At 38.5% G+C, this 144,179-nt stretch overlaps 2 protein-coding genes across 6 annotated transcripts; one reads left to right on the plus strand and one right to left on the minus strand.

The window, feature by feature from the left end:
- Nucleotides 1-6,073: 6,073 nt before the first annotated feature.
- Nucleotides 6,074-84,341, plus strand: TMEM200A (transmembrane protein 200A). Of its 5 annotated transcripts, none has more exons than XR_012095042.1 (3): nt 6,139-6,938; nt 12,425-12,571; nt 14,845-15,418. XR_012095042.1 is itself a non-coding variant. In XM_038000918.2 (3 exons), exon 3 carries the CDS (start codon nt 81,718-81,720, stop codon nt 83,191-83,193), a length of 1,476 nt encoding a protein of 491 aa, XP_037856846.2. In that variant the 5' UTR covers nt 6,139-6,938; nt 12,425-12,571; nt 81,702-81,717; the 3' UTR covers nt 83,194-84,341. The 5 variants fall into 5 exon arrangements, 4 of the variants coding, with proteins under 4 accessions (XP_072878569.1, XP_037856846.2, XP_008005264.3 ...); XM_038000918.2 differs by lacking the exon at nt 14,845-15,418 and adding an exon at nt 81,702-84,341; XM_008007073.3 differs by lacking the exons at nt 12,425-12,571; nt 14,845-15,418 and adding exons at nt 79,909-80,013; nt 81,702-84,341.
- LOC119625193 (large ribosomal subunit protein uL23) lies at nt 43,566-44,099 on the minus strand. The gene has a single exon (XM_038000920.2). The coding sequence runs from the start codon at nt 44,093-44,095 to the stop codon at nt 43,625-43,627; it is 471 nt and encodes a 156-aa protein (XP_037856848.1). The 5' UTR covers nt 44,096-44,099; the 3' UTR covers nt 43,566-43,624.
- Nucleotides 84,342-144,179: the final 59,838 nt, after the last annotated feature.

Consider the following 144,179-nt stretch of genomic DNA (forward strand, 5'->3'; position numbering starts at 1 on the left):
GCTGTGTCCACAGTTGATAGAAGAGGAAAAGGAAAAGGGCTTGATGGTTGTTGTTGTTGTTTTTTAAAACTGTTCATTATCAAAACAATACAATTTCACTAAGAAAACTTTGAAAGAACAAAATTGTCTAAAATGAAAATTAGAGTAATACCCTTACTCTTCAATTTCATTCCCCATTGGTAGCCTCTGTTAAAATTTTTTTGTATATCCCGCCATGTCTTACACACACACACAAACACATACATTTTAATAAAGATGAGATCATACTATACAAGATTCTACAAGTTATTTTCTCACTAACAGGGTCTCCTTGACACCTACCCATATCCCTAGATATAGATCTTTTCTGTCTAATGCTGCATGGTATTCCATTGTATAAACATGTTATAATTTAAGTAGTCTCCTCTTGATGGGCACAGAGGTGATTTCCAGTTTCACCGAGAGGTAGCTATCACAGTTGTTGAGAGCACAGCCCTTAGCATCAGACTGCATGGACTCATGAACCCAGTTCCTCCACTTACTTACTTGGCTAAACTACTTAATCTCCCTTACTCCAGTTATTTCAGCTGTAAAATGGAGAAAAAACTAGTGCTTACTCTAGAAGATTATTATGAAGAGTTAATAGTTATAAAATGCTTAGAATAGTGCTTATTTCATAGTGAGTACTGAATAATAATTTTATATGATATTTTAATCACTATATGCAATACTACAATCCACTGATTTTATATGTATCTAAATTTCAACTTTTGAGTAGGTCTGATTTGTTTGAGAACACAGAACAAAACCTTAATCTGGAATGCAAAGCCCTCTGTAAGCTGGCCTCTGCCTATTTCTCCTATGTCTTCCCACACTCCAGCCATAGTGATTCTGCCTACACTTCTCTAAGTGTACAATACTGTGTTCTTTTCTGGAAATTGCACACACATTTCCCTCTCTTTGAATTCTGTTACATCCTTGTCCACCTTTTGAAGTCTCTGCATCTTTCAGAGCCAAGATCTTGGATACCTATGTCTTTGAAATCTCCTTTGAACAAAGGATTTCTTATGATCCTTACTTTATATCACCATTTTGTACCTGTTAGGGCACTTTTCATACTGCAGCTATTTGCTTACAAAAGTGCCAAACACGACATACCACAATAAATATGCAGAAAAGGGCTCTCATTTGCTCATTTCTGTACAGCCCTAACTAAATATAATGCCCAATACATTATGCGAATGCTTTCTGAATTAATAAAAGAACAATCTAAAACTGAAGCTCTATTCATATTTTATCACAAGGCTGTTTCCTTAGGTGTGAAGGTGTGGTAAGGCTGGAAAATGTATAGCTTCCAGGGATATGCTAAGTCCTTCAATCACTTGGGACCCATAAAGCACTTTAACATGAGTCATGTTTTACGAGTGTTAAATAAGCACTGAACTAGGAATAGGAAGATCCAGGTTCCAGTCACGGCCCTATCATTCTGTGGTTATGTGATCTTGAGCTGGCCACTTGTGTTCATAAACTAAAAATTGAAGGACTGGCAAAGAATGGTATCTAATGGCAAAGAATAAATGTAATGTCTAGGAGAAGATCTAACATGCTCAAGTTCGTTACAGCTTATTTCCTTATATAAACAGGTGTTTCTAGATCAGCATTGACACAATGAGCAATAATCCCTAGTGCCAAAACTCATTAAATGACTATTGTAATAGAACAGATTATCAGGTTTGAAGTTTCTTTTGAAAAATGAATGTGCCAACATTTTCTCATGTTCCAAAAGAAATGTGGGAAAGGGTATTCCCCGAGCCCCTAAATAGCATGATTTAAACTGCATTCTATTTTACTAACATTGTGGCTTAATTCAGGTCTAAATGATCACTGTTTACAAACTCAGCTGTATATGTGTACAGATTTCTGTTGGTTGTAGGATTAAGAAATCTAGATATTTATAAACATTTTAGAATTCAAGATGCCAAGTAGTTTTGTTCTAATTTAATAAAAGCAGATCTAATGTAATTGTCAAGAAAAACTTTATTTTTCTTTACTCTAGATCATGGTTATGGATGGAGAAATCCCAAACAGAAAGATGATTTAGTGAATTTTAAATTTTTATTTTGTCAACTAATTTAATGCGATTGTACTGTTTTGATTGAGCAGAAATTGGAGAATTACATTATTTTACAGTAAATTTTCACCATGCCTGAGAATGTTATGCTGAGAGGCACCCTTTCTCGGGCTGAATCACTCACACGGTGCCTGAGACATTTTTTGAACATCTGCTACATGCCGAGATAAATGTTTTATAATTATAATTTTATAATCAGTGAACACTTAAATCAGTGTTATATGGACATATTAAAATTATTGGCACTTTGTGGATGAGGGCAATGAAACCCAGAATAATCAGTAAAAGTTAATATTTTAACCCAGCTGTTCGAGTCAAAGGCTATGCTCTCTGTGTAACACCATACCGCCATCACCAAATGAAATACAGCTAAAAAGGCAGCATTTGGGCTACACTTCTGGAAGGCAGTGAAGTGAAGGCTGATATAAGCAGAGCACCAGGGAAGTCAGAGGACATGTGAACTGTGCCCTTGTGCAGTGCTTTTCAAATATTAACATGCAGACGGATCACTTGAGTATGTTGTTGAGTTGCAGAGTATGATTTAAGAGGTTTGGGCAAGCGCCTGAGATCTTGCTATTCTAACAGTTTCCCCGTGATGCAAATATTGCTGAGTCTTGGGCTATGCTTTTGAGTAGTCAAGCACCAATGAAAGAATGACTGGTTCAGTACCATGGACAGTGGAACAGGTGGGCCACCACTACCATCTTCTCTCATTTCAGTCAAATCTCTATTATCTTCTGTGGGTAGACTCTTGCAACAAACACAGTCAAAATCTTTAAAAAGTGATTTTTGAATTTCTGTAAGCTACTTGGAGATTATTCCCTTCAATAGGCACAAATCTGTTCAGAGGAAAGAACTGGGCTTTGGACGGGAGAGAGTGTAGCTCATCTCACATTTCTAAATGGTACGCTGCCAGTGCCCCTCAGGCAAAAAGAATATAATCAGGTTTATTATCTAACAAGGAGGTATCTAATTATCTAATATAGATGATTCTGTGTCTAATACAGAATTTATAAATATTTAAGTAGTCGTACCAGCCTCAACATTATAAAACATCAATTTGAGAGGGGTTAGCACTGTTACTTGCACATTTAATGAACAGAAGAGAAATTAACAACATCTTTCTGCTGTGAAATACACTGAACTATTTGTCAATTGTACATAATGAGAAAGCAGAAATAAAAGTATGACAAAGTGCTATTCAAAATCACAGTGAAATAAAAATGACCTTAAAATTTTATTGTTAAATATATTTCCTCTATCTTTCTCTTTATCCTATATTCCTCCCCCTATTTCCTTATTTCAAGAATAAAGTCAGAAAGTTCATTTTCTTTATTGACTTTACCCTCTACTTTGAAAAAGCGACTATGGCTGCCAGCATAAATACTACAGGGGTTTTAAGACTATCAATCTATTTCACATCAAGAACAAAGCCATTCAGATAAAAATCTAGCAAGCAATTCTATTTTTTCCCATTGAAGACATTTTTATTTTCTGTTTAAGGACCCCTTCTCAGGTCTAAAAATGCTATAGGCTACATTTACGGCAAGAGAAAATGAGTATAATCCCACGCAAATTTTCTAATAGCCCTTCCCTTAGCCTTGCTATGTGACCTCTTAAGAATACTCATTCTTTTTCATTTCAATGTATGTTTCCAAAATTAATTCATTATATATTAATTGCCATCCATTAGACTTTCATAATAGTATACCAAGAGTGAAAATGTTGATCTTCATATTTTGACATTTTTTTCAAGTTAATTCTTGATTCCAGAGGAAGAGTCTTTTTTATGATGTTAATTGCATTAAAACAAGTTTGATGTGAGTGTATGTATGTTCAATTACATATGTACTGAGGATCTATGTGATGTGTAAGAAGAATATTATACACATAATTTCATTCAATTTTCACAACACTTTGAAATAGATACTTTGTTCCTACTAAAGGGATGGGAGAAATGAGGTTCAAAGTCCCTCTGTTAGTAGGTGATTGAGCTTGGATTACAGGACAGTTGGATTACTCTCTTTCTACTATGCACTCTTATAAGGTTGGCTTGTTCTAGTGGAAATTTACACATCTCATATAGACACAGCAAAAAATATTATGTGTGAAGTGCAGTGCTACTTGATGGCGAGAAGTAGAAAATAGTTGACTTCTATCCATTATTTCCAAAGCAGATGTGCAGCTAAATTAAAAATCCATTACCGGCATGGTATATTCACTTTCACATGGAAAGATATTGACCATTAGCAAAGATAAATAATTTACCTGAGATTCCCTTGAGCACTCAATGTCAGGAAAAATTTATAACTAATATGTTGAGAGTTGCTCGGGGTACTGAATTGCAAATAATCCTCTATTTACAGGCCATTTTACCTGTCTTTTGTGAGACTAACAGTAATTATTTTAAAAACAAATCTAAATAATTCCCTTTTGGTGATCTCACTTAGTCCATCTTTCTTCTTTTTTGGTAAATCATTAAAATCTGAGTTCATAGTTCTTAAATGAGGGAGCATCAATATCTGTGGTCCTAAGAATGTGCTTATTCCTTTTTTCATGGTTCTCATCAGTCTCTTTTTGAGGACGGCTCAGTCACTCAATGCTTAAAATGGCTAGGTGACCATTTTAAACGTTTCACCATGGGTCTTAGAGAGGATGTCATCTCAAATGATCTATGGGCTATGAGCCTATTCCTATTACTCACTCCTTAGCTAGTAAGGGGAACCAGGAGGGTGTTCCCTCTCGGGAGCTTTATAGACAATGTAGCTTCAGTATATTTCTTTGTAAAATGTAGAGGCAACTAGGAGGAAGGCCCAATGGAAGCACACTCCTTTGATATGGTGCTTGACAAACGCATTTAAGAAAACCTAAGCAAACTGAGCAAGTGGCTGTGGGCTAGAATACAAGATGCAGGTGGGGTAAAAATAAAACTACAGATGGTTTATAAAGGTGACTCATCCTTCCCCCACCCCAACTCCTTTAGTTTTCTTTTCTTTCTTTTTATAAAACATTTTGATTGTGACATTTCCACTAAAAGAGCCCTATCTCTAAATTCTTCTAGTCAAGGCAAGAAGGTAATGCCACGGGAAATCCATTTCTACAGTCTCTTCTCATTGCCATATCTGATTTTAAAGATATTTTTCTAACGTGGAAATATTTGCATGGATCTCCCCCACCCCCCAAACATACATTTTATACCCCCCAGAAGCAAACTTTTCCTGAAAATGAGATAAACAGATCACACGCTGAAATAAACAAATACACTGCACCAGAATATCATACTTGCCTTCTGTCACTTAAAACACATCCAGGGGACACAAGCAAAGCACATCCCCTGCGCATGCGGCTGGCCTTCTCTACACAGGCCTGGTGGGTGGTTGGAATATCCGGTAATTAGTTTTACATGAAACTTTACTTACGGAATTGGCCTGCATATATACAGTCAACACTGTCTCTGCCGAATTAGAGACGACACATTTCACTCTATGAACAGGACACAGTCTCCACTCACTGGATGTTTGGGGTCAGGGAGGAGTAACCTGAACCTCCTCTGGCTTTGATGTTTGGAGTTGAACATCTGCACTGCTCATCGAAGCCCTCTGTGCTTCAGTTTCCCCTGTGTTCCATTCCCCCCGCCCATGGTTCTCGCCCCCCAAGCGGTTCTCCGGAGTCCCTTTCTGGGCCGGCGGGACGCGTGGACTGAGCGGGCCTCGGCCGCGTCTGTTCCGGCCAGGTTTGACTTTGCTCGCGCAGCGCCCGCGCAGCCCGCCAGGGGGACCCCGGCCCGCCGGGCTGCATCTGAGCAGAAAGCGTTCGAGGGGCGTGGAGCCAGGGTCCTGCGGCGCCTGCTCCGGGAACACCCCGAGTCGGCTGGAGCTCTCCAGCCGCTCCGGAGAACTGGGGGACCCGGGTCCCTGGCTCTGGAACCCGTGGTCCAGTGGTAGCGAGAGGCGGGACCCGCGGGTGGGTGTGTCCGTTTCCGCACGCCGGCCTTACAGCCCGGGAAGAGCGCCTGGAAGCGGGTACTTTGTTCCCAAAGATGGGTTTTGTCTGCGGGTGATTCGGGCTCTCGAAGTGCAACTTTGTGGCCGGGGCGCGGATCGGGCGGCCTGGGCTCCTGCAGAGGGAGGAGTGGATCCTGTCTGCGTCCTCCAGGAGGGGGTGGCAGGACTGGGGTTTCCCACAGGTTTTGGGGCGGCGGCAAGATTGGCACCGTACGGGGTCGCAGGCGCACAGCGACGCCCCTGGAAGCCCGCCCCGGCCCCCGCCCCCAACCCGCCTCTTCGGGGCTTTGTGGTGTGAGGTTTGGGGCTGGGATCCATCTGGAGCCCAGCAGAAAACTTTTCCTTTCCCATCCCCGGTGCCTTTTGTCTTTCTTGGACAAGGTGGCGGCGCCGCCTGAGCGGCGACTCCCTCTCCCCTGCCCGGCTCGCTGCGCCTGGTGCCCTCCGAGGACAGGCGCGCCTGCACTCTGCGCCCGGATGGCGGAGGCCCTCTGTGAGCACCGGCAGCAGCGCGTCCCATGCCCGGAGGCCGCCGGTGCCCCCCCAGCACGGGCATAGGGGCGCCCCCACCCTCCGCCCGCTTGCACCCCTTGCCGCCCGCCCCCTCGCCTGACTCATCCGTCCGCGGTGGCCGCCCGAGCCCTGGGATGGGGAGGGAGACCGCGGCTGCCCACGGCGGCCGAGATTCCCGCTGACGCCCCCGACCCCGCCGCCTTCTTCGTCCGCCTCCAGAGGCGCCCGACGTCCCGACAGCTCCTGGAGTGAGACCAGGACTGCGAACCGGGAGAGGCGACCCGACCCCCAGGGCCCGGTGCTCAGGACAGGTGAGGGGAAGGAAAGGGTGCTGCCGCAAGTGGGGAGGTGGGTGGGCGGCCACCGCAGCCGAAACCGGGCACTTCTTCAGCCCCCTGCCCTCCTCTCCGCTGCAGCCTCCAGAGTTAGGTAAACGCTGTCTCTCCTAAAGTTTGGGAAACAAACCAAGTCCGCCACCGGGTCCGGACTCCCCAGTGCCCGGAGCGCGAGAGAAGCCGTGCGGGGCAGCCTCCAAGAACCCGGAGTACTGGAGCGCCTGGCTGGGTTTCTCCAAGCAACACCCTCCTTTGTCTCGGTTCCTGAGAGTCAGCATTCTCTGTAATGTCCACAGCGTTAATTTGTGATTGAGCAAAGTATGGTCAGGGTTTCCTAAAGCAGTATTTGGATGGGGCAGAATCTACACAGGCAAAATGGAGAGGCAAAGCAATTATTTGCAAAATTCAGCACTACTCTTCTCCCTGTAGTCTTGTCTGTAAGAGAAAGGACTGAAGGCTTCTAAGATTTGCTTCATTAACCATTCTTTTGCTATAAATTGTTCAAGCCAACGCTTCATGTTGTGTAGGCGCAAGCTCTCTGTATTTACTGCTGTTTGATTTAGAGAAATGTGTGCGTGTGTTTGTGTGTGTGTGTGTGTTTTTATGTAACAATTCATTGTTCAGTATCAGGCATTGGTAATATCAGAGAGAAAGGCAGCATATACATGTAATTGACTAATTGTAATCAGCCCCCGTCCACCTTAGTCTGGTGTATTTAAAAACTAAATATGTTGGACTAAAGTGTGTCTTGCTTTGTCTCTTCTGAATACCTTCAGAAGTAGTTATGGACAACTGCATAGAAAACATTTCAAGAATTGATAATTATTCTTGTTTGTGAGAAAGAATATTGAATTCTTGGCTTTGCAATCAAACCAAATTCAGAGGCACACTTTCTATAGGGCTGTATGCATAAATATTACCAGAGGTTGTGAAAGCTATTTACTTTGTCATTTCTTGAATCATGGAAACACTTACAAAAGGACCTTCAGTTTGTTATTTGGCTACTGATACTAGAAAACATTATCATTTTGTGAAAAGTAGACTTAATTTTGAAACTTTTAAAACTTTACTTTATTTTCCCACTGTTTACCTACACAGAAGCATGTGGTTATAGTTTCATTCTTTTTAAACACCTCAAGTGAAGAATAGAAGTCCTTCTAAACAGAAAATAATGCTTCCATTAACTGGAAACTGTAGTTAAATGCTTTGACAATTTAACATTATGATTTTTTAACTGTAAAACATACACACTGAGAATGATTTTTAATCAAGTCCTACTAGATAGCTCATAATTATGAGATAATTTAGCTATAATTTGTAACCCTGGTTATTATTAGCTTTGTATCTAGGCTGGGAAAGCCTTCAGTAGAGTTGTGTGGGAAGTCCCTGTATGTAATTTCCAGCCAGTTATCATAGAAAGGATTCACCTGTTGCCTTTGAGGCAGGTCTAGGTCAATGTGTATAGTGTCTAAAGACACGCATAATCAGAAGGGATTCTTCAGGAAAGATTATTGTAAAGAGGGATGGCTGTACTTGTTATTTTAACTTAGTGGAATTTTTTGTAAAGCTTTTGAATACTCCAAGAGTTAGATTGCTATATTTGGACTTGTGTAGCTTCAGAATTTTGACAATAGCTCATTGGACAGAAAAGGATAACTACTGACATATAGAGGGAGCAGATCTGAACTGATTGGTTAAATACTCTACTTCTCATGATGACTCTTAGCGTAAAGGAAAGAAATTCATGCTTAGCTTAGAAAGATAGATAAGAACAAAGATAAAAGCAAATGTCACCTTTTACATTTCTTAAGCAAAATTAGTAGAGGATAAAAAATAAGCCCTTGTAGTCATACACATTACTTATCAAATAGAGGGTAGCATTTAAAAGAGGAAAAATAACTTGTGTAGCGACAGAAAACTAAGCCTGCAATGAGATGGACCTCATTTTCTTAAGGAATGTATATCTGATTTACGGTTTTATCAAGCAGACCCACTTGTTCCTGGACTTACACTATGTTTTGTCTGCTGAGATCTGATATGTGCTCAAAACCTCAGAAAACATCAGTGAGTGCTTGTTGTGGTGTCATCCTAGCTACCCCTCCAGGCCTTTTCTATGGGCTTATAGGCTGATGGAGAGCGGACTGATAAATATACCACAGATCACTTGGCAGCTGAGGTGGTCTGAGAGCAGCAGGGGACCAGTGCAGACTGGGAAGCAGTATAGTGTGTTGCAAAGGGACCTGGATGGGGAATTGTCATCTTGACTGAATCACTGATTAGGTGGCTGTGGGTAAGTGGGTAAGTTCCTCTGCCTTTTTGGTTCTTGGTGCCCTTATCTGCAGAATGAGGGCTTTGGACTGGCGATCTTTATGTTCTCCTTAAAAATGCTGCAAGGCAAATTCTGGCAGAATTAAAGAGAGACAGAAATCAGTGTGTATGTGTAGGAGGGTGGTTTGTAGGGTTTTGGTCAAAGGAAGCCAGGCTGGAGGGTCTTGCTAGTTGTATTGAATGGGAAATGGCAAAGAGAAGTAAAAGATGTCTGATCTGGGACATCTGGCCTAACATTGATTATGTGAATTGAAAATACATAATAAAATAATAATAATACCAACTTTCAGTTAGTACTGGGTGGTTTTCCATGAATTTTCACAAATGATGGCGATTGATTTTCATGACAACCCTCAGAAGTAATTAGAGCAGAAAGGTGATGAAGCCGGGACTAATACTGCAAAGCACATCTGCACCAGGATGCGCCACTGCCTTTCTGCAGGATTTGTAGAGATAGGAGAAGCTAAAGCTCACTTTGGAAACCCTGAGTAAACAGGGGAGAGATGTAAGGTTAGGGTCAGATTTTAAGTGAAGTTGAATTTCTGAGTAAGAAGTTCGGTTACATTCTGGAACACAGAAGTCTCCAATTATGAGCTCAAGACTTCCTGAAATGCCTTGAATTCTGATTATTGATGTTTAATCTGACTGCTCTTGTTCTGTGCCCGCTCCTCCCCTAAGGTCCCCTCTTCCCCAGCAGGAATTCTGGGGGTTTGACTACCACAGAGTAATTGATAGGACTCTTCCAAGAGCTTTTAGTGATGCTGGAAAAAGGAAATCTATGTATTTCATATAAAGGCGAGGATTCTGGGGCCACTGTATCACTAACTGATCGGGTGCGTTCTGCAAGTTGTGCTTTGGAAACTTTGTCACCAGAGGTGAAATTACACAGAAGGCATAGAAATCTAGCAAGCTGTAAGATGAGCGTCTGTACATTCCTTCCTATAGATCCCTAATCACTCTGCCCTGAGCATGAAGTACACCAAGGGGGGACAAGTCCCCGCTTACCACCCCACTCTGTTCACTACCCCACTCTGTGTTCATGTAGAAGGGAGTTACTCAGGATTCATTTGCTTGCATGTGTGAATATTTAACTAGGTAAAGCAAGAAAGGACTTATTGGCTCATGTGACCAGAAAGTCCTTGCTTCAGTCATGGCTGGAACTCAGAGACTTACACAACCCCGTTTCTTGGCCCCACTTCTCTCTGGGTCAGCTATATTCTGAGGCACTCTTTTTCTGAGTATGGAGAAAGATGACTGTGGGTAGTTCTAAACCCACATTCCTGCGCTTTTCATCTATGAGAAAAAGAGGTCCTTTCTCTTCCAGGTCCCATTTTTATAAATCTCCTTGAAGGGCTCTGATTGGCCCTGATCAGTGGTAATTGATCAGTGGTCTCTGTGTCTAGCAGAGAGTGCTACTCTGATTGTATTGGACTAAATCGTGTGCCCAACCCTGTGTATATGTGGTTCTGGTGCTGGGATGAGGAGGAGAAGGCTGGTTGGGCACTATGATAGGCAGTTCTGTCAAGATTACATAGAGGTATGGTTCTTCCCAAAAAATAATGCTGCCAATCAAAAGCAATGTGTCTATTATTGGGAATAATTCCTTCGTTTTTTGGGACAGCCCTCTGCACAATGATCTGGAGTTTGCACATGGAAGCATCGCAGATGCCAAGACTATGCATATCCCAAAAGTGGGACCTTTCTCCCAAGCAAGGTATAGCCCAGTTATGAAAAAATGCCCTCATATTTAACTTTATTAAAAGGAGAATTATTTCCAGAATACTATTGAATGGGAAGCCACCATTTATTCATATCTATGTACTTCTAGCAAATATCCCTGTGTCTTATTTCCAGCCCAGAGATTTTGTTTCCAAAAGCTCTGCCCATCTAGTGATGATGAGATTGGAGACCCCCTACTTTGGCCATTGTAGAGCCAGTGAAAATTTGAACAGGGAGCTGAAGTGATTAACACAGGACTATTGTTTATGCAAATTCATTGGGTTGTTGGAAATGGGCAGAGGGGAGTGGCAGGCACAGATTAGGATTATCATTTAGGAGGCATAAGATGATAGGTTTCCAATTAGAGTATTGGCAGCAAGAATTTGTGAGCAATATTATGAAGTTCTTGTGAGGTTATATCTCAGGGTGAAGGAGAATCTGTGTTGACAGAAGCATTTGTGCAATGAAATAGACCAGGAGGATGTAGACTAGGAAGTCAGCCTGGGCCAGTAGGTGAAATGGCTGTGCATGGTAGATAGGTTAATAGCAAATGGATTGTGTAGACAGGAGGTCTGTAGTCACCATGAGTGCTAGGGGCATGCATAGAACTGACATTTACCAAGGATTTACTTAGTATGGTAGCTTCACGTTACATACTTTAATGTTATTATATTAATGTTATATAAATCTCACAATAGCCCTCCAATGAGAGAAAACTCAAAGTCAGGGAGGTAAATAACTTACTGAAGGTTATGAGGCCATTAGACAGTACAGCTGGAAATCAAATCCTGGCAGTCAGACATCAAAGGCTTGCTTTAACCACTATGCAAAACTACCTCTCAACCTCAAGGTCAAATTCACTGTATCAGGCCACACTGAAGGACCAGCTAAAGGTTGGCCCTTCTGATAGGAAATGAGAGTACCAGAATTCCAGGTCAAATAGAAGGCACAGAACAGAAGTTATTAGGGTGAAAGCACATGGCATTCATGTTCAGAGTCTACCTGGACAAGAATGTCAAGGTAAGAAATTCTTGGAAAGGAAAGAATATCACATGCATCGATTCTGGGTTTAGGGTTTGGGGTATAGCAAGGAAAGGGAATGGGAGAATTATCAGGAAGTCGAACAGATGGGCAGATCAATAGAACAACTGGGGTTTGATTGTTGACCTGAGAACAGGAACTCTACCATCTGCCATGGCTTTAAATATCCTTCCTGGTGTAAGTCGATAAGAATATGGAATGGGCAGCTCCTCAGAGGGAGACAGGATTTTATTAGTTGTCAGGCACTGTCAGGGAAAGGAGCTAACATTTGTAAGGCCATGTGCCTTAGATACGTAATCTCACTAAATCTTCATTATAAGTTCCAGAAGGGTAAATATTATGCCTCCCCTCCACCACCACTTTTCTTGAGCCAGGAAATGGAGACTCAGAAGGTTAAGTGACTGGCCTAGGCTCCTGGAGCCAGACTGGAAAGTGAAAGAGCTGGCATGGAACCCAGACCTGTTGGAATCCAGACCTCTTCCTGGATCTTCAGGGAGTCATCCTGGTGCTAGCAGGACAAGGTCAGTATCAAGTCTGAGAGATGGAAATGGGAAAATCAGCAGGGGCATATAGTTGTGAAGGAAGACAGTAAGCTAACTTTTAGACATCTGTGAGATAAGAGCAGACTGTCTGAAGAGAATTGTCCAGCAGGATTATATCCAGCTTTGGCAGAAAACTTAATAATCTAGTAGGTTTTTTCCCCTCAGTACAGGATCTCTATCATTATGCAGGGTAGATACGTCAGCGAGTCAGATGTTTGGAAGGCTTAATTTAAGTCACTGATTTCAGTTCAAGAGAAGGGACCTCTGCCAGCTGCCATGGCCTGAATTTACCTTTATACATACAGATACTCTGCCCTGAAACATGAAAAATTAAGAAGTAGATACATATAGAGAGGGAGAGAGGACACTCGCTAGCACATGCTGAATGTAGTAGGTTCATGAAACACACTCTAGTTATAAAGGTGTGTACTTGAGGATGCTCTAAATAAAATGAATTACTAGTAGAATGTGAGTGACATCATATCGTTCCCCAACAAATACAAGGTCAAATTTGTATCTGCTTAGGTGTGTGACTGGATGTGTGTGCAATCAACTGTGTATATATGTACGAAAAGAGGAAGGGGAATGAGAAAGTGTATAAAAATAGAAGTATTTATGAGAACCTTGTAGCCTATTCGGAGAGGTAAAACAACTATGTATATAACTCTTAGAACAACTCAATAGAATAATATGTAAACAAATGATTATGATGCTTTGAAATAAAGCTGGTAGAGATATGGAAAGAATATTAGAGGCTCATGACATGAAAGCAATGCTGAATAAGAGTAGGCTCTTTCTTGTAAATAGTGAGCTAATCACAGAGGTGCTGATAGATTAGCAACTGCTGGGGAGAAAAAAAAATATTTTCCTTTTGAGAGTCAACATCTTTGGGCTTAAATACAAGATGAATCCAAAGAATCTCAGTACTGTCTCTAAGCTGAGGTTGGCATAGGAGAGACACAAATTTTGTTTCCCTTGGCAAAGTCAGTCAGATCGGCTTAGTGGACATACATGTGCAAGTATTTGTCATAAAATGGAGTTAGCATTTCTGAAGAGATGTTATATTTTCTAATCATGAAGGCGATACACACTCCCAATAAAAACCTTGGGAAATACATTAAGTATAAAAAGTCAGGGAGAAAATTTGCCTGTAATCCTGTGACCCAAAGGCACTCGTCACATTCTGGCATTTTCTTTCTCCTTATTTTTAATGACTTTTTTTCATATTGCTTAATAGCGTATTACAACCTACTCTGTTTGCTTAATCTTATGTCTTAAATATTTTCCAACTTCTAGGCAAGCTTTATTAATGTCAGTATAGTATTGGATTATGTGGACATATCATAATTTATTAACTAGTCCCTTAAAATTGGACTTTTAGGCCATTTCCAAATATTTGGTATTATAAATGGCACTTTGATTAATCTTTCTTCAAATTTCAGATTCTCTTTTTAGTGCATAAGGGTTATAAATGCATTTATATTCCATTTTATATATGTTTATTAGATTACTTCTTTAAAAAAGATTCGTGGAACGATAATTTCTGGGTCAAAGGGTATGAAAATTTCAGGCTCTTGATACTTAATGCCAAACTGATTAGCAAATAACTGAAGTTATGACTGACAGTGCATGGAACTACCCTCCACATGCTCTCACTAGGTGGTTGTTTTTATTTTTAAATTTTGAAAAGCTACCATTTTGAAAAAAGGAATAGTTTATGCTAACTGCTGATTTTGTTCCTTTGTTACCCAAATCTCCCTTCTAGAATGTAGACTGTGTGAGATATTGTGATTCATTTCACTGTTTAAAATTTACTTATAAGTGTTTCTGAACATGCAGATAGGGGCCCATGACAGAAAAAAGTAGCTTGTGAATGATTTTTTGAAAGCCAGTGTTATACACATCCTGTTTGGGGACTCTTCAGACTCTACTGTGGGGCAGCCCATGAGAGAAGTTGATTGATGTAGGTTGAGAGCCCCTTTTTGCAGAGCTAAACCCCTGACAGCCCCACCTCTGTAGCCTTGGATATTAGGTCCTAGTAGTCATGGAGTGTTCTAACTGCGCTTTTCACTGGGGCTGTAACCCAAGTGAAAGTAGGCCTGTATCTGTTTTGTCCATGGCTATATCCTCAGCAGGTGACCTTAGACCAAGTTTTGCTGGGAGGTGGGATCTGAAATGCCTGAGTTTGTTTATTTTATTTTATTTATTTATTTATTTATTTATTTATTTATTTATTTATTTATTTTTTTCAGACGGAGTGTCGCTCTGTCACCAGTCAGGCTGGAGTGCAGTGGCATGATCTCAGCATACTGCAATCTCCACCTCCCAGGTTCAAGCGATTTTCCTCCCTCAGCCTCCCGAGTAGCTGGGATTACAGGGGTACACCACCACGCCAGGCTAATTTTGTTGTTGTTGTTGTTGTTATTTTTAGTAGAGATGGAGTTTCACCATGTTGGCCAGGCTCATCTCGAACTCCTGACCTCAGGTAATCCACCAGCCTCAACCTCCCAAAGTGCTGGGATTATAGGCATGAGCCACCTCACCCAGCCATGAAAATGCTTGAGATTCTTCCCCTAGAAAACTTCTATAATGTTAGTCACTGATTGCCCAGAAACAAAGTTCCTGAATTTTGAAACTTCTGGTTTTACTCTCCTTTCCAAACAAAATTCAACCACATCACAGTACCTAGTTTTATGGCAATGAACTTTGACTTATTCCAGAAGAGGAATTTGGATCTTACACATACCTCTGTGGGTATTTTATTGTCTAAAAACACTTATTGAGAGTAAAGAGAACTATTAAACTTACTGTAGCAGTCGACTTGAGGTGGTTTTTGAGTGCCAGTTTCAGTTTTTCCACAACTACTATATTCCTACAAAAATAATTTACAACTAAAATAAAAAAATGTTTTGGTTTTCTTCTAAAAGTTGAAGGATATTATTATATTGTAATAACTCTATTCTCCTTTATGGATCTCAGTCAATAATTTTGAACAAAATTATTTTTGTTCATTTGTTCAACAAATGATTATTTAGGGAGATTCATTCAGTAGGTGCTGTTAAATTATATTTATGACTCATTTTGTCAAATGTGAGACAGAGCTTCTTACACAACAATAACGCAGAACACTGTGTTTCATGCCTTATACATTTATTTACTTATAAGACACATAAAAGCTCTTATGACATGCATTAAAAAGTAAACTTGACTCAGGAGAAAGTTTATTAATTAATAAAGGATTCATTAAATATTTGTGCTGCCAGCTGGGGATCCAGTAATGACGAAAACAAAAAGTTATAGAGGAGCTTACGTTGTAAATGGAGGAGACAAAAGGAAACATGTAAATGAGGAAGGCAATTTCTGGCAGTCAAAAGTGCTGTAAGGAAAGTAAAGAATCTGATGTCATAGAGAGTGCATGGGCTCATTTAGATCAGATGGTCAAGGAAGACCTCCCTGCATTTGAGGCATTTGAACTAGAACCTGCGAGAGAATAAGGAGCCAGCCTCACATATTTGGGGAGGGGGCATTGGACTAGGTTTTATACTCAGTGCACTGGAAAGCCATTAGAAGGTTGCTCTTTTGGAGCATGATGTTTGAGGTGAGTGTTGAGATGAAGAATGCAAAGTATTACTTCACTGTAATGATGATATTGGTATTGGGAGCAAAAACAATGCTCATATTACAGACTATATGTAGTTATGGTCAAGATATATCATGTATCGCTATATGGTTAAAGACATTTCATATACAGTATATCTACCTACAAAGGGGTTTTAATATAAATATAACATGTAAATAGATTTAATAAATATATAAATGTAACTAAATATAAATAGCAATTTCAAAAGAATATATAGAGCTTAGTAAGTCCACCATAGAGTTTTTGTTATTTGAAACTTGTGTTCTTTAACTGAGCCTAGCATATTGACTTGCACATTATATGCATTTGACAAATGTTACTGAATTAACCATATGGAATATTTTACTTGTAAGAAAAAAATTAACCTAGGATATAAAAATCACGTTAATTAATTAAATTATTTTCACATTTAATTATTATCACATTAAATAATTATCGCATTCAATTAATTAATTAATTATTTTTTGAGACAGGGTCTCACTCTGTCACCCAGGCTGGAGTGCAGTGATGTGATTTTGGCTCACTGCAACCTCTACCTCCTGGGTTCAAGTGATTCTTGTGCTGGGACTCCACAAGTAGCCTCCCAAGTAGCTGGAACTACAGGCACACATCACCATGCCTGGCTAATTTTTGTATTTTTAGTAAAGATGAGGTTTCACCATGTTGGCCAGGCTCGTCTTGACCTCCTGACCTCAAGCAATCCACCTGTCCTTGGCCTCACAAAGTGCTGGGATTACAGGTGTGAGCCACTGCACTCAGGAAAATCACACAAAACAGTATTTTTATGAAAATACTAAGCCTTTTCTTTGAAAAAAAAGATAATATGGATAATAGGTTCTTTATACTCTAAATATTAACGATAATTTTAAATTGTATTCAAAATGCTAAAATTGAAATATTGAAAAATAAAAAATACACAAGTATAATCATCTTCCTCACATACTTTTTTTTTCTTCCTGGTTAAGTAGAAATCTCTGGAAAGTCCACATTTTATATAAAGATTTTATTAATATCACTTGGTCTTATCATACTTTACTTGACTTGTGGAAATTCCTTATTTATTTTGTGAGTCTCCCAATTCTCGAACTAACCTCCATTCAGAACTTTTCATGCATAATTGAATATAAGACAATAATAACATATAACTAATGATGCTTGTTAATGAATATTTAGCTCAGTGTCTTCTGGGAGATGTATCCAAATATACTTATTAAGTCATCTGACATTTATTGTGCGCATAGTAAGTGCTGGCCATTGTGTTCTATGCTAAGAGCATAACAAGCTTTTCTCAAGAAACTCACAGGCTAGAGAGCCATTGGGTAATACTCTAAGTACTTAACACAAGGGAAAGAGTTTTGCAGTAAGATGCTCTATGGTACTCCCTGAGTCTACATTGGGGTGGCAGTAATGAGGAGTGAGATTGTGAATTAATTCAGGAATTCCTTTAGTCTGGTATTTGGTTAAGTGATTTGAAAAGAGAGATTACAAAAAAGAAGTCACAGATAAAAAGGCAGTACATGCCATCCATCTCCAACTAACAAGGCCACCTGCACCGCAATTCTCGTTTCTAGAGATATCACCCTAGGGACTCCCTGTTCTCCTGCCCCAACTGCCACCATCTCATCTGTTTATTTGGCAGGAGACCTATCTGGCTGCAGGCCTCTGGGACTTATTCCTACCTAGAGCCCCATGAACCCAGCCCTCCCTTCTTTATCCTCCTGCATGTGGGGCTACATATTGACCCTTTGGTTTCAGAGTACAGTGACCTAAGCTGTTCCTCCAAGTCCTCCTGTAGTTTTGGATTGGAAGAGGCCTCAATCCTGCGGCTTTCATTTCCAGTAGAGCCTCACTCATTTATTCTTTTATTTATTCATTCAATAAATACTTTCTGAGTACTTACGATGTACTATTTTAGGCACTGGAAATGTAATCGGAAACAAAACAGAGTTCCTGTCTTTATGAGCCTTATATTCCAGCTGGGGAAGACAGACAGTACATGTATAATTTGTTGTGACAAATAGTAAGAAGAAAAATAAAGCAGAGCCCAGGGACTAAAAACCATTAGGATGGGGTTAGAGTAGCATGGCCAAGGAAGGCATCTCTGATAAGGTCTGACATTTAAGCAGAGACCTGAATGATGTGAGGGAAGAGATCGTTAGAATATCTGGTGAAGGAGTGCGCTGCGGGAGGAATAGAAAGTGCAAAGGCCATGAGGAGTCAGTGTGGAGGGTGGGAGTTGGCTTGGACTGTGTGAGTAGCATTAGCATAGATTAGAACAAAGCAGGGGCTCACAGAGGCTGTTGGGGTCACAAGGAAACTTTGGACTTTACTCTGAGTTGTATGGGAAGTATCTGCTAGGAAGCTAACCTTTATCAATATCACTTTCATGTGACCACATGATTTCTAAGAATATTTAATTAGAGTTCAGGCCCATCAGTGGGGGTTTTGTTGGGCCTAACCCTCACTTTTATTACTAGTCTCAGAAGAAATATTCAGTGAGTAAAATCCCAGGTATCTGTGTCAGTTATAGGCCTGCCTGATGGGGCCTGAACTCAAATTCAATGTTCTTAGAAATCATGTGGTCATGTGAAAGTGATATTAATAAAGATCTTGGTCAGGCACGGTGACTCACGCCTGTAATCCCAGCACTTTGGGAGGCCGAGGCGGGCGGATCACGAGGTCAGGAGATCGAGACCGTCCTGGCTAACATGGTGAAACCCCATCTGTGCTAAAAATATAAGAAATTAGCCGGGCATGGTGGATCATGCCTGTAATCCCAGCTACTCAGGAGGCTGAGGCAGAGAATCACTTGAACCTGGGAGGCGGATGTTGCAGTGAGCCAAGATTGCGCCACTGTACTCCAGCCTGGATGAGAGAGTGAGGCTCTGTCTCAAAAAAAAAAAAAAAAAAAAAAAAAAAAAAAGGTCTTGAGTAAGAATAGCCCAGAGAATTCCCAAGCCTAGGGAGAGATATTTTACTTTGGATGGCATCTTAGTTTATTTCATGCTTCTGTAACATGAATATCACAGACAGGGTAATTCAAAAAGAAAAGAAAAGAAATGTATTTTTCAAGTTCTGAAGGCTGGGTTAGTAGAGTGCTCGCAATATCAGTGTGCCGGCAACTGGTGAAGGCCTTCTTGCTGCGTTATCTCATGGCAGAAGGACAAGAGCATATGGGGGTTCAACTCATTCTTTTTATGAAGAAACCATTCCTATAATAACTAAACCGCTCCTTCCATAATGGCATCAATCCATCTATGAGGGCAGAAGACTCGTGGCCTAATCACTTCTCAGAGGTTCCACCTCCAACACTTTTGAATTGTAGATTAAGTTTTTAACACATGAAATTTGGGGGACACATTTAAACTACAGGAGGTGTGAACAAAATTTTGTTGTTGACTGAGAGCTGTGTGGAGAATTTTTCAGACAACACTGTGTTAAATTGGAAAAAATTACAATTTAGAAAAGGGGGAGACTTTCTTTCTCATAAAGGGTTACAGCCTGTGGGGTGGCCATTCTGACAGGCTGGGAAGCGTAGCTTCTAGCTAGAAGCCAGAAACAGATACTTAGAGGGAGGAACAAAGGGAACAGGAATTTATGCTGAATGTGGTGGCCAAATGAGCATATTCAATAAGCCATAGGAGAGTCATAAGTATTAACGAAGGGAGAAATGTGTGCATGCGCAATTGAGCTTCATGCCTCTCCATGGGTCCCACCTACAAAAAATGGTGGGGTTAACACGATCTGTGGGTGGATGGACTTTTCCACCCTCCAATGTCAAATGGTGAAGCAGAGGATACAAAAAGCCTTACTGCGCATTCTGCGTAGACTGGCCAGAACCAGTCGGTGTGACTAGTTAGGACATGAGTTCAGTATGGGGAACATTAAATTTGAGATGCCTGTGAGACATCTTAGGGGAAAGAGCACAGATGGGACAGATGGGGCCGGAGCTCAGACAGACAGATGGGGCTGGTGCTCAGATGAGAAATATGGAATGGAGACTTAAATTTAAGGATCGTTCGTATGTAGTTGATAAATAAAGCTATAGAGAGAATAGAGATTGAGAAAAGGAGGAGGCTTAGGAACAAGCTTTGGGAATTGCTACATTTCAGGGTGGATAGCGAGCATACCGAGAAGTAGCAGCCTTAGTAGTAGGAGAAAAGCTGGGGTATGCTACTGCTGATGAAAGCTACATGATATTCGCAATAAAGCTTTGTTTGCACATGGTCCTTACTGAAGCCTTTTTTGAATATTTGGGTTCAGTTTCTTCAGTTTAATCTACAAGTGCAACTCCGATGTAGTATAACCTTCAAATTTTTGAGTGAAATGGGATTACAAGTTACTGAAAATCTTTTTTTTTTTTTTGAATTTCATGTCATAGTTGTTGATACTGTTAGAACAGGATAGACATAGTCACACCTTCACAATAAAATAATGCTAGAATAGTGCGTCTGAAGGTCAATTTCATGATCATGCTGATGACTAATATATTCTTACTGTCAACTCCATTGCTGCCTTCCAGTTTAGTAGGCCGTTATACTTTTTTAAAGCATCTGCAGGCTTACTATTAGGTGATATATTATTTTTGTTATAGATGTTTTTAAAGCCACAAATAGAAGTTTAAGCTATTTGCCAGGACACTATAAGGAAAGTAAAAAATTTAGAAAAGAAGTGATTGAATAGCTATCAGAAGACTCTGAGGGCTACCCTGGCTTTTATTATGAATGAATTTTAGCTCATTAAAATTGACGAGAAAAGACAACTTTTATTGGAGGTTTCATTTAGCCTTCCCGTTTGGGAACTTATCTTGGCCCATTCTGTATGTGATGGTGGACCCTAAGGGAACATCACATCCTTGTTCTTATTTCCCTACAGTGAAATACGTAGTAGAGGGTCACTGGTAGTACATGAAATGAATATGAAAAAATTCAAAATCAGCCTTGTGTGAGCATTGTCCTAAGGTGATTAACTACATTTATTTTATGTTTCTCTAATCTACCAACAGTCTTTTCATTTTTTACAATTTTTACACTATTCAAAAATTAAGGCTGGGTATGATGGCTCATGCCTGTAATCCCAGCACTTTGGGAGGCCGGGGCAGGAGGAATGTTTGAGCCCAGGAATTCGAGGCTGCGGAAAGCTGTGGTCATGCCATTGCACTCCAGCCAGGGAAACAGAGCGAGGCCCTGTCTCTAAAAAAATAAAAATTAAGTTTCAGAAGTAATTTTTAAAATGAAGTTATCAAAGCACCTAACAATGCTTAATATACCCATAGTGCTCTCTTAAGTTATGACTTAGAAGTATAAGGTGAAAACTCTCCTAGACTTTGAGTCATCTGGGAGTTAGTGCAGTGCCATTCAGGGTCTCCTGTTTAATAAGAAGCCTCTAATCAATCCTTTAGCGCCTTTCTCTTCTTATTTGAATGCTTAGAAGGGGAACTTATCAGTGGTCCTATCTGTCCTGGCATAAGCGTCTGTCAGTTATGGATGACCTTTATCAGCAATGTGTCATCAGAAGCAGTGCTAGATATTGCTGACTGTATTTGATGATCCATCCTCTTGCCTGCCCCTAACCAAAAAAATATAGTTTTGTTTTTTTCAAATCTGTGCCTTTTGGTGAACCATCTCTAAAGATGGCCCGTGAGGGAAGTGGCGCTGTTTTCCTGATGAGAGAGGATGTTTATATTTGTGGAAGTTGACTTCCCCTTGGACACATATATCAGTTGAGAAGCTGCAGAAGAACAAGTATCAGGCTCGGATTACAGTGCCGGAGACTCTAATAATTTTCCTCCCAGTTCAGCGATCAGAGAATGTCCACCATGTTTCTGTGACAACCGCAGAACATTGAGGGTGGTCTCAAAGCTGCCTTCTGCTATGCTGTACAGACAGGATGATATTCTACCTGGACAATGGGAGGCTACCTTTTCGTTGTTGTTGAGATGTGCAAATTAAAAGTTTATGGAAAGACAATGTCATTTTAAAATTCAAGTCTAGGAACCAGAAAGGTTTATTTGGTTTTTACCCTTTAGGTCCATAGTTTATCTAGTAGAATTTGAGAAATTGCTGACTGAAGGTTAACATTTGAAAGTCTGGTTAGCCGACATGTCTGCAGCTTCTCTGATCTGTGGCTTCCTCTTCCGTTCACTCCAGAACACACTGCCATCTGGCTGCTTTCCTGAAGTGGCTCTCCTTCAAAGATAGTTTTAAAGATATATATAGTGAACCTTTTATGATCTGGGCTACTTATGATTCACTTGAGACTTTGTTTGGAAGAAAGAATCCCATTGCCAAGGATAATTTGACAATCACAGGAGGATTAGAGCACTACTACCTAAGAGCTATGAAACCTTGGGCAAATTACTTCACCTTGCATATCCCCAGTTTAGTGTAGGGCAGCATGACCATCTTAGGAGGTTGGTAGGGGGGCAGTATGAAAGGTCATGTAAGTGAAGATCTGGCACAGTATGTGGCACAAAGTGGACACTGCCCAGTGTTGTTCCCTTCCCTTTTGGCTCGCACTCGCCCCTCTCCATTCCCTCTCACCTGGATGCACTTGCCTTGCATGCATGCATGCTCTACATGAAACAGCTGTTAGCTCTGCCTGGATGGGAAGTCCTTGCTGGGGAGGCATTTTTCATTCTTCTAGACCCACCTTGAATTAGTGCATCTCTTTCATGGAGTCTTCTCCGGCCTGTCTCAGGAGAGTTGGTTGCACCTTCCAGCACTTTCAGGGTGCTTTGCTCATGCCATTAGATGAGCTTGTATGAAATGATAGTGACTGGTCTATCTTCTCTCTCTATCCTAAACCCAGGGCTGTAAGTGGTATAAGTGGACCTAATGTCTTCAGGATAACAAAAAGAGTTGAGTGGAGTGTGGAACATGAATGATTTTTTTTTTCCCATGATTTTACCACTGGCAATGTTACCAAAAATTAGAACCCACTTCAGCTCAGTTGATGGAGAATCGAGTGCTTGATTTTTGGGGACTAGTGTATGGATTCAGGGTAATGACTGCAGCCCCACTAAAAGTATCCCCCTTCCTCTGGCCTTCAAGAACTTATCCTTCCATCTTCTTGGGGAAGGGGCAAGGTAGTGGCACAAAGCAGGAACATTTGTGTTACGTGTGAAGTCATTTGTCTGTGACCAGGTTCCTCGAGGCACCTGCTTGGGCTTTCCTAGTGACTCTAGATCAGAAAGCAAACCATCTCACCCAAGGAACCATGTGAGTTCCTTGAGGCCAGGCATGAAGTTACACTGTGTTTTTGACTCCTCCTTATGGCCCGTATCTATTTGCTCAGACATTATTAAATTTGTCACATTCTATTGAATTAAGACGGCAGCTCCATGGGATTCATTAGTTGTCTGTGGCATTGGGCAAGACAGTGACACTCAACTGAGGAACACGTCATATCAAACTAAGGGCAATAACTAGCTCAGAAAAAGAGCCACCCTAGGCTTGGAATTTTTCTCTTCCCGATTGCTGGGAAGTCAGCAATGCCATCCTGAAGAGAATGAGACACTGTGAGGTGAGCAGCAAGTTCCAGCATGCCGGCATTCCACAGCAGCCACATGGGGAGTATTCATGACAGGGGATAGTCCGCTCCCATTCTTGGCCTTATTCGCTTTGATGTTTTGAAACATTCATGATGCCGTCTTAATAAAATTGAAGTTTGGACACTTGAATGCCTGGAGATGGCAAATAATCTGGTTCCCATAGCCATCTTCACTCAGCTGTGTATCCAGACATAGCTTTCTGGGACTCTGAAAATACTGATCAATAAATTATGAGCTGTTATGATTTAAAAAGCTAGTAAGTATTTTTAGTTTCCTTTTAATTTTTAGTGTTTTAACAAATCACAGGTGGTTGGCATCGAGGTAAAAATGAATATCAAGACATGGTGAATACTGTCTTCATTATGAGTACAAAAGATTATTTTTTCCCTTTTAAAATTTTTTGAATAATTCTGACAAGTATTAAAACTTTGGAGGCCATGGGACCCAAAGAACTTTGTGGGAATAATTTATTCAAATTATATGAGAAAAGAAGAGGCTGAGAGTGGTGGCTCACACCTGTAATCCCAGCACTTTGGGAGGCCGAGACGGGGGGATCCCTTGAGGTCAGAAGTTTGAGACCAGCCTGGCCAACATGGTGAAACCCCATCTTTACTAAAAATACAAAAAAATTAGCCAGGTGTGGTGACGCACACCTGTGGTCCCAGCTACTTGGGTGGCTAAGGCATGAGAATTCGCCTGAACCCAGGAAATGGAAGTTGTAGTAAGCTGAGATGCCACCATTGCACTCCAGCCTGGGTGACAAAGTGAGACTCTGTCTCAAAGAAAAAAAAGAAGAAAATAAAAAGAGAAAAGAAGAAATCACTTGTTAAGTACTTTCTCAACATTGTAAGTTGTTTTAGTCTTTTATAAGAAATAAGCTTACCGTTTGTGAATGCTTTTTGGTAGTTTATTATAAGCATTTATCATGTAACTGAAATTTTTGTAAACATGCCTTTCTAAAGGCTGTATAATGTCCTGTTACCTGTATTTTTATTTTTGTTTTATTTATTTATTTAAAGGTTTTTACTCTGTCACCCAGGCCAGAAAGTAGTGGCATGATCATAGCTCACTGTACCCTCAGACACCTGTGCTCAAGTAATCCTCCTGTCTCAGCCTCCTGAGTAACTGAGACTACAGGTGTATGCCATCACACCCGGTGAATTTTTTAATGTTTTGTAGAGATGGGGTCTTGCTGTGTTGCCAAGGCTGGTCCTGAACTCCTGACCGCAAGTGATCCTCCTACCTTGGCCTCCCAAAGTTGTGGAATTATAGGCATGATCCATCTTGCCTGGCCAGAAAATTATTGTTTTTAATTAATAAAAAAAAGAAATGTTAATTCTTGTGACACTTCAAACTTTCCTTTGAAGTTTCCTTGATTCAGAAAGGCATAGCATGTCTCCGATATGTGTCATTAGATATTTTGTATTTTCTATCAAGCTTAACCTTTGAAGTGATGGTCAAATCACATTACAGTGAACTGGTCAATGGGTAGATAATGCTCCTATAAAATTTCCTGAAATATATATATTTTTTTCATTTTCTTCAGAAGTTTGAGGATGTTAGACAGTTTGGGATTGTTTTTGCTTTTCTTCTAATATACAAAAATTTACATTTGGAGTACATTTATTTATTATCTTTTTGCAAATGGATTTATCTCTATCATAGCATCTCATCCGGTGGCAGAAAGAAATACATGACCCTTCAGTCATTTCTAATATATTTTTTTGGATATAAATGTGGAAGAAAGTAGTCAGACAGAAAAAAGTAGAAAGAGGATTTGGCTTGTTGACATTATGCTTCATGCATTTAAATTTGCGACATTGTCAGTTATGGAGCTCACACAATAAAAATTCTTAACTTCTTAGCACACAGAACCACTGAAAAGGACTGAAGAGAGCCAGGGTTTCCTGGGACACCTGGCTCTGGAGGTGAGCGACAGCAGGGAATGACGTCAGGGAGCTGGGAGACTGATCACCTGGATGGTGACTTTTTATGATGATTTTTGTAATGGGTTTATTCTTCCAGTGAGCTAACAAAGTTTATTTGTGGGACTTTGTCAGGCAATTCTTTCTTTAGCTTGGTTAAATAAACCAGATGTCTTATTTGGACATTTCAAAGTTCCTTGCAATAAGCACTTTTAAATTGAGATAGAGATAGGTCTCTGCTCTGGTGAAACACTCACTGTAAAAATAATTGTATAGGTCATTTTATAGAGTAGGCTGTTGTTATCAAGACTGCTCCTCATTCCTCTCATTGTTTTCTCTCCACACAAATCCCTAAGAGAAAAGGCCCTTAATTAGAAGCTCATTGTCTACAGAAAAAAATAATTTTCTTTGCTCTTCTGTAATTTCAAAATTATATTTGTTCTGCTTGGAATAAAAGGAGGTTTATAACCTTGTAACCTGTAATCTTTCATGCTGTTTTTCTTTTTGAAAACCTTCTCTAGGAGTCTGAGCATTAACCATTTCATGATGCTATGTAATCTCATATTATTTTACATAAACTACAGAAATAATTTGCAGATGAATTTTTAGGGATCACCTTTTGCCCTTTGGCAAAAGGTGCCTTGAAATGCAAAATGAACAGTTGAGAAAATTATCCTTCAGTTGAAGAAGAAAATCCCATGTTTCTGAAATAATGTTGATATCCTGAAGAAAATTGTTTTGTGTGTTTGTAAGGGGACTCTTAAACTTGAATTATCTAGGATTTTTCTCTATTCTTTATTTTACTGTGTGTATGTGTCTAGGTGTGTAACTTGGTTTATAAAACAACTAACATTCAGTTTTGGGAGAAAATAATCTATTGTATTGAGAGAGCTTTTTGGTTTTCATTCCCTGAGTAATCCCAGCCCCATACCTCTAAGATAAATGATCTCCAATACAGTAAATCCAGTAGCTTGAACAGGGACCAATCTCATTCACTGATGCTCAGAGGAAGGGTCGGGATATGTAGGAGTATTTTCTGTGTGCAGCACTTGAGTGTTTCAAAGTCTTCTTTGCTAAAAGGGGTAGCCACTGAGTTTGCTTAGAACAGGGCTGAAAACTGCTATGGACCAAAATTCTGCTTGTCAGAGCAAACTGTGATTGCTCTAAAGATGCACCTTTTATAAGCTACTCTTAGAGTCACTAAAGGAAAGTATGTTATTGTCAGCCAAAGACTGGCATGTGGGAATTGAAATTGATGATCTTTTTAGACCACTAGAGAGAATCTAGGGAAGAGATTAGGAAAGCTCTACCCTCTTCATCTTAGATGTCTGGTTTTTCCTTCCACATGGATGCAAAATTGTTCCAATCTTTACCCCTTTCAAACATCAACTTCAGTGCAGAAAGGAAACCATGGATGTTTAAAAGATACTCTGGGTGATTAGCATTGAGAGTCTGTTTTCACCAAAAAATTCCAGCAAACAAACCAAAAAACCCCCAAGAAATAGTAAGAATGTCTTCTCAACAGATAGGAACTTGGGACATTTTCAAATAAAACAAATTTGCCTTGCATTAACATACTGTTACTTTAAAACTGTGCTCAAAGGTGTATTCCTTTTTCTTCGCCAGCATCATTTAGAAGCCAGATCTTTTTATAAGGCACTCCTGCAGTACTCCCAGGCACTGTTTCATGGAGAACCTATTTCTAAACCTGAAACCTTCCAGTTGTGGTGGAGGCAGTCACACAGTTCATTCATCAATAATCCTTTAATGCTATTGAAGTGAGTGGGCAGAAGAGGGTCTTTAATTATCAATGCTAAGAGGACTTGACCTTTAAGATTCTTTCTAATTCTATCATTTGGTGGCAATATGTGTTTCTTATATGAAGGTGGTAGTGCAAGACACTGAGACGCCCAAATGGAAAGAATGTTTTTTACCTGTGTTTATAGTAAAAATAATATAACAGCATTAAAGGCTACTGCAAAATCTCCCATAATTCTTTTGTAGCAGAATGGATATTTTTATTTGGATAGAGTTGCTTTCGGTTTTTTTTGTTGTTGTTGTTTTGTTTGTTTGTTTTCGTTTTTTTAGGCAGACTTTCACTCTGTCATCCAGGCTGGAGTGCAATGGCACGATCTCAGCTCACTGCAACCTCTGCCTCTTAGGTTCAAGTGATTCTCCCACCTCAGCCTCCCGAGTAGCTGGGATTACAGGCACCCTTCATCATGCCTGGCTAATTTTTGTATTTTTAGTTGAGATGGAGTTTCACCATGTTGGCCAGGCTGGTCTCGAACTCCTGACCTCAGGTGATCCACCTACCTCGGCCCCCTAAAGTACTGGGATTACAGGCATGAGTCACCACGCCCAGCCTGGATAGAGTTCTTAAAAGGGTAAACAACCCTTTTCTTTTCTGTTTGAATGCCATCATGTGGACTTGGCCACACGGCTTCTTAAGTCTTGTTTGCATTTGCTTAAACCAACAGAACTCAAATATGTTAAGGGAATTCTAGATTGAAATTGTAACTTAGTTTCCATACTCTTAATTATGTTTCCCCAAAACAGTTATGCATGAGGCTCTTTGGCAAATAGACTTGAGAATATTTAGGTTTAAAATTTCTTACTAGAGTGGTTTAGAGCCCTATCCAATTTCTGGTGTCTTTTCTCTTAAAAAGCTTTTAAAATCCTGTTTGCCTTTTTGAAGGTAGGAAAGAATATAGAAGTGTAAGGGTAGGTATTCCTAAGTCTTAGAGAATTGATTTATGGTTAGTCTCTGATTCTCAAAATAATTTTCCTTTCCCAGGTGGAAGTTTTCATGATGAATTGTATAGGAGTCAAAGGTAGCATGGCAAATGCCTCTTAGGAAAGGGGAGAATAACAGTTTAAAGCTTAGTAAGTTTATTATACTCTGCACTAGTGGAGATCCCTTGGAGATTCCTGTGTCGGTTTTAGTAGTTAACCAAAAAGAAGGAAGTGAAGGAGTTGAAGTTCTAGGCAAGCAATAAGGCTTGATTAAGAAGTTGGAAAATGTGAAAGGAACTAGGATTATTCTGGAGAAGAGAAGGCTTATAACAGTGGCTTTCAGATGCTGTAGGACTCAGATATCTACCAGTGAATAACCAGTTAAAAAGGAAATAAACTACAACATTAGGATATTAGCTATGTGGATGTTTCCCAACTTGATAACCCCCTGGAATGAATTATCAAGAGAGGTGTTATATCTGTCCTCAATAAGGAACATGAGGCATAACCTCAGGGTGTGACAATTCATTGCTTAGGCAAGTTCTGTTTGTGTAGATGTTAAATGTGGATTCTTGCTTGTACATGTTTTCATTCATGCACACTACTTCATAATCTAAATTTATATATCCTTTTTTTCTATTTCTAATAAGATGATTGGTTCTTTTGCTGAGTGGCATAAGTAGATAATCATATTTCTCAATCTTGTTATCAGAAATGATGGCTATTCATTTTTATATTTGTAAATATATAGATTATTTTTACAGCAAGTCTAGTGCATTACTCAAATGTAAATACTAAACTTGACAAGAATGAAAAAATAAAACATTAGAATATCCTTATAGAAAGTATCATTCCCCCAGTTTGTGGGAATTGCATCAACCACTGCAGATAAGTGCGTTTATAAAATCACCTAACTCATGACATTTGGAACATCAGCAAGTGGCAGTAATTTTAACATCAATTAGTACATTTAAGAGAAATTATTTACAAAACCTAAATCATGTTTTGAACAATGATTTCTTGAATAAGTATAAGATAAAATGAATTTTATAGAAAATATAAAATAAATATAATATGAAAGTAGCACTACGGTCTAGCTCCATTATCTTTAGATAAGTCAAAGACATTGTCTTTGACTCTCAACAAAGTAGAACTGTAAAATACAGTTTTAGATTCAAACTATAGATTGTTAAATTTGGATAGATTAGAAGATCTTATAATATAGTCCCCTGATTTTACAGATGAGCAAATGAAGATTTAGTATTGATAAAAATACTAAATGTTTTTGGTGAAATGACACAGCTTTTACCCAGTCACACAACAAGATATGAGTAGAAGCAGAAGCAGTTATGGGCTCTCTTGATTTCCAGCCCTGGGCACTCTCTCCTGTAGTGCACTGACCAGAAGGTCCAGTATAGATTTTGAAATGGGCAGTCTGTTTTGATACTGTGTCGCTTCTTCCCTCAACTCACAACTCTATATCCTATGTAAGGAACAATTTGAGAGAAAAAAGAGGTTATGAGCTTGAAAGTGATACAGTTAATATGTATCCTAGGACCCTCTACCAAAATATTTTGAATAGAATGAAGCAATAATATAGTTTGTTAGAATTTTGAGATATCATTAATTTTAGATACATAATATCACAGGCCAGATTTTAACAGCATCTGTGGGTTCAGAGAGATCCACAGAACTTCAGATTTTCTCAGAAATTTCAAAAGTATTCAGTAAAACTTCCAGGCCAGTTGTGCTAATTCAGGGACTCAGTTCGAGATTCCCTGGGTTCATTTTATTACATGGGCTTCCATTGTTAAAGTTCTAGGATCCCCATCCAGTTCTTTGTTAATGTGTTTTACTTTGTGAGAGTAAATAGCCATGTAAAAATTGGGCACGTTGATACCTAAGAGTTACTAATAAAAGTTATTTTGCTTACAAGTTCTTGTCAAGAATGGCCAGAAATGTGTTTTGGTTTCTGAGATGTTCTGTTTAACCATGAATTTCTGTAAATGCTTATCAATTTTCAAAAAAAAATGTATAAAAAATGAAATGCACAACAACCCCCAAATTATTTTTGAATATAATTTAACTGTTTTTTCATTTGCTGAATCTCAGGATCTGATAAATATGATTATAAGTCATACAGTTTTGTTTAATTAATCTCAGTGGTTTGAATGTTGGAGAAATAAGATCTCATTATACCTCTGTGCCATCTATTATAGTTTTAACCAAGAAGCATTCTGAAGTTGTGTAACCGTAGCTGTAGAGCAAATTCAAATGTGTTGTGTTTTGGTGAAATGACCACGGCTTTTTACCATATCATCTGAATGTAGCAGCCCTATGTGGGCTACAGTATGTCATTTAATCTCAGTGAGCTCTTTCTGACTTTACAGAGTGAAACTAGTACTGCCTACTTGATAGGACTGCTGAGGATTAAATGATAAAGTATGTTAAAAAGCTTGACAAACCTGAGTATTCTTTATACCCTTAAAGCTACAAATCCTGTCTTTTTCATGAATATTTCTCCTCCATAGCATGGAGGGGAATGTGTTGCATATAATGGTATTTCTTACTTGATACTGTTATGGAGTGAGACTATGAAAAGCAAATACTGCAAAGCAAGGAGGAGATATCTGCTAGAATCAGGTATTGAAATATTAGCTTGGGAAATTGCTCCTTCTAAAGTCAGCTTCCATGTTGGTGAGGCTGCTTTGAATCTCCCAGGCACCTTTGGGTTTTTGTTCACTGCTCTGCTCTCTGTCAGCTCACCTTTATCACAATAGGGTTTCTCAGCCTCTACACTATTGATAATTTGGACTGAATAACTTTTATGCATTGTAGGGTGTTTAGCTCCATCTGTAACCTCTACCTACTATGTGCTAGTAGTGCTCTACCCCAACTTGAAGCAAAAAAATGTTTCCAGACATTGCCTAGTGTCCTCTGGGGGACAAAAATGCCTCAGAATGAGAACCACTACATACATACAGCAGTCACTGCTTTGTGATGTAAATGTCAGTTTACCTGCGCCCCTTCTCACCAGACTGCCAGCCCCTAGAGGGTAGTGTGATGTCTTTCTCTGGCGCCACAGCTTGGACACCCATAGAAGTGCGATAAATGTGGAAAGAAAAACGCTTAAGAAATACTTAGTTATCAGTTATAATACCTATGTTGGTTCATTATATGCAGTGGATTTTTATTTTCTTCTGGACCAAAAGGGCAAGGACTCACCATAACCTCAGATTTCTTTCCGGAAACCATTAATGCCACCACTGTCTCAGATATTTCCCTTGCCCATGCCCCATCATTGATATAATTAGACAATGTGTTCACTCAAAGAAAAGGGTAATCTGGGATTGGATACCTGAGATGTTAGGCTTTAAGGACCAGGCAGAAATTAAAGGCATCTTTCTCTCTCTCTCTCTCCCTCTCTCTTAAACTCTGTAGCAATTCCCATACCCAGGCTCCAACAAATAACCTGAAGATCCCCAAATATATTATCTCTAGCTTAGAACCTACCTGTTAGCTCATAGTATTACTAGAAGTCTCCTCTTGTATATTTCACAAGCTCCGGAAACAGAAACCCAGTATGCATAAAACTAAACTCACCATCTTATTTAACTTCTTTTAAACTTCCTTCAAGATTCTTTATCCCAGGGAATGGTGTAGGGGTTCTGGAGCGAGAATCTTGCTTTGCTATTTAATAACCCAGTGACCTTGTACAGATTACCTACCCTCCATCTCATTTTCCTTATCTGTCAAATTGATACTGATCTTCCAGTGTTATTGTGACTATCAAATTAGGTGATGCATGTAAATTACTTAATGAGACAATGCGTATAAATCACCTAGAAAACAATGCATAGCCTGTTTAATAAAAGTAGATGTTATTATCTCAAAACAAGCTTTAACCAAATACTTGAGAGCCATTTCTTACTTTTGCCCTCACTATTTCCCTGTTCCCACCCAACAAGTTTCTACATTTTCTTTATCCTGCCTCCCATTTCAGTGCAGTATGCACAGTTCATTCTTACCCATTTCATTTCCACTGCAATGGCTTCAGTGCAGGCCTTGAACCTTTCTTGCCCAAATCATTATAGCAGTAGCCTCTTAACAAGCCTTTCCACCTCCAGTTTCACTGTCAGCCTATCTGTCCATTTTCTTGATGCCTGGACAGAAATACATTTTTTAGTGTCTCCCATCGCCTAGTAAATCGAATCCCAACGTGATTCTATGCCTTTGTGTTAGCTGTTCCCTCCTGTTTTTCTTCTCTTTGTTGAGCTAACATGTACTCATTTTTAAGATACAGCTCAAGCATTTCTTCATCTTAGAAGCATCACCTAACCACCCTTCCCTGAGATCTTACCACAATAACACAATAACACTCTGTGCACCTGTACTTTCTAGCACTTACCATGCATAACTTGTGTTTCTTGATTTATTTCCTTCACTAAATTGTGAGTTTTTGACATCTCATTCATTTTGGTACCTCATTTATTTTGGTTTTTACAGTGAGTAGTACATTTCTTGACATGTAGTAGGTGTTTAATAACTATTTGTAGTTGAATATAGCTAGGATTCCATAAGATTGAATCAGACAGTATAGACTTACAAAATCATAGAAGCAAAATTGTTTAAGAGTTCATTGATGGAATTAACCAGCCAAATTATGAATGAAGAAACCATGCAGGCATCTCTGTTGGATAGAACAGAGAGATCAGTAGATACCCAAAGAGAAGCTAAAAGCTGGGATCTTGTCCGAGGTCTTAGCTGAGTAAGTCAATCGGAAATAGGTAGTAGAGAGAGGAAGACCAAGGGATCTGGGTATTAAGTCATGCTGTCTTCTTTAATTGTCCCTAATATTAAGGAATTTGATCTTGTAAGGTAGAAATACCAGAAGATAAAAAAAATTAATTCTAACAATAGAGTGCTATTTAAAAATATATACCTAGTGTTATGGCAATAGAAATGAAGTAATTTTTCAACAAATATTGTCACATCATTGATTATGGGCCAGAAATGACCAGTTAAAATATCAGAGGTGGGTGTGCAATGGGCAGATGTGTTACATCAGTCTTAAGTACTCCAGTGTCAACATGGCTTCACATGTGAGCCTGAGCAAAGATCATGTTCAAGGGGTCTGAATGGGTTGGGATCACGTTGCTTCAGCCATCCATGGTGATAGTGTTTTGTCATTTTCTATGTAAGCATAATTTGTAGATTAGTTTGCTGCAAAAAACAATAATCTCAAGAGTTCTTTTTTCAAGATTGTTTTCCAGGTCCATCATGTAAAAAAAAATGGTGTACAGTTTTCTCAGCACTGTAGAGATGACCAAAACACCATTTAGTAACATCACTAACCATTTTATGCCATGATTTCTTCAAAGCAACCATGTTATTCTCTTTGGTCCAGAAAACAGTTGCTACATTTTCCAAATCATCTTTAAAATTGCATTTGAAACATCTTTAACCATGGTTTATTTATTGAAATCTCATCCCACCCTTTGAGTAAGGAGTTTTCTTCCTGTCTTGATCCTACAGATTGAATATCACATATGCCTCTTTGATTGGAATAATGAATGAGTTTCTGTTCCCATTATTTTACACTGCTTTGCTGTTGAGGTGAAATAGCAATGAATCACATCCCTGGTTGTATTTAGTGATTCAATAAACTGTACTTAGGATTTCATTGTTAGGGTTTGAAGTCAGTATTTGTCCATTTCTCAAAACCTTATACCAACATCAGAAGATTTGGATCTTGATTGTTCTGTTTTGAGGGAGTCAACATCCTTCTCTTGAACCCAGCCTAGAGTCTGTAAGTCTGAGACTGCTTAAAGAGAAATGCTGAACTGCTATGCAAAAAAGAACCTTTATCAAGGCTTGATGTGATTTTTGCTGTTTCACAACCGTCATATTGAAATTCCTTCCGCACCCACAGAAGGGAATACTTACCTCTGCCAGCAGGTTTCTGTTGGAAGCTGGAATGTATCCCCGTAAATACTCAGAGTGGCAGGGGTGGCAGAGCTTTCTTCTGTCCCCACGCTGCTTCTGCTTTTGGCAGAGGCTCGAATATTGGCAGGGGCGCCCGCCTCTGCACAGTCTGCTCTGGGGAGGTGGGGGATTCCTCTTACTTCCAATTACCAGTTTCTGTGTATGTGGGAGGACATTTTTTGGCAAAGATTATCCTCTTCTCTTCATGTCTGGCTGACAAAACCCTTGCTAATTTATTTTTTGGCATCCCTCATGCATTTGTTAAGATGTCAAAAGGTACATACAAAGCACTGAATTGAAGACTACGTTTACATTCTGGAGCTTCCAGTAGGCATGCATGAGATGTTAGAAGCTATCTCTCTGGAATAGAAGGTATGGTACAGGGTAAACAGAGGATAGTGGGCATGGTTTACTTGCCTTCTTGCAAAAGTCTTAAGGCCCTTTAGTGAACAGTGAATCACAGAATCTGAAACTTGTATGAAGGTAAGGATATGAAAGTTCGTGTGGTCTATTGCCTATTTCTCTGGAAATTGAGGCCAGGAACAATTAGATGGCTTGCTCAAGTCCACCCAGCTAACCATTCAGGAGCCTCCTGATAGAGCCTCCATCAGTATCCTAGTCTTCTTTCTTTGTCCTGTGTTATTTTCACTGCATTGCAATGTCTTGAAAGTAGTAGACACTCAGGAAATATGTATTAGGTCTACTCAATACCTATCTTCATAGCTCCTTCCTGCATATAGGATGGGAAAAATTCCACTCCCCCTTTCCCTTAGAAACACGCACACAAAAGATTCTGACAAGCTATCCAGCCGTACTGGTTGGATTGCTTATAAATCCTCTAGCTAGACTGAGTTGCCTAGAAAAGAGGTCATTTCAGTAGTTTTTCCCTTTCCCAAGTGGGATGGAACCCTTAGTTGAAGAGTCCGTGTCAAAATCAATCTGTAATTTTGGAGGTTGTGGAAAAGCAGCTCCAATAGCCTGCCCTGGACAGTCTGTTCTATTAAACTTTCTGAAACATTAATAGCAGATTTGTGAAGGCATACTAAGAAAGAACAGATCTCAAAAATGGTCTCTTCAGAGACCATCTAAACAACTAATTTGAGGTAAAGTAGCCCTGAAAATGTTTCAAGTATGGTTGAGAATCTTAAGTAGTCAGTTAAGTAATTTTTTTTAAAAAAGCTTTCATTAAAGCTGATATTAGGAAGTGATTAAAAAAATAAATTGTTAAAGAACGAAATTTCTGTTCATAAGAATTGCTTTTAGATCACTGGTCAGATGGAGAAGGTTTTGTTTGTTAACGATGACAGAACAGGCTCATCCCACACACTTTCTTGATGGGATTGCATTACGTATCCAAGAAGGTAATTCAAGGTGGATCAAAGTCGTTGAATTGAAAGCAAGTGTTACACTTAACGGCAGTTTAATACTGAGGTAATAATGCTGTGGTCATTTAAGACAATCATTTTGTGATGGCAGTTCTAAAGAGGGCTTGGCTATCCAGTTTGTCATAGTGCCTTTCGTGGCTAAAACTTAACATTTAAGCAGCTCCATCTTTCTCTCTGGAGTAAATATGAAAATAGTGAAAAGGGATACTTGATGTTGGAATCATTTTCAAAGAACATTCTTAGACATGCTTTAGTTATAAACTGTATGCAAAGCCAATATGGTTTATTTTTCTTTTTGCCTAAAAATATCAGCTAAAACTTTCACAAATTTCTCTACTCTCAGACTTTTTATCTATTATGTCAGTATTTCTAATGCTTATGAACATGGGGCCAGCAGTTGCTTGCATGTAATGGGTGCTCTGAAAATGCTAGTGATGATAGAGATTTTTAAAAACTGAAGAAAAACCATTTGCACTAGTTTTTTATTTATGTATTTTTGTTTGCTTATATTTTTATTGGAGTTTCAAAAAATGACTCAGAACTTATTTTGGATTCTGACCAGTCTGTTTTTTTTTTTTTTTTAAACTAAGAATATTTTCAGTTGGTGAGATAAAGGTTGTAAAGAATAAAATATCTCAGGAGGAAAGGAGGGGATTTGTTCTGCTTGTTGTTACCTTGGTTTTAAGAGGATAATATTTTTCTTTTTTAAAAAATCAGATAATTAGGAAAAAATATAAAGAAGTAAATAAAAATTGGCAGTAATCTATCCGTATTTTGAGCATAGCCTTTAAAAATATCAAAACCATATACATTATATATACACACATATTGTATATATATGCACACACATTTATACTTAGTGTATTTTTAAAAAGTGAAATCACCCATACTTTTTAATATGGTAAGGTTTTATATTTAATAGTGAAATATTTCAGGTATACAAAAATATACAGAGGATAGAAGGCACCTATGTGCCCATCATCCAGGTGAAATTTAACATTTTGTCATTAAAAAATACTGTAAAAATACCTTTTAAGAAATAAAATGAGGATACAGAAGCTACTATAGGAGGCTTCTTCCCCCTGCATTGCGTGTTTCACCCTCTTCAGAATCAGTAGGACCTTGTGCAGCCTTCACCTCTGCTTCATACTTTTACTTCCTATGTTTGTACTTATAATTATTTATAGTATTGTCTTATGTATTTTTTAGTTTACATAAATGATTTCCCAGTTCACATGCTCTTTGCACATTTTGTCATTAAATATATTTTTGAATTTAATCAGATTAATACTTGTAGCTCTAACTGATTATTTAAACTACTGTGTAGATTACATGATTGTATCATCCATCCCTTATTGATGGCAACTATTAATAATTTGTTTTTAGTTTTTCCTTATTACAAACAATATTGCAGAGGAATCATGTCTCCTTACTCATGTAAGTTTTCCTAGGATTTATAGTTTCAAGTAGAATCATAGATTAAGGGCAGCTTTAAACTTAAATAATTATTGCAAATATGGAATTTAAAGTGATTGTACCAATTTGTATCCCCATTAACAAGGATTAGTTTTTTTTTTGTAACTCAGTCCATTTTTGCTTTCTATATTTTAAACTCATGTTGTTGGATAAATATAGATTTAAGATTATCATATTTTACTGGCAAATTGTTCCTTTTGCCATGATGTAAAAATCCTTTTCATCCTTAATAATGTTTTTCCCCCCTCTTTGGAGTCTATTTTGTATGTTAATATTGCTATACAAGCTTTCTTTTGGCTAGTATTTATCTTTTTCCATTCTTTTACTTTGTGCCATTTATGTTTTAAATTTGTGGGGTTTTTTTTGAAATCCAATCTGAAAATTTCTGGCTTTTATCTGTGAAATTTAGTATGTGTGGTTTTAGTATGATTACTGAGGCATTTGGATTTATTTCCACCATCCTGTTTTGTTCGTCTTTTCACCAGGCTTTTTATATGTTTATTTATTGCTTTGATTACCTTTTCATAGGTTTTCATTTTTTTCCTTCTGTTGCTTTGGAAGGTATACATTTTTATAATAATCATATCTTTTGAAATAATAATTATTATTTAATAATTATTATATAAAATATTGTAATATTTTTATTTTAGTGGATATCCCTAGATTTTTACATGAGTTATTTTTCTTTATAAATATTTCTTTTTTCTCTCTCAACTTTCATTTTAGGTTCATTTGTAGGTTTGTAACATGGGTAAATTCCGTGTTGCTAAGGTTTGGTGTACAAATGATCTTATCACCCAGGTAGTGACATAGTACGTGATAGATAGTTTTCTAACCCATGTTTCCCTCCCACCCTTCTCCCTCAAGTAGTCCCCAGTGCCTGTTGTTCCCATATTTGTGCCCATGTGTATTCAGTGTTTAGCTCCTGTTTAGAAGTGAGAACATGTGGTTGGTTTTTGATTCCTGCATAGTTCTCTCAGGATAATGACCTCCAGCTATATCCATGTTATTGCAAAGGACATTATTTAATTTTTGTATGGCTGTGTAGTATTCCATGGTGTATATGTACCACATTTTCTTTATCCAGTCTACCACTGATGGGCATCTAGGTTGATTCCATGTCTTTGCTATTCTGAAGAGTACTGTAATGAAGATGCCAGTGAATGTGTTCTTTTTTTTTGATACAATGATTTCTTTTCTTTTGGGTATATACTCAGTAGTGGGATTGCTGGATTGAATGGCAGTTCTGTTTTAAGTTCTTTGAGAAATCTCCACACTGCTTTCCACAGTGGCTGAACTAATTCACATTACCACCAGGAGTGTATAAGTGTTCCCTTTTATCCACAACCTCACCAACATCTGTTGTTTTATGACTTTTTTAGTAATGGCCATTCTGACTGGTGTGAGATGGTATCTCATTGTGGTTTTGATTTGCATTTCTCTGATGATTAGTGATGATGAGCATTTTTTCATGTATGTATTTGTTGACTTCACGTATGTCTTCTTTTGAGAGCTGTCACCATCTAATGATATTATAATATTTTCATAGTAAATTCTTATTGCTATTTAGTGGTTACCATTGTCTTAGTTCCCAATTGCCTCTCATATCTCATTTTTTTTTGTGGTTCAATTTCCTTCTACTAAAGTATATCCGTTAGTAGTTATTTCATAGTAGTTATTTCATTGAAGATCAGGAGTGTAAACACAATTTTAGTTTGTCTGAAAATATGTTTTTTTTTTCTCTAACTTCAGTGATAGTTTAGCTGGTTGTGCAGGTATTGTTAATGGTTCCTTTTCTTCAACGCCTTGAAGTTCCCACTCCCTTTAACTTCTGACTCTACAATTTCTTATAGAAAGTCTAAACTCACTCACATTATGTTCCTTTGTGTTTAACCTTTTTTTGGTTGTTTTCAAGATTTTCTCTTTTTCTTGTGTAATGTTTTACTTCATTGTAAGTATGCATTTAAAAAAGTTCTTCAGAACTTAGTATATTTCTTCAACCTGCTAATTCATGTTTTCCATCAGCTGTGGAAGTTTTCAACCTCCATGTCTTTGAATTGCCTCTTTCCCATCCTTTCTATTCTTTCCTGTAGAAACTCTTAATAGACCAATTTGAACCTTTTGATATTAGCTACTATGTTTTCTAATTCTTTATTCATGGCATGTTCCTCAGAAGCATCTTTGTACACCACTTTTATCCCTAGCAGTGATTAATCTGTAGCTTAATCCAGCCATTGAGCTTTTAATTATTATTATATTTTTCATTTGACAAATTCTGTTTAAAAACACCATTTCTTTTTTCATAGTATACTATTTTCTACTTATGTTTTCTAGTTTTTATTTTTTATTTTATTTTTTCCCTATTTATATTCTAATTTATTATTTTTTATTTCTCCTTAAGTTATTGGGGTACAGGTGATATTGGTTGCATAAGTTCTTTAGTAGTGATTTGTGAGATTTTGGTGCACCCACCCCCCCCAAGCAATATACACTGCACCATATTTGTAGTCTTTTATCCCTTGCCCCCCTCTCACTCTTCCCCCTAAGTCCTCAAAGTCGATTGTATCATTCTTATGCCTTTGCGTCTTCATAGCTTAGCTCCCACATATCAGTGAGAACATACAATGTTTGGTTTTCTATTCCTGAGTTACATCACTTAGAATAATAGTTTCCAGTCTCATCCAGGTCATTGCAAATGCTGTTAATGCATTCGTTTTTATGACTGCGTAGTATTCCATCATATATGTATACATATACACACACATATATATGTATACACATATACATACACACGCACGTGCGCGCGCGCACACACACACATATATATATCACAGTTTCTTTATCCACTCATTGATTGATGGGCATTTGGGTTGGCTCCACAGTTTTGCAATTGTGAGTTGTGCTGCTATAAACATGCATGTGCAAGTATCTTTTTCAAATGATGACTTCTTTTCCCCTGGGTAGATACCCAGTAGTGGGATTGCTGGATCAAATGGTAGTCCTACTTTTAGTTCTTGAAGGAATCTCCACACTGCTTTCCATGGTGGCTGTATTAGTTTACATTCCCACCAGCAGTGTAGAAGTGTTCCCTGTTCACCACATCCACAGCTCTCTTTTAGTCACTTTCCTATTTTTTAAAATTATCTCCAGTTCTTGGGGTTGTGAGTCCTACTGTTTGGGGAATCTCCTGACTCTGTCATAGTAACAGTTTAGCTCCTATGATTTTTTTTTTTTTTTTTTTTAAATTATGAGCTTATCTTTAACTGGAACTATTTTCATATGTAAGCCCTGAATTATGGTTGTTTCAATAGACACGTTTATTTCTGCTGGGTTTTAAGGGATTTCATTAGTCCAAGATTAGTTTTCTTCCCTATAATTTTGTGACATAAGATTTTCGTACTTCATGGAGAGTTTAACTTGGGTTCTGCCTAGCCACACACTTGGAGCTTCAGGCAAAGATAAGCTTCCTCGTCGTTTCACTGAGCCATTGACTGAAGTTTTCCTGCCTCTTTTTTGGCATAATTGACTGTCTGGGGCACAGACTCTATTCTAGGGTTCCAAGTGCAACCCCCTGCCTTGTGTGGCCTTCTCATCACACCACCTGACCCCACACAGTTGTTACAGAAGCAGACAAACAAATAAATAAACAAAATTTAGTCATTAAGTGATGGACCTTACATCTAGGTCTGAAATTTCCCTGAGATGCCTTGACATCAGCTGAAATTTTTCATTCTGACTTTGGGTACCTCTTCATTTCTGGAAATAAATGGGGAGTGGGGATGTCTCTGTTCATCATCAGAGCTTAGCTATGCATTAACCTTTTTTGTTTTTATAGTTTATTTAGCAATTCTGTGTATTTCTAGCAAGGAGGTCCATCTTACCCCAGAGTGCCACCTCACTGTATTCAGCTGTCATGCTGTTTAATATCTTGCCTTTTCACTTCCTATGTGGAAGGCATCTTTTCACAGCGGTAAATTATTATTTTTATTAGCCTCATAGTATTCCATTGTTCAGCTGAACCATAAATTATTAGACTAATCCCTATTACAGATCCTTTAGATCCCTTCCTTTCTTTCTTCCTCCCTCCCTTCCTCCCTCTCTCCTCTCTTTCTTTCTTCTTTCTTTCTCTTTCTTTTTCTTTCTACTTTCTTTTTCTTGCTTTCTTTTTCTCTCTCTTCCTTTCTGTCTTTCTTTTTTCTTTAATTTTTTGTCTTTTCTTTTTTCTTTTTCACTGTATTAAACAGTGCTGCAACCAGGTGTCCTTGTACATATATTTTTGTGTACCTGTCAAATAATTTTGTATATTTAATACCTTCATTGGGTCTATGGTTATATGCATTTTTAAGAATTACGTATTGCAAGGTTGTTTTCCTGAAAGTTTGTACCCATTGTACTTCCACTTCACACTTTTTCCATACTTGGCTATCAATAAGTCTTTTCAGTTGTTCTAAATGTGTAAATTTGATAGGTAAAAACAATGATATCTCACTTATTTACTTAGTATTTCTTTTTTAATGTTTGTGTGTGTGTGTGTTTATTAGCTTTTTTCAGGTTTTCTCTTTTGTAAATTGCCTGTTTATGTCCTATTTTTCCGTTTTTCTTAAACCATTGATTTCTAAGAAGTCTTTATATGGTAGGGGCAGTGTACCTTTGCCTGTCATGCAGTTTCTTTCTGTTTGCTGTTTGTGCTCTAAATTTGACTATGGTAGCTTTGCCTTATAGGAGTTTAAAATTGTATATCTTCATAGCTGCCTGTCTTAAAAAAAAAAACCTTAAGGCTTTTGATTTTATTACTATGACTACAAAACTCAAAAGAATGAATTTATGACTTGCTTTTATGGGAAAAATATCACAGTTTGCCTTAAGAATAGTTCATATAATAAACAAATAGAGTATTACACAAAAAAGACATAAAAATGATGAAATGATGAAAACTTTAAAGTGAAACACAACAAGCAATTTCCAAGAAATAAAAATTGAAACACTGTGTCCTCAGGAGAGACTACAACACTCTTCATGGAAAATGGGAATCAGTTGAGCAAAAAATAAAAAAAGGTTGACACTCAGTAGATCTAAATAAAAAAACACAATCATTTTATCTATTATTATGTTATTAGGGATTTATTACCAACTGGATAAGACCCACAAAGGAACTTTTTATTGTACTTATGAGAATTACTTGGGGTCTCTATCTCAAGATTCTATATTTACCTTCTCTTCCAGAACTTGACTCTATCGATTATTCCTGTCTTTCTCTACCTTTGATATTTCCCTTTCCTTTTGGCTTCTATCCTTCAACATATGTCATAGCCAAGACTTTTCTTTCTTGCTATCTACCTGTGGAATATACTGCAGACACAAAAGAGGAATATAACATGTGCAGTTTAAACAACTCATAACAAACTCAAGGAATTTCTATAAATCCTCGGTTTTCAACTTATCTAATTTTATAGAAAGTTGATATACAAAGTTTATTTAAAGTATGTATGTTAGATGAAGTGAAATATCCCTAATCTCTATTCGAAATTTTATTTGTAAATATCCCTATCCTCTATTAGAAATTATATCATAAATAACTTCTTGTTATTGTAAAAATGTAGCCTCTTTATGTTATCTACATGTATGCAAGAGGCCATCTCCATCTCTTTTCTTTATGACTCCATATCACTTTTAACTGCAATTTTTGCATCTTGCTTCCAGTTACCACTCTCCATTCTCCAAATCTTCAGTGGCATAATTTCATACTGTTTCCATCCCTGGCAGTCCTGCTTCTTTCTTTATATCTCTAAGTGCAGCAACACCAGGTAAAGCCACTTGTTTTAACAGGGAAAAGCATTTGGATAGAAGATGGTCCCCTCCATTCTGAGGGACACCTGTCATTTGACTACATTAATAATCACTAATTACTAAATTGAACTCTTTTGACAAATGTAGCAAGATATTCATAAGAAGCCATTTTATAATTAATTTTGATGACAGTAGATCACAGATTTTCTTTTCAGGGTTCAGACAGAATGTATGACCATAGAAGATAGCACTTTCATACCAAGTAAATTTTAGATACTGTAATAATGAATTATTCTTAATTATTGTTATTATTTTGATAAATGGTATCCAGAATTAGTTTTTTTTAACTTTGAGGTATTTTTAACCTGCTGATTCACATTGGTGATTATTTATATAATCAGAACATTACTAGAAGAGGCAAATTATATGCTCAAAATTATAGAATTTTGAATGAAAAATTTCTAATATTTGATAACATGGATTTTTTTTTTTATGTTGAAAAGATATATATATATATATATTTAGAATTAGGCAGCTGGACTTAGTTTAGATGATTCCAATTTTGTTGGCAACATCCAAAGCGTCGTAATCAGGAGCCAGTCGAACATACGCCTTTTTCTCTCCATCAGGCCGAATCAGGGTGTTGACCTTGGCCACATCAATGTCATAGAGCTTCTTCACAGCCTGTTTAATCTGGTGCTTGTTGGCTTTAACATCCACAATGAACACAAGTGTGTTGTTGTCTTCTATCTTCTTCATGGCAGACTCAGTGGTCAGCGGAAACTTGATGATAGCATAGTGGTCAAGCTTGTTTCTCCTGGGGGCGCTCTTCCGAGGATATTTGGGCTGCCTCCGGAGTCGCAGTGTCTTGGGCCGCCGGAAGGTGGGTGACGTGCGGATCTTCTTTTTTTTGTGGCTGTGGACACCTTTCAACACTGCCTTCTTGGCCTTTAAAGCCTTCGCTTTGGCTTCGGCTTTAGGAGGGGCAGGAGCTTCCTTCTTCGCTTTCGGCGCCATCTTGTCGATAACATGGATTTTTACAGTGAAAAAGCTTGGGATCATCTATAGTTTTTGAGTAAATCCTTCTTATTTCAGGAACCATTTTTAATTTTGCTATTTTTTTTTTCAACATGACTTACAGCGTTTTAAAAACTTTTATTTTAAGTTCAGGGGTACAAGTGCAGGCTTATTACGTAGATAAACTTGTGTCATGAGGGTTTGTTATACAGATTATTTCATCACCTAGGTATTAAGTCTAGTACCCATTAGTCATTTTTCCTGAATCTGTCCCTCCTCCCACCCTTCAACCTCAAGTAGGCCCCAGTGTGCGTTGTTCCTCTCTATGTGTCCATGTGTTCTCATCATTTAGCTCTTACTTATAAGTGAGAACATGCAGTATCTGGTTTTATGCTCCTGTGTTAGTTTGCTGAGAATAATGGCCTCCAGCTCCACCCATTTCCCTGCAAAGGATGTGATCTTATTCTTTCTTATGACTGCATAGTATTCCATGGTGTAAATATACCACATTTTCTTTATTCAGTCTGTCATTGATAGGCATTTAGGTTGATTCCATGTCTCTGCTATTGTGAATACTGCTGCAATGAACATAATACATGTGCATGTGTCTTTATAATAGAATGATTTATATTCCTTTGTGTATCTAACTAGTAATGGGATTGCTGGGGCTAATGGTATTTCTATCTTTATGTCTCTGAAGAATCGCCACACTATCTTCCACAGAGAACCTCTCCAGCATCTGTTATGTTTTGACTTTTTAATAATAGCCATTCTGACTAGTGTGAGATGATATCTCACTGTTGCTCTGATTTGCATTTCTCTAATGATCAGTGGTGATGATCATATGCTTGTGGGCTGCATGTATTTCTTATTTTGAAAAATAATGTATTTGAAAAATAGTGTCTTATTTTGAAAAATAATGTCCTGTTTATGTCCTCTGCACACTTTTTAATGGGGCTGTTTTTCTCTTGTAAATTTATTTAAGTTCCTTATATTTGCTCGATATAAGACCTTTGTCAGATGCATAGTTTGCAAAAATTGTCTTCCATTCTGTAGGTTGCCTGTTCACTCTTACGATAGTTTCTTTTTTGCTGTGCAGAAGCTCTTTAGTTAAATTAAATACCATTTGTCAATTTTTACTTTTGTTACAATTGCTTTTGGCATCTTCATCGTGGAATCTTTGCCCATACCTATGTCCTGAATTGTATTGCCTAGGTTGTCTTCCAGGGTTTTTATAGTTTTGAGTTTTATGTTTAAGTCTTTAATCCATCTTGAGCTAATTTTTGTATATGGTGTAAGGAAGGGGTCCATTTTCAATCTTCTGCATGTGACTAGCCAGTTACCCCAGCACCATTTATTGAATAGGGAATCCTTTCCCCATTGTTTTTGTCAGGTTTGTCAAATATTTGATAGTTATAGTTGTGTGGTTATTTCTGGGATTTCTATTCTGTTCCATTGGTCTACGTGTCTGTTTTGGTACCAGTACCATGCTGTTTTAGTTACTATAGCCCTATAGTATAGTTTGAAGTCAGGTAGGGTAATATGATGCCTCCAGCTTTGTTCTTTTTGCTTAGGATTGCCTTGGATGTTGGAGTTCTTTCTGGTTCCATATGAATTTAAAAATGTTTTTCTAGTTCTGTGAGGAATCTCAATGGTAGTTTAATAGGAATACCATTGAATCTGTAAATTGCTTTGGGCAGTGTGGCCATTTTAATGATATTGATTCTTTCTATTCATGAGCGTGGAATGTTTTTCATTTGTTTGTGTCATCTCTCATTTCTTTGAGCAGTGGTTTGTAGTTCTCCTTGTAGAGATCTTTTACCTCCCTATTTAGCTGTATTCCTAGGTATTTTATTCTTTTTGTTGCAATTATGAATGGAAATTCATTTTCAGAAACTTTTAAGAATTGCTCTTATCACTTAAATTCGACTACTACAGCAGTTATGTTTTGGTCTCTTCTTATAGTTCACTTTCCGTTCGTTGACTTTGCATCATGGTAGGAGAATCATTCTAACTGAGAATGAGGAATCATGTGTTTTCATATTCCTGGGAACACTGACTTTCCTCTGGGAACTGGGTTGCTCAGTGCTCCTGGAGAAAATCGTGCAATTTAGTGGGCTATTGCCATTATGCAGTCATGGTTTCCAGATCCTATGTGCTTTCAGCAATGCTCAGCAGCCCTCTTGTGCACACCTGGAGTGTCCTCTCCCTATGCTGGCTCTTGTCGCCTTCCCCAGGCTTCCTGACCCACTGCTAGCTTGCGGTAGATGGGCTGCTTCCTAATCCAGATGACAGACACTGCACATGCTTAACACCTCACTGGCAGGTTGCTTCTTCATGTCTTGAGTGGACACATATGACCCTGCCCATGTTTGACTAGGTTTTGACTTGAAAACCAGCAATTTTATCTACTTCAGACTAATACAAGCTTATTTTCACCCTCTGTCATTCCTTGGCTTCTGGGAATAGATGACCCTCTTCTCCAAAGTTAATGCATTCCTCAGGAAGGAGCTCATACATCATTTCTCCTCCAGGATTTGTCTCCATCAGATCCTTGTCTTTTCATATCTTCAATATCTAACTTTTCCTCTTGGCTCCTTTCCATTTACATATCATACAGCCAAGTTTTTTTCTGTCTTATTTATATTTGATTTTTAAAAATATATAGAATATACCACATGCATAAAGGAGAAATATAAAATATATGTGCAGCTTAAAGAATAATACTTAGAAAAACACTATCCAGCTTAAGACTAGACCCTTTTAAATATATCTGTAGCCCTTGTGTGCTACACAAGGCTCCTCCTCCCTCCTCACACATTCCCCTAAACAATATCTTGAATTTTACATTGATTCCCCCTTGCATTTCTTTATAGTTTAGTCACGTGTATGCATCCCTTAAAAACCTTGTTTAGTCTCACATATTTTTAAATATAAATGGAATCTAAATATATATAGTCCTCTGAAAGCAGCTCTTCCACTCTCCATTGTGTTTGTGAGACAAATCTATGTTACGTTAATACGCGTGACAGTAGTTTTCTCCTGTCCAGTTCCCATTTTCCAGGTGCATTGCTGTAGACTCTATACCTGATACATAATGTCCCGAATTCCAAATGAAAGAACTTTACTTCTCAGTCTTACACCCTGGAAATAGTTTGGTTTGACTTTGTCAGCCTTGTCAGAAGCAGTTCTTCTGTCTTAAACAGAAGCCCAATCCTCTCTCCTTGATTGTGTACCCATCTCTAGCTAATGCTCTTTCTCTTTTCCTTTAAGACTGAAATCTTAGTGGGAGTAGTTGATACTCTCTGTCTTTACATCTTAGCCTCCCATCTGGGCCTTGTTTGATCTCTTGGTGGCTGATCTCTCCATGTTTTTTAAACTTTCTCCTTTAGTTTCCTGAACAAAGCTCATGGCTATTTTTTCCTCTCTGCTAAGTGTTAAACGTAAACCTTAAAGAGTTTATAATCTAGTTTTCTTGGTTTTGAGCGCATTGTACCTGATTTTAGTGTAGTTTTCCTTTTATTTTTATATGGGGAGAGTGAAACTTCCATCACATAATGTGAAAGGCCCCTGGAATCATAATTGCATTCTGGAAGTCTTGTGGTGCTATATTAAGCCTATGTGGGTGAGGGGGTGAGGGGAGGCAGAGAAGCTTGACCCTGCATCTGAAAATGCTTAAATGTATTTTAAGTACCATCTGAAATACAGTGACAGAAGCAAAATTAATTGGAAGAAATCTGACCTAATGTTTTCTTTTATATAGAGATTTGGTTCATTTTGGAATGTGGTTTGGGCATCAAGATTGTGAAATATCACACTTGCATGACAACAGAATTAGTAGTTTCTTCTCATTTGCACAAGGAGCTTGCTATAGTAGGATTGTTAATGGTCAGGAGGTATATTTTGTCTGCATTTACAGACTTCAGCAAGGAGATGATTTAAATAACCATCTAGATAATTCAAAATCAAAACCTTTGTTGCCTCAGTTAGCACTCTTTGGAGGAATTATCTCAATAATCATTTACTCATGTCCGTTTACACACATGTGTCCATGGTGGTACTTGATTTGGTCAATATCATAAATGCCTACTATGTTTAAAATACTGATAGGTGCCGCAAGACACACAGAGATGAGCAAGAGCCAATAATCTCCAAGTTGCCTCTAATGTAGAGGGGAAAAAACTAAGCAGACAAATAATTTATATTGCAAATCAGACTACAAATAACATTTTAGAAACAGAATATATAAAGGGTCATAGGAAGGGAGTCTGACTCTCACAAACTTTGAAATTTATTCTCCTTAGAAACAGATTTAAGAGACTGCATCTCAGACCTGATCTCTGAATTTTATGTCTGCTATCCTTTTTATTTTTATGTAACAAGTATATTGATGTATTATTTACATATCATCTCTATGGTTATATTTGTAGTAAATGCCATTCATTCATCAAACCTATTTTGAGCACTTACTATGCTCCACCTGCAAAATGTGGGGCATGCAAAGGTTGGTAAAGCATGGTCAAGGAGTTTGGAGCAGTCTGGAGGCAGATATGCAAACAGTATTCCCAGAACAGTACTAAAAGTGCCCCATAGTGCATAATACCATAATGGCCCAAAGGAAGGAGTTATGAACCCTGATGGATAGGGCAGAGCAGACTGTAGAGGCTTCAGAACCCAATGAGGGTCTCAAAGGATGGATAGGAATTTACCAGAGGGATCAGGAGGGGAGCATTCTGGGTTTTCTGCCCAGGTAGGCACTTTCCCGGATATTTCCTCCAACTACACTTGAGGCCAGAGAAAGTCTATGATAAACCTCTTCCCAGATCCTCTGAGTATTTGAGACACTGCTTTTGTTTCTAGCCTCCATCCTCTGACCCTGACCTGTTCCTTATCTACTTTCCATAATCTCTGGATGACCCCAGAAGCCTGAATGGATTTGGCAGGTGTTGCATCTTAGACAGGGTTGGGGAATCAGATACAGATAAACAAAGAAAGGAGCATTTGAAAAGTCAAGGGAGCAAAAAGGACATGAGACATGTGGGGTGGGCATGAGGAAATACATGTGGCTTGAGTGTGGGTAGTAGGGTGCTTATGGAGAAGAGGTAGGAAATGGAGTTGACCAGAAAAGCTGGGTCCAGATTCTGAAAGACCATGTGCTGTGTGGAGGGGTTTGGGTATTATGATGTGGGTAACAGAGAAGTTTAACAGGCTTTCAAGTAGTAGAATGATATGAAAAGACCTGTGTAGTATATGCATACAGTTTTTCTAGTTTGGTTGTTTCTGCATTGACACCACTGAGGAGGGTGCCACTTAGATCTCCCTTTAGGGGAGAACTACCATAGGAGTAATTGGCCAACAGCCTGCAGCTGCCACATCTGATCCATCACGGCATTCACACAGGACCACCACCCCCTCCCCGACCCTGGGATGTTCCCAGACAGTGACTGAGCATGGTGGGATATGAGTGCCAGGCCAGCTCTGTCTCACATGCCACTCCTCTAATGGGCAGTCCTTGCTTGATACTTTCTCAGAGCCACATGCATCTGAGTCTCCTCCTACTCATTCCTGCTTTCTTTCCTTCCTTTCGTGGCTTCCAAGGCTTCATGGTAGTCTAAGGTTTTCTCTACCTTTTCCTGCACCCTCTTTTCTTTATCTATCACAGGTGTTTTCCCCAATAATCTTTTCTAATTCTCTCTTGACACCTGCTTACCATTGGACATGAACTGACGCATGATACCTCAAAGTCTATTTTTAAATTGTATTATTTATCTTTAAGTGGTTATTTATGTTTTACCCTTTGAATGAGCATGCCTTCCTTTATATGAAATACACTTTTATAAATGAAGTCAGAAATAATCTTAAATACATAATCTCAGGACAGATTGGACCTCTGGGCCATGCCAGGCTCCTCTGCACAAGTTTGTCTCTGCAGCTACCTGGGATCTGACAGGCTTCTAGGGACCAGTGAGGAGGTGCCAGCCTTTGCCTAATTCTACTTAGTGACCTATTTCCCACATTCTGTCTGTGACAGAATTGGCTCCAATTCAAAGATTTGATGGACAGGTAATTCTTCAGATAGATAGGATTTATTTTTCCTGTCTGTCATTCTTATAATACAAAGTATTTTGATATCTCATGACTAGAAGGTGGTTAGATTAAAGAAGAGGATAATTCGGTGTCTTAAAAGCCAGTGACCTAGGATTTGGGAGGCCAGGATTAATTATAGTGAATCTCGATATGATTTTTGAGGCAGTTATTTTCTATGGAATAATATAGCCTTATGTATGAAAGGTACTTCCTTTCTGTTTCTCAGTTTTTTTTTTTTAATGAAAAATCACTATTTAAGTAAAAACAATGAATCATGTTCTTGAAGTATGTTGCAATCTTTAAATATAAGAAAAGTGCCCAGGCTCGGTGGCTCACGCCTGTAATCCCAGCACTTTGGGAGGCTGAGGCAGGCAGATCATGAAGTCAGGAGATCGAGACCATCCTGGCTAACATGGTGAAACCTCGTCTCTACTAAAAATACAAAAAAATTAGCTGGGTGTGGTGGTGGGCGCCTGTAGTCCCAGCTACTCCGGAGGCTGAAGCAGGAGAATGGCATGAACCCGGGAGGCGGAGCTTGCAGTGAGCCGAGATCGCGCCACTGCACTCCAGCCTGGGCGACAGAGCGAGACTCAATCTTAATAATAATAGTAATAATAATAATAAATAATAATAATAAATCAGAAAAGTTTGAGAAGTTAGTTTTTAGAAGATCTATGGTATTTATTACAGTTTATATGACTCTAACAGCAAAATTGCACACTATGTTTCTTTACAATAAAATGCTAGATTGCATATCATATATTTTGAAACTAAAGTGAATGTGTTTGAGTTAACTTATGGAATTGAGCCTTAACTTATCTCCTGGGTAGGCTTTTGGGTGTTCCTGTGATCAGAGTTTCTTTGTGAGTTCTCCGTGAGTGGGAATTCCCTGTGTGGTCTGGCTGATTTAGGAAGGAACTGAAGACCAACCTCATCACTTTGGCTTTGCTCTCATCTTACACATTAGAAACTCTTCAGTAAGAAACAACAAAAGGGCTGACGAAATTCAAATGAACCCAAAGTCTATGGAGTGATATAAGAGCCTTTAACATTAACTTTTTCATTTTTAAATGAAATGTCTAAATCCAGATGATCTCATGGTAATTGTGGGCATTTTCTAGACTGTTTTTATTTAAAGGGAATATATAGCAGTTGCTTAAATGGAAAAAGAACCATGTAAAGAAAAACCTCATATTTCTCTGAAATTGTCTAGTAGTGTTAGAAGTCTTTTGGGCGAAAAGATTTCAATGGTATAATTTTGTAGTATTTAGAACGCATGTACAAAAATGAGTCATTGCTCCTGTTGAGTGTGGCAGATCCCTTGTTTCAACAAAGGTAAGTGATATTCAGAAAACATGACAAGAATTACCACTTCAAAAGCCCAAGTGAAATGTTAATGAACTTATTTCTTAATTCTGATAAGACTGGATTTAGGGGCATGATGTTCTCGTTTAATTAAGAATAAGTTGTCAGTGTTATTGTAGCTCTAGGAAAGCCACAGTGGACTCTAGACTTGCCTATCATAGGGAGACTGCATCCCTTTAGTGGAAGTTTTGGAAAATCAGTCCAGGTGCAGTGGCTCACGCCTATAATCCCAGCGCTTTGGGATGCTGAGGCAGGTGGATCACCTGAGGTTAGGAGTTTGAGACCAGCCTGGTCAACATGGTGAAACCCCATCTCTACTAAAAATACAAAAATTAACCAGGCATGGTGGCGCATGGCTGTAATCCCAGCTACTCAGGAGGCTGAGGCAGGGAAATCGCTTGAACCCAGGAGGCAGAGGTTGCAGTGAGCCGAGATTGTGCCATTGCACTCCAGCCTGGGTGAGGAGTGAAACTCTGTCTCAGAAAAAAAAAAAAAAAAAAAAAAAAGACACTTGAGATTAGTTTTAAACCAGTAGTTGACTATGTTGGGGTAAGTGTCTTAGCTTATTGGGTGCTAAGACAAATAAATGCAATTTTTAAAAGAGTTTTTAAAAAATGTTATGCTTACAGAAATTTTGCAAGTATAGTAACTGCTTTCCTAAAAAACTGTTTTCCTAAAAAACTGTTTTCCTAAAAAACTGTTTTCCTAAAACACTTCAGAGTAACTTGTTCTCACCTCCAGGCACCTTAGTGTGCATTTCTTACAAAGACATTCTTTTTTTTTTTTTTTTTTTTTTTTTTTTTTTTTTTTTTTTTTTTTTTTAAGACGGAGTCTCGCTCTGTCGCCCAGGTTGGAGTGCAGTGGCGCAATCTCGGCTCACTGCAAGCTCCGCCTCCCGGGTTCACGCCATTCTCCTGCCTCAGCCTCCCGAGGAGCTGGGACTACAGGCGCCCGCCACTGCGCCCGGCTAATTTTTTCTATTTTTAGTAGAGACGGGGTTTCACCATGGTCTCGATCTCCTGACCTTGTGATCCGCCCGCCTCGGCCTCCCAAAGTGCTGGGATTACAGGCGTGAGCCACCGCGCCCGGCCACAAAGACATTCTTAACTACAACATAAACATCAAATTCAAAGCACTAACACGGGTATATTACTACCATAGAATTCTCAGATCCCACTTCAGTTTTGCCAGTTTCCCAATAATGCCTTTTATAGCAGAAGGATCCAATCCAAAATCTTGTGTTGAATTTAGTGGTCGTTTCTCTTTACTCTGCTTCAATCTGGAATGTTTCTTTGGTATTTGCTTGACTTTCATAAACTGGAAAGGCCAGTTATTTCTTAGAATGTCTCGTAAGGTGGGTTTGTTTGGTGCTTGCTTGCTATTAGAGTCAGGTTTGGCAGGATTATCACAGAAGTCGTGCTGTCTTCTCATTGTGTTGGTTACTGCATTTCAGTTTGTCCCATGATAATGATGTTCAGTTTGGTCACTCGATTAGGCATGTCTGCCACTGTAAAATTGCATATTATTTTCCATTTTTAATTACTATTTTTTATATTATTTACATACATCAAATGTATGTAAATATCTTTTTCCTTATTAAACTATCAATGTATATATTTATTTCTATTATGGACTCATGGTTTAGTAGGTTAAAATCTGATACTATCATTATTTATTTTGATGCTCAGTTATCCCATATTTGACCAGTGGAAGCTCATTCAAGCCTTTTGACCTACCCCATCATTCTTTGAATATTTCCTTGCCTTTCTTTCTTTTTTTTTTAGCACTAATCATTGTGAGCTCATCTTGTCCTTTTCCTGCTCTAGCTCTGAAATTAGCTACTTCTCCCAGAAGCCTGATTTTTTTTTTTTTTTAAAGTGGAAAATGTGTTTAGAAACCAAGGTCTGAAATGATGGGTGTGCTTGTTGCTATCCGGGTATTGCCACCACTCATAGGCCCTCTCTGTGTAAACAGTCTCTCATCCCTGCAGCCCTTGCCTCATTCTGCCCCACAGGGACTCCTGCCTCTCACTGTCGGTGCTGATTCTCTGCATGGCTGTGCTCTGCATTGCCACTCCTCATCCACCTTTCCCCTCCCACAGGGAGTCCCAGCTCAGTTCTCTCAGATTCTAACACCTTGTGCTGGCCCACAGCCCCATATGAAGTGCTCCTCTCTAGGCTTGGGCTCTGAAACTCTGTGCCTAGACACCACCACTCCCCTTCCTGTGGAGATACCTGTCTTTACCCAGCTCAGACTTGAATAGTCCACTGGGGCTACCACCCCTTTGAGTGACTGTCCTCCTCATGCTAGCCAAGCCCTGGCACCCCACTTTTAGTCTCCAGGAATTCTCTGCTCTGCTGTGGATTCCTGCTGTGCTCACCCCCTTCGAATGCTTTAGGGGTGAACTGTTCATGAAGGAGCATGGGGCTCAATGCTAGTTTGGAAGGTTGACTTAGAAGTTACCTAATGGTTTGCCAAACACAAAATATCTGTGGTCATATTCTGAAACCAAGATTCTGGAACACATAATTGAAGAGAAATTATTTCTTAAATGTCCTCATATCAATTTATTTTTTAATGTGAAGATACATATTTTAATAAGGCAAAACTTTGATGCCTGATTAATTCTGCATTCAGTGAGAAATGAACATATATTTATAACATATATTCTGTAAAATATGTATGCACAATAAATTACTTAGGAGTAAGTTGTCTTCAGAGGATTTTGTATCCAAAGTAATTCATGATGGAAACTTCAGAATCAAGTACCAGCAGTTTCTCATTTACCTTGCATCTTATCTGTGGTCTTTTTAAACAGAACAAAAGTGTAAGGTTGCTCTCATTCTACACATGGAATCTATACTGATAATCCCGAGTATGTATTCTAGCCCAGATCTTACTCCTGGAACTGCCTGTGAAGCCCTCTACTTTGGAATGCTCTTTTGTCTCAATTGTGTTGTGTTAAAACGTTGTCATTGAGATGCCTGTGAGATGTCAAAACAGATGTCAAGTAGGCATCCCCAGGTTTCATGCACCTGTAGCCAGTGTCTATGTGACATCTGCATTTTGATGTCTCACAGGCATTTCAAACTTGCATGCCCACTCCTGAACTCATGATTCCCAATACTGACTGCTCTCCTCAGGCCGAATCTTCTTCCTACTCTCAGTCTTCTCTATGTCAATAAACAGCACAGCCATACCCCCAGCCAGAGATCTGGAAATTCCCTTGATTCTTGTCCTTCACCTGCTATGTGGTGCATCCTGTCTTCTGTCCCTTTCAGCACCTCCTATCACAACCCCAGTCCAAGCTACCAGCATCCCTCACCCGGTCTACTTCTTGCTTCGATTCTTGCCACTTTGGGATTAATTATCCTCACAGCTGTCAAAGTGATATCTGCATATCAGATTGTGTCACAAACCAGCTTAAACACACTTAACAAATCACACACTTTTTATCTAGGCTGCATGACCAGCACCTTGTCCATCTCTGCCTCAGCCACTTTGGCCCTCTTTGTGTTCCCAGAACATATCAAACTTTTTACTGCTTTAGAGCTTTTGAACATTATGTGCTTAGAATATCATTATCTTCCTTCTTCCAAATAGGAGTTTTAACTCCTTACACTAGAATTAAAAACTAACTGATGTATATGATTTGGGGACTAATTTCTGTTCTCTTAGAGTATTATTTATTTTTTACTTGAAGGAGAACTCTTTGGCAATTAATATGGAATAATTGTTAAACTTAATTTACTATTAAGAAAACAACAAAACCTGCTTCTCACTGTTCTCAAAATAAAAGTCTTAATAAAAATGAATGAATTATGACATTGAAAATATAAAAAGAGGCCAGCCACAGTGGCTCACACCTGTAATCCCAGCACTTTGGGAGGCTGAGGTGGGTGGATCACTTGAGGTCAGAAGTTTGAGACCAGCCTGGCCAACATGGTGAAACCCCATTTCTACTAAAAATACAAAAATCAGCTGGGTATGGTGTCGGGCGCCTGTAATCCCAGCTACTGGGGAGGCTGAGGCAGGAGAATCGCTTGAACCCAGGAGGCAGAGGTTGCAGTAAGCTGAGATCACGCTGCTGCACTTCAACCTGGGTGACAGAGCGAGACTCCGTCTCAAAAATATATATATATGTGGAAAAAAACTGCAATATCTAGAAAATATTAAGTACATGAAACACTTTGAAACCCTGGAAGAAGAGGGAACCTAAAGTGTTGTTACCAAATTATTACTAGTTTAATTTTCAAATGACTCATTCTAGTAAAGATGAATTTTCATTAAGAGTGCTTGTAAATACTGTAATAATTTGTCACATGTCTATAATTCAGTACAAGAATGTATGCATGGTCACTCTTGAAATTCACAGCCTCATGAGCACAGAATAGTTCAATGACGCCTGTAACATCATTTGGCCAAGTCCAGTTCTCTGGATTCCACCTTCATTTAATAAATGTCATTTGAAGCATACTATGTGTCAGGCACTATGCTAGGAACTTGTGAACAAAAATGTTCCCTGTATAATCTAGTGGAGGAGACACATCATAAACAAGTAAACCAGCAAATATATATGTATGGTTTGAGGACTGTTTTTCTTTGCTCTGCACAGACTGTTTTTATGGGGCCAGCACCATACTGAACTTCCAAACCCACCTTTGGATATGAAATATAAAGGAAAGGAAGAGTCAGAGGTTCCTTAGCATATTCATTCATAGGAAGTCAAGTATTTGGTTCAGCATGAAATATTTTATTGTTTTGTAGATAATCTACCCCTCGGGACTGAAAGCTCATCCCTACCACCCTACGTGGAATGCAATTCAATGGAATGGAAGGACTTGCGGAATTATCCTCAAGGGAAGCAGAAGGAAAGGGGTTACTCTGAGGAAGAGAGGTCAACCAGGGAGTTAGGGACCATTAGGGCCTGGAAAGAAGAAAGGTTTGACCTCAGAGAGAGGGTTTTTCTTTTCCTACTGAGGACATAATAAGGTACTAGGACTGGAGGATTTGGGAGAATGAACAGAAGGTCCCTGTGTACCCTGTGAGACTAAAAGATAAAATTCAAACCTGGAGGGATGCATCCTTTAATATGTTCTCCTCACTTTCGTGTGCTTGACTTGCCAATAACAAGTTTCATTATTAATGAATTGCACCATTCCTTGGTGAAGAAATCAGCTCTATATAATGAAAACAAAACTATTTACCAGTACATAGAAAAAGAGCTGAAGTCTCCATAACATGGCAGATCCTTACATTTTGAAAGGATGTAGGGGTCTCTTTGAGCCCTACTTTAATTGTTTACTAAATTACGAGAAATCTGTCCACCCCTCACATGCTCACGAGATATCCTTTCCTCTACCCACGTGTCATGAAGCCCTCCTTTTCCTGCTGCCACTAAGCAGTTATTGAAGGGTGTCTGAGGTTGCACCCAAACCTAAAAGAAAAATCTGTGATATGATGTGCAGCTGAATTATTATGCTATGTGGATGTAAGGAAGTGCCACGGTATGCAAGCATCATTAGTGAAAATTCATTATCTGTTGAAACAAGTCATTCAAAAATCAAACTGGTAATAATTTGGTAACAATGATACTTTGAATTCTGTCTTCTTTCAGGGTTTCGAAGTGTTTTATATACCAAATATTTTCTAAATATTGTGGCTTTTTTTTTCTTTTTATCATTTTAATGTCATAATGACATTGATTTTTATTAAGATTTTTAATTTGGAAGCAGTTGGAGGCAGGCTTTTTCTTGTTGTTTTCTTCATAGTATATTGAGTTTAACAATTACTTTATACTAAATGCTACCACAGTTCTCCTTCGTTATCAAATAAATGATGCTGTAAGAGAACAGAAATTAGTCCCAAATTATACTCATCAGCCAGCATTTGATTCTAGTGTGAAGATTCAGAGATTGTATTTCACTAAGAAAAACAACATTATTATGATTCATAGTCACTAAGCCTCATGCTTATTAGTGGATTAAATTTTTAGTTTTGATTATAGGATTGCTTTCTCTCTCTCTCTCTGTCTCTGTGTGTGTGTGTGTGTGCGCGCGTGCATGCGTGTGTGTGTGTGTATCTATACATATAGTCAATTAACAGCAAGTCTCTAGGAATGTAAGAACCAATAACATGTTCAAAACTAAACTCTCTCCTCAAACAGCTTCTTTTCATTTGTTCTTATTTCAGTAAAAGGTGCCATCCTGCATCCAATTGCTCAAGCCAGCAACTGGGCATCATCTTGATAGCTGCTTATCTTTACTGCCCACACCTGGTGTCAAGGTCTTTGTATTCTATCTTCTAAATAGCTGTCTGTTCTGTCTACTCTGTTCACCCTAGTGACTGCCACCCTGGTTCAAGCTGCTGTCATCTCTTTCCTGGGTTACTGTAGGGGCTTCTTAAATGGTCTTCCTACATCTGTTGTTTGCCCCTTTCCATACAGCAGCATGAACATTATAGAAATGCAAATATGATCCTCTTCTATCTCTGCTAGAAGAGATCATCATGGTGTCTCCTAAGATAGAGTTCAGACTCCTTAATATGATCTATGAAATCTCAGGTGATCTTGCTCTGCTATCTTTTCACTCACCTCTCTGCCCAAGCCGCATTGTTTTTTCATTCATTTCTTTGAAACCGGGTACTTCAGTATTTGAGACTTGGCACATGCTAGTCTTCCCTCCCTTCCCTGCACTATCTCGGTTTCAAGTCACTTCCTCAAACTGCCTTCTAAAACCTTCCAGACTAAGATTGCCCACCTTGATATTCACTTCCATACCATACTACATTTTCTCTTTTTAATACATATCATATATATAATTGTTTGTTTAATTTCTGTCTTTCCACTCAAGATTTAGATCTAAGAAGGTGAGGATCAAGTCTGAGTTGTGCATCATTTTATCCCTGGGTCCCTGGCAGAGTGATTGACACATAGTAGATGCTAATTAAATATTTGTTAGATGAATGAAAATAAATGCAACAAGTGAGTGAGTGAATGAAAGACTGATTTGAATGTCACTCAAACACTTACTTTTGGTGTTGAATTATTCTGACAATCTGAGTCTGAAAAAAATAAAATTATGAAAATTTGAGCACAAATGGGTAGTGCTTTTTAAAAGTTAGTTTGAAAATATCAACAGCTTTATCTACCCGGGTTGAAGCTGATTTAGCAACATATAAGTGTGTATAGAAAGAATCTTTAGGTGGAGAAATTTAAATACACTGGCAAGGCCTGAACAAGTGGAAAGGATTTTTTTATAAATTCTTTGTATTATATGGAATGCAAAATCTAGAACAGATTTTTCCTCTACTCAAAGGCTACAACATATCTAACAACTGTTTAACCATTTAAAGGCTATTCAGTATCATAACTTTACACTCTATGGACCTTTGCTTATTAAGGATGAAACAAAACCAGGAAGTAGACATACACACACAAAATTTTAAAAACTCCAAAGCCATTTCTCATTCTTGATCATATGTAGATAAGCTTCTTAAGGAAAGACCTTGATTTTCGTTGTCCGGATATTGCACAAAACCATATCCAGGTTGATATTCATAATCAAACAAGTCAAATAGTTGTCGTAAACTCCAATGCATATGTATACTCAAAGTCTTCGCTCCAACTTTGCTTGCTCTTAATTTGCACACATCCATAAGCCTGTTTACTTTGTTATCTCATTTCCAGGGCCACAGCAAATTAAAACCCTCACTCATGATTTGTACAGAAGACAATTGCAGTAGCCCACCAGTATCAGTGGTGGTATTGACCTAGTGGCCATCTCTTCCTCCTCCAGACTCCTGCAGACCTTCACTAGTGTGAGCACACTAACCACATTGGCCTCTTGGCATGATTATGCTTTTAAAAAGTCATTTTTCATTCTTGATCATATGTAGATGAGCTTCTTAAGGAAAGACTTTGGCTTTTCACACAGCTGTCAGAGGACTTCACAAAACCATGTCCTGGTTGATACTCATAATCAAAACATACCAAAACAACTCTAAGTCATCAAAAGAAAATAAAATTATGTTTAACATTGTTTGAGGAGCCTAGAATGAAGTATTATTTTTTCCATCACGAATAATTAAAGTAAAAAGCTTTTCTTCTAAAGAGATGAATATGAAATTATTTTTTTCTAGAGCCACTCATGAACCAGAGACTGTCCCAGAGCTGAAATTCTATGATTGACTACTTCTAATTCTTTGATGTATGATTTACAAACCTTTAAAACTCAGTCTAGCTCATAGCAACCTGTGAGGAAGGGAGGGTAAATATTCCCACTTTACAAATAAAAACCTGAAGCCATTGCTTAAATTATTACCTCAAGGTTATTACTATTAAGGGTGGAGTTGAGACGAGAACTTTTACTTGGTTTAGAGTACATTTAGCCGTGACAGCAATGAAGCATTGTGATAAAATCACAGGCTTTAGAGTCAGAAAGATCTGAGTTTGGGTCCTTACTTTGGTCACACACTGAGTCACAGTGGGCAATAAGCTTAACCTGTTCAGATGAGGGCACTTTCTTTTTATAAAATTAATATAGAATATTTTACATATTTCTGGGGTACATGTGATATTTTGTTATGCATAGAATGTGTAACGATCAACTCAGAGTATTTAGGGTATCCATCACCTCAAGTTTTTCTCATTTGTATGTATTGGGAACATATCAAGTCCTGCCTTCTAGCTATTTTGAAATGTACAATACATTGTTGTTAACTATAGCTGCCCTACTCTGCTATTGAACATGAGAACTTATTTCTTCTCTCTAACTGTGTGTTTATACCCATTAACCAACACCTCTACATACCACTACTCCCCCGCAGTCTCTTCCTAGCCTCTGGAATCCACCATCCTCATCTCTACCTCCAAGAGATCCACTCTTTTAGCTCTCACATATGAGTGATAGCATGCAATATTTGTCTTTCCATGCCAGACTTATTTCACTTAACATAATGACCTCCCATCCCATTCATGTTGCCGCAGATGACATGGTTTTACTACTTTTTGTGGCCAAATAGTATTCCATTGTGTGAATATACCATGTTTTCTTTATCCATTCATCTGTTGATGGTCACTTAGGTTGATTCCATATCTTTGTTATTGTGAATGGTGATGCAATAAACATGGGGGTACAGGCATCTTTTTGATATACTAATTTCTTTTCCTTTGGATCAATAACCAGTACTGGGATTGCTGGATCATATGGTATTTCTATTTTTGTTTTTTTGAGAAATGTCCATACTGTTTCCCATAGTGGATGTACTAATTTACATTCTTACTGACAGTGTATAGGACTTCCCTTTTCACTGCATCCTCTCCAGCATTCATTATTTTTTGTCTAGATGCGGGCAATTTCTGAGCAATTATTAGTCATGTGATATAAACAAATATCAATGTGGCAAAGTATGAACTAGATCTACAAGAGGGAATCTTTGTGGAATCAAGTAATTGAATTTCCTTTGGCTCCTGATGCCAGAGCATCAGGAATTAAACCAAAAACATTTACTCAGTGACACCACTTGTCTTAGTCTGTTCTTACTCCTATAACAAAATACCACAGATTGAGTAATTTATGAACAACAGAAATTTATTTTTCCTAGCTTTAGAGGCTGGGAGACTCCAAGATCAAGGCCAACAGGTTCAGTGTCTGGTGAAAGCTGCTCTCTGCTTCCAAGATGGTGCCACACATGGTGAAAGGTGGTGCCACACATGGTGGAAAGTAGAAAGGCAAAAGGGATGAAGGCTGCATGAAACTTCTTTTATAAGTGCATTAATCCTCTCTGTGAAAGTGGAGCCCTTACGATCTAATCACCTCCTAGAGGCCTCACTTCTTAGCATTGTCACATTGGTCATTAACTTTCAACATATGAATTGGAATTTTGGTGGAGGGGACACATTCAGACTACAGCACCACCTCTCTGTATTTTAGTAAGTTGTTTTAATCTCTCTTTTATTTCTTTATATGTAACATTGGAATAATACTAATACTTACTTGTATCAGTCAGAATAGGTTATGTGCAGTAACAAACAACCCCTAAATATCAGTATTTAAAACAACAAAGATGAACTTCTCACTTACTCATGTCCATTGTGATTTGACCCGTCCCTCTTCCACATCATCCTTACATGAGAACTTGAGTTGACTGCCCCATTGCTATCTGGAAGGTTGTTGGTCACCATGGCAAGGGGAAGGGATCATGTCATGTCACACACTAGCTCTTAAAGTTTTTCACCATGAAGAGATGAGCATCTCCCCACTCACATTTTTCTGACCAACGTAAGTGACCTCTCTATGCCTAACTTCATGGAGTTGGGAAATTGCAGTTAAACAATGTACCTCTGGGAATATGTGACTGCAGCTGGCACTTTCATCTTAAATGTATTATTCTGGCCTGTGAGCTCCTTGGGAGTAGATTGTGACATTCTTTAGCCGGGGGTCCTTAGTTCTCAGCAATGTCTTCAAGTAACAGTGAATGAAGAACGGACTGAGTGAACAACAAACAACGTTGTCCTGTTTAAAGGAATTCTAGGCATAGGGAGAGCACAAGGGGACATTTTCTCAGTGCAGGGCCCCCTGAAATCCTATGCTTATTGTCTTTCCCTTCCTACTCATTTCTTCTTCCATCCTTCATGGCCAAGCTGTGACCACTGGGCAAGCACCAAGGAGTCTCCCTGATCCTCCAGGACCTGCTGGAGACTGCTGCCTCAAGTCATGTTTCTCTAGTAACGGCATTCCTTTCCCCACCTCCTTCCACCCTCCAAAAAGAATCTTGTTTTAGAAAGTCGCCTCCCTTCTGTTTCATCTGAGTAGAGGCTGCATCTGTGCCAGAAACTCTTCCAGCTCAGTGGCTCTCAAACTTCAGCAGGCATCAGAATCACCTGGAGGGCTTATGAAACCAGTTTGCTGGGCCCACTTGGTCCAGCACTTCTGATTCAGTGGCGAGAAGTGGAACCATGAATTTGCATTCCCGACAAGCTCACAGGTTATACCAATGTTGCTGGCCCGAGGATCGTGTTTTGGGCAGCATTACTCCATCTGAACTCTTCTTGTTCTCTTACATCCTTACGTCCCAAGACTCACGGATGTTAGTTTATTCTCAGGTACTGGTTTTACTTAGTTTTTTTGTTTGTTTTTTAAATTGAAATCGTATGTATTTAAGGTGCATAGCATGATGTTTTGAGATATATATATATATATATATATATATATATATATATACACACACACACACACAGTAAACTGATTACTATAGTCAAGCTAATTAACACATCCATTCCTTCACAGTTACCTTTGTGTGTGTGTGTGTGCGCGCATGTGTGCATGTTAAGAACACTTAAGATCTACTCTTAGCAAATTTTAAATATATAACACAGTATTTTTAACTGTATATAGTCCCTTGGTGTACATTACATATCTAGAACATACTCATCTTAACATAACTAAGAATTTCTACCCTTTGTACATCTCCCATTCCTCCCTTCACCCCTGGTCACCACCATTCTACTCTCTGCTTCTATGAACTTGACGTTTTTAGATTCCATATAAGTGAGATCATACGGTATTTTTCTTTGTGTCTGGCTTATTTCACTTAACATAGTGTCTTTCAGATTGACTCATGTTGTCACAAATGGGAGGCTTTCTTTCTTTTTAAAAGCTGAGTAGTATTTTATTTTGTGGGTGTGTGTATATATGTATATATACACATGTTTATCACATTTTCTTTATTCATGTGTCACTGGACATTTGGGTTGATTCTATTTATCTTGGCTATTGTGAATAATGCAGCAATGAAAATGGGACTGCAGATATCTCTTCAACATACTGATTTTATTTCTTTGGATAAATACGCAGAAGAGAGATTGCTGGATCATATGGTAGTCCTATTTTTGATTGTTTGAGGAACCTTCATGCTTTTTCAATAATGGCTGTACTAATGTACATCCCTACCAACAGTGTACAAGGGTTCCCTTTTCTCCATATCCTTGCCAGCACTTGGTATCTTTTGTCTTTTTGGTGATAACCTTCCTGAAAGGTGTGAGGAGGTATCTCATTATAGTTTTTTATTTTATTTTATTTTATTTTGAGATGGAGTGTGGCTCTGTCACCCAAGCTGCAGTGTAGTGGTGTGATATCGGCTCACTGCAACCTCCACCTCCCAGGTTCAAGTGATTCTCCTGCATCAGCCTCCCAAGCAGCTGGGACTACAAATGCACGCCACCACACCCAGCTAATTTTTGTATTTTTAGTAGAGAGGGGTTTCGCCATGTTGGCCAGGCTGGTCTTGAACTCCTTACCTCAAGTGATCTGCCTGCCTTGGCCTCCCAAAGTGCTAGGATTACAGGCGTGAGCCACCACACACAGCCTCATTGTAGTTTTTAATGTTGCTTTTGAACTGTTGAAATGATCCTAATTATTTCTCCTTGGCATATCATAATACTCGTGTCTTTTATGTGTCTTCCTGAATGTTGTTTTGATTGTTATGGACTGCAAATTCCAAAACATGGGAACTGTTTTGAACCAGAAGGCCTTAGAGAGGGGTTCCCACTCAGCATTTAATGCAAGTTGCATATGGTCAGAATAGTGAAGGCATTTGGACCCCTTCAACCAACTATTTAGAAAACTTATATGAGTGTTCTTATTATATTTCTGGTGTCTTGCCAATTAGCCAGTTGTCCTTTTTGAAATCATTAAAAAGAAGTATTCATGGAAGCCACGATTAATGTATCTATAATTTTGACATGGAATTTTATCATTTAGTTGACTAAGCTAGAAATTCATAGTTGTAGCTCTCAAATTGAACTTGGCATAACAACAAAGTAATTTGACTTTTTAGAATAAAGATATACATGACTTTGAAGAAATGAAAGGCTGTATTTTAAGTGGCCTTCTATTTGGGGTAATACTTAATAGATGAGGAGAATTAAAATTATATTTAGTTAGACCATAGAGTGAACTCTTTTTCAAATGGCTTATCTGGGTATTTTCTCTATGTATATCTGTTCTCCATGTGCCTCTTGTTACTACAGGGACATTTGTGTTGCTGAATCAGCAGCTGAATATAGACAGCTGTGTATATTTTGGTGTCTATTATTCCAGCCATGTGTACATGTGAAAAAGTCTCAAGTAAATGAGATCACTTATCACATTGTCTTTATATTCATTTAACACATTTACTGAACATTTCTTCCTATCAACTGATTTCTTACATTTTAAATGATTACATAGAATTCTTTTATTTGAATACACCCTAATTAGTTGGAAAATCATTGCTTTAAAATAATTGAAAGAAAAAAAGTATATGTTGCCAAATTACCCCCCAAGAAAGGGAGACAAATATATATACAAATGTTGCTAACAAAAAACCTTTTGTTAATATTTCCATGTGATACTTTAGGAAGAAAATGAAATTTTAAACCTGATTAGGTTTAAAAACATCAGTCAGTTTGGGGTGATAGGGGTCATTTTTTAGTATTCTCTTAGCCTTGGAGACAGATGGTCCAATCTAGAGCAATAAAGAGAAAAAACACCAGAAATTATGCCTCCAAATAATAAGATACATAAGAAACTAAACAGATTAAATGTTGCCACCATTACATGCTATTTGGAATGTTTGAGCTTGATTTACGCATTGTGTGGTATGTGTTTGTTTTTGCTTCTGTTTTGAAGTATTTGATTACTTCTCACATACAGTTTTGATAATTTTTATGGAAGTGAGTTCCTATAAAGGTTAGAAGTTGAACTCATTTGGTCCTCACCAACAGTTGCAAGTTATCAAGGGCAGGACACTGTGCTGTGCAATTCAGAGACACATTTGATTCCTTTAAATAACATATTTTTAAAATTTTTTCTTTAGCATATTTTTTTCTAACTGCATTCTAAATTCATAAAGTCTTCTTTCTTTCTCATCTGTTTTCTCCAAAAATTTTCAATTATGCTTCCTTCTCCTCATCCTTTTTCTGTTAATGTGTGGTATGATGAAGGAGAAATTGTGTGTTCTTTAAGCTGAACGGATCTGAATTTGAAAACTTTCTTTTCTGCTTCCTAGCTGTGTGACATTGAACAAATTACAGACCTTTTCTGAGCCTCAATGAAATGGAGCAATTTTTCCTCCTGCATTTTTCTGAAACTAAATACAATAATATATATTAAGTTGCTAAAAACAAAAATCAGGGCTCAATAAATGCTAGTTCTCTTCTCATTTCTAATTTTCACTCTTTCTTCTCATTTTTCATACTTTCCCCCAAAGTGTCCAGATGATTAATTTAAAACTTCTTGGCAGTTCTTTTGGGAAAGATTTAGGATAAAAGATTTTTTCTTTTTTTCTGGAGTTAATCATTATTAAAAAGTCACCATTTAACTAATATTTACTTTGATCTAAGTAAGGCTATAGACCTTAGTTTAGTTAACATTATTTAATTCCAATTTGAATGAGTCCTGAGATCACCTTTTAAGCAGTAGATAGTCCTCAAATTATGGGAAGAAATTATTATCCCAGGGTCACCAGGGATGAGTGGGGGAGCTCTGACGGTGACTGGTGTCTTCATCAAGTAAAACCTAGAGGTATTACCAATGCATTCTGTCTTCTGCTTGGGAATTGCTGATAGAAGGTTGTGCTTCTTAAGTCTAAACCCCAACGAGTCTGAATGCATGCAAATCAATTCATGCTATGCTAGTAGCTGCCTTCCCTTGATTTTCCCGGCTGGGAATTCCTCTCTGCCTCTCTGCTTTTCCTCCTCCTTTCTTCGAAAACAGCTTGAGGGTCACCTTCTTTGTGAAACATCTCCTGCTGTCTCCCTCCCTCTTACTCCATCCCCAGAGTTCTTTTTCCGGCCTGTCTCTGTGCCCCATGAACACCCCCATCCTTGTGCCTAGTAATACTCGCTCGTCTCCCTGCTTCTAGACCCTCAGCCCAGTAAGAGCACAGAGGATGTTTGATTCAGTGACAGACTCTGGTCACGACTCATGGCAGTGCTCAGCAAGTATGTATTGAATATTTCTGCAGAAATCAATGTTAAACATCACAAGAGTTTAAGATAAAAGTCATGGTTCCCTTAGATAAAGGAGCATAGAAGTTTGAAGTTATAATTGGTGGTCTGGATTGAAAACAACATAAGCAGAGCTAAATAAAGATGAGTTGGAGTCTGCTTTCTAATTATACTGAACTAGAAATTTGAACCAATTATCAACATTGTTCTGGAAGAATTAAGAATGCTATTTGATTTACCTAATTACTTGATTTCATTATCTTATTCAGATTTAGGAAGAAAGAAGAGTCCTCCTCATCACTCAAAAAGCAATACAAAAATAATCCAGACACCCCGTAAATATATTAAAGCAAAGGATATTGAAGCCTGAGAAAGCTGAGCAATTACTTCAGTTCTCTACAGCATTGTCATTTTGAAGACACAGCCAGTTCAGAAGTACTATAGTGGCTGCAAAAATTGTATAGTCAGAACTTGAGTTGGAAGAGCTGCTAAAATAGCCACTTACATACCAATTACATATCCTCTTGGACCTTAGCTCATCTGTTAAGGGAATATTGATAACTACTTCTCAGGGTTGTTATGAGAATTAAGTGAGCCAGTATGTGAGTAAGCCAACAAACTTTCCATTAATCTCCAAAAGACTGCAAATAAATCTATGGTTTTGCATGAAACCACAGCAAAGCAAAAAATAGTGTGTTACAGTAAGTTATGTTTGTCTATGGATCTGATACCATTGAGGATCAAGAAATATAAACAAATGCTGATTATTTGTTTAGAAAGCATACATGTATCAAAAACTCATAACACTGTTAGTATTTGATTTTGATGAAAAAAAATCAAGAAAACTGCGGTTGAAGGAACTTGAATGTAGGGGACTGCTCTCCCTTGTCATAAACTCATTTTAAATAAGCCCCAGGGATTGTAATGCTTTGAATAAAAGTCAAATGTAAACATTCCTTCTGTAGGTTGACGGTAGACAGGGAAAAGCCTCCAGTGGGGTAACCCTTGAGTGCAAGGGACAGTGGCCTCTCACTACCTCGCCCAGCTCCAGCCCTAAGGCCTTGAGGAAACAGACGCTCACCCACTGGGATGACTCATGGTCTCTGTAGATACAGGGCTGTGCAGCACACAAAAGATGAAATAGGATAAACGGAGGGAGTGGAATGGAGATTTAATTTCAAGGCATGAAAATTAAATAAAATTCAGTCTTGCTTCATCATCTTTATGAGGAGATGAATGTAAATTAGGTTAAGGGGGAAGAATCCTTTCTGGAACCCCAGCTCAGTTTCCGTCTCATCACAAGGCTGAAGGTCTCAGTCCAGCCTCTGTGGCTGCATGCCTTATGAGAGTAATCATTCTGAAGTCACAGGATATTCTCAGAAAGAACCCATTTCCATCTGTGAATCGAAGTTGTAAGGTTAGAGCAACCAAAGATCACTGATGAGTTGGCATGAAGGTAGGTAGACATAATCACAGTGGGGACTGAGCTTTGGGGAAGGAAAGAAAGAAAGCCACGTCCCTTTGGGAGCCCAGGAGGAAGCTGTCAAGAAATCGGGGTGACCCAGGTGCAGAGAAAGTTCATCAGTGCTGATTAAGGCTTACTTCTCATTTGCTTTACAATGCACAGCATTAGCCTTAAACAGATTCTTGAGTACAAACTTCATAAAGGCAGATACCAATTCTAGATTCATTCTCTGTGCTACTTTACACCCAATAGATTCAGGTGTTGTCCGAGTGGGTGGAATTGTTTTCAGTGTTTCAAGATTATAATGTGTCATAAATAAGTCTTTCTTTGCTGAACTTCTCATTTAGTCTGGTTTGTGTGTTAAGGTATTTTCTTGTTGCTCCAGTCCTGAATTTTTGCCTCAAAGGCTACACTCCACCTGTTTTAAATTAGCAAGCGCACCTAATTACCCTAATATGTACCAGATTGGTTTGCCTTTTACTCTTATGTTCCAGGCTTCAACATCCTTTGTCGCTCTGTACTTAGAGTTCCAAATTGGAAACGAGATAAAAGCAGTGCATGTTCCTTGCATCGGTCAATAATACAGTTACATATAAGTGAGCATTCTGTTACATATCACCAACAAATTTCTGTATATTTGCCATAAACAGGATCTAACTCTTTATTTCTGTTCTAAACTCTCAGAAATATCATGTGAACATTTTTCATTATTAGTGTATATTAATCCTTTAAAATATCTGTATAATATTCCATTATATGGAGTTGGCATGATTGATTTAACCAATTTTCTGTTGCTGAGCATTTCAGTTGATTCCAAGTTGTTGCCATTGCTATCATGCTGCAGTGAATATCCTTATACATAGTTTTCATGTATTCTCAGGCACATCTTTTGAAAGGAGAATTCATAGAAGGGAAATTGGCAGTCAGCAGGCAGGGGGTGGCAAAGGGAATGGACATTTCAATTTTTGAAAGTCTTTCTCATGTTACCCTCAAGAAAAGTACCACTTTGTCCTCTCATTGACAGCTTATTAGAGCTTCTTCCCTTATACCTCACTGGTAATGGTCATAATCAATCTTTTTGTCTTTTATTTTTTCATTTTTGCCAATTAGTAAGTGAAGTTAATATTTTTACGTTGGGAATTACCTTAGTTTGCATTTCTTTGCTCATTCTTCTTTTCATTTGTTAACAAAACATTTATGTTTTTTCTTCTGTGAATCAACTATCAAAGTTTTTTACCCACTTTTCTCTTGACTGGCTATCTCTAACAGGACATTGTAGAGGAAACAAACCATTATTAAGTGTAGGAGATACTTGAAACTAAAAATATCTGAGGCATGATTCCAAATTACACTATCCTTGTAGAAAGTGGTAGTATGTATGTATGGTGTTTTTACAAACATGGTTTTATCTTGTTATTGTTATCTTAGGCTTCCCTTGAACTCATTTTTACTGCTAAGCATTCTTTCTGATTTTTATTATATTCCTGACATCTTAGGCAATTTATCATTCTTCTCAATTTTTCCCTTTCAGCTCATATATTTGGTAGATAATTCAGCAATCTCAGAAATCCCAGGCAGAAAATTCCTGTCCTTAGATACATGTGGTTTTTCAAAGAAGAGATTGTTTTTTAGAAGTAAGCACATTTAAGAAGGTATATAGGAATTCTTATCCATGCTTTCCAATACTTAATGTTGTCATTAATCCATAATTTTCTCTCCCAATATAACTTTCTCCTTCTCTTCCTATACTTTATCCTCCACCTTTTCCTTTTTTCTTCTCTTTGCCCTTTCTCTGCTCCTTTGTTTCACTTTCTCTGTTTTCCTCTCTAGGTCGAGAGCTTTCTCTCTGACAGCAACTCTGAACCAATTAATTTTCTCTCCTGGAATTCTAGGTGAAAACTCTTAATAAAGCAGGCACTGATTGATACTTCAGTGGTGAAACAATAGTTGTACCCATTAAATTCAGGAGTGAGGCCAGGATGTACACCTTCATCCCAGTTGTGTTTACCTTTGCTCTGGAGGCACTAAGTGACACAGTTAGAAGATAGCAATTGTAGGTTTTAAAATTAGGAAAAGGGAGGAAAACAATACTATATCAAAATGATATAATTGTATTTCTAGAACACCTGAGAGAATGAACTGGAAACTGTTTTTCTTAAACAGCTAGCAAGTTTAGTAATGTAGTTTAGTACAAAATCAATGCACAAAAATCAGTAGCCTTTCTACATTCAAACAACTACTTGAAGATAGAAATGGGAGTAAAAGAAATATGCAATACCAATTGTATTGTTTACCAATATACAATAGAAACCCAATGACAAAATACCCAGGAAATAAAAAGTAATAAGAAATGAGAAAGGTCTATGTTAAAAAAAAAAAAAAAAAACTATGGTATATAATTTATTTTTAGATAAAATGCTAAAGCAGTGTAAAAACACCAGTTTTCCATGTATTTATGTATAGATTTAGCATGATTCGATAAAAATTACTAACTGGATTTTAAAAAATCAAATTCTAAAGTTCATGTGCAACATAAAATGTGTAAGAACAGACTAGAAACTTTTGACAAAGACAAATAATGAGGCCAGGTGGGCCGATCTGCCGAGGTGGGCAAATCACCTGAAGTCAGGAGTTTGAAATCAGCCTGGCCAACATGGTGAAACCCCATTTCTACTAAAAATACAAAAATTAGCCAGGCGTGCTGGCATGCGCCTGTAATCCCAGCTACTCAGGAGACTGAGGCAGGAGAATCACAGAATGGCAACTCTTAATATTGACCCAAATACATACTGAATTTAGTATATAGTACAAATATATGAAATTGATATGTAATGTAGGTAGTATTTCAAACCAAGGGAAGAGAGATTATTTACATGTAAACAATAGTTAGATTCCTGCCTGATTGTTACGCAAAAAGAAATCCCAGATGCATCAAAAAATTTAAATGCAAGGAATTAAACCATAAAATTACAGAAAGAAACATGGGAGAATGTTTTAAATATAATCTTAGATTGCAGAAGGTCTTTCCAATGATGACATGAAACCATTCGTGAACACACTGATAGGATTAACCATATACAATTGAAATTTTCTGTATGATAAAAGATACAATCAAATAAAGTAAAAATATAAATTAAACATGCTTGCCACGCATATTACATCCAGAAACCTGATTTCCTCAATACGTAAAAAAATTTGTATAAATCAGTTCTAGAAAACCAAATGAGAAAACATTCTTCTCTGGATATAGCTATAAGAAATCCAACACCATGCTTACACTGGGGAAGGAGAACCAGAGGCTAAAGTGACTCCCTCTTCATTTTATACTGCTGGGTTTTTAGCATGAGTATGTGGAGTGTCCTACTTTGTTCTGGCTGCTGTAACAAAAATACCATAGACTGGATGGCTTATAAACAACAGAAACCTATTTATCACAGTTCTGAAAGCTGGGAAGTCCAAGATACCAGCAGATTCAGTATCTAGTGTGGACCCACTATCTGGTTTTTAGATGCTATCTTCTTACTGTGTCCTCACATGGTAGAAGGGGGAAGTGAGCTCTCTGGGATTCCACTTATAAGGACACCAATCCCATTCATGGACTCTGTCCTCAGAATCTAATCACCTCCCAAAGGCTCCGTCTCTTAATACCACCTTGGGGGCTAGGATTTCAACATAGGAATTTGGGGGAGACATATTCAGCCTATAGCAAGTAATTTCCAAAGAGAAATAAATGAGAGAAAAACAGACTGAGAAATACATTTTAAAAATTGAAAATCTATGTTTTCTTCAATTCATCTTGCTGCCAATAACCTGCACAAGTAGGAGAAGAGAGGGAAAAAGATGAAAACAGAAATAGTCCAGAAATAGTTGCAGGCATCTCCACCACCTTCTTTTTTTTTTTTTTTTTTTTTTCTAATACATTTGCCATTAAGGTTTCAACCATGGGGTTTCTCTGAAAAATGCCTGTATGTCTCTTAAATGCTAAAAGAATTTTGCATTTGCAAGTGGAATAGATCATTCTTTTTGTGAGTGGTGGGACGTTTGGTCTTGCCATCCCCCAGGAAGTCTCCCTTCACACCTCTTTCTACCTTGCTTTAAGTATGATGCAACTTAGATTTTACTTAAGGAAAAAAAAAAAAAGTAAAATTTTCCAGCAGAATGATGTAATTTGAACAATTTTCTAATGTTTGTATAGAGTTTTGAGAATGCTTTACTATTAATTGAGCTACTATCAATTGGAAAACTTCTTAATACATTTAATGTACAGTATATTAGTCTGTGGTTTAAAAGATGGCATACCTCATTTTTCGTTTAGATGGTGATTTTATCTTGGTGAGCGATGGCTCCTTATTTAGAGCAGTTAAGAATGTAAGACTTTTAGTAGCCTTAACAGCATGGACATGGCTGTGTTATTTGCCAAAGTGTAGGCTTATTTATACAAGATATTTAATAGTATGTTGGGCAGCTAGAATCGAAATTGCTATTGTTCTTCAGCTTTCCCCCTTGTCCTGTAGGAAAGCCAACAGTGTGTGGGATTTTACAGGTATTTAAAATCACTGGAAGGAATATTAATACTTATTAGAGACTCACTATTCAATGGTGTCTCGAAAAACACAGCCACTATCCTGTAAGTGAAGTTACTATATATTTTCCTGAAGTGTAGGGGTCTCTATAAAAAGTCCAATTTGTGATTTTGAATGCTTCAGTTCATCCAGGCATGTCTCGGCAATTTCCTGCATCTTAGTAAATTGATGACATTTTTAGTGATAGTTTCTTTACACCAGTTTCAAGTCACCTTCCTGTCAGGAAATGCAGAGAATGGGGAGTGTGACGGCGATTGTGTAAGAGCTTGTCCAGATTTGAGGAGATGGGATGCGGGGCGCAAAGCATATTTCTACTTTGAGGGAAATGGCCTTCTAATTTCTTCTTTCCCTGCAGAAAACATCTCCCACAGGGTCTCAGCAGGGTATTTTCTGAGCTCATTATGGATCTGTTACTTGGCCTCCTGGAGACTTCTGTATTCTACGGGCTTCTGGCTTTTAGTCTTTGGAGATCAGTTGTTCTATGTCATTGTTACACAGCTCATAATTGGTGTGGGCACATATTTTACAGTTTATCAGGCTGGCAGGTTTTGAAGGCATTACTAACAGAACAAGTATAGATTTCCAAGGGCAGTCTCGTCTCTATTCCTAGCGTTTTCTGCAGGCTCAAGATGTACTTGACCATAAAATAATATTTTACATTTAATGACTTGACTATCATTTTGCAAATTTTCTAAACATTTTGTATTTCCTTTTAGTTCCAGCATTGATGCAAATGTAGAACTATACTGAATATTGAGAAACAATTCTCCCCAAGGTAGACCAGCAAAGATCTTCAGAATATGTCCATAAAAATCATAGCTTGAACTTGCCACATAATTTACATTTTGCAGATTTTCACATTATATCACCCTTATGGCATATTCTCTACTCCCCATATGCCCAGGCCCCATATTCCTCTTCATTTTTCAGTTAGTTTTATGCTTGGGTGTCCCAATGGAAACAGAATAGTGCTTGCAGAATTGATCAGATTACTCATGCATTTGATCCAATTGCATCATGAAGATAACTAAAAACATCAGATGAACGGGTTTAGGTTTTCCTACCTTGTTTTTCTTATTGATTTTATGTTTGTCACAAGACAAGTCTCCAAATCTGAAGAAATAGAATGAATTTAAAAGAAAGGCATGCTTTATTCTTTCTATATCTCCCAACTGTCTCTCTTACATAAATTCAACTGTTCTTTTTAACTACCAAATTGTTAATGCTTTTGCCACTAAAATATAGAGATTCCATTCAGATAGTGTTTGACTCTTAAGTCGCAGAACAAACTTGCAGTCATAACTACCTCTCCATGGACAGCAAGCCATCATTAATTACTTAACTTAGTATATTTTTAATTTGCCTAGCAGAGCAGTAAAAGAATAATGTGAGCTATGAAGAGTTAGTAATAGCTATTGTTTGAGAACTTCTTATAATCAACACAAAAGTAAGCATTATATACATAATTTATCTTTTAAAATTCCTCGTAGTCAGACCCAGCTGATATCACTAATATCATTCACTTAGACCTTAATTGCCAGACACTGAGCTGTGCTTTGCATTTATTATCTCCTCTGCTTCACAACAATCCTACAGGTACTGTTACTATACCCATTTTACAAATGAAGGAACTGAGGCTCCAAGAGGTTGATTCATTGTTCAAGTGTGGTTATTAAGTATTAATAACTGCTGTGTAGGGATTCAAGCCTCCTAGGTCTTCTGCCTCAAGTACACCATATACTTTGTATCAAAGAAGGCTTTGCCATTTTATTGATGGAGGAACTGAGATAAGAAAAGCCACTTGCATGGCCACCAAATGAGGAAGCAAAGACATGGGCCCCTGTTTCTCTGATTCCAGTGTCCATGTGAAAAACTATTATGCTACACACTAAAATATGATTTTTTTTTTTTGAGATGGAGTTTCGCTCTTGTTGCCCAGGCTGGAGTGCAGTGGCACAATCTCAGCTCACTGCAACCTCCACCTCTTAGGCTCAAGCGATTCTCCTGCCTCAGCCTCCCAAGTAGCTGGGCTTACAAGTGCCTGCCACCATGCCCAACTAATTTTTTGTATTTTTAGTAGAGACGGTTTCACCATGTTGGCCAGGCTGGTCCTGAACTCCTGACCTCAGGTGATCCACCTGCCTTGGCCTCCCAAAGTGTTGTGATTACAGGCGTGAGCCACTGCGCTCAGCCAAAAGTGATTTGTGTTCTATTTTTATTTTTTAAACTTTATATGATTGAACCCATAGTCACCCATATGAATTCTCTTTTTTCAATTCTGGTAAAGATATAGATTAAAAATCCTATTCTAAAAGTTTGAAATGTCTCAACTGGGAAGAAAGTCCTAAAACTGTTCTAGCTTGAACAGAAAATATTTCCATCTGTCACATTTGTGGATACCACATGGGGTTTTTATATAATGTTTTTGTTTGGTACTCGAGGCATAGATTAATTTTTACTTCCTTTGTGCAGACAGCTTCACATTCTGTTGAATTTTTAAACCTCCAGATAAAGATAAAAATTCAAACATATAAATAAGATGGTATCAAATATATTTAAAATAATAGTCACACTTCAACTGGGAAGATGATGAAAAATTGGAGGGCAGGGACCCTTATGAAACAGGAACAAGGATGAATTAGAATCTATCTGCATGGCATACCCTCATTGATGTGCCAAGCTTTCATTAACTGCCACCACTTCTTGGAAGCCTCTTCCGACTCCTTCAGATGGTATGGAAAAGCATTCTCCAATGCTCCTGTAGCTCCATCATAGCAATTATTTTATTTTAAATGTTTATTTCTACTGTTTTCCTACTGGACTCCATACTCCTTGAAATCAGGAATGAGATTTTATTAACTTTGTGTCCCCAGTGCCTGGAACATTTCAACCGGACTCAAGCCTTCATCAACTCAGTTCACAGTCTACATATACTTACTGAGCATTTAGTATATGCCAGGCACTCTGTCAAGGCACTGGGACAGCATGAAAAAACAATAGAAAAGAGAATATATAAACAAGAATGAACATTGGACTGGGAGTCTGAAAACTTGTATTCCATTTCTATTCTGTCTGCTAATTTGGTGTTTGATCTTCAGTAACATTCCTGGCCTTTAGTCGGCTAAAAGGAATGTCTGGATTGAAAGATATCTAAAGTCTCTCAGCTCTGTAAGTCTATGTAATTATCATTATCTCAAATATAACTGAACCAGGTCTAATGTGTTACAGGCTCACAGTGTGGTCAGAATAGTGTGCCAGTGTGGTTAGAAGACCTAAATATATAGGAATAAACTTCTGTGAGTGTGAGAATACTAAAAACTGGTATGGCTTAGTGCCATAAAAAGCAAATACCAGAATGTGCTTAAGCTGGTAAAAAAGGGTAAAGAACAGCACTAAGGCTTTTAAGATTAGTATGAGAACAAAAATAGGAGAGGTAAGCCTGAAGATTAGAACGGACGGTATGTGGTGTAGTGTTACACATGACACACAAAGCAGAAATCTTCTCATCAAGAAGAGCTTTTGTCTGCAAAGGCAAATGGTTCAAAGGGAAGTGAACCGAAGAGAGGCAAAGCAGACAGTAGGCTTGAGTGTGGGCAAGAGTACATCTCTCTGTAGTGAGAAAGGTGGAAAATAAGATTTCCTACAGATGATTTCCAAGACCCACAATGAATCTCAGATTTATGTAAGATGCCAAAGGCCTGGAGATAGCCCAACAGTATCCTGGTTGGCAAAGTAAAGAAGGTGTGTTTTGTGAATTTCAAGCTGGTAATCTTGATGTCTATTGCTTAGCAAAATTGTGGCTGGTTTATGAGCACTGGGAATGGAAAAAAAGATCAATATGTAGCCAAAGGTTAGCCCAAACTAATTTTGTATTTTTGGTTGTCTGCAGAGTATATACATATTTGTCTTTTTTTTTTTTTTTAATTAAGAGAGGAGGTCTTGCTGTGTTGCCCAGGGTGTTCTCAAATTCCTGGGCTTAAGCAGTTCACCCGCCTCAGCCTTCCAAAGTTGCTAGGATTACAGATGTGAGCCATCACTCCCAGCCTATATTTGTCTTTTAACTTGGGCTTTGACAAAATCATGATCTCTTTTTGAAGAACATGGAAACATTCAATGTGGCTGGTGTTCTAGTTAGATTTATTTATAACCAGTTAAATGACGTCATCAAAATGACGGTTGCTGATCAATATAGTCTCAGGCCAGGAAACATATTTTGAGCCCAGTGTCTACTTCAATGCCAGGTGTCCATTTTTATTGGAATTACATGAATATCTACACAAATTAATAATGTCTACCTAGAAAGAGGTCTCTAGTGGAATAGCATAGAGCTTTCTTTGCTCTATGCTTTCTTCAATTTCCAAACACTTGGGTGAAGCTTTGGAAGTCAGATTTATAATATTTGCAGATGAACACAAACTGAGAGGGACAACATGATTTTGGAAGCCAGGATTAGGATCCAAAGAGACTGATAAGCAGAAATTCTGTTCCCAAGTTAACAAAATGAAATTCAGTGTAGTAAAATCCTTCACTTGAATCTTTGAGGGAATAAGTCCCAGCCCTGCCCAGTCAGGCATGGTGGAGAGCAAAGAGGAGGATGTGGAGGTAGAGAGTGGTCTCCTTTGAGTCTGCATCTTCATACACTGAAGGGGATCTGGTCAGGTGCAAGAGACCAGATACTCATCCAAGGTGAGGCCTTCAAACTTATATACTCCCCATGACTTTTCGCAGGCAATCACTGAGATTTGTAAAATGGGAGTTGGTTGGTCCACAGGCCTAGTTATAAAGGCAGAGCAGCATTCTTTAGCATTTTGTGTTATTATAGAAACAAGAATCAGGATAAGAAAAAAGAAAACCTCAAATGAAAGCAAACCTGGAGGCCCCTCCCCATCTCAAATGGGAGGCTCTGGGGTCACTCCTAGCTGTGTGACTCTAGGCAAGTTATCTGAGCTCTCTTAGCCTCAGTAATCTGAAAAATAGATATTAGAATTATTTCACCTCCAGAATTATTGTGAGAACAAATGTTTTTGTACTAAAGCACTTAGAATAGTGCCTGACCACAAGCAGTATGGGCTGTTATTACTATTATTATTAAAACTTAGAAAAGTATGGCTTGTTACAATGAGGAGACTAGTTAACAGGATTCTTACACTTCCCATGCCTTAGAAAAACATACAAAACAAAAAAACAGTCATAAAAGTGTAGGATGGAGGGCATATAGCTTTGCAGCATTGACCAAAAAAAAAAAAAAAAAAAAAAAAAAGGTAGATTTGGGCTGTTTTTGCATATACTGACCACTTTGTACCAACTGGCATTACAGTTTGAAGATGCAGAGCCTGTAGATTCACTCACTCTAGATTTTAGTTTCACTAGGCTTCATTTTTCTTTATCTTTTTTTTTTTTTTTTTTTTTTTTTTTTCCCAGAGAGACAGGCTCTTGCTCTATCACCCAGGCTGAAGTGCAGTGGTATGATCATAACTCACTGCAGCCTCCAGCTCCTGGGCTCAATTAATCCTCCTGCCTCAACCTCCTGAGTAGCTGAGACTATAGCCATCTGCCACCATGCCTGGCTAACTTGCTAAAAAAATGTTTTGTAGAGATGGAGTCTTGCTGTGTTGCCAGTGCTGGCCTTGGACTGCAGGCCACAAGTGATGCTAAAGCCTTAGCCTCCCAAAGCGCTGGAGTTGCAGGTGTGAGCCCTGCACCCAGGCTTCACTAGGTTACTTATTGTGAAACTGCTTTTAGCATCCCCATGTCATTTCCCGGTGTTGGTCCCTCATTCCTGCTTTCATCTCCTAGTTCAGATTAATTTTTCTAAAATAACAACAGCAGTATTTGTGTCTTACTCCAACTCCATGGCAGATGTGTGTAAATTGCAAGCATTTAGGAATAGCATTTGCCACCTCCCAAGACTTGGCTCTCCCTCTCGTTCTGGCCTCACTTACCTAGCTGACCTCCTGTAGTACTGAGTTGTGTGCTGGCCAAGTTCCTATTCCCTGGCCTGCTTTCCTTGCTTTGACCTTCCTTGAAATGCTGCTAACCTGACTTTTGACTGTGATCTATGTGCTGTCTCGTGTGTGAAGCCTAAAGAAAGGTCCTTCTCTAATGGAAACTTTCATTCTAGGAGTTACCTCATTCTGTTTTATGTGGATATGTTAGCTCCTTCATTAGGTTTCAAGCTCTTTGAAACAGTGAATTTGCTCACCTTTGCTTTCCTCTTGGGGTCTACATTGGGTCCCCAAGTGATAATAGAGCCTTCTGTAGTACTGAATTGCTTTGAGCAGAATTAAAGGACATTGGCACCAAATGTGATTTTGCTAATCCTTGGTAGATTTGGTGCCTCTGTCTGGGCCTGACGAGGGTAGAATGGCTGAAGAAAATGTGATCCCCCACCCATTATATTCTTTATTTCTGAACTACTCTAGAAGTTTTTGCCTCTTTTTGTTTCTATACATTTTCATACTTTTAAGCTACCCTTGCTTTTTCTTCCTGTCTAACCTTTCTTCACATGCTCACATGCAAGCCCAGTCATCCATCTCTCTTTTTCACCTTTCTGCCCTCAGATATTTTTCTTAAAATATCTTTTCTCATCTTACCTCCTTTCCTCTATCAGCCTCCTGAGCAGAAAATGGTAGTGCTAATGTTTTAAAAAGTCAGGGAGGACTAGAAATCTGTATGGAATGTAATTCACTTTTATTGCTTTTAAATTAAATGAAAGACTTTGCCCGTGTTTCCATTATACTCAGAAGGATTTCAGACTAAATCCTTAAGCCTGCCATATGGAAATAACTGGGCTAGATGGCTGCTATCTAATCTGAGCATTTAATTCAAACATTTGAAATGGTTTTTGCTTCAAGAAAACATAGGTTGACACTAAGCTTTATTTTAGCAAAGGTTTGGGAACTAATCTGTAGTATGTACACTTTAATAAATTTCATAGACTAGAGCAACAGATTATAATTTAGTTTGTTCTTCCAACATAAAACTATTCTAATCCTAGTTATAATTTCACTGAAGGCTGGATTTACTCACTGACTTGTTAAAACTGTAGATATCAACCACAACCCTGTTATTTAAACACAATTCAGAAATCATAAATAGAAATTCAAAAGGAGAGCTCAATGCTGCAAGATGAGATTTGATGCCCCGAAGAGACTCTGAAATTTGCCAAAGACCTTGTGGGACTTAAAATAACTTTTTGTTTCCTACCAGCTAGATATGGCAGCTTGAGAACTATTTATTATAAATCAAAATAGATATTTTACCAACTCAGAAAATGTTGCTTTTTGTTTGGCTATTAATCTTGTTTGTTCATATTTTTAACTAGGAAAGTTACAACGTAATATGGTCATCCAACAGACCACAAGAAGAGAATTTATCTCTCATTTTCAACATTTCAGCAAATATTTCTTGAACACTAACTGTGTGCAAGGTACTACAGTGAATGTTTCTGCTAATGAAAATATGAATTAAATTTGATGCTTGATCATAAGTAGAACTGTGATATTATAATATTATAAATGCCATAGAAAACTTGCTATTATAAAAAGCTCTGAGGAGTTAATGCTTGCATAGGGTACAGTGGGTCAGCTAGAGAAGGCTTTATAAAGAAAGTGGAATATGAGCTTTGATGCCTAGCCAGATGTGGGTGTGTGAAGAACAGGGCAGGGCAGTGGGGAGTGGGTGGATTCTGGACGGCTGAAACATTGTTAACAAAATCTCAGAAATGGTACAAAATGGAATATGAATGAGAAAAACAGAACATTGGTTAGGTCTTATTTTTATGCAAATTAAAGAGAAGAGTTAGAGACAAAGTTAAAGTCAATGGGTCTAGAATTTCAGCTTAAACTTTGGTAGTTGGTAGAGAATATTTTATCATTATTCTGCTCTTTAAACAACTTCAGAGATGATTGATCTGCACTAATCTGGATTGTAAAGGAAGAGAAATTGTTTGGAAGACCAGTTAGGGCATTATTATATGGTCTAGTAAAAGTTAATAAGATCTGCACAAGGCTGGGAAGAGTAGGATTAGAACAGGGGTGGAATTAAAGGACATCATGTAGTGGAAATTTCTAGGATTTGGAACTTGATTGGAGAGGAAGAAGAAAGGGAGGAGTTAAAAATAACTGTAATGAGCCAAATCTGAGAACTGACCCTGCTAAAAAAGTCAGACAAGTCAAGTGGTGCAGCTGGTGTGTGCTAGAAAGTAAGTTCAGCTTTACTAGCAGTACATGAATGTGTGCATGTTCCCTAATGGGCAGTGGAAAGTATGAAACTGAAACTCAGGCTATGACCTGGAATATAGACTTGGGACTCATTAGCATCAAGGAAATAGTGAAGATGTAGGAACAGATATGAATGCCAAGGGAGAATATGGAAGAGAAGATGGCCAAGGACAAGAGTCTAGGGAGAAGTTCTACTTTTAGGTGAGTCTGTTGAAATAGTGAGGTCAGAGTAGAAGTAAGAGAACTTAACATCATAAAAGACTGGGGAAGACAGAGTGTGGAGAAAGGAGGAGCAATAATATCCATGGAAGCAGAGAGGTAAGGAAGATGAAAACTGAGGGGGAAATCACATGTGGCAGCTAAGAATTCATTGATGACTTTCACAAGAGAGGTCTTAGAACTGTGACTTGCTGGAATGTATCCTCTCTGTCAGTCTGGAGTGTTTGTTTTTGACTTATTAAGTATGCTAGATTTGTCCAATGATTTAAAGTAGCACAGATAACTCTCTCTCTCTCTCTCTCTGTGTGTGTCTGTCTGTGAGAGAGAGAGAGAGAGACAGAGAGAGAAGGAGAGAGAAAGAGTAAGCACCAGTCTTGTGGCCAGGGGACTATTTTATATTAATAAGTGATAAAATTATTTAAATATTCCTTGAGCTCACATTTCATCAATAATAGAAATGTTTACTTGGCCAAAAAGGAGATCTCTGGAAATTGACATTAGTCAATAAATAAAATTTGCACCCAAACTATGTTAATTAAAAAGACATTCTGCCCCATTTAATCACATGAAACAGCAACAGCAACGAAAATTCTATCTAAACAGCTGTTTAATTGAATTGATGCTCATATCCCAGGAACATATTTAGATCATCTTTTTCCTTTTTTTTTTTCTTCAGAATAAAAGGCCAAGCTATGATAGCAACTGGTGGAGTGATAACTGGCCTGGCCGCCTTGAAAAGGCAAGACTCTGCCAGATCACAGCAGCATGTCAACCTCAGCCCGTCTCCTGCTACCCAAGAGAAGAAACCCATCAGGCGCCGGCCCCGGGCAGATGTTGTGGTTGTTCGTGGCAAAATCCGGCTTTATTCCCCATCTGGCTTTTTTCTTATTTTAGGAGTTCTCATCTCCATTATAGGAATTGCCATGGCCGTTCTTGGATATTGGCCCCAAAAAGAACATTTTATTGATGCTGAAACAACACTATCAACAAATGAAACTCAGGTCATTCGGAATGAGGGCGGTGTGGTGGTTCGCTTCTTTGAGCAGCATTTGCATTCTGATAAGATGAAAATGCTTGGCCCGTTCACCATGGGGATTGGCATTTTCATTTTCATTTGTGCTAATGCCATTCTTCATGAAAACCGTGACAAAGAGACCAAAATCATACACATGAGGGATATCTATTCCACAGTCATTGACATTCACACGCTAAGAATCAAGGAGCAAAGGCAAATGAATGGCATGTACACTGGTTTGATGGGAGAAACAGAAGTAAAACAGAATGGGAGCTCCTGTGCCTCGAGATTGGCAGCAAATACGATCGCCTCTTTCTCGGGTTTTCGGAGCAGTTTTCGAATGGACAGCTCCGTGGAGGAGGATGAACTTATGCTAAATGAAAGTAAGAGTTCTGGGCATCTTATGCCCCCTTTGCTCTCTGACAGCTCTGCGTCTGTCTTTGGCCTCTATCCACCTTCTTCCAAAACAACTGATGATAAGACCAGCGGTTCTAAGAAATGTGAAACCAAGTCAATTGTGTCATCATCCATCAGTGCTTTTACATTGCCTGTGATCAAACTTAATAACTGTGTTATTGATGAACCCAGTATAGATAACATCACTGAAGATGCTGACAACCTCAAAAGCAGGTCAAGGAATTTGTCAATGGATTCCCTTGTGGCTCCTTTGGCTGACACCAGTGAATCCTTCCAGCCCGTCAGCACAGCGCTACCAAGGAATCATTCCATCGGGGAGTCTTTGTCGAGTCAATACAAGTCATCCATGGCTCTCGGACCTGGGACTGGACAGCTCTTGTCTCCTGGGGCTGCCAGAAGACAGTTTGGGTCCAATACATCCTTGCATTTGCTCTCATCACACTCAAAGTCCTTAGACTTAGACCGGGGTCCCTCCACTCTGACTGTTCAGGCAGAACAACGGAAACATCCAAGTTGGCCTAGGTTGGATCGGAACAACAGCAAGGGATATATGAAACTAGAGAACAAAGAGGACCCGATGGATAGGTTGCTTGTGCCCCAAGTTGCCATCAAAAAAGACTTTACCAATAAGGAGAAGCTTCTTATGATTTCAAGATCTCACAATAATTTGAGTTTTGAACATGATGAGTTTTTGAGTAACAACCTAAAGCGGGGAACTTCTGAAACAAGGTTTTAATGTTAAAATAATATATCATTTTACAAGGGTATATATTTTAAAATGATTTTCACTGGTGTTTCCTTCTTAAAGCACTGGCTATAAGCCTTTTTAATCAAATGGTTTGTAGTGTATTAGAATTGGCTGCTTAGTTCTGTAATGAAGATGGTTGTATGTTTGGGTTACTTGTGACTGCAGTACTCTATGTTATCACATATGATTTTATTTTTCTCTTCCTTTGAAAGCATGATCTCTTTTATTAATATGAATGCAAAATAGTTGCATCCAAATTAAAGCTTATTTTCTTTACTTTTAAGTTCTTTGATTGCCCTATTCATAAAATGAAGTGTCCAGTATGGAAAACAGAGGGTACCAAAGCGTGGACCAGGAGTACAAATTCAGTCCCAATACTCAATACATATTATAGAAGACTATGAGTGCAAACCTTAGGATGTGATTTTCTGAATAATTGTTCTTTGTAGGATTTGGTTAAATTATTTAAAATGAAGAAGATCTAGTTTCAGTATGAGCTCAATAATGTTAATTGGTTAAGTTCATTGTGAATCTTGAGTTTTAGATAGGTAGTATTATTTTCAATATCACTTCTGTTTTTAGTGATATTGTATCAAGAAACAACATATTCAAGAGCCATGGCTGACAGTGCCAGATATACTTAGGGATAAACATCAAAATGCAATATAGTAGCTATAACTTTAGATATTTGGAATCAAAATGTATTTGCAAGCTGACTTGATAAAATAAATGAACCAATATAATTGGTAGAAATGCTATCCTGAAATAATTATATACATGAAGACAATGTTGACTAATGAATGAAGATACATTATATACTAGTTAATGCTAACTAGTCTCAGTTCTTTTTTTTAGCCATCTGTTACCTTCCAATAGCCCCTCATTCCCACATTTTATTTTCCCCCAATATGCTTTAGATCCTGGTATTTGGAAAACAATCAGCTAACCTTGACATTTCTTTTTACCTTCACATGCCACTAGCTTGGTAGTTCAAAAAAAATTTAGTTCTTGATAAATTGCCTTGAAGTTTACCTTGTGCTGGAAAGCCTTATGATAACTCCAAAGACTTTCTCATGGTATAATACATGTTGTTTAGGATTGTGTTTCTTAGTCACTGAAGATAATAAATATTAAAATGGATGTTTTCCTCAGAAAATTTTCATGTTTTCCTTTAAGGTAACATACTTGTAAGAATTGTTTAATAAAATACTCAGGAAATTCTAAAGGTTTCTCCCAATACCTAAACATTTCTGAACATCAGTATTGCAGTTGTGGAAGAGCAGAAGGAGGATACATTTGTTTGTGTTGCTCCCCAAAATTCCACCTTGTGTTTGCATCACAAACGTCCCTCAATTGAGGCAGTTTTATTTGTTAGAACATTAAGCCTGTGTATTGTAATAGAGTGGGCTCAGTATTTTACTATAAAGCATTTAATAAACTTCTGTTATTAATAGAAGTTTGTGTTCTTCACACCGTTGCTATTGCTTTTTAAATAAAAAAAGTACTATTTTTTAAATTTACTTAAAGTACTATTTTTCACACTACTGAGGACACTTGATACCCTAGTACATGTACTGAGTATCTCGGCTTTTAAATTTTGCTTCTATTCGGTTAAAGAGCTAGGTCTATCCACGTATTTAATTAGACTGTTTTTAAGTTTTGTTATCTTGGGATTGTTTTCACTTAAAGTTTCATTGACTCTCAGGAAAATAACCAAATACAGCATCTAGCAAATGTCAGTGGCACTCAGATTTGAAAACAGTGGCTCTCAACACCCCTGATGTGACAGATGACTGAAGCCATATAATTTGTTCAGTTCATCCCTGAAAGGGCTCTAGAAATTTGAAGAGGATTAAACAGCATGGGTCTTAGTTGATCCAAATAAAGGAATTGGGGGCTTAAAGTAGTGGTTCCTGCTCAATCTTCTCTTCATCAAAAAGCCTGAGTTTTTTGCTTATCAAGCAAATCAACTTTGATAAATTATAAATATTTTTCTCATTTTAAGTTAATCAGAGACATAGATTACTAATTAAGGTTTCAGATTCATATGAGATAGCTGGTGTCACCACATTGATACAATTCTACCTAAAAGCAATGAAACCTGGAATTCTAGTTAGACCATATTTTGTGTATTTCCTTTATGCTTTTAAGAATATTGAAAATTATTTTTAAAATACACCTGCCATATTAGATTAGAACTGTACTCTAGATGCTTTGTTTAATCTTAATCACCTTAATTGCCTCTTTAAATCTCCAAATATGGTTATTCTGAGGGGCAGGGGTTTGGGACTTCAGCATATGAATTTCAGGGGGATACAATTCAGCCTGTAACATGGGGTGTGGAGCGGTGAGTAAGGGTTCTTAGTCTAAAGTAGGTGAGAATGTGCAATATGCCCTTAATGACATTGCCACCCTGGCTATGTAGCCTTGAGTCAATCACTTAACCCCTCAATTTCAATTACTTTCTTAATGTCAAGGCTTTGAATTCCTCACCTGTGAAGTGAGATGAGTAAGAAAAGAAACTATCAAGTTCTTTCTAACTCTAAAGGTCCAGGGTTCTTGATGCCCTCCGATGAAGATCCACTGCCTGTCCCTGTCTCTTTGTAGCAGATTACTTCTCAAAGGATGAGGGTAGGACTTGCAGAAGAGCAGAGTGGTGGGAGGCATGGATGTTGGAACCAGAAGACCCAGCATCTATCAGTTTATGAAGCTTTCAGGCTTAAATACATGTTTCTATCTGTATAATCTTCAAAGAAACAATGGCAATATAAGTAAAAAGAAAAACGTTATTTAGCACCAGTTTGTATCAAGAGCTACTATAGTAGCTCTTACTACTCTTTAGACAATTTACTAAAGACAAATTTTGAGTTACTTGTTTAGCAGTTCAAATTTATCATTTATTTATTTATTTATTTATTTATTCATTTTTGAGACAGATTTTTGCTCTTATCTCCCAGGCTGGAGTACAATGGTGCTATCTGAGCTCACTGCAACCTCCTCTTCCCAGGTTCAAACAATTCTCCTGCCTCAGCCTCCTGCGTAGCTGGGATTACAGGAGCCCACCACCATGCCAAGCTAATTTTTTGTATTTTTAGTAGAGATGTGCTTTCACCGTGTTGACCAGGCTGGTCTCGAACTCCTGAGCTCAGGTGATCCACCTGCCTTGGCCTCCCAAAGTGCTGGGATTACAGGCAGGCATGAGTCACTGTGCCCGGCCCCACATTTAGCTCTTAAATTCACCACAGATAACTAAAAGAAGTAAAATATAGCATAAAAAAGAAAAAGACCCATCAGTTTATCAATAATTTTCCTATAACATTTTAAATATTACAGTGGTGGCCTACCACTGACATAGATCCACCTACTGTGGTGTTCAGGTTGTTCAGAGATCTTAATCACTTATTCTCTAAGTAGGAACTGTGAAAGTGGTACTTTGGTTATCCTGTCTCTTACTTTCAGCAAATTACTCTGTCACCCTTCCCTGACCCTATATGTAATCCCGTTTTAGACCTTATATCAAGGTTTTAATGTGTATAACCTTGATGTTGGATTATTGAAGGACTTTGTCTTTAATGTCCCATTTGATAATTAAAGTCCTTTGTGAGGTGTTTTCACATGGAAGTAATTCATTGATTTCTCTGTATATACTGTTTTTCCCAGGATGATGGCATAAGAGAAAAAAGGCCCACTTCATTGAAATGCCTTTTACTTAATAGTTGATGCTGTCTTAAGATAACAGGTTAGTTTTCTAGGGCTGGTATAATAAAATATCACAAACTGAGTGGCTTAAGCAATAAAATTTATTTTCTCATAGTTCTGGAGACTGCAAGTCTAGGCATAAGGTGCTGGTTGGTTTGATTTCTCTTGAGGCTCCTCTCCTTGGCTCGCCAATGTGTTCTCACATGGTTTTGTGCATCTCTGGTGTCTGTGTATCCAAATTTCCTGTTCGTATTAGGATACCAGCAAGATTGCATTAGGGCCCATCATGACAGCCTTATTTTAACTTAATATCCTCATTAAAGGCCCTATCTCCAAATACAGTCACATTCTTAAGTACTGGGGGTTAGTTCAACATAGCAATTGGAGATGGGGGAACACTTCAGTTCATAAAAGATAATAATTTTAAAATAACACCTGCCCAAGAACAGGGCTCATTAAAGTGACAAAATGAAGTAAATCCGTCCTCATATATCAGCAGATCAATTCCTCTTCTTGAGGTACATTTTACATAAACTAATTTATGTTTATATTTCCTCTCTTACTGTCAGTGTATGATAAGACAAAGGAAGTAACAAAGAGGATATAAGAAACCTCAGACAGGCACAGTGGCTCACACCTGTAATCCCAGCACTTTGGGACCCAAGGCGGGAGGATCACTTGAGGACAGGAGTTCAAGACCAGCCTGACCAACATAGTGAAACCCCGTCTACACTAAAAATACAAAAACTAGCCAGACATGCTTGCTTGAACTCAGGGGGTGGAGGTTGCAGTGAGCCAAGATCATGTCGCTGCACTCCAGCCTGGGTGACAGAGTGAGACTCTGTCTCAAAAAAAAAAAAAAGAAAGAAAGAAAGAGAAAGAAAGAAGGAAGGAAGGAAGGAAAGAAAGAAAAGGAAAGAAAGAAAGAAAGAAAGAAAGAAAGAAAGAAAGAAAGAAAGAAAGAAAGAAAGAAAGAAAGAAAGAAAGAAAGAGAAAGAAAGAAAGAAAGAAAGAAAGAAAGAAAGAAAGAAAGAAAGAAAAGAAAGAAAGAAAGAAAGAGAAAAGAAAGAAAGAAAGAAAGAAAGAAAGAAAGAAAGAAAGAAAGAAAGAAAGAAGGAAAGAAAGAAAGAAGGAAAGAAAGAAAGAAGGAAAGAAAGAAAGAAGGAAAGAAAGAAAGAAAGAGAAAGAAAGAAAGAAAAAGGAAAGAAAGAAAGAAAGAAAAAGGAAAGAAAGAAAGAAAGAAAGAAACCTCTACACACAGTATCTTGTTATTCTCACATTCAAGGTGGTTTTCAGCAAACTGGGCAGAATCTTCAGCTTGGGCTATTTCCTTCTTATTGCCATCCTTTATCCTTTGTTGATTCATTGGTTACTTTATTACAAAAATAACAGAGAAAAATTACTTTCATTTCGGTCTTCTCCCTTATTAATTCACAGTTTAAAAGTTTGAGACTTACAATAATTTTTTAGTTCTTCCTCATTACCAAATAATATATAGTCTGTCCTCCAGGAGCATGTGTATGCTACAAATTAAGTGTAGAGATATATGTACATTTCAGTTGTTTGTAATGTAGACAAGGCCACAGTATTTATAGTACAAAAGATGGAATAATTTGCTAACAGAAACATAAACACCTTGAATTTTGAAGAAACAGGACATGAGAGCCGACACCCAGTGCAACACCGAAGCTAGCAGAGTCAAGACCGGAATTCGGGACTGTTGATTCCTAGTATTTGCATCAATTAGAATCAAATCAAGTTTTTAAAAACACATATGTGCAGAATCTGGTGATTAGATTTTGGGTTTCTTACGGCTGGTAAAGAGAGAAGCATCTATAATTTCTGGAGGAAAACATAGTGTTGAAATGTCCAACACATCTTGTTGGATTGGGGGTAAGGTGGTATACTTGGGACCTATATTGCAGACAGCACCAAGCTTAGAATGGGAACTTTTAGTGTTTAACTTTGATTTCCCACGTTTTAAAGTATTAACTGTCTAACACTGCTATGAAAATTATGCCATTAAGCCCTTCCAAATCATTATATTGTCTTTCAGCAAGATACACGGAACTAAAATAAGACGTTTGCATCCATATTCAATAAACCACATGTACAAGAAGGAAGGCAAAAAGACAAGGGGGAAGGAAGGAAGGAGTGTGGTATTTGGGAGATAAGAGAGGAGGAGAGAATGCCATATGTTTTCCTACTTATTAAAAACACATGCATAGGAAAGGCATTCCATTTACACTAAATTCTGGAATAAAACCAAGCTTATAATTTTTAATCACTGAGGCAGTGAGAAAATATTCTTAGTTGATTTTAAAATACATTTTAGTAGGCATTAACAGTGCTTATTATCTAGCTCATTTGAGTCAGTCACCCTAAGGGTTAGTGAATTAATCATTCATTTGAAGTCATCAGCTAATGAGTCATGAATAGCTCCAAGCTGTTAAGAAATTATTATTTTAAAAAATAAAATCACTTTTTTCTGTACTCAGATATTTTCTGTGTTCATTAGGTGTGTATTTTTCCCTAAAGCATTTCCAAATTCCAAGTGTGTTACCTTGTGTTATCGTTTACAATGTTAATAACCTGAAAAGTCAAATTAACTTTCCAGCCAGTTAGTTGAACAGTTAAGGAATTATTTTTCAAAGACTCTTGCATTTCATGAGTTTGTTATTAATGCCTATTACTGTTTCAAGACCTGAAGAGGTTCAAATAAAATACATATGAGCAAAAAATATGAAGCACATTTAGAATCTGGATCGAACTGAATATAGGATATAATTATTCCTTACTCTGTAATATGCTTACTATACTTTAAGTGACAGGAAAAATTTCTCTTCTGAAGTAATGTAAGTGAAATATATTCTCTTTGGCATGTGAATACCACATTCTGTTTTATATTGGTTACCAAGGTGTTTAGCAACTTACAAAGTACATTTAATATTAAGCCAGTCTTTTCTTACCCAGGTTTCTTCTGGCAATGATATATACTAAGAAATTCTGACACAAAATTATTGGATGTTTATGAAATTCCACCGAAAGGGTCTAGTTCTAAAAATATGGCCTGCTCTCAAATATTTAAATACTTAGTATTTAATCTGTGATTCATTCAGGCCCTTCTCTTTCAACTTTTTATTTATTTACTTACTTTTGTTAACCCAATTTTATGGCTGTGTTCTCTGGTTGGTAGGTTAAAAGAGAGGTAAAATTGAGTATTGACCATTTTACAATGTAATGGTGACACCGGCCATGGGCTTACAATGGAAGAAAAAGGAGAAAATGTGAAAAAGCCAATGGGCTGAGGAAGCAGAACTAAGTATATCTTTTATAGGTGCTGTTTTCAGTCACCCACTTCTGTTGCCATAGTCAATCAAGAGTTGGCTCATTGGTCAAAGATTACTGTCAATCCAGATATGTCCCTGAATTATTTGTATACCAAAAAGTCCAGAAAATTCTGAAATTAATTTTAACATATCAGGGGCTTACACAGTGCTGCTACATATTGGGTTCCCAATGAATGTTTGTGGAATTAATTTACTTTTTAGTTCACTGTGTGTGGAAAATACAAGGAATAATCAGTTTCATTGTCCTATACTTAGGGGTCAGTTTGCCAAAGACTCCATGTCAGAAAACAGAAAACATATGTGACTGGTTATAAAATTTTATGTTTTACAGTGATAGAAGACGGTGACTGGGTTATAAACCAATTGCAGGAAGTTAGAGGAGGCATGAATACAATAGTACTCTGGTTCATTTGAACCTAGAATGAATAAGGAAAGTAATTTCAGTGGATGGGTATATCTTTTCAAATTTGTAGAAAATATAAAAGCTAATTCTGAAATGCAAAAGGAATTCAATACTTGTAAAACTGGCCAAAGGCCTTCTTGACACATTAACTTTGTATTACCTTTTTATCCCATATATTTGCAATTTAACCTTAAGGCCCAACCCCTATTTGAAATAAAGGAACTATCTCCATTTTATCAATGAAACAATTACTCAGGTATACATAATATTTCAATTTCATGATTTTATAATCGAAAGGGTAATTTTCAGTTAGTTTCATGAGAATTACAGATTACGTTTCATTTACCAAGGTCCTATCATTGGTATAGCACATTTTTCCCATTCTCTAGTCTCCCAGAAATTCCAACATTACCTGTGCATGCAAATTACCTTCATTTCCTAGATGTAAACCTGAAAATAGAAACCTACTCTTAATGAAATTTTACACATTTACACGTTCTGGTAACAGCAGATACCAGAAGAGTAGGAAAATCAATTTTAGATGCAAATATCCCCTCTTTCAAATTGAGTAGAAAATATATTTTGACATTATTAATTTTATTAAACAGGTACAGAACAGATTTTTTAAGACTTTCAAGGGCCTTATGCACACTCATGTGACTTCTATGTATGGCATTGGGAACCAACTATAAGACTTGTACTATCCTTGACATCCTGAAGGAATATTAAAAAGAAAGTGATGCTCTCTGGATGGAGCAACTTGAGGTAGACCTTGAGGATTTGTATGAATGAAGGAAGTATTTCAAGGACAATCTTACAGAGGGTAATAGCAGGCAAGGTTAAGGCCTAGCATTGGGAAGAAGTAAAGCCTTTTGCAGGACACGTGGCCTGCCTGGAGTATTGACTTTAAATTGGAGAGGAAAAGGAGATAAGATTGAAAAGGTATTTGGAGTTCAGATTAGTAAAAAATTTAAAAGCCAGACCAAGTAACTAGGTTTTGTGGTACTGGTAAGACTTTCTAAGCATGAGAGAAATATATTAGGAGAGGTTCTCAAGAATATAAATTTGGTCATGATCTGAAGAGTGGTTTGGAAAATACTGGAAGGAAAGAGAAAAATAAAGTGTAGTTGGGACACGGATCAAAGTAGTAGCAAGAAAAATGGGAACATTTTCGATTCTCAGATTCTCAGTCATCTCAGTAAACTAGCTACCTTTCTTTGTGTTCTCTCTCAATCTTGATTTCCAGGACGCCACACACTCCCAGATTCTCCTACTTTGCTAATCCCTTCTTCCCAGTCTCCATGGCTGTTTTTTCCCTGTCTCCACCAGCACTTAACATTGGAGTGCTCTGGAGCTCAGTCTTTGTTTCTTTTCTGAATCTACCCTAATTCATTGCTGATCTAACGGCTTTAAAAAATATTTAATGCCCACAACTGCCAAACTCTCCTTTATTTCAGTCTCTTGTTTTTTCTACTTGGATGTCTGATAGACAAATGAAATTTATCATAGCAAAAACTGGACTCTCTACTTTTCCTTCTAAATTTAGTCCATTTTATAGTTTTTCTCTTCTCAGTGATGATATCATCCCATCATTCAAATTGTTTGGCTCATGACATCATTCCATCATTCAAATCGTTTAGCTCAAAACCCTTTGCATCATCACTGACTAGATTTTATTTCATGCCCCACACCCAATCTTTCCATTAACTGTTCCCTACCTATTTAGTCTCTCAACAATGTGCAGGTTTTTCCTCTTGATTTGACACAGCAAGCTATTCACCTTTGCTTTAAAAACTTTAATTATTATCCATATACTTAAAATTATTTGCATAATTTTTCTGGTTATGGAAATAATGTGTGGTCACTATATTAAAACACATTCAAATAAAATGCAACTGTATGATTTAGAAAATGAAATGTCCCCCACGACCCCACCCTCAGATAGACACTGTCACAATTACTTTCTGAGAACCCATTATACATCAGGCATTGTGTAAGACGTTGTGAAAATAAAGCCAAATAAGACATTACCCCATCCTTCAAGGAGCTTACAAGACTTAAATAACAAAATCATCTACTAGTACAAGGATATGGCCACGTGCTATGACCTTTAGCTCACTCCCTGCCCTGGACACTAACCACTCCCTCTGCCCTGGATTATCCTCCTGCCTTGGGGCTTGTGCTGGCCTCATGGATGCAGAGAACCCCCTGCTGACAGCATGAGGGATGAGGAAAAGGAAACAAAGAATTCAGAATAAAGAGGCTGGATAAGGCCAGGAAGACCAAAGGCAAACAATTTTGAAAAGACTGTTTCTGAGATGATCCAGAAACTCAACAATTATTAAGTCACGTCACCTGTAAATGAATGGCTTTGAGTATTTTCTGGAGTTTTTGCCTTCTCAATGAAAGATCTTCTGAGAACTAAAATCATTATTTGAAAAAAAGAAAAAGAAAAAGAAAAGAAAGAAAAAGTCCCTTCGGCTAAAACAATCTTCTCATAACTTGAGAAACAAGGTAGCATATATTCTTAGCTACACTTTGAAAAAGCACCCAGGCCAGGAGATGTACTTGACCCAGCCTGGAGGAGGCCCTAGGGGAATTTTTACTATATGTGTGTTTGCTCTACAGCCTTCACTACTCTCCCCTTCCTATCTCTGTCATGAGAGCAACATTCTTCATCACCTAAGCTCCCAAGAGAAAAAGATTTAAGATGACCATTGATGCTTGTTAATGAATTGCTTCCACTTTGATTTGGAGGCTTTTCTCTCTAACCATGAAGTGAATATATTTGTTCTTCAGTAACTTTATGTTACTTGTTCTTTAGTAACTTATGCTTTGCAAGCATACACAAAATCTCTTATACTTGCCAGATCTTTGAAAGCACCAATTCTTGTCTTCAGTACTATTTCTAATATTATTATATTCTACTATTAGCAAAGTCTTCACTGAGATTCTTTTTTTTTAAGTGAAGGTCTCACCCCACTATACACTGAATTATTTTGGAACTAATCCAAGATATTCTATTTCATCTGTAAATATCTCAGTATCCCCAAAGGAGTCTCCTCTCATTGTAATTGAGTCACAGTACTCTTGTCCCACACACAAAAAAAATAACATTATTTTTTATTATCAAACACTTGGTACTAAAATTTCCCCAGTAGTTTTATAATTCTATTTCTGTTGGTTTCTTTTTATCAGGATGCAAATAAGGTCCACACACATCATAGTTGGTTAACTATATCTCTTAAACTTATATCTTAGTTTTTTCCTCGTCTTTAATTTTCTTTGTGTTTTCTTTGTTAAAGAAACCATGCCAATTTGTCCTGAGTCATTTTCCATTTTCTGGATTTAGCTGTTTTAACTCTTGTTTGACCAAGTTTCTCTGTCCCCATATTCTGCATATGGGTCATTTGAGCAGGTAGGTTTCTTGGCAAGAATATATGGTATTGTGTACTTCTTATTGGATCTCCTTAGGAAGCATATGATATCCATGGTCTCTTTCTGTGATATCAAGATGAATAGTAAATTGGATATTGTTGGATTCGAGAAATGCTCTTCATTGAATTAAGCCTCCAAGATTTCCATGATTTTCTGTGACAACAGAAAATGATGAGCCAAGTTACTCATCATTATTAATATACCTATAATAGCATGACTTTGTCCAGGAAGAAGTAGTGCTAAGTACATTACAGGCATCAAAACAATCATCTTTGACATTATTCAATTTTTAATAATATTTTCATAACGTAACCCTCTTTAAAAGCATAACTATTTTTATCATTATTTCTCCCTCTGATATTGAGATTTCTAAGAGAAGTATGTGATTGGAAGATTATCCTTGCTAATGGTTTTATTGTCTTTTAAAACCAAGACAGCCTAATCTCTACTCAGCCACACCAGATAACAAATATTTTTTATATTGTCTCTCCATTCCATTAAGAACTCTTTTGTTTAAGCAATAACAATTTCTTCGTGTCCAATAATAAACTTTTTTGATAATAGCATCATGTATTTGATGGTTTGGCAAAGGTCTCTGAAGCAAGGCAATCTCTGTAAAAGCCACAAACATTTAAAACTTTAAAGACTGTGATCTAGAGTCACAAGATTCTCAAAAGAACAAAAGAAAAGACAACAGAGAAGGAAAGGGGAAAGTGCCTGTAAGTTTACAAAGCAGATTTTCATGATCAGACCTTCTCTACTGCACCCTGAAAAAGACGTTCAAGACCCCTAAAACTGATCTGGTAAAAAGTTGTTTGGCAGTTGAAAACCTATCCATTTAGTAGGATAGGTTTTTCACTCAGAGAACAAATCTTGGTATTAATTCTTACATGATCTGAAAAAGAGACTTTGGCTCTTATGACCTTACAGAAATGTTTGCTGTTCTTCATTTGGTCATGATTAATTCGGCCGGAAATGATGTGATTGCAACCCCCACTGTTAGCCCTACCGGTATTAATCATCTCCAAGGTGATCTCAGTTTCCGTGGCAACTATAATATTTATTTTTGCACTATAGCACTGTCTGGTCTCTGATGGTTGGGATGACACAGTAATGCTGAAATGTTTAGTCTCAATCACAAATTTCTCACATCCCTGATCTTAGAAAACCATCTCGCCACATCCAGGTGTTATTACTAACCTATATTCAGACAATTGCATTACAAAAGTGTTCTGAGCCAACCCTGTTGCTTGATTTCAGGTTACCAGGCTTTGAGTCCAAAGGATTTCCACTGACTAAAGAAGCTCTTGGTATTTGCATCCAAATTTTCATAATAACAACTTTAAACATACATAATGCATCACTATCACATTCATATGGAAATAGACTGAGCAGTTCTAGGTATAACTCCTACAAGAAAAAGAAAATATATGTTAAGTTGAGCTTTATATATTCTTCCAATCAAATATATCAATCAAACCCAACTGACATTAAGCTACAATTTCTGAATTTTATTACAATGAATAAAATTCAAGAGTGAATCATAAATGAGGAAAAGTCACTGATCTTTCCTGTCTTCATCAGAAATAATCAAATTATACTAGCTATCAAGATTTTCCTAGAAAGAGTGTCTGGAACAAAGAAATAGAGCAGGTTGCCTTACACTTAGGTGGACACAAAGGTGACAGAAAGCTGTTTTTGAAAGATGGTTTAGGGCAAAATTCTGGATTCTTGTCCCCTTGAATGAACACTGTTTCTATTCCTGTCACTACGCTTCAAGTTCCTTTCATCCTGCATGTCTTTTAAGATACCTGCTAAACCCCTTGGACTGATAAACCTTAATGTGCCAGCTCTTCTAGCTTTCAAAAAAAAAAAATCGTGGCATGTAGGCATCTTTCATTCTGCCTATGCTCAAAATTGGCCCTGTCTTTTTCTCTTGCCAAGGATGAGAACGGTACCACAGAATGACACATGGCCCTGTTAGAAACCTGTTCTTCTAATCCTGGGTGAAAGAGCAGGGAAAGGTTTGAGTAGGGATAAAAAGGGGGAAGCATAAGAACACTGGGTAAAGTCACCAATGCCAGAATGGCCACTTCCTAGGGTCACACAGCTGTGGGCACTGGGACCTCTAGCCTGTCCCTCTAATGAGAGTCCCCATCCTACCCCACCTTCACCAAATTCCTAAGTGTTCATATCTGGCACTTGTGGTTGTAGAGGATAAGAGGTTCAGGGAGGCTGAGCAAACAGGGGTCTTTACCTACCAGGTGCCCAGAGGATACACTGTAAGAAGATGGAAGAAAAACTTAGTAAAGGGCACAGCTTCAAACAAAGAGGAATCTCTCAGTTTCCACATATCCAGACTTTTGGATTTTTTCTATTACATTCCTTAATTCAGAGACAGTGAGTATCTCCAGACATGAAAACATGCCCAAATAGAATGAATCCCATCCTGAGTCCCTGCTACTTCCCCAAAAAGTTGAAACGCTACGATTAAGTTGTCCTATTTATTTCTTTTAATGCTTCCAACACAAAGGGAGTGAGGGGCAGCGTTTGGACACAGAAATTAGGTCTGCTTCTCTGTCATGTTTTTATGCTCCTGTCTAGGAAAATCCCCATAGAATCTTAGGCAGATTTCAAAGTCTGCTGTCATCATGATAAAAGAAATGACTTGAATAAGACATAAATATAATTAGCTTTGTTCTCTTAAAGGGAGCACTTTATCTTTGAGGTGGCTATTCAGAGAGTGGACACTCCCACGGGAAGCCTTTAAAATAGGCAACATGATGTGATACAGAATCTGGGTTCCTGGTGGTGTCTGCTGTCTACTTGGTGAATGGAAATATGGATTTCCTGATACCGCTTTCAATTTTGTCTTTTCCACCCCCCCAGAAAATGAGTCCTTTGGGGTGTGTGAAATCCAAAATACCTGAGAAGGTCTCAATCAATTTACAAAGTTTATTTTGTCAAGATTAAAGATGCTCCACTGACACGGCCTCAGGGTGTCCTGATGACACGTGCCCAAGGTGGTCTGGGTACAGCTAGCTTTTAGACATTTCAGGGAGACATGAGACGTCAATAAATAGGTGTAAGATGAAGGGGTGGGGGTGGATGCCTCCAGTTCATAGGTAGATAAAGAGACAAAAGATTGCATTCTTTTGAGTCCTTGATCAGCCTTACACTAAATACACAATTTAGTTGGGCTCAGTAAACCTGCATTTTTACATAAATAATGGAAGCAATCAGATACCCATTTGTCTCAGGTGAGAAGAGCCATGATGACTTTCTGTCCCTCACCTGTGATGGTAAGCTATCCGTTTACATTGCCAGGGTGAAATTCAACAGAACTGTTTTAGGGTAAATATTTTGAGGCTCACAAGCAATTTCCTTGTGGGCAAATTGTGAGGGAGGCATGTAGCTTTTTTGTCTTTATAGCTATCTTATTTAGTCATAAAAGAGGAGGCAAGTTTGCCTGACAGAGTTCCCAGCTCGACTTTTCCTTGGCTTAGTGATTTTGAGGTCCCAAGATTTATATTCCTTTCACAGGTAGAAACAAAGGGCAGTCGGCTTTCTTTATTTCCCTTCAACTTTGAGAATTTTTCTTGTTGTGTGGTGAATATTTCTCTGCCCCTAATATAGGGACAGTCACCACAAAACACTTCACAGTTGTTGAAATGGAGTGCTTACAAAATACAGACAGCATGGCCTGGGAATGAAAGCCTCCCTGCTGACTCGCCCCCGCCCCAGCATGGATGCTAAAGTGGCTCACTTAGAGCCAAAAATTCTACCCCAAGTACATTAACCTGAAACAGCAAGACATCTTGAAGCAACTACATGAAAAGCCCTGAATTGCAGCACTGTGGATTTGCAGGTGTCTTACAGGATGACCTTGTCAGAAAGAAAGAAAGGAGAAGCATCCACAGGACCCTGTCCTCTGACAGCTCTACCAGCAGCCGAGCCTTAGGCCAAGCACTGTCCCTCGTGGGGTAAGTGTGCTGCAGTAGGTGCATGATACATTTTGAAGGCCAGTGATAGCTTGATTTTATGTTCTGACACTTTCTATGTGACTTGGAGAACTTGAATTTTGGAGACCACAAGCAGGACACCCTGTAATACAGTGTACTGGCAATTGTAAAAGTCATTGCCGGCCGGGCACGGTGGCTCACACCTGTAATCCCGGCACTTTGGGAAGCCGAGGCAGATGGATCACTTTAGGTCAGGGGTTCGAGACCAGCCTGGCCAACATGGTGAACTCCTATCTCTACTAAAAACACAAAAAATTAGCCAGCATGGTGGCAGGCACCTGTAATCCCAGCTACTTGGGGGGCTGAGGCAGGAGAATCGCTTGAACCCAGGAGGCGGAGGTTGCAGTGAGCTGAGATCATGTCACTACACTCCAGTCTGGGTGACAGAGCAAGACTGCATCTCAAAAAAAAAAAAAAAAAAAAAAAAAAAAGTCACATTGCCATGACTTTGTGTCCCTGTCTTGGGAGACATTGTGTTTTCCAGACCAGGTGAGCAGGGTGAGCAAAACCAAAAGAAGTGAAAGATCCATCGATGAAAAAAGTCATGAAAGCACTGACTAAACCAACACAAGTCAATTCTAATACTAATATATTTAATTGGATATTAAAATTATATGATCTGATCAGAATACAATGTCTTCTTTTTTTCTCTCTCTCTCCCTCCCTTTCTCTTTCTCCCTCCTCCTTTAAGCAAAGCAAGCTTGCTGCCTCTTTTATGAAGACACTCAGCTCTGATAGCCACCTTCCTTGCAGGCCTGACCGATTCTCTCTTTTATAGTGAATGATGGATTCCCCTAGGGTCCATGAGGGCTCTAGAACCTTGGCCTTCCATGAGGGGATGCAGAGCAGGAAGAATTACTTTGAATGGTCTTCCTCTTGTCATTATTATTATTATTATTATTATGAGATGGGATCTGGCTCTGTCACCCAGGCTGGCGTGCATTGGCATGATCTTGGCTCACTGCAACCTCCATCGCCTGGGTTCAAGCAATTCTCCTGTCTCAGCCTCGCGAGTAGCTGGAACTAAAGGTGCCTGCCACCACACCTGGCTAATTTTTGTATTTTTAGTAGAGATGGAGTTTCACCGTGTTGGTCAGGCCAGTCTCAAACTCCTGACCTCAGTTGATCCACCCACCTCGGCTTCCCAAAGTGCTGGGATTACAGGAGTGAGTCACTGTGCTCGGCTGTCCCTTTCAAGTGAATGAATTCAGATGAAAGAGAATGTCTTAGAGGGAGAGAGGAAGACAGGAAGGGGAGTATGCTGCAGGAGGCAGAGTGTAGAGAAAGAAATCAGGTTGCTATAAACTGGTGAAAGGGCTCCAGCCTATATTTGCACCAAATGGAATAACTGCCCCCTCCTTCCCCAGTCCCTGTGGTGCCAGACCCTTGCTCTCCTCCTGCTGGACTCCTGGAGCACGGGCCTGGTGACTCCAGTCACAGTCTTCACCCAGTCCTGAGGAACTCCTTCTTCTCAATCCCTGCTTCACTCAGGATTGCTCCACTTCTTCAAGATCGTGGTAGGCAGCTAATGAGGCCGATATAGTAGGAGCTCAAATTGTGAGCTATATCAAACGCCATTTTCGTGTAACAGATTAACAGCTACATTCATGGAAGCCTGTGTGAACCTTTGTCCCCTAGAGGAGGTTTTGCAAGTTGAATTATTTGGAATCTAGGCAGCCCATAGTAGTGTGGTTAGGAACATGGGTTAGAAAGAGAGACCTACATTCAGATCATAGCTTTGCTTCTAAACTGGAGTTTTCCTAACTGCAGTGGCAAATAATAAGAGTGCCTTCCTCCTGGTGCTGTTGAGAGGATTAAATGAGATAATACCCAGTATACACATAGTAAACATGTTAGCAATGTTAGTTGCGGTCATTGAGTCAGCCTTAAGAAAAATGTTAAGGCAGGCTCTGCTAATTTTTAAAGTCTTTTTGTTCTTCTGCTTCTTATTGGACAACTTTAATTCTCTAATTCCTAGGGTTCCGATGCCTATGTACTACATTCCCCATAACCACCACCACCCAGTAGTTCAATAACATCTAAACCCCTTCCCCAAAGTAATCAAGCACATAGTACCCACAAATCATACACTCCATTTATTAAAGAATGTTAAGACTGAAGTTGCCTCCACAGAAATATCTTGAGGTTGGCTAGTTAAAAATAACTTACTTTATATTCCAAACTCAAAAACCATCTCATTCCTCATCTAAATTTAAATGTCTATTTACGATTCTTCCATGCACTATGCAAGGACTAACCTTAAAACTAAGTGATACTAAGTTGTAAAGAGTTTTCTCTACCAGTTAATGTTTGTATAATGATGGCTTTCCTTGCCCAAATGTCTATGAATATCCAATGGTAAGACTTGCAAGCTGTGCTGGCCACCTACAGTAGAAGGGGCATTGATTGTTGCAGGAAGGAATGTCAGTGCCACGTAGATGGCCACACTTTATTTTGGAAAATACTATATTAAGCAGCTGTGCAAGGGTTACTTATGAATCAACAAGCCGTGTCTTTCAGGACACAGAAATAGATTTCTTAAACAAAATCCTACATTTAAAGGAAATTCACTAAAATAGAATTTTTCTTGCAGATGTGATGAACATATATTATTGGAACATCAAAACCAAAGATCCCTGCTTCAAATAGTAGTGAAGACTATGGGTTGCAAACTTCATATATATAAGAATTTCTTCAGACGCTCATCAAAAATACAAATGCTGGGATCCCAGCGATTCTGGGATGGGCCCTAGGACTCTGCATTTTAATGCGCGTGTTATGTGTTTCTCTTGCAGGTGATTTGAGAATGGTGTTTTGAGAAAAACTATTGTAGACTAATTCTCTATAGCTGTAGTTCTCAACTGGGGGCAAATTTGCTACCAGGGAACATGTGGCAATGTCTGGAGATAGTTTTGGTTGTCACAACTTGAGGGGAGGAGGATGCTGCTGGCATCTAGTGGGGTGAGGCCAAGGAGGCTGGTAGCCATGCAACAATGCACAGTACTATAATCACCCACAATAAAGAATTATCTGATCGAAAATGTCAGTGGTGCTGAGGTTGAGAAAACCTACCCTGTAGCCGCAATGACCTAGTTAGACCTTGGTCTACGACTCAGAACATTCTGCTTTTCATCTGCCATTCCTCCATTGGTCAAGCCTGTGAATGGTGCCCGATCACGTTTCCCCAATCCATGCTGGCTTAGTCCCAGGGATTACTACAGAACATTCTGACAACCTTGCTTCAAATATTTAGGTTGGAAAATGCTGTCTCATTTCTGAGCCTTTGGCGGCAATTATACCACCAGGTTTGAAGGACCATCGGCTCCTCTGAGGCCACTCCTGAAACATCACTGCATTTGGCAGATCTGCTGATGCTGGAGAGATTTCTCTGTGGATTTCCATTCTGCCTGCAGTTCTGAAACAGTGGAATTGGAATCAACGTAGATGATAGAAAAGCATGGTTAAGCTAGAAAGCTGTGGAGGCTTTGCTGACCAATTCTGTCTCTCCCGTTTCAACTCAACAATTCAACAAACTGTTCTGTGCCAGGCAAAGCTGAAGGCATGGGGAAGGATTCGATATTGGACCAGACAGTCATTTCCTCAAGGAATCCAGCGTTAGCTTCCTTTACCTGTCTTCTCTCTGCTGTGTACTTCTTCTTAACCCCCGCTAACATACCCTTCCTTGTGATTTACTTATATCTGTTGCTTCCTTAGGATCAACAAGGCTAAAAGGACGCAAAGAGACCAATCTAGAAGTCCTAGAAAAGGTAACAAAAAAAGCCCCAATTTATAGGAAAGTTCCACTAACTTACCATTTGCAAAGTAACAGCCTTCAATGGGGCTATTAAATATCAAATTTCCACACAGGAGAATGATATCAGTTAATGCCTCTAATTTGGAGAATGTGCCCAGTCAAGAGGTTACTCTGCTAGTTTGAGTGTAGTCATAAGACTCTGGTTCTTTAATGCCAAAAGCATTGAATTGTAACATACACGAGTCAGAGTGAAAACGGTGACCCCTGCCAGCCCCTCCTGCACATTTTATCTATATGCCCACGACCACACAAGTGATCTCGCAGCACTAAGAGGCTAGGTTATGGTCAGGGTAGACAGAAACTCCATGCAGGTTTTCTTGAGGAAGAAAAATTCCTCAAGGAAACCCCATCCACTCTCCTCTCACCCACACCATGCACTCTCCTTTGCATCCTTTGTAAAAGCAACTGCGAACTTCTGGACTCTGAATTCAGGATAGGAGAAGTAGTAAACAGGAGAGAAGGGGAGAAAGGGACAGACTGAGAGGGGCATCCAGGGAGCTTCAGTAGAGGGCAGTGTTCATTTTCTTAAAGTGGGTTGTGGGTCTGTTAGTATTTGATGTATTATAATACACTAGCGTTTAAATATATGCTACATATATTCTTTGGAAAATATAAAATATTTCATAGTAATGAAATGAAAAAAAAAATTCCCCAGGTTAATTCTTATGGTCAGCCAGATTGCACTTGCAGTGTTGGTTCATTGGTCTGCTCTTTTTCCAACCCCCTATCCCCCTGTTACCTATCTCCTGAACTTATACACTCTCTCTCTCTCTCTCTCTCCCCCCCCCCCCCGCTCCAGCTTCCTTCCCTCCCTCCGTTTCTCTTTTTCTCTCTCTCTCCCTCTCCCGCGTCTCCACCTGCCACTTCCTCCCACTGCTCCCCTTCCCTTCTGGCTGGACGTCCCATTTCTGCAAAACCTCCTACTCTTTCCTCCCACAGCCTGGGCATCCGTGAGGAGGAAAGGGCTAGTATGAGCAGATCATCAGGTTAATTCCATACCAAACTTTCACTTTAAGATTGTTCACATGGTCCCTAAATCCTCAGACATTTTTATAATGAAGCTTCTTTAAAAGTGTCCATTACCTAACTTACTGCACCAAGGATTTGAGACTATTCACAAAGGTGCATAGAATATAGAAAGACTAAATAACAGTTGAGAGAATCAGCATAGTTCTCATCACTTCGTTCAGTTGTGTTTGTATTAAATTGTCCTGTTATCAACTTAATTAAACTGGAACTATATTTCCTAGAATACCTATCCTAGAGGTGCTGCCTTTACTTGCTCTGGGTAAAGAGTGGGCTAAATGGAACCCTGTGCAAGAATTGGGAGGCTGAGGTAAGCAGCAGCCTCCTTTTCTGAAGGTTATATGGTCAGAGGTGCCAGCAGGCCCTAGCTTCAACTTACTATCCTTTACTTCCCTTCCAGCCATTCTTCCTGACTTCTGACCCTCTGACCAGCAGTGGCCCCAAGCCTTTCCTTAGACTCTTGGTTGTGGATCCACAGGTTGTTTTCCTGTAGACTTTTCCACCAGCCACTTGGCAACCCACTTCTGGGGCTGGACATATTTGGCTTCTTGAAATGACTAAGGACTCTTGATCATCACTCCCCTATCAGACCATCCATTCCCCAGCAACCTCCTCCGCCCTACAATTGTGAAAGGTTTAATTCCTGTAATAAATCCATTGTCTCATAATTCTTGGTAGTTCAGCTTCCTGGATTGATATTGTTGTAGACAACAGTGTCCAGGACCAAAGAGAGACAGTGCAAATCTGACATTCTCTTTGAAGCATTGACTGAGAGCACCTTACAGAGCATCTAATCCACAAATTTCTCTTTACAGATGATGAACCTGAAGTGCAGGGACATTCAGTTCAGGTCATTATCAAGATCACACAGCTACGCTGTCAGGTATGGGAACGGGACTTCCCATAGCTGTTCCCATTGACTGACTTGAATGGTTTTAAAATTTTGTTTTAAAATAAATAAAACTTTTTTAGGGACTTACTTAAAATTTTATTTTAAAATAAATAAAAAATTTTTAGGGACTTTTTAAAAAGACTTATTTATTTTAAAATAAGTAAAATTTTTTAGGGACTTACTGACTTGAATGGTTTTAAAATTTTATTTAACAATAACTATAGCAATGTTTTAAGTTACTTTTAAATCTGTTTACTTTTCAAAAAAATATGTCAAAGCAATAATTAACACTTTGACATTGTCTGGAGCCTTATTTTAGAAGATAGAGAACTGTTATGATCATTTTGTTTAGTATCTGACAGAAAGCTGGATGGTGTAGCAGAGAGGTTCTAAATTTCACTTTCTTTAATGAAAATCAACAATGAAGGTTATTAGAATGAAAGAAAATATGGGCATATAAGAACTTCAAAGTTGATCCTGAATCTAAAGTTACTATGGCAACTTTATATATACAATAAACTTTATATATATAATATATACCAAAATTATATATATTAATTTTGTGGTTCACTAAAGATATTAGCATCTTCGGTATTTAAATACTTAAATATAGAATATTTAAATTTAAATACTTCAGTATTTAAAAATAAACATTAGACTCAAGATGTTCCTATTTATATTTTTAACAAGCAGACATGTAGACCAGGGAGTATATTTTAGCTGTCATTAAGATAGACACACAAATGCTGAAATTTCCTCACTTCTAACTTAGAATTTTTCCCCCTTACAATCACATTTGCATTTATAACAATATAAATAGAATGTGTGCTGATTGAAACAGCAGTAATTGCATGAAATTATTTTTTGGGTGTGAAAGGACAGAAAGACTGAGATTGTGCAAACTACTGTTTATGTGGTTCCTGGGCAGGGCCCTGGATAAGATCTGAGCCTGACTGTTCCAGTGCTGGGTCCCAGGATTGGTCCTCAGGCTGTCCTGGGTAGAGCAAAGCACTCTGAATCCCATTCCGTAACTGCGTCGCCCTGAGTCAATCATGTCACCTGCTGCTCTGAATCGTTGCCTCATCTGTGCAATAAGAGTAAATCTGGGTAAGCGCTGAAGTATCCTTCTGTTCTTCAATCCCTTTTTTGTAGTAGTGTCAGACTATAAAATAATGGTATTAATGAAATTGGTTAGAGTTATACTGTGTAGATGTATCCTACTTTTCCCTAACTCATTATAATTCTGACATATTTTCAATTACTATGGCAATCACTAACAAAAAGTAACTTTTAAGGGGAACCTATAATCCAGGCATGATTCACCATCAGAGCTTTTTTTGTAAGGTAAACTGAACCCCATCTCAGATAAGAGAGAGTTTTGCCAGCTCAAGCACCCAAAGTTCCCTGTCAAGCATTCCCGGAGCACGGTGATGTGGGTGCTATGTCACAACCGCCTCTTCCTTTGTCTTCCTCTGCCTCGAGAATCCAAAATGCTGAAACACTCAGTTCCCCAGGCTGTCTTGTTTCTGGAGTGGCACTGTGGCCCAGTTCTGGTCAATGGAATCTAAGCCGAAGTCACTGAGAAGGGCTTTGGGAACATGCTATGGAAGAGACAGGGGAGCTACCATTCCTCTCCATAAGACATGGACGTGAAGCCAAGAGGTACAGCATGCTCTTGATAGCATGAGGCCAAGGCCACACACTAAGGAAGGGGCCCCCCTGATGGATTTGAGCTTTGGCCATTCTATTCCTTGTAACCAAACACAGTTTTAGCTCAGACATATGGACTCTGTAAACAATGTTCAAACAGGGCTATAACTCACACAGCTTAAAGTAGGGAAAAGGGACAACCATGTTTAGAACACTATGCCTCAGTGCCATTATTCACAACTACAGATTTTATATACATACATAGCAAACACAAGAACAGTTACAAACAGAACTGCAGAATGGATGCCGCTGCTTTGTAGAGAAGGAGCAAAGCCATGGAAAAAGGGAGTGAAAGAGTGAGAAGGATCCTCCTGGGAGAGGTGGGAGAGTAAATCCCTCCTCTTCCTTCCCTTCCATACGAACTATACCTAAAATAGCAGAACAGTTGGAGAAACATGTGCTTTAAAAATTGTTGGTTAAAAGCAAACACAAGTTTTAAAACTTTGATCATAATAATTCCTCCCAAGCTGGCAGAGCCAAGTTATGCCCAGGGCCAATCTTAGACAATTTTAAAGTAATAACCAGGCAGGCTTGTTTCAGAACCTTCCTTTGGCTATAGGGGACCTTACTCTCTGCAGAGGCCCAAGCCTCCCTACCCTGCCTCCCTCTCTCTCCCCGGTCCCAGCCTTTTCAACCGTTCACTTTTGATACAAGGTCTCTCTCCTATTTCCTTAGTAATATTGTCTGCTTCTCATGCATCCTAGTTCATAAATGAACTCATCAGTATAAAGTAGTGTTCAAGAGTCTAGGCTTTGGAGTTAGACTGATAAGATTTGGCTAATTACTATTCATGTGGTCTTATGCAAATTAACCTTGGCAAAGGAATACGTTTCCTCATTTGGGAAATAGGGATAGTAGCAAATACCTTATAGGGATAAAACTGAGATTTAAATATTTGCAAAATATTTAGCACAGACACAGAGTAACATTCAGTAAACAGTGATATAATCAGAGTAATAATCAGTGCTGATGACTTGGTGTTATTTCACTCAAGTCATCTGGAGTTTAAAAAGAACTTTCTCAAAATGCCACCTTAACACAAATTAGTTTGGGTGATATTGGGGCCAGGAAGATCTTCCTTGGCCCATCATATGAATTGGTCAATCTATATACATTAGGCGTCTTCAATATGCTCAGTGATGCAGTAAGCCCTGGGGCAGAGTGTGGATATTTGTGTGTGGTATTAGTCCATTTGGCATTGCTATAAATAAATACTTAAGACTGGATAACTTATAAAGAAAATAGATTTATTTTGGTTCATGGTTCTGTAGACTGTGCAAGAAGCATGGTGTCAGCACCTGCTTTTGGTGAGGCCTCAGGGAGCTTACAATCATGGCAGAAGGTGAAGAGGGAGCAGGCAAGTCTCCTCTCAAGAGAGGGAGCAAGAGAGAGGAAGGAGGAGGTTCTAGGTTCTTTTTTAAACAACCAGTTATCACACGAGCAAACAGAGTGATGAGAACTCACTCATCACTGCAGGGAGGGATCTGTCCCCATGACCCAAACACCTTCCAGGAGGCCCCACCTCCAACATTGGGGCTCACATTTCAACATGAGACTTGGAGGGGACAAATATCCAAGCTATATCATGCATGTGTGGAGAGGGGGTTGTGGTGTGTGTGTGTGTGGGGGGGGGCGGGGTGGGTGGGTATGGTGAGGGGACACAGATGAATGAAGAATGGTTTCTCCCTTTAGGATTTCACCTTGCCACAAGCCATCTAGGCATCTCCTTCCAGGGTCAGCCCACCCAAATAGACCACCTAGTGCACTGGGTGGAGTTGAGTACTTCCAGGTTTTTTGAGTAGGCTGGGAAATGATACATTGGGCTTCTGGGAGGCTGCTGGAGGACATAACTGACTGCATTTGGGGACTAGATGGCAGGAATGGAACAGGCCCTGTTTAGCACCAGTCAACTTTATTGTCTACCTACTGTTGGACCACAGAAGGATACTTCAATGCTCTTAGGTAGCCACTTCTTGCAAAAGCAGATACTTTTCTGAAGTCTAGAGTATAATTTGTGTTCTTAGCCTGTGATGCTCTTTCCACTATGAAAGTGATTTTCCTTTATAAAATCCTAAATTTTAGTCAAACAAATTGAACTAGTCATGGGGGTAAGTTGAGGTTAGAACTAAAGACTACGAATGAAAAGTAGGACCATTTCCACTGACATCAAACAGGAGTGACAAACAGGTAATTAAGGCTAGCATGTTTCCAATTAAAACTCTAATCACGTCAAGCTTTTCTGACCCAAATAGCAAGCCACAATTCCTACTGCTTAATGAAAGCAAAATTCCTACCAATCGATGCTCCACTCTAATGCTCATTCATTTATGTAAAGGTCAATTGCCACATAATATCCACAGCTGATTGCCACCCACAGGAAAAGTGGTGGGAGGGAAAAAATGCATGTGATGCTAGTTATTCTTGCCCAGCTTTCCAGCTTTTAAAAATACCTGCATCTGTGTGATGACTACACCAGGAGGCCTTGATTGCAGCCTGTTTTTATATAATGGATTGGAGGCAAGTTTGCTTTTTAACAGTTATGCTATGATATTGGCCTATAGCAACAGGACAGTCAGTCCTTTGGTTTGTTGTCCTCATCATCACAGTTAGTCATACATAAAGAGTACGTAAACGTATGCAACTCGATTTCTTAAAATGTCTCTCTTGCTCATTGGAAAAGCATTGTCAGATCCGATTCATGTTCCCACCTGACAAATATTCAGTCTTATTTTCAAACACTTATGGAGCAAGATAAGATACCATAACCAAATCAGAAGACAATAAAGATCTTAAAGGAGCTGGCTGCCAAATAATGAAGCAGAATGCTCCCTTCTGTATGCTTACCTAATTTTTATGCTAGAAATTTTACCTGCTCTGTTACTTAGCTGACCATGAACAGAAAAGCAGCACCCCGGAACCCAGTAGAGAATAGCAAAATCTTATAGAACATAATACAAGGAGCCAGTTTCTTTTCATCAGAGAAAAACAAATTTGTTGACAAAGCAAGTTTAGCAATAAGATCACATACTCGTATTTTGAAGCAAATTCTAAACAGAAGAAAATGTATTTGAAAGTGCTCTTCTGAAAAGCAGAAGGGAAGCTCTGTGAATAAATATATTTGTCCTTGCAAACAAGAATGAAGTCATAGTCTGGGATGGAGTGAGCTGATTCGGAGGTTTCTCTGAGATACTACAGTTGCTGGTCTGGTCAGACACATCAAGGGCATGCCACCTCTGGATTCCTAGTCAGCAGATAGTCTGAGTGTTATCCTTTCCACCTGGTTCTTTGTGGACTCTGATTTCCTTTCCTATCCAGAGCCCATTGTCAGGATAACCAGCTGTCACTTTGAGTCCCTGCCCCTCTCTTCCCATCCTCAACCTGTACATGGTTTCACAAAATGGAACATGTAGACCTTTCTTTAACCAAGACTTACTTTTTCTGTTTGATTTTTCTCAGCAGATGCTCTTACACTGTTAACCTCAACAAACCCATTTTGCCTAAGGTCCTAAATGACTTCACTGTGTTATAACGTACCACCCTCATTCCCACTACCACCAGTTTTATATGTAAAGTGAAAAAGGAGCTTTCTCAAAATAATATCAAAATGTCACCATGTCTTAAAAATAAAGCCCAGGTTATAAATTGTCCTTTGAGCCGGCACCGTCCCTCTGGAGCCCCACACCTGTCTCAAGTAAGGCTGCTAGAATGACCACAAAACCCCAAAGCACCCACAGTAAACAGGAGGATTTGGTAGCTGGGATGGTCATAGCCAGTCACTGTTAATATCTTATAGCTGCAGGAGGACTGAGGCTGGGGAGTATGGAATCGAAGGGCACTAATAGCTGTGGGCTGACAAAGACCGCAAATCCCTGCTCTAATTCAGACTCAGGCTCTTTTGGGGCACATTTGCATATGTATAGGTGAACTCAATTTTTCTTTCACGTCACTTTACACATTGTACAAGATTTTAAAAACAGTATTATTGTTGCTCTTTGCTAAAGGCCAGAATGGTCTTTCAAAGATGAAAATCTGATCATGTCACTAAGTGACTCAGAACTCTTCAATGCCTTTCTGTTCTCTTTTAATCAAGGCCACAGTCTTTAAGGCAGCCTAGGAGCCCCTGTCTGGTGGGACCTGGGCTGCCTCCCCTGACTCTATTCTCTCTGCTTCCTCTTCCCTCCCTCTCCTCACTCTGCTCTTGTGAAAACTGTAAAGAAGGCAGGTCTTGCTCAGGGCTGCTACAAGAGACATCAAAACTATCACAACAGGGGAGAGAGACGGAGCTCAATTCCAAGTATACAGTAAGGACAAGTGGGGATTTACAGCCAACCAGCAGAGCAAGGTGGTCAGTGGATGGAAAATTAAAGAGGAGACAGAAAGGGTGGGGAGATTCTTGCCAAAGGCAGGCCAGGGGAATCAGGTATCAAGGGTGGAGGGTCCTTTCTAAACTGACTTGGCAGGATTCTTGCTGAAACTGGGTTAGACCGGTCAAAGAGAGGGCATGGCCAAGGTCAGAGCCTCGTCAAGAAAAGGACCCAGAAGAGCCTGACTAAAGGGTGGTCAGGGAGACAGTCTTTGTCACTCTCCAGCCTCCACATCAGCTTCTTTCCAGGTCCTCTGCTCCGGCGCCCCTTCATCAGAGGGAACATTCTTCACTGCTTCTGCTCTCACTTTAAATCATTTAACCATAATCACCAATGTATAATTTCAAGGCTTGTTTAGGAAATATGCCATATGATTAAAAAAACCTGTTAAACCCACACAAGAGAAAACATTTCAATATTTCCAAATCAATTATCTTAAATGAGGGTTATGTAACAAAAGGACAAAGTAAGGATGTCAAACACCCACTTTAACTTGGTAAGAAGATCATCTATGGTAAAATATTTATGTGCTTAGAATCATCATCCAAAACAGGACTTTTCTGAAGTTTTCAGTTACTGTTAGTTAAGAAGGCTCAGAAATTGAGCCAACCTCAGAAGGAAGACAAAGTTGAAGAGTAAATGGTTGTGCCTCCTCATTACTTAGATCTCAGCCCCCAGGTTCCCTCCCTTTAGGAGCCTTTCTTGACCCTGAAGACCCTAGGCCAGGTCTTCCTAGCTAAGGATCATCGGGAAACCATGAGAGTGTGTCCTCTATTAGCAGAGGACAGAAGCTCTTTATTACAAGCTCAGCTCATTTTCATGTCATCCTCTCCTGGAAGCAGTGTGGGCAGAGCATAAATATAGAAAACACATCGTGAGATTCCTGGAAGCCTGCTTGGGTATTTGTTTAAAAGCCTTAATCAAGTTAATGAAAATTATGTTATACTACTTTGCGATTTAAAGATAAGGAAGTAAAAATGATGTAGAGAACTCAATTTTTTGATAAGATTCAAATCAAAGTTAATGTGTTGCTTTGAACTCCTAGTTCTTTACCTAGCTCCTAGCCGTGCCAATATCTGCATTAGTTTAAACAGTATCTGTGGATGGCTGCTATCGTTTTATAATAATAAAACTAACTGTAAGAGGCAATGTCGTGTTTTCTACAGTTTGATAGTATTTTCATCAGCGTTTCATGATATACTCTGGTGTCAGCATGCTTTTCTGATGTGATATCCGTCTAAGCTGCCTGACAAGACAATGCTCACAGTGTTTTTTAGAAACACAAGTGATGTAATTTAGTCTCCAACTTTGTCTTCTGATGTTGGCCCAACTTCTGCGACTTCTTAGCTAATAATTGTAACTGAAAACTTCAGAAAAGTCCTGTTTTGGGTGATGATCCTAAGCACATAAATATTTTACCATAGATGATTTTTTACTAAGTTGAAGTGGGTGTCTGACATCCTTACTTTGTCCTCTTGTTACATAACCCTCATTTAAGGTGATTGATTTGGAAACATTGAAATGTTTTCTCTCGTGTGAATTTAACAGGTTTATTTGAATCATAAGACATATATCCTATCCAATCCCTGAAATTATACATTGGTGATTACGGTTAAACAATTTGAAGTTCTGAAATGGCTATTTACCTGATTTGCTGAACTATTGATCAGAGTATCTTGTACATCTCTTTCCATGTGAAAACAATGCAATTCTGAACCCACAGCTATGCCCAGAAATGCCCAGTGTTCACTTAACCAGTACTTTGCTACCCACCAGTACTTTGCTACAGCTTACATTGTCCCCTCTTGGCCACTGTTTCATTTATTGAAGCTCATAAGCCCCATGTCATAAAAAACATGGAGTGCTTTGTTACTATTGATTATCATTATCGAGAAGACATGATCTTAAATTTGTCATAAAGCTAAAATTGTAAAATTTAACGCAGCAGCCAGTTGTGAATATTGCAACCAACAGTTGACAGTCCTGCTCTTGGGGAGCTAATCACAATCATAAAAACAGCTAACATTTATTGAGCACCCACCACGTGCCAAGTACTGTGCTAAGAATTTTATATACATTTTCAGCATCATCTGTTAGGGTTTTAATTATCAGCTGATAAGGAAATTCTCAGTAATCACTACAGTCTTAAAAAGTATAATGAATACTATACTTTGATTTATTGCCCATAATAGTTCATTTCTTTTGAAATCCCAAAATGTTACGAGCGTGTTGGATTTTTTTTCCCCAAAAAAAGAAGCAGGGATGAAGAGGTTTGAGAAACATTGAGGGAATAAAATAAATATAAAAAGAATTATAATAAAAAGCAGAAAAAGATAAATACCACAAAAGATATATGAGTATAAGTTCTCATCTGGCTCAAGAAGGGGAGAAAGGTGGTCAAAAAAATATTCATGAAAGAGGTCACAGTGGAGAAAAGCTTTGTATGGCTGGTGGCTTTTTTTCTTTTTTTTTCTATAGACAACATTTAGCACACCTCAAGAAGGCAGGGCAACTGATGTAGCAGAAACAGCACAATTATGGAGGCAAGAAATGAATAGGGGTTTCAATGAACATGAAGATCTAGTCTGGTTGACAACTAGAGGAAAGGTAAAGGAGAACAGAGGAAAAGTTCTGGAAGAGGAGGCTGGGCCAGTGCTCTAAAGGCTCCCCACAGCAGCAGACCAGGAGCTGGGGTTGAGCTTCATAAGCAGGGTCATGATGGCATCACCCCAGCACTTAAGGAAACTGCATCCTATTTCGAAGGCGCAGGTTCAGGAGGGGATTGACTTGGAGGAAATCAGCTAGAAGGCTGTTAAGACGGCTCAGGTGAGAGATAATGAGGGCCAGGGCCAGGGTGGTGGTGGTGATAATGAGAAGTAGAGAAAGAATCAGCGGCATGAGGCTGAAACCCTGATCTCTGCAGCATGTCAGCAGCTCTTCAATTAATGGATAAATGACATGGAATGCCCTCCCAAGCTGGGAAATCACTTCATGATTTCATGTTTAATTCAGAAGATCACTTCCCATTTTCAGTGCAGGGTAAAGCTTTTCCTTGTTTACTTTCAATGGAAGCAATAGGAAATTTTCCAAGAGTAACTTTAAAAATAGAAATCGGAATTTGAAAAAAAGACCCCCAATTTTTTAGTTTATGTCTCTGAGGATTAACAAGAGAATGTGCCAAGTGTATGGAGTCCAAGGTTAAATGAATGCTGTGGGCAAAAAAGCCTGTTTTACAATGTGTGTGTGTGACTGTGTGTGGCCTATATAATAGAGAGTTGTGCTATATTTAACCTTCTGAGAAGAGCATAGTTAAGAGGAGACAATTCTTACAAGATTGTCCTTTTATTCAAACATCACAACTGACTTTGAGTTATCAAAATGCACAAAGAAAGAAAATTGAAGTTTCCGACCATGCCTATAACAGAAGGAAAGGCCAGTAGCTGCAACATGATTAATTCACTTTATAATTATGTTTTTAATTAAGTTACACTCAGTTTCTATTCTGATTCTTAAATATGTATTAAATACGTCATGCTTTATAGGCCCAGTTATCAACATTGATAATCTTCTGGTTTGGAAAAGGTTGAATTTGACTACTGCCATTAATTCCTTAGTTCAGAGGAACTCTCTAATGGGTAATAGCAGCAGAATTTTACAGTTGCTTTTACGTTTTCTAATTCTTCTACAAGTGGCTCACGCTGTGTAGCTTATTGCTAAATCTCATTGCCCAGTTTCTGTTTTTCTTTATAAGTGACATCCTGGATACCAGAAAAGAAAAAATGAGGATCCTAAAACTGGGGTGGATGTGGGGTACAGGAAGGAGAATGCCTCCATGTTCTTCTATACCAACTTCCTTTTTCCTCCCCTTTAACCTCCATTACCCGTACACTTAAGTTGTGAGCAGGCGGACGTTATCTGTGAGCAGCAGGAGGCTGAACACAGCAGAACAGAGTTTCATATTATAATTAGATGAAATTTGCATTGAAAAATTTCTGAAACTTCTGATTAAGCATAATCAATCAATCACTAAGGGTTAGCTAGTAATCTGTATGAGATTTACACAAACTAATTTGACAAGATATTTTGTTGTTGTATGTTTATTTTCAAACAGCTATAGTTTTTCAGTGGTATAATGAATCTGCTCCCTTGCTCTTTCTAAACTGTTACCCTACCACCATGTAAAAAAAGAAAAAAAAAAAAAAAAAAACCACCACACACATATCCACACAGGGAGGGAGGCTTGTATTTTCCCCATAATGTCCAGTGAGGCCCTTTGTCCAAAATGGAAGCTCTCATTTCCTGCCCACCATCTCCAAGATCTGCCCGCTTCCCTGAGTCCCATGTCTTCATACCACCAGCTCACTCTTAGCTTCCTTCAGTCAGAAACTTAGAAATTCAATCTCAGAACACTTTTCCTCTTTTACCCTCAGCATGCAAGTCCCAGAAATTTTACTGTCTAGATACCTCTGGAATTCATAGATTTTTGTTAGTTTCTACCATCACTTTCATAGCTCAGGCTCATCCTATCCTTGACCTATGGTAAGACTCCAGCCTTCTTTCTTTGCAGCCAGAAATTCAACTAAATCACAAACCTGAACTCCCTACTAAGAACCTACTTGATTACTCATAATTAAAGGCACTCTTCCATAGCATATGAGTCTGCCTGTGACCTGGTCCTGCTCTTTCTCTCTGCAGTCTCTGACTCATACCTTAAGCTTTAAAACTACCAAATGGGAGTGGGCTTCATGGTAGACAAATTGTAAATATGTTTCCCCAAGATTCCCATCACCTGGTTATTCAGTCAAATACTAATCTAGATACTGCTGTGGTGGTAGACCCTGCAGATATAATTAAGGTTACTAATCAGCTGTCCTGAAGATACAGAGAGTAGTCTGGGTTATTCAGGTGAGCCCAGTGTAATCACACAAGGCCTTAAAAGCACAGAACTTTCTTCTGCTGGAGGAAGGTCAGATGAGGTATACAGATTTGAAGACTAAGAAAGACTCAACCTACAGTTGCTGGCTTTGAAGATAAATGGGACCATTAACCAGGGAATGCAGACTGAGTACTGCCTCATCCAATAGTCCAGAAGGAACCAGGGACCACAGGCAGAACTGAATTCTGCCAACAACCCAAAGGAGAACTAGAAGCAATGTCTCCTCCAGAGCCTCCAGAGAAGAGCCTAGGCTGCCTGATACCTTCATTTCAGCCTTGTGAGACCTGGAGCACAGAAATCAGCCAAGTCCATCAGACTTCTGACTTGAAGAGCTTTAGGATAATCAACTTGTATTACGATGTTGAGTATGTTCACACAAACTATCTTTTTAATTCTATTCAATGTCCTAAGTTCAACATACATGTTTGAGTCCCTATTACTTGCTGAGTGTTATGCTAGATGCTGCTGCTGTGTGTGCATGTGTGTGTGTGTACACATACACTTAGGCATCACTCAATGACAGGGATATATTCTGAGAAATGCATCATTAGGTGATTTCATCATTGTGCAAACATCATAGAGCATACTTATTCAAACCTAGATGTAAAACCTCCTACACACCTAGACTGTATGGTATAATGTATTGCTGCTAGGCTGCAAATCTGTACAGCATGTTACTAGACTATTATAGGGTATTATAACATGATGATAAACATTTGCATATCTAAACATATCTAACATAGAAAAAATAAAGATACAGTACAAAAGAAAAAAAATGGTACACCTGCATAGGGCACCTCCATTGTCATCTCGTGGGGCCACCATTGTATATGCAGTTTGTCATTGACAGAAATGTCATTATGTAGTGCATGGCTGTATATATGGCCACTAGGTTTGTGTGATCTCATGGTCATATACACATTTGACCTGACACAATTATGAGAGCCAGTTAAACAGTCTAGGTAAACATCTTCTTGCATCTGTGCTGAATCTTGAAGTCAGTAGGGCAAGCAACGGGGAGAAGAAAAATAATGTGTGAAGTGACAGGAACAGAGAAGGCCAACTGGAACCCAGAAGCACAAACTGGAACTCATACCACACTGGAACCCACAATGATTACTCACCACCCTCAGGCCTCCCAGAGGATGATGAGGTGTTTTTTTTTTTTAATGGCAAAACTAAACACACATCTGGCTGAGAAGTCCGAGAAGCTGAAGGAAGATCTGGTGGAAGCCAAAGCAGCTCCATGCCCATCGTTGCCCGATGCTAACAAGGTGAACCAGCAGCTGGATAAGCAGCAACATCAACATGGATAAAGCTGCAGCAGCACCTGGTACCTCTGCACCCGCTTTCCGAGCATTAAAGGAATATCATTGCCTCTTCTGCCTTCCAAATCTTGCCCAAAATGTCTCTTGTGACCCACGCTAACATGAAACTATGGAGGGAATGAAATTTTGGGAGATGTAGTTTCAGCTTAGCGAAGTTGACACAATATAAATTATCTGTATTCCACTGTCAACTTGCCATCGACATTTACCTCCTTTCACCATGTTTAACGTACAAATACAACAAGATCATGCTTCTGCCTAACTGAAAACATAGTGACCCTCCACCCCAACAATACTGAGTCTATTTATCCAATCTTTAGGTGATGTGCATTCCCCTTCTAGCTGACAACAGAGATACGGGGTTAACTACTATTAACACATGTCATGTGGTAGAAGAATAGGACAGGGGAAGAAAAGACACTTTTTACATCAAAATAAGTAAGAAATAATCAAGCTATTACAATCTTTGTTTCTATAATTCACCATGTAGTCATAGCTGTAAATGAAACTACCACCGTCCACTACCCATTTCCTATTCCCTTTGCCCTCAGCAAGCACTTCAGATAGTCATGGTTCCTTGCCTGATGGAGTCACCTTAGCCTTCATTCCTGAAGAGTCTGGGCCATTAGCAGTCCTGCCTAAATTAGGTTGATATAGTTTTTTTATTGACTTAGTCCAGAACATAGGAAAAACAGCCCCATTTCCTCTTGAAAATCAGGATAGATCTTCCCAGCCACCACTGTAGCTCCCTTCTTTGCCTGACAATTGGCTGGCATGAGTTCTGTAAAGAGGCAGTTGGCAGCCTCAACTTTCAGTTTTGTGAACCCACTGCTGTGTCTCATGGTGGAAGCATTCCTCACTTGGAATGTAATACATCTAAGATCATCAGAGTCATAAGCCATGAGTACAAGAAGCAAAAATTTCACCAGTTGATTGCTAATGAGAAGTGCTACTCCATTTCTTGCCCTTTGATTCCTAGGTGTGTGAATTCTAGCTATAGGAGAAATAGCCACTACTTATTGGTTCCTGATATAAAGCATATGCTGTATTCTGGAGGACATCATCAAGCCCTTGTGTTGCCATTCATAATTGAGTCTTCAAAAAGTCATTCTAGCATTCCATCAGGCAAGCTGTTTCACAATGATAAAGAATATAATCAATCCCATTAAAGATATAAACAATCCCATTAAAAAGTAGACAAAAGGCACGAATAGACACTTTTCAGAAGAAGACATACATGCAGCCAACAAGCATATGGAAAAAATATACCCCAAATTACTAATCATTAGGGAAATGAAAATTAGAAACACAATGAGATATCATCTCATACCAGTCAGAATGGCTATCATTAAAAAATCAAAAAAATAACAGATGCTGGAGAGGTTGCAGAGAAAAGGGAATGCTTATACACTGCCGGCGGGAGGGTAAATTAGTTGAGCTGTTGTGGAAAGCAGTGTGGTGATTCCTAAAAAAACTTAAAACAGAATTACTATTCAACCCAGCAATCCCAATATTGGGTATATGCCCAAAGGAATATAAATCATTCTACCATAAAGACACATGCATGAGTATGTTCATTGCAACACGATTCACAATAGTAAAGACATGAATTCAACCTAAATGGCTATCAATGGTAGATTGGATAATGAAAACGTGGTACAAATACACTATGGAATATTATATGGCTATTAAAAGAACAAGATCATGTTCTTTGCAGCAATATGGGTGGAGCTAGAGGCCATTATCCTAAGCAAACCAATGAAGGAACAGAAAACCATATACCATGTATTCTCACTTATAAATGGGAGCTAAACAATGAGAACACATGGACACATACAGAGGAATAATAGGCACTGGGGCCTACTTGATGGTGGAGGGTGGGAGGAGGGAGATGATCAGAAAAAACACCTATTGGGTACCATGCTTACCACTGAGGTGACAAAATAATTGATAACTATGCTTATTACCTGGATGACAAAATGCAGCTATTTAGTATAATCTTTAACCCCCTGCAACATGCAGTTTACTTATATAACAAACCTGCACATGTACCCTTGAACCGAAAAGTTAAAAAAAAATTCTGTTGAAGAAAAAAATGAAGAATATATCAGTGAATTCCATGAGCTTGAACTCATCACCACACTTCATTAGCTGTTATCACCAGGAACAAGGTCATTAATGATGACTCAATCCAGTCACATTGGAGAATCCATTTTGATAACACAAAGCCATTTCCAAGAATCTACTCTTAAAATCCTGTTGTGAAACCACTTCCAGTATCAAAACCACTTCCTGTAGTAGTCAACGTTCAATCAGAGAAACAGAACCATTGAGATTTATTAAAAGAATTTGACCTTACATATTTGTGGGAACTTGTTAAACAGTCTATGTAGCATTATTATCTTTCTATCTAGCGTGGGGATTTGAGGCCCCTGGAAAGGGAAATTGAATGTGAAGATGGGGAAAGAGAGGAAAACCTGAAACCCACAAGGATAGGCTAGAAACTGTGTTGTTCTCTCATTGGCTCCAAGCCTCCAATTTTGATGACCTGGGTGTCTTATAGGAGGAACAGATGCATTTGGCCCAGAAATCAGACAAGCTGATGAAGCATCTGGTAGGAGCTAGAGTAGCTGCGTGCCCAGTACTGCCTGCCACGCACCAACGAGGAGAGCCAGCACATAAGTGATAATATGTGAGAGCTGCATCAGTGCTTGGTTCACCGACTACCATGTGTAAAAGGATATAGCTCCTGCTTCTGCCTTCTAAATGTCATGGAAAATATCTCTTGTGACCCATGCTACAGGGAACTATCCAGAGAAGGGAATGGTGGGAAATATAGTTCGTCGTCACTAAGTTGGAATAATACAAATCCACCAGAATATGTAACCTTTGTAGGGAATATGACAAACTGAAACAGATCCCGCTAATGAGATAGCAGTCTTTCGGATTAGTTTCAGATTGCTGTGGTATGCTAGTTTCAACTTTTTCTGTCATAAGTGTTGTGAACACTTTTTCTGTCTTATAGATATTCAGTGAAGTATACTGGCTATCCTGATTATTTTTAGAATTGTTGTTGCTACCAGTCAAAACCCACATTAAATAACCCAGTCTCTGCAGTTTATGGTATATTATGTTGAATAGACAGAGAGAGTATGCTGTTGTGAACAGAACATGGAGGTATAATTGGACTGTGGCCAGATGGCTTTCTATCTAAATATAGTTCAGTGCAGATAGGATCTGTTTCTTGTTAAAAGTTTTTACATCTGCTCTCTAAACAGACCTTTTTTTCTTTTATTTTCAAAGGGAATGTGTTTGTATACTTATCCTTCCAAATTCACTCTTCCATTGTGAAGACTGAGCATCAGAAAGGAGTAAAATTGATGCCTACTTGAAGACTATGTTGATTCCTATGTTATAGATATTGCTAGAAGTTGAGGGGGGATACTGGGGCATGAAAAAAAAAAAAACATCCTTATTCCTTCCCATATTCTGACAAAAGAGAGAGCGGGCTCACAAACTATCAGCTTCATTATTTGTTAATCACCCCTGGACTTGGAGGCTTCTGTAAACTATGGTGGTCATATAGCTTAGACTAAGCTAATAGGAACTTCTTCCCCTGATTCTTGGGGATTGGCTGTGAACACCAAACATACAGGGCAGCTATTAAGTATACTTGTCTCTTCTAACCTCCTGCAAGATAAGCATGCTGGCCTCATGTACCCAGTCATTATTGAAAATCATAATGTATCTGAGTCAGGGTCCCTGTTTTGTCAGAGAACACATATTTGACCTGGCCAAGCTCCTCATTAAGGGTGGTGGTACGAGCCTGTGCTGGTATGTTCTTTGTTGCATAAAACATCTTCCAGGACAGGGAGAGAGTGACCAAGAATAGGCCTGTCCATGATGGGGGAACAGATGGGCTTCTGGTAAGAGAGTAGCAGGAAGTTAAAATGAGGGCTTGAAAGAATAACCAAGCCCCTCATCTGATTTCATGGAGCTTCACAAGGGCAAAAGGGCCTGCCATGCATGAACCATGTACCCTACCCACAAAAACCTGGGACATTCTGCTTCCTGGGGGCAGGAAGTATAAGAGATCAGAATAGGTCTCCCTGATCTTTGCCCCTTGTGGATAGAGGAACAGAAGTCCTTAGTTATGTGAATGTTAGATGGAAGGAAAAAGGACTAACAGATACGGATTAGTATAGATCTATAGTTACAAACTGCTTTCATATAAATATCTAGTCAATCCTTGCCATCATTTTGTGAAGAAAACTGTTTTTCCTATGAAAACAGTAAATACATTTTATTCTCCTTTACTAAAAAGCCAAGGTCTGAGGAGGCTAATGGCTAGCCCAAGGTCACCCTGGTATAACTGTTACTATAAAACCAGGACATAAACTAGACCTTCTGACTGCAATTCACTCTCTTTGCACCAAGAGTGTTTTCAGGAAGGAATCTTGGAGATCATCCTGCCCAAGCTCCAGAAGGCAAACCTCAGGCAATGCTGAATCTTCTATGATTTTTATTAGGACCTGCAATCCCAGGGAAGCAAGAGTGAGGGAAAAGGGAAATTGGACAGGAGAGGAGTGAGAACCAAAGTGTACGTGACTTGAGTCAGCCACTGCTTTCTAGCAAGCTAAGACAGCATTTGAGGGTATACTCTTTGTCAAGCACTGTTATAGGACTTTACATGTAATAACTCTTTTAACCCTTGCAACAACCCTACAAGCTATGTAATTATTCTCATTTTATACAAATAAGGAACTAAGGTGCAGAGAGGTTACACACCTTGCTCATGATCACCCTGCGAACAAGTGCTGGGCTGGAGCTTAAAGACGGCTGTATGATGCTAGACACTGTACACTTAACCCCTGTGCTCCCCTGGCTCTCTAGTACTGGAGCTTTCACACAGATGGTAAGTGGAAGAGGCAGGGGCTGGCCCATCCTCCCATGGCAAATCTGAAACATTGATTAGTATGTATATACATTATATGCCACCCAATCCTGAATGAAAACTGCTTTAGGGCAGAAACTGTTCATTTCAAATCTACTGTATGAAATCTACCTAATCACTAGTAGAAGCATACTTAGATACAATAGAATACATACTTTAATAATTTAATAGACTACTTCTATTGTATTAAAGATTGTTTTAAAGTTTTATTTGGGCAGGAGGTGAGGAGCAGAGAGCAAGGGCCGCTTTCATATTTAGGATATTTTCTTTTGCAAGTGGCATTCTGATCAAAATTCTTAGATAATCAAAAGAGCACTGATTTTCAGGCATCAGCCCACTTATTTCTCCTGGTATAAGTAACAAAATCCTAGAACAAAAAGTAAACAAGACAGAATCAGGGCCATGGAGTCCTCTTAGTGACTAGAGGGTAACAGTGCCACACAAAACCCCAAGATCACCTGGTATTAGAGACATGTCTATGAAGTAATTCAGTCGAGTAGGTATATTTTCATTGACATTAATCACTGTAAAGTCTGTTGTGAAAAGCGTAATCACAAAAGCTAGTTGACAAACAATCCCTAGTCTCCCGGGAACAGATAGCACTCAAAATAGATGGCACTTGTTGTACTGGTGTAACAAAGGCTACAGTGTCTTGCTTACAAGTCTTCTTCAGAGATTTAGTGAACCTTCGAAGAATTCAACGTCCTCTAAGAGGAGCTTCAGGGACATTCAGGAATGTCACAAGATAAAAATTGCCTAAGAACTACTAGTTTTTACAGGAAGCATTCTTAGTGTTCAACCATTGATTTACCTTATGCAGGTGACACCAGAGAGGACAGCATGCTTTCCAGAGACGTTTGAAGTATAGTGATTTGTGGAGAATGGCATTATGAAAAATCCATTTATAAGAACAACTCTGCTTGCATCTCTAAAGCTGTAACTAAGTCAATGTTTTAATTTCCTTGGTTTTGACATTTTAAAAACAGTCGCTCCATCAAAAGCAGGGACTTTAAATATTTAGTGTATTCCCAGTGCAAAGAACAGTCAGGCCAGTAGAAATGTACAATATATATAACTGACTCAAGTCTGGCTGCTCAACACTCAGAGGCAGAAAATAGGAGAAGCGAGATGTAGTGAAAGGAAAACAACTTTATTCAAATGCTAGCAGTTGGGGAATGGCCCCGCTTATGCACTTAAAAGACCATTCCAAATGTTAGGCCGAGGGAAGGGGCTTTCGTCTTTGTTTTTTTTTTTTTTTTTTTTTTTTTTTTTTGAGACGGAGTCTGGCTCTGTCGCCCAGGCTGGAGTGTAGTGGCGCAATCTCGGCTCACTGCAAGCTCCGCCTCCCGGGCTCACGCCATTCTCCTGCCTCAGCCTCCCCAGAAGCTGGGACTACAGGCGCCCGCCACTACGCCAATTTTTTTTTTTTTTTTTTTTGGTATTTTTAGTAGAGATGGGGTTTCACAGTGTTAGCCAGTATGGTCTCCATCTCCTAAACTTGTGATCAGCCCCTGTCGGCCTCCCAAAGTGTTGGGATTACAGGCATGAGCCACCGCGCCCGGCCTGCGAAGGGGCTTTCAAAGGGTAGGCGTGGTATGGGAAATATGCAGGAGTAATGCCGGAGGCGGGTGTCCGTGTCTTGCTCCAAGGGCTACCTTGAACTATTGTCTACTTGGAGTGCTGGCTGCTGCCATCTCAGTTGCAAGCAGGTTGTAGATTATTCGTCTTGAGGGTAATCTCGAAGTTGGGGAGAATTGCACAGCTGGGCCTCCTTACCTGACTTCTTATAAAATTAGCCCCTGGAGAGAATGGCGGGAACCTGGGAGGGGGAGCTTGCGGTGAGCTGAGATGCGCCACTGCACTCCAGACTGGGCGACAGTGCGAGAGACTCCATCTCAATAACAAACACAAAACAAAATAAAACAAAACAAAAAAAGCCGGGTGCGGTGGCTCACTCCTGTAATCCCAGCACTTTGGGAGGCTGAGCTGGGCGGATCACAAGGTCAGGAGATCTAGACCATCCTGGCCAGTACAGTGAAACCCTGTTTCTACTAAAAGTACAAAAAATTAGCCGGGCGTGGTGACAGGCGCCTGTAGTCCCAGCTACTCAGGAGGCTGAGGCAGGAGAATGGCCTGAACCTGGGAGATAGAGCTTGGAGTGAGCCGAGATCTCGCCACTGCACTCCAGCCTGGGCAACAGAGCAAGACTCCATCTCAAAACAAACAAACAAACAAACAAACAAAATTAGCCCCTGGAATTTTTTTTTTTTTTTTTGAGACAGAGTCTCGCTCTGTCACCCAGGCTGGAGTGCAGTGGCGCGATAACGGCTCACTGCAAGCTCCGCCTCCTGGGTTCCCGCCATTCTCCTGGTTTAGCCTCCCGAGTAGCTGGGACTACAGGCACCCACAACCGCCCCTGGCTAATTTTTTGTATTTTTAGTAGAGACGAGGTTTCACCATGGTCTCGATCTCCTGACCTTGTGATCCACCCGCCTCGGCTTCCCAAAGTGCTGGGATTACAGGCGTGAGCCACCGGAATTTCTTAACAAGCATGCAGTTAGATAAGTATGTATGGTGCAAGGGAGTGTTTGGTGGGAAAGGGAAAGAAGCAGAGTTGCAAAGTACTTTTTAAGGCTGCTGCATTTTAAGATTGAGAAAGAAGTGTCTACAGTCTGTTTCAAGGTTACATTTTTTTTGGGGTGAAATGATCTTTAATAATATATTTATATAACACAATGTATCCAAAATGCTATCATTTCAACATGTAATCAATATACAAATATTAATGATGTATTTTATATTCTTTTTTTATTATACTTTAAGTTCTGGGTTACATGTGCAGAACGTGCAGTTTTATTACATACATGTACACGTGCCATGGTGGTTTGCTGCACCCATCAACCCATCATCTACATTAGATATTTCTCCTAATGCTATCCCTCCCCTAGCCCCCCACCCCACGACAGGCCCCGGTGTGTGATGTTCCCCTTCCTGTGTCCATGTGTTTTCATTGTTCAACTCCCACTTATGAGTGAGAATATATGGTGTTTAGGTTCTGATCTTGTGATAGTTTGCTGAGAATGATGATTTCCAGCTTCATCCATGTCCCTGCAAAGGACATGAACTCATTCAGGGTTACATCTTAAGACTAGAGAGAAAGGAGGGGAAAAAAGGTTTTAAAATGCACTTTGAAGCTAAAGCTACTCAGTTACATAATGAATGAAGGAATGTGAATAATTCTGTAAGAGCAGCATTTTCACGGACAGTATGGTAATGCTAGTTGCATTATAAGTAATAGCCAAAACTGCAATTCGTTTTGCACCACCCTAATACTTAGCACTGTCCTTTGGAAAGTGAGCTCCAGACCAAGGAACATCACCAACAGCAACCTATTCACAAGTGAGGAGGACAACCTCAATCTCTCTTAATGGAGGCACTTTGTACTGTGGATCACTCCAGTTCCTTTTGTTTCTGATTTACACTGAGCAAGCAATATTTTGAATAGAATTTAGCTTCCCGGGTAACTCTTAAATTTAGCAGACTGTGCTAAATTACCGATTCAAGCCCTCTCATCTTTCTTGTCAGTTTTATTTCTCATTGTATATTTATAAATTATAACTCTTTTAATGAATCAGTCTCCTGTGAATTTGATGAGTGTGAATCTCATGTCCATAAATGTCGTACCAATTTTTGATGTGCTGACAAAATGACCTTTTAGCCTTGCAAAGTTGTAGGAAAAAAACACATCGTTTTTGGAGGGAGACAGATCTGAGTTTAATTCTTAACTCTAATGACTTAATGTGTGAGCTTAAGCAGGTGGCAATTTTTCTGAGCTTCAGTTTCATGATTTCCTATTATGCAAATATGGACAATAAGTGGGGATAAGATGAGATATCACAAGCAAAGTGCCTATAGAGGGCTTGTTGTAAATGCAGTGCATTTTCCTTTCCTCTTTCTCCAAAAAGATAAAAGATCAGATAGACTAGTACTTGCTCACCCAAAAATGATGCTGCCTGCCAGCATGTGAACCGAAGAGCCTGCAGGTATTCCAGATAACATTGCTTCTCTGTCTTCAAACTGGGATGGTCAGGATGTCATAGCAGAGTTCATATGACTTCAGATGCAAGTTCCTGCTTGATCTCATTGATCTCATTAGATATTGAAGAGTCCCTCACAACCTACAATCAATCCTGTCTGGCTTCTGTCAGTTCTATTCCTACTGGCAGGTGGATCTGGAAATACTCTTTACCGTAAGCCTATTTTAGACCCTAGGATACTGAATGCTTCACTATCCAAGTTTACCATTGTATTGAAGCCTGGCCCCTGGGTGGCACCTGCTTATTCGTGACCCTCATCCTACCCATTTCTCGCTGATTACTTTTGTACACCATGAGGTTCCAGACCACCTTAAAGGTGGTCCCGAAGAATATTTCTGACTATGTGAACAAATATATTTCACTTTAATTTTTGGTATATTTAGTGGGCCAAAAAGTCTTATTTTTATGATACAGCAACTTTGCTTTTTAAGATTTGAGTAGGAGAGAAAACAGATGGTTTGTATATACTGAGACATACAAATATAAAGATTAGCTTTCTTTATGTATTTATTTATTTTTACCCTTTAGCCATGGATATATATTTCTGTGAACTTATTTAGATATAATTAAAATACCTATAGTTTTTAAGGGCAGAATACATCCTTATTCCAAATTATAGAAATATAATGTTGGAGGATTTTCCGGTAATAAGGAAGGATAAAATGGGAGAAAAGTATCAGAGTTCAATTTTCAAAAAATAATTTACCAATATTTTCAATGCTTCCAAATAGATTAATTTTTCTCCCAATTTTTAAGTTCAAGGGTACATATATAGGATGTGCAGCTTTACTAGACAGGTAAATGTATGCCCTGGTGGTTTGCTGTATGGAACATCCCATCACCTGGGTATTAAGCCCAGCATCCATTAGCTATTCCTATTGCTCTCCCTCCTTCCACTCCCTACCCTCTGACAGGCCCAGTGTGTGTTGTTCCTCGCCATGTGTCTATGTGTTCTCATCCTTCAGCTCCCACTTATAAGTGAGAACATGCAGTGTTTCGTTTTCTGTTCCTGTGCTAATTTGCTGAGGATAATGGCCTCCAGCTCCATCCATGTCCCCGCAAAAGACATGATCTTGTTCCTTCTTATGACTGCATAGTATTCCATGGTATATATGTACCACATTTTCTTTATCCAGTCTATCATTGTTGAGCATTTAGGTTGACTCCATGATTGTTTTTGTGAATAGTGCTGCAATGAACATGTATCTTTAACATAGAATGATTTATATTCCTTTTGGCATATACCCACTAATGGGATTGCTGGGTCCAATGGTTATTCTGCCTCTAGGTCTCTGTGGAATTGCCACACTGTCTTCCACAATGGTTAAACTTATTTACACTACCACTAACAAGGTGAAAGTATTCCTTTTTCTCCTCATCCTCTTCTGCATCAGTTTTTGTTTTCTTTTTGTTTTGTTTTCCTTTACTTTTTAATAATAGCCGTTATAACTGGAGTGAGATGGTGTCTTATTGTGGTTTTGATTTGCATTTCTCTAATGATCAGTGATATTGAGCTTTTTTTCATATGCTTGTTGACTGAATGTATGTCTTCTTTTGAGAAGTGTCTGTTCATGTCATTTGCCCACTTTTTAATGGGGTTATTTTTGTCTCATAAATTTATTTAGGTTCCTTGTAGATGATAGATATTAGACCTTTGTCAGATAGATAAATTATAAAACATATCTCCCATCCTGTAGGTTGTCTGTTCACTCTGATGATAGTTTCTTTTGCTGCACAGAAGCACTTTAGTTTAATTAGATACCATTTGTCAATTTTTGCTTTTGTTGCAATTGCTTTTGGCATTTTCATCATGAAATCTTTGCCCGTGCCTATGTCCTAAATAATGTTACCTAGATTTTCTTCTAGGGTTTTCATAGTTTTAGGTTTTACATTTACGTCACTAGTCCATCTTGTGTTGATATTTTTTATGTGGTGTAAGGAAGGATCCAGTTTAAATTTTCTGCTCCAGTGCTTCCAGAACCATTTATTGAAAAGGAAATCCCTTCTCTATTGCTTGTTTTTGCCAGGTTTGTCAAAGATCAAATGGTTGTAGATGTGTGGTCTTATTTCTGGGTTCTCTATTCTGTTCTCTTTGTCTATGTGTCTGTTCTTGTACCAGTATCATGCTGTTTTGTTTACTGTAGTCTTGCGGTATAGTTTGAAGTCAGGTAGTGTGATGCCTCCAACTTTGTTCTTTTTGCCTAGGATTGCCTTGGCTATTGGAGCTCTTTTTTGATTCCATATGAATTTTGAAATAGTTTTTTCTAGTTCTGTGAAGGATGTCAATGGTAGTTTAATGGAAATAGCATTGAATCAATACATTGCTTTGAGCAGTATGGCCATTTTCAGGATATTGAGTCTTCCTATCATTGAGCATGGAATGTTTTTTCATTTGTTTGTCTTATCTCTGGTTTCTTTGAGCAGTGTTTTGTAGTTCTCCTTGAAGAGGTCTTTCACTTGCCTTGTTAGCTGTATTCCTAGGTATTTTACTCTTTTTGTGGCAATTGTGAGTGACAGTTCATTCATGAGTTGGCTCTCTGCTTGCCTGTTGTTGGTATATAGAAATGCTAGTGATTTTTGCACATTGATTTTGTATCCTGAGACTTTGCTGAAGCTGCTTATCAGCTTAAGAAACTTTGGGGCTGAGACGATGGGGTTTTCTAGATACAGGATCATGTCATCTGCAAACAAGGATAGGTTGACGTCCTCTCTTCCTATTTGAAAAGAATTGATATCTTAGCTATATTGAATTATTTAATCAATGAACATGATATATCTCAATTAATTTAGGTCTTACCTATTTTTTGTTATCAATATATCATTTTTATTGTACAAGTCTTACACATATTTTATTAAATTTATTTCTAATTATTTCATGTCTTTTTGTAGACATACTTTTATTTCTTTTGAGTAAAATACCTAGGAATACAATTGCTGGGTCATATGGTAAATGTATGTTTAACTTTTTAAGAAACTGTTAAAGTTAAACTGGTTTCCAAAGTGTTTATGTCATTTTAAATTCCATCTTGTATAAAGAGAGTTCCAGCAGTTCTGCATCCCAACAACATTTAATCTCAGACATTCTATAGGGTGTATAGTGGTATGTCATTGTGGTGTTATTTCATTTTTCTCTGATGACCAGGATGTTGCACATCTTTTCCTGTGTTTATGGCCATTGACCTAAATTCTTTTGAAAAATGTCTGCTCACATTTTTTGCCCACATTTTTTGGTCAGAAATAGGAACTGGAAATATTTTTTCCAGTTTGTGCATTGCACTTTTATTTTCTTAATGCTGGCTTTAAAATAACAGCAGTTTTTAATTGTAGTGAAATCTAGTTGATCACTTTTATTATTTTATGTTTTGTGATTTTTGTGTCCTATTTAAGAACTAGTTGTCTAATCCAAGATGGTTAAGATTTTCCCCTATGCTTTCCTCTAGATTTTTTATAATTTTTCTTTATTTGTTTAGGTCTGTGATCCATTTGAAGCAATTTTTGCACATGATTTATAATTTGCTTCCATATACATACATATCAAATGACATTGGCACCATTTGCTGAAAAACTATCTTTTCCGCATTGAGTTACCTTGGCACTTTTGTACAAAATTAATTACTATTTATGTGTGGCTTATTTCTGGTTGCAGTTTTCCATTCAACTGATCCGTCTTTCCAACAATACCACATTGTCTCAATTATCACAGCTTACAGTAAATCTTGAAATCAGAGAGTGAGTCCCGCAACTCTGTTCTTCATTTTCAAAATTGTTTTGGCTATTCTATGTCTTTGGCTTAGTCATAAAAATTTTAGGCCGGGCGCGGTGGCTCAAGCCTGTAATCCTAGCACTTTGGGAGGCCGAGACGGGTGGATCGCGAGCTCAGGAGATCGAGACCATCCTGGCTAACACGGTGAAACCCCGTCTCTACTAAAAAAATACAAAAAACTAGCCGGGCGAGGTGGCGGGCGCCTGTAGTCTACTCGGGAGTCTGAGGCAGGAGAATGGCGTGAACCCGGGAGGCGGGAGGTGGAGCTTGCAGTGAGCCGAGATAGCGCCACTGGACTCCAGCCTGGGCGACAGAGCGAGACTCCGTCTCAAAAAAAAAAAAAATTTTTAAATTGCTTTCTAGTTTCTACCAAAATAAGCTGTACATTTCGGTTGAGATTGTGTTGCATATATAGATCACTTTGAAGAGAATTGACATCTTAGCTATATTGAATTATTTAATCCATGAACATGATATGTCTCAATTAATTTAGGTCTTACCTATTTTTTGTTATCAATATATCATTTTTTATTGTACCAGTCTTACACATATTTTATTAAATTTATTTCTAATTATTTCATTTTTTAATGCTATTCAAAGGGTATTTTTAAATTTTAAATCTTTTGTTGTTAGTATGCAGAAATGCAGATTTTTTGTATACTTAACATGTGCCCTGTGACCTTGTTGAACACACTCTTGAGTCCCAGAATGAACTACAATAAATTACCTTTTGTTATTCTTTTCAATGTTCAATTATTATTTTTGAAGTAAAAATATAATTTTTAAAGCAAAAATAAAACTTGTCTAGGACATTTACCCACATATTTACCATTTATGTTGCTTTTCATTGTGTAGATCTTAGCTTCCATCTGGATCATTTTTTTTCTACCTGAAGAACTTCCTTTAATATTTCTTGTAGGCCAGGCATGATGGCTCACGCCTGTAATCCCAACACTTTGGGAGGCTGAGGTGGATGCATTGCTTGAGCCCAGGAGTTTGAGATCAGCCTGGGCAACGTGGTGAAACCTATCTCTACAAAAAACACAAAAATTAGCTGGGCATGGTGGCACACACCTGTAGTCTCAGCTACTTGGGAGGCGGAGGTTGGAGGATCACTTGAGCCCAGGAGGTCAAGGCTGCAGTGAGCCATGACTGCACCACTATACTCTAGCCTGGTTGACTGAGCAAGACCTTGTCTCAAAAAAATAAAAATCACTCATAATCCCATTCTAATCAATACAAAAATAAAATTTACATAGTATTTCTTGTAGTGCAGGTCTGCTGCCAGAGAGAGGTACCTGAGCCCATGGCTTCACACAGCAAACCTGTTTCCAATCCCTCACTTACATATCTCGATTACAGAAATATAATTTAAATTTATACATAGATTTATGTATGTATTTTTTAAAGATTTATATTTATAAAAATCATCAATTTTAAAATATTTATGTGAAACTCTGACTCCCTTTACTGGCAGAAATGAGACGTCTAGACATCACTGCTTGCTTCTGGAACCAGATCTTAGAATACCAATGTCTTCGGCCCCATTTAACATGTTCATTTTGGTGTAGTTTTTGTTCGTAAAGATGTTTACCTTATTTTTTGAGCCTGGACATACATTTTTGGATTTCAATTTTTCTATTTTTTCTATCATTGCTATCAGTTTGAAGCCTAAGCCAAATGTATAACTCAACTATGCTACCTTGACTGGGAAGCACAACAATAGACATTTCCTTTTTACCTGCATTTGTATGTAATACAATAAAATAAGGAGATTTCCTTTTTATTCCCATATATTTCAACTATGCTATCTTGACCAGAAGCATTGGCAACAGTAGGCATTTCCTTTCACCTGCATTTGAATTTATATCTCACCTGCATTTGTATTTAATGCAGGCAAAAAGGAAATGTCGACTGTTGCCCTTCCTGGTAAGATAGCTTAGTTGAGTTATATATTTCACTCAGGCTAAATGGGAATTGGTGAATGGATCTTACTGAAGGGAAGAAAAACACCTACCAAATAAAAGAGAGGACAATCCGTCTATGTCATAACTTGCTAAAAATAGTATGTCTAATTTTTAAATTTAATTTTTAATTAACTGTAATATACTTAAAATGCTAACACATATAATATACTTTCTAATTATAATATAGTTATTATAACTTTCTGTGTAACTGAGTTTTCTAACACTTATGGGTATTATCTAGGGGCACTCCTTTTGAAAATACTAACATATGTTGTAAAGTATAAAATATCCATGCAATTAATGTGTCTTATCAAAATTATTTATAACTATCTGCCAAGCTTACAAGATATTTCATTTCTCCTACCCATAACTAATACATTACTACTAACTGATGTTGATAAACATTTAGAAAAAGATGAAAGCAACGATGAAAAGAAGCCCATCCTTGACCATGTCAACAAGGCGTCAAAGGTAGTCAGGTGCAGCAGCAGAAAGACACTGTGCCTTTGAACTCCTCATGTATTTCACTCCTGTTCCGCATTTTAAAAGGAATTGTGCTGAAATTGTGCAGGAGAAGAATTTGAGAAAATGAACTGCAAATTTTGCAGAATATCTTCTATAAGCACACAAAAACGATAAATGGAGTATTCTGTCATGTTTCTCTCTTCATTTTTAGCTTTCTTATTTGAAGTTACACTCTTAGCTAAGAACGGTAACACCCCTAGTCAATGCTCTCTCCTGTGTATACCCTACTACACTGTGTTCTCTGCTACTGTTCATGTAAATGTGCTGCATGGAGAGATCTGGCTGTCTTTCACTTCCCATAATAAGAGTGGACAGTCAGCCCAGATAATTCAGGACAAATGTTCCACTGGGGCCCTGAAGCATCTTGCTTGTTACTCATATTAATCACATTAACTACATAATGACCAAATTCCATTTTGTCCTGTATGGTATTGAGGCATCTTAATGTTTTATTATTAGTCTATGTAAATTCATTTTTACCTGATTAGTTTGACACAACACAAGATAAACATCATTCACTTAAAGAATTGGCAGGGTCAGAAACTGAACCTATTTTTCTGGGATATGGGTTCCACATCTTAGGGGTTAATAAAAAAGTAAAACAGATTTGCTAAGCAGCAATCATATTTCCCCTATTGGTTTTATCCCTATGACAAATCAATAAAAACAAGAGAATCAAGACAAGTTGTACATATTCCCAGTTTTTAAAAAATACCTCTTCAATTCAGGGTTTCTTAATCATAGCACTATTGGCATTCTAAGCCAGATAATTCTTTATTTTGGTGATTGTAGAACGGTTAGCAGCATCCCTGGCCTCTGCCTACTAGACGCCAGTAGCACCCCCTCTCCTCCCAAGTTAGGACAATCACAAATGTCTCTGGACATTGCTGCCACATGTTCTCTGGAAAGAGGGTTAAAATCACCTCCTATTGAGAAACATGGCTTGGATTTTGTATTATTTCAGGAGGATATTAGTGTTTTTCACCTTCTAATCCCTTCAATTTACTATTACAGATGTGACCTAAGACTTTGTCTATGCAGACCCAGCCCCTATAACACTACGTTTTTTTCTTTTCTATACACAGATAATAAATGTTATGGATTTGCAATCTGAGATATTAACCAGCTGTTCTGGTCTGTTTAGTCACCCCACCACCAACCATCCTCAGACAACAATGTGAGAGGTGCCATTTACCCAGAGACTGAGAGGGGAATCTTTAACACTTAGCAAAGATACCAAAATCTACGCTCCTTAGACTTCAAAGCTATCCGTGGAGGTTCATAAACCAAGTTTGGATTGGCACTTAAATCCCCTTAATGACTATAACTTTATTGCAATTGTATCTGAAATAAGCAAGATGAATTTTGCCATCAGTTTGATATTTACATTTCATGAGACGCTTGATGTATATAAAATCTCAGTGTTGCCACACTTGCATAGCAATTCATATAAACTCTATGCTAACTCTTTATAAATTGAACATAATACAGATATTTTACATGAAATGAATAATTCAAACACATAATGGTTTTCTTCACCCTTTAATAGAAATTTACTTAGTTTCTAAAAGCAAGTTGATTGCTGTGACTTTCTCATAAACCCAAAGGCTACTCTTATGTATCTACTTTTTAGGCTTCTTTTTGAAAATTCTGATATGTGACTTAATTTAATATAATTTGAACATCAATATCCTTAAATTGTCTCTGCAGCTGTTGACTCAGTTATTTGAAGTATTTTCTAATGTTTATAGAAATAGTCCATAAGCACAGTTTATAAGCACCCACTCTGTGAATAATGAACGAGAAACACCAACAAAGAGTGAAATATAAGTCCAAAGGAATATGCACCTGTTGGACAGTGTTCATACTACAAATATGACAAGATAATTTTATAAGACTCTCTAAAGAAACACACCTGATAAAAGAATAACCATTTAGTACTCTATGTAAAAAATGTTCATGTCTTTTTTCTGAAGTGCAGATACATATAAGCGTGAGGTTAGAAATAGATGGAATTAAAACAAATGCATGAAGAGTAATGCTTGCTTGTTAATTCTGTCTTTTCCATTATCTTTCCGGGATTTGATAAGAAAGACAAGTAAGCAGGGGAAAGAGGTAATTCACAAATTAAGGAATATAATTAGAAACAAATTCTGAAACATACCACCTAGCTGGCAATCAGCTATTTGAAAATAAAACCAAGCTGCCATTTTTGTGACTATTAAATTAGAAAGAATATATTCAACTTGTAATATCAAACATTGATGACAGTTTCTCCCTAACATGCATATATTTTAAGGCATTATTAATTATTTCTTTTGACAAACAGATTGAGAATTGTTTAGAGAGCAATATATAACATGCATTCCATTTTCAAATGTACACATAATTTAATCTGACACTTTTACAGTACAAAAATTTATCTTAGAGAATATATTATGATTTCTGGGTCAGAGGGATGTTTTATCTTTTTTTTTTTTATTATACTTTAAGTTCTAGGGTACATGTGCATAACGTGCAGGTTTGTTACATATGTATACTTGTGCCATGTTGCTGTGCTGCACCCATCAACTCGTCAGCACCCATCAACTCGTCATTTACATCAGGTATAACTCCCAATGCAATCCCTCCCCCCTCCCCCCTCCCCATGATAGGCCCCGGTGTGTGATGTTCCCCTTCCCGAGTCCAAGTGATCTCATTGTTCAGTTCCCACCTATGAGTGAGAACATGCGGTGTTTGGTTTTCTGTTCTTGTGATAGTTTGCTAAGAATGATGGTTTCCAGCTGCATCCATGACCCTACAAAGGACGTGAACTCATTGTTTTTTATGGCTGCATAGTATTCCATGGTGTATATGTGCCACATTTTCTTAATCCAGTCTGTCACTGATGGACATTTGGGTTGATTCCAAGTCTTTGCTATTGTGAATAGTGCCGCAATAAACATACGCGTGCATGTGTCTTTATAGCAGCATGATTTATAATCCTTTGGGTATGTACCCAGTAATGGGATGGCTGGGTCATATGGTACATCTAGTTCTAGATCCTTGAGGAATCGCCATACTGTTTTCCATAATGGTTGAACTAGTTTACAATCCCACCAACAGTGTAAAAGTGTTCCTATTTCTCCACATCCTCTCCAGCACCTGTTGTTTCCTGACTTTTTAATGATCGCCATTCTAACTGGTGTGAGATGGTATCTCGTTGTGGTTTTGATTTGCATTTCTCTGATGGCCAGTGATGATGAGCATTTTTTCATGTGTCTGTTGGCTGTATGAATGTCTTCTTTTGAGAAATGTCTGTTCATATCCTTTGCCCACTTTTTGATGGGTTTGTTTGTTTTTTTCTTGTAAATTTGTTTGAGTTCTTTGTGGGTTCTGGATATTAGCCGTTTGTCAGATGAGTAGATTGCAAAAATTTTCTCCCATTCTGTAGGTTGCCAGTTCACTCTGATGGTAGTTTCTTTTGCTGTGCAGAAGCTCTTTAGTTTAATGAGATCCCATTTGTCAATTTTGGCTTTTGCTGCCGTTGCTTTTGGTGTTTTAGACATGAAGTCTTTGCCCATGCCTATGTCCTGAATGGTACTACCTAGGTTTTCCTCTAGGATTTTTATGGTATTAGGTCTAACATTTAAGTCTCTAATCCACCTTGAATTAATTTTCGTATAAGGAGTAAGGAAAGGATCCAGTTTCAGCTTTCTACTTATGGCTAGCCAATTTTCCCAGCACCATTTATTAAATAGGGAATCCTTTCCCTATTTCTTGTTTCTCTCAGGTTTGTCAAAGATCAGATGGCTGTAGATGTGTGGTATTATTTCTGAGGACTCGGTTTTGTTCCATTGGTCTATATCTCTGTTTTGGTACCAGTACCATGCTGTTTTGGTTACTGTAGCCTTGTAGTATAGTTTGAAGTCAGGTAGCGTGATGCCTCCAGCTTTGTTCTTTTGACTTAGGATTGTCTTGGAGATGCGGGCTCTTTTTTGGTTCCATATGAACTTTAAAGCAGTTTTTTCCAATTCTGTGAAGAAACTCATTAGTAGCTTGATGGGGATGGCATTGAATCTATAAATAACCTTGGGCAGTATGGCCATTTTCACGATATTGATTCTTCCTATCCATGAGCATGGTATGTTCTTCCATTTATTTGTGTCCTCTTTTATTTCACTGAGCAGTGGTTTGTAGTTCTCCTTGAAGAGGTCCTTTACATCCCTTGTAAGTTGGATTCCTAGGTATTTTATTCTCTTTGAAGCAATTGTGAATGGAAGTTCATTCATGATTTGGCTCTCTGTTTTTCTGTTACTGGTGTATAAGAATGCTTGTGATTTTTGCACATTAATTTTGTATCCTGAGACTTTGCTGAAGTTGCTGATCAGCTTAAGGAGCTTTTGGGCTGAGACAATGGGGTTTTCTAAATATACAATCATGTCATCTGCAAAGAGGGACAATTTGACTTCTTCTTTTCCTAACTGAATCCCCTTGATTTCTTTCTTTTGCCTGATTGCCCTAGCCAGAACTTCCAACACTATGTTGAATAGGAGTGGTGAGAGAGGGCATCCCTGTCTTGTGCCAGTTTTCAAAGGGAATTTTTCCAGTTTTTGCCCATTCAGTATGATATGGGCTGTGGGTTTGTCATAAATAGTTCTTATTATTTTGAGGTACGTTCCATCAATACCGAATTTATTGAGCGTTTTTAGCATGAAGGGCTGTTGAATTTTGTCAAATGCCTTTTCTGCATCTATTGAGATAATCATGTGGTTCTTGTCTTTGGTTCTGTTTATATGCTGGATTATGTTTATTGATTTGCAAATGTTGAACCAGCCTTGCATCCCAGGGACAAAGCCCACTTGATCATGGTGGATAAGCTTTTTGATGTGCTGCTGAATCCGGTTTGCCAGTATTTTATTGAGGATTTTTGCATCAATGTTCATCAGGGATATTGGTCTAAAATTCTCTTTTTTTGTTGTGTCTCTGCCAGGCTTTGGTATCAGGATGATGATGGCCTCATAAAACGAGTTAGGGAGGATTCCCTCTTTTTCTATTGATTGGAATAGTTTCAGAAGGAATGGTACCAGCTCCTCCTTGTACCTCTGGTAGAATTCAGCTGTGAATCCATCTGGTCCTGGACTTTTCTTCGTTGGTAGGCTATTAATTATTGCCTCAATTTCAGAGCCTGCTATTGGTCTATTCAGGGATTCAATTTCTTCCTGGTTTAGTCTTGGAAGAGTGTAAGTGTCTGGAAATTATCCATTTCTTCTAGATTTTCTAGTTTATTTGTACAGAGGTGTTTATAGTATTCTCTATGGTAGTTTGTATTTCTGTGGGGTCGGTGGTGATATCCCCTTTATCATTTTTTATTGCGTCTATTTGATTCTTCTCTCTTTTCTTCTTTATTAGTCTTGCTAGCAGTCTATCAATTTTGTTGATCTTTTCAAAAAACCAACTCCTGGATTCATTGATTTTTGGGAGGGTTTTTTGTGTCTCTATCTCCTTCCGTTCTGCTCTGATCTTAGTTATCTTGCCTTCTGCTAGCTTTTGAATGTGTTTGCTCTTGCTTCGCTAGTTCTTTTAATTGTGATGTTAGAGTGTCAATTTTAGATCTTTCCTGCTTTCTCTTGTGGGCATTTAGTGCTATAAATTTCCCTCTACGCACTGCTTTAAATGTGTCCCAGAGATTCTGGTATGTTGTATCTTTGTTCTCATTGGTTTCAAAGAACATCTTTATTTCTGCCTTCATTTCGTTATGTACCCAGTAGTCATTCAGGAGCAGGTTGTTCAGTTTCCATGTAGTTGAGCGGTTTTGATTGAGTTTCTTAATCCTGAGTTCTAGTTTGATTGCACTGTGGTCTGAAAGACAGTTTGTTATAATTTCTGTTCTTGTACATTTGCTGAGGAGTGCTTTACTTCCAATTATGTGGTCAATTTTGGAATAAGTGCGATGTGGTGCTGAGAAGAATGTATATTCTGTTGATTTGGGGTGGAGAGTTCTATAGATGTCTATTAGGTCTGCTTGCTGCAGAGATGAGTTTAATTCCTGGATATCCTTGTTAACTTTCTGTCTCGTTGATCTGTCTAATGTTGACAGTGGAGTGTTGAAGTCTCCCATTATTATTGTATGGGAGTCTAAGTCTCTTTGTAAGTCTCTAAGGACTTGCTTTATGAATCTGGGTGCTCCTGTATTGGGTGCATATATATTTAGGATAGTTAGCTTTTCCTGTTGAATTGATCCCTTTACCACTATGTAATGGCCTTCTTTGTCTCTTTTGATCTTTGATGGTTTAAAGTCTGTTTTTTCAGAGACTAGTATTGCAACCCCTGCTTTTTTTTGTTCTCCATTTGCTTGGTAAATCTTCCGCCATCCCTTAATTTTGAGCCTATGTATGTCTCTGCATGTGAGATGGGTCTCCTGAATACAGCAGACTGATTGGTCCTGACTCGTTATCCAGTTTGTCAGTCTGTGTCTTTTAATTGGAGCATTTAGTCCATTTACATTTAAGGTTAATATTGTTATGTGTGAACTTGATCCTGCCATTATGATATTAACTGGTTATTTTGCTCGTTAGTTGATGCAGTTTCTTCCTAGCCTCGATGGTCTTTACATTTTGGCATGTTTTTGCAATGGCTGGTACCGGTTGTTCCTTTCCATGTTTAGTGCTTCCTTCAGGGTCTCTTGTAAGGCAGGCCTAGTGGTGACAAAATCTCTAAGCATTTGCTTATCTGTAAAAGATTTTATTTCTCCTTCACTTATGAAACTTAGTTTGGCTGGATATGAAATTCTGGGTTGAAAATTCTTTTCTTTAAGAATGGTGAATATTGGCCCCCACTCCTTCTGGCTTGTAGAGTTTCTGCCGAGAGATCTGCTGTTAGTCTGATGGGCTTCCCTTTGTGGGTAACCCAACCTTTCTCTCTGGCTGCCCTTAAGATTTTTTCCTTCATTTCAACTTTGGTGAATCTGGCAATTATGTGTCTTGGAGTTGCTCTTCTCGAGGAGTATCTTTGTGGCGTTCTCTGTATTTCTTGGATTTGAATGTTGGCCTGCCCTACTAGGTTGGGGAAGTTCTCCTGGATGATATCCTGAAGAGTGTTTTCCAACTTGGTTCCATTTTCCCCCTCACTTTCAGGCACCCCAATCAGACGTAGATTTGGTCTTTTTTCATAATCCCATACTTCTTGCAGGCTTTGTTCATTTCTCTTTCTTCTTTTTTCCTTTGGTTTCTCTTCTCGCTTCATTTCGTTCATTGATCCTCAATTGCTGATACTCTTTCTTCCAGTTGATTGAGTTGGTTACTGAAGCTTGTTCATTTGTCACGTATTTCTCGTGTCATGGTTTTCATCTCTTTCATTTTGTATGACCTTCTCTGCATTAATTACTCTAGCCATCAATTCTTCCACCTTTTCTTCAAGATTTTTAGTTTCTTTGCGCTGGGTATGTAATTCCTCCTTTAGCTCTGAGAAGTCTGATGGACTGAAGCCTTCTTCTCTCATCTCGTCAAAGTCATTCTCCATCAAGCTTTGATCCGTTGCTGGCGATGAGCTGCGCTCCTTTGCTGGGGGAGATGCGCTCTTATTTTTTGAATTTCCAGCCTTCTGCCCTGCTTTTTCCCCATCTTTGTGGTTTTATCTGCCTCTGGTCTTTGATGATGATGGTGACATATTGATGGGGTTTTGGTGTAGGTGTCCTTCCTGTTTGATAGTTTTCCTTCTAACAGTCAGGACCCTCAGCTGTAGGTCTGTTGGAGATTGCTTGAGGTCCACTCCAGACCCTGTTTGCCTGGGTATCAGCAGCAGAGGCTGCAGAAGATAGAATATTGCTGAACAGCGAGTGTACCTGTCTGATTCTTGCTTTGGAGGTTTCCTCTCAGGGGTGTACTCCACCCTGTGAGGTGTGGGGTGTCAGACTGCCCCTAGTGGGGGATGTCTCCCAGTTAGGCTACTCAGGGGTCAGGGACCCACTTGAGCAGGCAGTCTGTCCCTTCTCAGATCTTAACCTCCATGTTGGGAGATCCACTGCTCTCTTCAAAGCTGTCAGACAGAGTCGTTTGCGTCTGCAGAGGTTTCTGCTTTTGTTGTTGTTTAGCTGTGCCCTGTCCCCAGAGGTGGAGTCTACAGAGACAGGCAGGTTTCCTTGAGCTGCTGCGAGCTCCACCCAGTTCCAGCTTCCCAGTGGCTTTCTTTACCTACTTAAGCCTCAGTAATGGCAGGCACCCCTCCCCCAGCATCACTGCTGCCTTGCGGTTAGATCGCAGACTGCTGTGCTAGCAATGAGGGAGGCTCTGTGGGCGTGGGACCCTCCCGGCCAGGTGTGGGATATAATCTCCTCGTGTGCCTGTTTGCTTAAAGCGCAGTATTGGGGTGGGGTTACCCGATTTTCCAGGTGTTGTGTGTCTCATTTCCCCTGGCTAGGAAAAGGGATTCCCTTTCCCCTTGCGCTTCCCAGTTGAGGCGATGCCTCGCCCTGCTTCAGCTCTGGCTGGTCGGGCTGCAGCAGCTGACCAGCACCGATTGTCCGGCACTGCCTAGTGAGATGAACCCAGTACCTCAGTTGAAAATGCAGAAATCACCGGTCTTCTGTGTCGCTCTCGCTGGGAGTTGGAGACTGGAGCTGTTCCTATTCGGCCATCTTGCTCTGCCCCTTGGGATGTTTTATCTTAATCCTTAAAATACAGTAGCAGCTTATTTATCAAGAACCAAACCTAGAAATCTATATTAAGGAAATAAAATCTGAGATACCAGAAAGCTATATAAATAATAATGTAATCACTATTTATTAAAAAAATGTGAAAAGGCCAGGTTTACTACCATAGGGAAATGTTTAAGTAAATGACACAGAACATCCACCAAATGGAATATAGCTATTAAAATATATTTGGAAATTATATATGTCAAGTGCATATGATATATGAAATACAAAATTGTAATTAAAGAATAAAACAAGAATATTTAGAAGAAAGAGAAATAGAAGTAGCAGTGCTTTTTTTTTTTTTTTTTTTTTTTTTTTTTTTTTTTTTTTTTTTTTTTGAGACGGTATCTCGCACTGTCGCCTGGGGTTGGAGTGCAATGGCATGATCTTGGCTCACTGTCTTCTCCACCTCCTGGGTTCAAGCAATTCTCCTGCCTCGGCCTCCTGAGTAGCTAGGATTACAGGTGCCCACTACCATGCCTGGCTAATTTTTTGTATTTTTAGTAGAGGTGCAGTTTCACTAGCCAGACTGTTTTCGAACTCCTGACCTTGTGATCCGCCTGCCTCGGCCTCCTAAAGTGCTAGGATTACAAGCGTGACTCACCGCGCCCAGCCGTAGCAGTGCTATTACAGCAAAAATGTATGCCTTCCCAATCCAGACCACAGATTTGAAGTGCATGCAAAATGAAACACAGGAGGGATTTCAAGTATTTGCCATCTGAAAGACTCAGTCTGGTATTAATAAAAAAAAGACTGATAGATTTTTACTTGCTTTGCAGAGAATTTCAAGACTGAGGAAAGAACAAGGGGAATGACTCACTCCTCAGCAGGATATAATATAATGCATTAAGTGCTTTACATTTTGCAAAGCAAGCTCCTTCACAGTCAATGTTTCATCTCAATTTTGACCAATCTCATTAGTGAAGAACTGTTTCAGACTATGCAAGCGACAGTGATCTTGGGAGTAGGTGACTATGCCATCTTAGGGGTCATAATAGTTAAGGAAGGGAGTCTGGGTATAGAATCATACATTTTGCCAGCCTTTGTAAAGTAGATTTCAAAAAACTCAATATAACTAGAAGGTGAGAGAACATAGTGAGAGGAAAAAGAGAAGATAGCTCAAGACGTTTATGGGGCAAGCGGCAGCGGGGGATGGGGAGCTGTCTACAAAGCTATATTCTGATAATGCAATTATCACAGTGAGGAAGAATATGTGAGGGCATTTAAAGAGTCATTGTGGACTGGGCGCAGTGGCTCATGCCTGTAATCTCAACACTCTGGGAGGCCGAGGTGGGCAGATCACTTGAGGTCAGGAGTTCGAGACCAGCCTGGCCAACATGATGAAACCCTGTCTCTACTAAAAATGCAAAAATTAGCTGGGCATGGTGGTGGGCGCCTATAACCCCAGCTACCCAGCTACTCAGGAGGCTGAGGCAGGAGAATCACTTGAACCTGGGAGGTGGAAGTTGCAGTGAGCTGAGGTTGCGCCACTGCACTCCAGCGTGGGTGACAGCATGAGACTCTGTCTCAAAAAAAAAAAAAAAAAAAAAAAAAAATTGTGACTGCTCACTCTGGCTGATGCCTCCAGAATTTTTAAATATATTGATGAATGGCAAAAGGAGGGACAAAGACAGGATAAGAACAAAAGAAGGACAAATGAGAATTATGTTAGTAAAATTCCATCCTAAAATGTGCTGAAGTCTACTCTAATACTAAGAATTAAAAAGCATTTCAAACTGTGGAAAGGAAAGAAGGAGAAGGTCACTTTTTTTGGGTTTTGTGGTATAATTTTAACATATAGCAATCAGTGGCATTTCTCAGCGTTTTCTTTTTCTTTTTTTTCTTAGATCTTCTCTATCAAGAAGAAAATTTTCAAACTGTAAAAAATAAGATAAACATAGGCAGGAAGGAAGTGGAGCCCAAGATTTAATAAGAAAGTAGTGGAGCACCTGAATACGTTTCTGTATCTGGAGACCATGACACAGGTCCATAGCTTGGAAGTTCTTAGAAACACAGAATTCCAGGACCCCCCCCCCACACCCCAAACTCCTGAATTAGGATCTGCAGTTTACAAGCTCCCCAGGTAACTCATATTTTAAAAGCATTGAACTCAACAATGGAAGTCTTCAGACTCTTGTGAAATGAAACAACTAATAGCTATAATTCCTTAAGTGTTGTCAAATCTTTTAAGAACACAGCTGAGAAGCCTAAAGATGGGTAAATATCCTTACTCACCAAGAAATGTACATTCCAAAAAATGCATAATGGTATTTTATACACTTATAGAAAGGAATGTTTGTAGATGTTTAAAATAATATGACCTTTCTGAAAAGTAATTTCGGAATAGATACAATACCAGCAATCCATTTCTAGGAATCTGTACTAAGGAGGAAATAATGTGAATTGAAAAACAAACCAAGAAAACACTGTAGGTTCAAAGATATTCATTTCACATTGTTTAAAATAATGAAAATTTGGAAGAATCTAAATATTTAGCAGTAGAGAAGTTATTAACTAAAGTATAGCAGATGCCAATGTGATATTGAAAGAATTTTCTTCTTAATGTACAAAAGCACTTGAATATTTGAATGCACATACTACAATGTCAAGTTAATAAAAGCAGGAATAAAACTTTATACACCAAGATAAGAATGATTTTTTTCTTTCTACTTCATAGTATTTTCTACAAAGAGCACATCTATCATAATCAGAGAAAAATAAACATTATTTTAACATATATATAGCACATGTATAAAAGCCTGAAAATATAGCAAAATATTACCAGTTTTTGTTCACCCTCTGTGTAGTAGGATAATCAAGTTTCCACACATTTCTCTATCTGTCACACGTATTTATAGAATAAATACTAATAATTAATATTCATATTTATAATCAGAAAAATCTTCTTTCAAAGGGCAGCCATAATATTTTGCATAAATTACCCCCAATACTTAACAACTGTGTAAGAATTTTGAGATTGGCATCTGAGGGAACTCATTACTTAGAAAGTGCTTTCATTTTGGCATAGTCTCTGGCTCGATAAATACTTATGCAGCAATGGATATTTAATTAAGGCTATTATAATCAGAGAAGTGCATAAAGCAAAGGAATTTTTAGAGAATTAAAAGACCTTGTCCAAAAAATATTAATAAATGGACTCATGTCAAACTGAAGGGAGGTTTCTGATGTTATGCCAAGTGGTTTTGCCTTGTGAAGTGTTTTACTTGGATGATGACAGAGGCATGTTTAGCTCATATGATTGTGATACAACCCTAGGAAAGCTAGCAAGAGGCTCTGTGACAGAATCAAAATTAAACACCTTAAATCAATTGAACATGATAAATATGATGGAAAAAAGTTAAATAGTAAAATAAAATAGACGGTTTAAAACATTTATAACTACAAACTGTCCTTGTTCACAGATGATATGATGTTATATTTGGAAAACCCTAAAGACTCCACCAAAAGTCTATTAGAACCAAAAAACAAATTCAGTAAAGTTGCAGTATACAAAATCAACATACAGAAATCTAGCATTTCTAGATGCTAAGAGTGAAAAATCTGAAAAAGAAATTGAGAAAATAATCCCATTTATAATAGCCACAAATAAAATTAAATATCTGGGAATTAACCAAAGAAGTAAAAGATCTCTACAATGAAAACTCTGAAACACTGATGAAAGACATTGAGGAGGACACCAATAAATGGAAAGATATTTTATGTTTATGGATTGGAAGAATCAGTATTGTTAAAATGTCCATACTACCCAAAGCAATCTATAGATTCAGTACAATCTCTATCAAAATAGCAATAATGTTCTTTACAAAAATAGAAGAAAATCCTAAAATTTATATGAAATCACAAAAGACACAGAATAGCCAAAGTTATTCTGAGCAAAAGAAAAAAACTGAAGGAATCACATTACCTGACTTCAAATTATACTACAGAGCTATAGTAACCAAAACAGCATGGGACTGGCATAAAAACAGACCCATTGACCAATGCAACAGAA

This window comes from Chlorocebus sabaeus, chromosome 13 (genome assembly GCF_047675955.1).
Source record: "Chlorocebus sabaeus isolate Y175 chromosome 13, mChlSab1.0.hap1, whole genome shotgun sequence".
Classification (NCBI taxonomy): domain Eukaryota; kingdom Metazoa; phylum Chordata; class Mammalia; order Primates; family Cercopithecidae; genus Chlorocebus; species Chlorocebus sabaeus.

What these genes read in the sequence shown, in the direction of transcription:
- LOC119625193 (XM_038000920.2), bottom strand. Translation starts at nt 44,095, where the DNA reads ATGGCGCCGAAAGCGAAGAAGGAAGCTCCTGCCCCTCCTAAAGCCGAA.
- TMEM200A (XM_073022468.1), top strand. Translation starts at nt 81,718, where the DNA reads ATGATAGCAACTGGTGGAGTGATAACTGGCCTGGCCGCCTTGAAAAGG.